Below are 139471 nucleotides of genomic sequence, written 5' to 3'. Positions count from 1 at the left end.
CGCGCGGGCCTGGCGGTCCCTGGGAATATCGTAGACCGGGGCTGGACCGACAGGTTCGGCCGTGTAGGTCACTCCCTGGGAAGCCACGCGGGCCCGCTCCTCCCGCCACCGCCGCGTGCCCCGCCCGGCACTGCTGCCCTGGCCCCGCGCCCGCGCACACCGGAGGATGCGGGGACTCAGAAGCCTCTCCCAAGGGGACCCCCGGCTGCGGCCTAGTGGGCGGCCCCACTGGAGGGATTCGCATTCAGTTCCAGCCCCCGTGGCAATGGTCTGGGGGCTCTCTGGGCCAGGGAGCCCCACTCTTGTGGCTGGAGGGCAAACATCTTGTTTTTCCAGATCACCCTCAACGCTCGAGGTCAACCCGAGGTCTGATTAACGTTAACTTGCAGGAGAACACATCGCCTCCACGCTATCATCATTCAGGTAGCTCACCGCTCATTTACGACCTCTTTCATCATAAGCTGTCAGGCAGCTCCCAGCGCCCCACCCTTGCTTGTTTGCGTCTGTGCTTTCCTGCCCTTCCCTGCTCCCTGGCAGAGGGAAGGTCCACTTGGTATCAGAGGCACCTTGGGTGCATCTGCCTGCCCACACCCTGCAGCCCCAACCGGTGTTTTTGCTGTGGACCCTGCACCTGCGCTGCCGCTTATGAGACCAGGATCACACCTGACCCGACCTGGGTCAAGCCCCTTCTCTCTCCCAGGAATTTGGAATGAGGATGGAGCGCAGCTGGTCACTCTCTCCTTGTGGCTTCCAGGAAGGAGAGGACATTTGGGGTCTGTCTGGCCCCGTGCAGCACAGCAGAGCAAAGAGAGCTAATCTGGAGAAAACAGAGTGAAGCAGGCACGTGCCTACCTCCTTCATTCAACAGATATTTATCCAGTGCCTACCATATTCCCAACACTAAGGATATAGCAGAGGGAAAAAAGAACTAAATGGCTCCCCTTAGGAGGCTTACAATGGCTGGGCGCGGTGGCTCGCACCTGTAATCCCAGCACTTTGGGAGGCCGAGGTGGGCGGATCACGAGGTTAGGGGATCGAGATCATCCTGGCTAACACGGTGAAACACAGTCTCTACTAAAAAAATGCAAAAAATTAGCTGGGCGTGGTGGCGGGCGCCTGTAGTCCCAGCTACTCAGGAGGCTGAGGTGGGGGAATGGCGTGAACCCAGGAAGTGGAGCTTGCAGCGAGCCGAGATCGTGCCACTGCACTCCAACTCCAGCCTGGGCAACAGAGCAAGACTCCACCTCAAAAAACAAACAAACAAAAAACAAACCCAGAGGCTTACAGTTCACAAAGCAGACAGAACATCTGATTTCTGATCGTTCCTGAGACCCACCCCTGCCCTTGGGTTCCATTAAACATCCCTGTATTCTCCCAACAGGCCCGCCTCTGTAGCCTGGGGGTCAGATGAGTTTTAAGAGCACAGTGGTACAGTTAGGACTAACCTGGAGATGGGTCAGATGAGTTTTAAGAGCACAGTGGTACAGTTAGGACTAACCTGGAGATGGGTCAGATGAGTTTTAAGAGCACAGTGGTACAGTTAGGACTAACCTGGAGATGGGTCAGATGAGTTTTAAGAGCACAGTGGTACAGTTAGGACGAACCTAGAGATGAGTCAGATGAGTTTTAAGCGCACAGTGGTACACTTAGGACTAACCTAGAGAGAGGTTAGGACTCACCCAGGAAAGCAGATGAGAGGGAATTTAAAGTGAGATCAGAGCTCATGGGAGCCCCCCTAAGGAGTTGCAGGTGACTTGGGAGCTGAGTTTTAAGGCACATTTGAGGGTTCAGAGGCATGAAGATGATGGCTGCGGTGGCCCATCTGGAGCTGCAGCTCCAAAGACATTGGCTGCAGTGGGGGAGGTGTGGCTGAGGCTGTGGGCTCCACTGAGCAGTGGGAGCCCTGCCTCCTTCCAAGATGGCGACAGGAGAGCCTTGCCCTCCTGGCTGCAGCTGCCGCGGACCAGGCATCCCTGCCTGGGGCCTGGGAAGCCCCATCACCACCACTGCAGGCTTGGAAGCTGGCAAAGTTGAGGCCAAGCCTGGGCCTGTCACGACCCAGGGCCGGGTGTGTGCTCTGGGCACAATGACACTCCAGCCCCCTGCTGCTTCAGACTTTGCCTAGAAACACAGAGAGGGAGGTTGGAGGGGAGCTGAGGGCAGCTGGGCAGTGGCCTGTAGGCACCCCTCAGCAGGAAGAGCCTGGGTGCCATGGAGGACATGATCAATGGCAGCAAGAGGCAGACAGGCTCCTGGGTGGAAAGGGGCAGGTCCCTGGTGAAGCCCCACCTTCAAGCCAGGAACAGCCTGAAGCATGGTGGGCCAGGCTCAGTTCCGGTAGAGTCTATGGCCTGGAGTGAGAACTTAGGGTGCTTTTTCCAGACCCACCCATGGCCGCCCATGGATCAATCAGCGTCTACTTCCTCCCTTCCGAAGCCCAAGCCCATAAAAACCTGGGAATCAGCCACACTCACCAAGACATTGGGATGACCAGCTGTGGGAAGGAGCTACCCAGTTCAGGTCTCCTGAGTTGGGACGACCTGCCTGCAGAAAGGAGCTACCCACTTCGGGTCTCCTGAGAGCTGTCCTGTCACTCAATGAAACTTCTCTCCACCTTGCTCACCCTCCCGTTGTCCGTGTACCTCATTCTTCCTGGATGCAGGACAAGAACTCAGGACCTGCCGAATGGCAGGACTGAAAGAGCTGTAACACAAACAGGGCTGAAACATGTCCCCCCCTGCAATCCCCCACTCATCACATTGCAGGCAATGAGGAGAGAAGAGCTGTGGCCTCTCAGGGAGCCCTGACCAAGGGGCTCCCCAAGCCAAGGCTATGACACCTTCTCTGGGGCTCTGTGGTTCCTGGAGTCTCCAAGCTTCCTGGAGCCACCACATTCCCCTCATCCAGACGCGGGTGCCCACAGCAGAAGCTGCGTGTGGTACACCTGGTCCCACGGCAGCCTCACACAGAGCCGGCACAGGCCCCTGGAGCTGCTCACCCCGCCACAGCCAGCATGCTTGGCTATGCGCAGTGGTCAGACCCCACACTTGCTCGCTCACACATCCCTCGCTGCTCTGCACCTGGCTTGCCCTTGGCAGGTGTGGGATCCAGGCTGGTAGTGCAAGCAGAGTGCAGCCTGCCAGGCTGAGTGGGCAGAACAAGTCCAGTGGGCGCAAGCAACACTCAGGCAGAAGATGCCGCCAGCCATAGAGGTTTTCGACTGGTGAAGTAACACCCCAAAGATCCCGTGACAAAAAGAAAACATGACATATGACTGGACTATGGAATATGCTTCCATTTAAAAAATAGAAACATAATTATATTATTATAATACTTTTAATATTAAAATATATTCCTGGCCAGGCATGCGGGCTCACGTCTCTAATCCCAGCACTTTGGGAGGCCAAGGCAGGTGGATCACCTGAGGAGTTTGAGACCAGCCTGGCCAGCATGGCGAAACCCCGTCTCTACCAAAAATACAAAAATCAGCCCGACGTGGTGGGCACCTGTAATCCCAGCTACTCGGGAGGCTGAGGCAGGAGAATCGCTGGAACTCGGGAGGCAGAGGTTGCAGTGAGCCAAGATCGCACCACTGCACTCCAGCCGGGGCGACAGAGCGAGACTCCGACTCAGAAAGAAAAATTTTTCTTATACAAAAATCCAAACAAGACAACAGATGCACCTCACCTAGGAAGGAAACATCACATCCCTACTCCAATAAACCCTTAACTGTCACTCACTAGAGATGATCACAGTCAAAAGTTTCGTGTGTCTGTTGCTGTGGATGGGAGGATGGATGTTCAATACAATCCCATGAACACTGATGGGAGTGGATTGTGTATACGCCTCTGTAATTTACTTTTTGAGAGGTAAGAACATGCTATGGCTTGGATCTGTGTCCACACCCAAATCTCATATTCAATTGTAATCCCCAGTGTTGGTGGTGGGGCTGGTGGGAGGTGACTGGATCATGGTCGGGGCAGCATTTCTCATGAAGGGTTTAGTACCATCCCCTTGGTACTGTCCTCCCGATACTGAGTGAGTTCTTTCTAGATCTGGTCATTTAAAAGTGTCATTTTAAATGCACTTTTTTTCTTTTTCAAGATGGAGACTCACTGTGTCGCTCAGGCTGGAGTGCAGTGGCTTGATCTCGGCTCACTGCAACCTCCGCCCCCTGGGTTCAATCAATTCTCCTGCCTCAGCCTCCCGAGTAGCTGGGACTACAGGTGTCCGCCACCACACCCAGCTAATTTTTGTATTTTTAGTAGAGACGGGGTTTCACCATGTTGGGCAGGCTGCTCTTGAACTCCTTACCTCAGGTGATCCGCCTGCCTTGGCTTCCCAAAGTGCTGGGATTATAGGCATGAGCCACCCGCCTGGCCTCAGATATTTCTTTATAGCAGCGCAACAAAGGCCTAATACAGAACACTTAACATACGATATATACCCTTAACAAATTAAGTGTACAATCCAGTATTGCTACCCAGAAGCACAATATTGCACAGCAAATCTCTAAAACTATTCGTTTGCACAACTGAAGTTTATACTCCTTGAACAGCACCCCTCCAGTTCCTCCTCCCCACCCCACTCCCAGGCCCTGGCAACCACCATTCTTCTCTCTGCTTCTGTGAGTTTGACTATTTTTAGAAACCTCCTATATGTGGAATCATGCTGTATTTGTCCTTCTTTGTCTGGCTTATTTCATTAAGCATAATGTCCTCTAGGTTCATCCATATTGTAGCATATGGCAGGATTGCCTTCCTTTTTTCAGGCTAACAATTCATTGTATGCACAGACTGCAATTTCTTCATCTGCTCGTTGATAGATGGACATTTAGGTTGTTTCCATATTGTGGCTCTTGTAAATAATGCTGCAAGAGACACGGGCCTGCAGAAGTCTCTTTGAGATCCTGATTTCAACTCTTTCAGATAACTTGCCTTGTTATTCAACCATGTAGTGTAACGTAGTCAAGTTTTAATTTCAATAAGTGTAGAAGTGGCCGGGCATGGTGGCTCACGCCTGTAATTCCAGCACTTTGGGAGGCCAAGTTGGGTGGATCACCTGAGGTCAGGAGTTCAAGACCAGCTTGGCCAACATGGTGAAACCCCATCTCTACTAAAAATACAAAAAATTAGCCAGGCATGGTGGCAGATGCCTGTAGTCCCAGCTACTTGGGAGGCAGAGGCAGGAGAATCGCTTGATCCTGGGAGGCGGAGATTGCAGTGAGCTGAGATGGCGCCGCTGCACTCCAGCCTGGTGGACAGAGCGAGACTCCATCTCAAAAAAAAAAAAAAAAAAAAACTAAAAAAAATGCATATGTGTAGAAGTGCCCCATTTTCAGTTTTGTTTTTTTTTTCTTTGAGACAGGGTCTTGCTCTGTCACCCAGGCTGCAGTGCAGTGGTGTGATCTCGGCTTACTGCTTCCTCCCTCGACCTCCCCAGCTCAATCCATCCTCCCACCTCAGCCTCCCAAGTAGCTGGGACTACAGGCATGCGCCATCATGCCTGGCTACTTTTTGTATTTTTTGAAGAAACAAGGTTTTGCCATGTTGCCCAGGCTGGTAACTCCTGGGCTCAAGTGAACCTCTCGCCTCAGCCTCCCAAAGTGCTGGGATTATAGGCATGAGCCACCATGCCCGGCCCATTTTCAGTTTTAATCCATAGGCTTGCTTCCATTTAGCCTTGTTTCTTCAGACAGTGATCCCGTGGTGAAAGCTCTGGTCTGATTGCCATGTTAATCATTGTGCTTGACAGAAGTTAAAAGGGGAGGAACTGTGCTACTCCCTGTTGACAAAAGAGTCAAACTCTGTAAAATATTTTAAGAGTTTTTTGTTTGTTTGTTTTAAGACAGAGTCTCGCTCTGTCACCAGGCTGGAGTGCAGTGGTGCGATCTTGGTTCACTGCAATCTCTGCCTCCCAGGTTCAAGTGATTCTCATGCCTCAGCCTCCCGCATAGCTGGGACTACAGGCGTGTGCCCCCACGCCCAGCTAATTTTTGTATTTTTATTTTCACTATGTTGGCCAGTATGGTCTCAATCTCCTGACCTCATGATCCGCCCAACTCGGCCTCCCAAAGTACTGGGATTACAGGTGTGAGCCACTGCACCCAGCCAAGAGATTCGTTCTGAGCCAAATATGAGTGACCATGGCCCATGACACAACCCTCAGGAGGTCCTGAGAACATGTGTTCCAGGTGGTTAGGATACAGCTTGGTTTTATATATTTTAGGGAGACATGAGACATCAATCAAATACATTTAAGAAATACGCTGGTTTGGTTCAGAAAGGCATGACAACTCAAAGGGTGGGGGGGCCTCCAGGCTATAGATAAATTTAAACATTTTCTGGTTGACCATTGGTTGAGTTTATCTGAAGACCTGGGATTAATAGAAAGGAAATGTTGAGGTTAAGATAAAAGATTGCGGAGACCAAGTTTTATTGTGCAGAGGAAGCTCTCAGACAGCAGACTTCAGAGACAGCAGGTTGTAAAATGTTTCTTATCGGACTTAAAAGGGTGCCTGGCTCTTAGCTGATTATCTCCTGGATCTGGAAAGGAAGGAAGGAAAACAAAGGGGAAGGGGATTCTCTATAGAATGTGGATTTTTCCCACAAGAGACTTTGCAGGGCGATTCCAAGGCATTTCAAGGAAGGAATTTCATGGCAAGGAAATATATTTTGGAGTAAAACATGTTGACTTTTTACCTTGTTATGCCAGAGTCAGATTGAAAAGTAAGTCACGATATACGGAGTTAAACAAAACCCATCTGATGAGAATTTATGGTTTGTAGGGCATGACTTCCCAGACCCCTTAGAAAGGAATTTGGGCAAGATTAAAAAAATCAGAGCTTAGTCCTCACCGCTCCTTGGCCTGATCTGGAAAAGAAGGCATCTGAGGGGTCTGCAGACAGCAAATAGGCGGGAGTCCACGTGCTGTGCATCAGTCCTGGGCCAGCCCCTATGATGAGGTCTTGGCACACACGGGCTCATTTCATCCACACCAGAGCCTGGCAAAGTACAAAACTTATGATCTCCATTGTCCAGGTGAGAAAACTGTGGCTCAGAGAGGGCAGTGGCTTCCTCAGCTCACACAGGCAGCCGGCGGCCGACCTAGGGCGCGTGACCCCACTGTGCTGTCCTGCCTCTCACTGACTCCCCCACCTTTCATGAACAAGGTAGCCGCACCGTCCAGCCCTAGAGAGAGAGCGCTGACTGATGAAAGTGGGGAGACAGATTCTCTCCCACTGCAGGAGAAATATGAGTTGGTTCAGTCATCTTGTAGGGCACCGTGACAGCATCTACTAAAATGTGAAATGCACATAACCTACTCCACCCATTCAACATGGGACAATGCCGCTTCTCAACTCCTACCCTTGAACTCATACGTGCACAAGGAGACACGTTCAAGGATGTTTACTGCAACACTTCATAACAGAATGATAGAGGAAGAAGAGACAGAACCTAAGTGTTCTTTCTTTTTTTTTCTTTTTTCTTGGTACATGGTCCAGTCCCAGGCTGGAGTTTAGTGACACAATCATAGCTCCCTGCAGCCTTGACCTCCCAGGCTCAAGTGATCCTCCCACCTCAGCCTCCCAAGTAGCTGGAACCACAGGCATGCAGAGCACCATGCCCAGGTAATTTTATTTTTGGTAGAGACGGGGTTCTGTCTACATTGCCCAGACTGGTCTTGAACTCCTGGACTCAAGTGATCCTCCTGCCTCAGCCTCCCAAAGTGCTGGGATTACAGGCATGAGTCACCGCACCCAGCCCCTAAATGTTCTTTACTGATGAGGCAGACACTGATGGATGCCTTCCTTTGAGGATTCCCTTCCTCCATGCCATCGAACCCGCAGTTTGTTCAGGCTACTAAGGTAACCACCTAAAACTACTGATTTTCCTTGCAACTAGGGTGACCATGGAACAAAGTTCTGGCCAATGAGAACTTTCAGGAAAGCCATTGTTCTCCCCACCAAAAAAGAGGGAGGGAAGGGAAGCAAGCGGCACGTGGGGACAACCCTCCCAAACCTGGGCTGTGAGCGCTTCAATTCTCAGTTCCAAGCCGGGGCCTGGGCCCACAGCCATCGCCAGGGGTGCCTCGTGCTGATCATCTTAGACTGATTAGGAAACGCTCAGTCTGCCCTGGAGCCTTAGCTGTGTGCCGGACGAGTGAATATCTCAACCAAAAGAGGACTTGGTTGGGAAAACAAATAAACAAACACTGAGGTTGTAGTAAGGCAACCAACAAGATCCCCCCGACTCATTCCTCCCACAGAGGGAGAAACAGAGGCCCCACGCAGGAAGGAATCGAGGTCTCCTGCCTCCAGGGCCAAGGCTTCTTCCTCCCCTGGACTTGTCCCTTCTGTGATACCTATTCTACAGGTGGGGAGACTGAGGATTCTGTGGCCAGAGCCTTGAGCATTTAAAAAGGGTCCCTTGGCTGGACGAGGTGGCTCACGCCTGTGATCCCACCACTTTAGGAGGCTGAGGTGGGCAGATCACTTGAGGTCAGGAGTTGGAGACTAGCCTGGCCAACATAGTGAGACCCCCGTCTCTACTAAAAATACAACAAATTCGCCGGGCATGGTGGTGGACGCCCGTAATTCCAGCTACTCAGGAGGCTGAGGCAGGAGAATCGCTTGCACCTGGGAGGCAGAGGTTGCAGTGAGCCGAGATTGCGCCACCGCACTCCAGCCTGGGGGACAGAGTGAGACTGCATCTCCAAAAAGAAAAATAAATAAATAAAAATAAAATAATAATAATAATAATAATAATAATAAAGGGTCCCTTGTCCATTTCTAACCGGAGGAGACCAAGGTCATTATTAAAGCTGTCTCCATTAAGTAAAGTAGAAAAAAAAGTTGAGTTAATGAATTTTTCAGTTCTTAAGTTCATGCATTCTACAAATATTAAACAAACACCACTCTGCCTGAAGCACCCGTTCTTCTAGGTCTATAGCAGGTGATAAGACAGACAAAGCCCTGCGCTGTGTGCTGGACCAATTTTACACTTGTCTCCATGCACAGAGGTTCCAAGGGTCAGCTCCAGATACCAAGAAGGGCAGAAGGGCCAGGGCCCAGGCTCTAGGACCTAACAAAAAAGTTTGCCCTTTAGCAAAACGATTTCCTGATTATTATTATTATTATTATTATTTTGAGACAGAATCTTGCTCTGTCGCCCAGGCTGGATTGCAGTGGCGCCATCTCAGCTCACTACAACCTCTGCCTCCCGGATTCAAGCAATTCTCTTGCCTCAGCCTCCTGAGTACCTGGGATTATAGGCACACGCCAGGCTAATTTTTGTGTTTTTAGTAGAGATGGGGTTTTGCCATGTTGGCCAGGCTGGTCTTGAACTCCTGACTTCAGATGATCCACCCGCCTCGGCCTCCCAAAGTGCTGGGATTACAGGTGTGAGCCACCGCGCCCAGCCTATTTTTTATTTTTATTTTTTATCAACAGCTCAGGAGCATCGAACAAGCTACAGACCTACCAGCCTGGTCATTCCTTCCCTGGCATGAGAGGGCTGAGGTCAAGTTTCACGGCCATCACTTCTGTATTTTAGTGATGTCCAAACAGTAAACTCCAGTTTTTCCTATCAAGCTCATATTTCTTTTTTTTTTTTTTTTGAGACAGAGTCGCTCTGTCGCACAGGCTGGAGTGCAGTGGCGTGATGTCCGCTCACTGCAAGCTCCGCCTCCCGGGTTCACACCATTCTCCTGCCTCAGCCTCCCGAGTAGCTGGGACTACAGGCGCCCGCCACCACGCCTGGCTAATTTTTTATATATATATATTTTTTAGCAGAGACGGGGTTTCACTGTGTTAGCCAAGATGGTCTCGATCTCCTGACCTCGTGATCCACCCGCCTCAGCCTCCCAAAGTGCTGGGATTACAGGCCAAGCTCATACTTCCTTTGCGAATCTTTTCCAACTGATCTTGGTCCCTGCAGCCAGAATGAGGACGCTGACATCTAATTTACATATGACCACTGGGGCACCAGTTGGTTATTTTCAGAAACAGCAAGATACTCTACTGATCTCCAGATGGAGAGGAAGAACAAAAAATGTGGACCTCTTTATGGGCCCAGGTAAGAGATGTCTATTCACTGAGCCCGCTGCCTTAGAGTCATGGGGAAGTTGTACCTGAAGCTAGGCAAGCATCAGGATCTCATCTGTAGTGATAACTTTATGCACTCTACAAAACATAACAGACTGGCAGGTGGAAATTCCATCATTTTATATAATAGAGGGGAATGAATAACAACAAACTTCCTAGCCACTTTAAAAAATATATATATATAGTATATGTATTCATTGATAATATATATAAAACAATTTTATTGAGAAATAATTCACACATAAAATTCATCCACTAAAAGTATACAATTTAGGCCAAGCATGGTGGCTCATGCCTGTAATCCCAGCACTTTGGGAGGCCGAGGCGGGTGGATCACCTGAGGTCAGGAGTTTGAGACCAGCCTGGACAACATTGTGAAACCCCATCTCTACTAAAAATACAAAAAATAGCCAGGCGTGGTGGCGGGCACCTGTAATCCCAGATACTTGGGAGGTTGAAGCAGGAGAATTGCTTGAAACCAGGAGGCGAAGGTTGCAGTGAGCCGAGGTTGCGCCACTGCCCTCCAGCCTGGGCGACAGAGCGAGACTTCGTCTCAAAATAAATAGATAAATATAAATAAATAAATACAAATAAAAGTGTACAATTTAATGGTTTTTAGTATATCTACAGAATTGTACCATTCCCATTAATTTTAGAACAATTCATCACCCCACAAAGAAACCCCGTACCCATTAGCAGTCACTCCCCATTTCCTTCTCCCCACCCAGTCTCCTGGGTCTCCTGGGTCTCCTGTGTCTCTCCACCAAGTCTCCTCTACGTTCTGTCTCTATGGATTTGCCTATTCTGAACATTTCACATACAATCATACATGGAATCACACAACATGTGGCCTTTCGTGTCTGGTTTCTTTCTGATGCTTTCAAAGTTCATCGCGTTGTAGCATGGATCAGTCCTTAATTCCTATTTATTGCAGAGTAATACTCCATCGTAAGAATATGCCCCATTTTGTTTATTCATTCATCAGCTGAATGCGTTTCAGTTGTATCCACTTTTGGACTGTTATGAATAATGCTGCGTGAACATTTGTATATAAGTTTTTGTGTGGACAGATTTTTTTTTTTTTTTTGAGACAGAGTCTCGCTCTTTTGCCCAGGTTGGAGTGCAGTGGCGTGATCTCAGCTCACTGCAAGCTCCACCTCCTGGGTTCACACCATTCTCCTGCCTCAGCCTCCCTAGTAGCTGGGACTACAGGCGCCCACCACCACGCCTGGCTAATTTCTGTATTTTTAGTAGAGATGGGGTTTTACTGTGTTAACGAGGATGGTCTCGATCTCCTGACCTCATGATCCTCCCACCTCGGCCTCCCAAAGTGCTGGGATTACAGGCGTGAGCCAACGCACCTGGTCAATATGGACAGATGTTTTCATTTCTGGAGTATATGCCCAGGAATGGAATTGCTACGTTGTTTGATAATTCTGTTTAACCTTCTGAGGAACCACCAGGCTGTTTCTAAAACAGCTGCAAGACTTTACATTTCCCGCAGCAGTACATGAAGCATCCAATTTCTCTACATTGTTGCCAACACTTGTTCATATCTGTCTCTATAACCACCCTATGGGTGTGAAGTGGTATCTTATTGGTTCTCACTTTCCTGATGACTAAGAATGTCGAGCAACTCTTCATATGCTTATTGGCCATTTGTTTGCCTTCTTCAGATCCTTTGCCCATTTTAAAACGGGATGGTTTGTCTTTTTATTATGGAGTGATGAGTTCTTTTTTTTTTTTTTTTTTGAGACAGAGTCTCGCTCTGTCACCAGGCTGGAGTGCAGTGGCGCGATCTCGGCTCACTGCAACCTCCGCCTCCCGGGTTGAAGCAATTCCCCTGCCTCAGCCTCCCGAGTAGGTGGTACTACAGGTGCACACCACCAGGCCCAGCTAATTTTTTTTTGTATTTTAGTAGAGACAGGGTTTCACCATGTTGGCCAGGATGGTCTTGATGTTCTGACCTCGTGATCCACCTGCCTTGGCTTCCCAAAGTGCTGGGATTTACAGGCATGAGCCACCACGCCCAGATGAGTTCTTTATATATTCTGAAGACAAGTCCTGTATCAGATATATGATTTGCAAATATTTTCTCCCATTCTGTGGGTTGTCTTTTCACTTTCTTGATGATGCTGTTTGTAGCACAAAAGTTTTTAATTTGGATTGAGTCCAACATATCTATTTTTTCTGTCACGTGTACATTTGGTGTCTACAAAGGCTTTGCCTAACCCAGAGTCACAAAGATTTGCTCCTATGTTTTCTTCAGAGTTGTATAGTTCTAGCCTTACATGTAGGTCTGTGGTCCATTGTGAGTTAACCTTTCTGTATGGTGTGAGGATGGAGTCCAGCTTCATTCTTTTGCATATGGCTATTCTAGCCACTCAAAGCATGTCATTTTGTCTCTGAGCAGCTCTCTGGGAGAGGCTGTCCCTAGGGTGATGGCTCAGCAGGTAAGAATTATCTGGGATGCTTGTTTAAAAAATAAGACTCAGGCTCACGCCTGTAATCCCAACACTTTGGGAGGCTGAGGCGGGCAGATCACAAGATCAGGAGTTCAAGACCAGTCTGGCCAACATGGTGAAACCCCGTCTCTACTAAAAATACAAAAAATTAGCCAGGCATGGTGGTGTGCGCCTGTAGTCCCAGCTACTCAGGAGGCTGAGGCAGGAGAATCACGTGAACTTGGGAGGCGGAGTTTGCAGTGAGCTGAGATTATGCCACTGCACTCCAGCCCGGGCAACAGTGCAAGACTCTGTCTCAAAAATAAATAAATAAAAAATAAAAAAGACTCAGCCGGGCACGGTGGCTCACACCTGTAATCCCAGCACTTTGGGAGGCTGAGGCTGAGGTCAGGAGTTCGAGACCAGCCTGGCAATATAATGAAACTCCATCTCTGCAAAAACACAAAAAAAAATTAGCCAGGCATAATGGCAGGTGCCTGTAATCCCAGCTACTCGGGAGGCTGAGACAGGAGAATCACTGAAACCTGGGAGGTAGAGGTTGCAGTGAGCTGAGATCGTGCCATTGCACTCCAGCCTGGGCAACTCCGTCTCTAAATAAATAAAAAAATAAATATTAAATAAATAAAAAATAAGACTCCTGGGCTCTATCCCCAGAGATTCTGATTTAACGAGATCAGGGTGGGGCCTGGAAATCTGTTTTTGTAGCAAACATTCCACCGTTGATCAAGTGCCTGTGGACCTGAACTTTGAGGATCTTTGCTTTTTGTGGAGGATGCTTATAGTTAGAACATGAAAATTCAAACATGGCTGAGCACATTGGCTCACACCTGTAATTCCAGCACTTTGGGAGGCCAAGGCAGATGGATCACTTGAGGTCAGGAGTTTGAGACCAGCCTGGCCAACATAGCAAAATCCTGTCTCTATAAAAAATACAAAAATTAGCGAAATGTTGTGGCATGTGCCTGTAGTTCCAGCTACTCAGGAGGCTGAGGCAGAGAATTGCTTGAACCTGGGAGGCGGAGGTTGCAGTGAGCCGAGATTGCGCCACTGCACTCCAGCCTGGCCAACGGAGCGAGACTGTCAGAAGGGAAGGGGAAGGGAGAGGGGAAGGGGGAGGGGGAGGGGGGAAGGGGAAGGGAGAGGGGAAGGGGGAGGGGGAGGGGGGAAGGGGGAAGGAAGGAAGAAAGAAAGAAAATTCAAAAGTAACTGGTGACTTCCAGTTCTGACAACCTGCATCTTAGAGATCCTGATTATGCCTCTTAAAACAAACCCCTAAAAATTCTGAATGAAATATGGTGTCAGGGCTGGGGTCTGGTAACTATAACTGAGCTAGCAGGAAATATTCAGGGCCGAAAAGGACATGAAAGTAGGAATCCAGACAGACGGGTGAAGGCTGAAGCCAGAGTTGCCCTACAAGTGTGTGTTGAGCCTGATGGCCCAGATCTTCAGTTAAAATAGTCCGCACATGGGACACTGGAGGCAAAGCGCAGAGTCCCCCACCCACCCAGGGAAGAAAGACAGACTGGGAGGAAAGATTTGCAATGCATTTACCCAAACAGTATTAGTGTCCAGAATATGTGCACAACTCCTAAATATTACCAAGTCACAAGCATTCAAATAAACAAATGGAAACATACATGAACAGGTATTTAACAGAAGAAAACATGAATGGTCAATTAACTACACAAAAAACGCTTAACCTCATTGGCGATCCAAGTTTTGCAAATTAAAAGTCACAATGAAATATGCCTGCACACCCACCACCAGAATTTAAAAGGACTGGCAATACCAAGTGTTGGAGGGAATGTACAGCAGTGGGAACTCTCGTACAGTGCTGGTGGGAGTGGAAATTGGCTTAACCACTTTGGAAAACTGTTAAGAAATTATCTGCGAAGGCTATAAACATGCCTACCTTGTGACCCAGCAATTCTTCTCCTAGTATATACAAAACGAGTGCATAAGTATAGAAAGGGACATGAATAAGAATGTTAATAGCAGTTTAATTCATGTTAGCCCCAGACTGGAAATGGCACAAGTGTCTATCAATTATGGTTTATTCATGCTATAAAGTATTACATGACAATAAAAAACTCCTGATAAATGCCTCAATAGGGATGAATCTCACAACCAGACACAAAAGAACACACACTTTATGATTTGATTTATATGGAGTTCAAGAACAGATCAAACTAAGCACTGTTAATAGCAATCATCTCTAAGAGGGACATGCCTGAGAAGGGGCACAAGGACTCTAGGGTGATGTAAAGGTTCTGTATCGATCTGAGTAGCGGTTACACTCAAATCCTAAGCTGTGCACTTAAGTTTGTGGCCTTTATTGTACATGGTATATGTTAATGAAACCACTGAATAGATTTGAAACAGGCTTAAGTAGCAATACACACACACACATACATACACACACACAACTGAAGAGAAAAATATTTAAAAGACATGAATGGGATTTTTGGTGTGTTTTAGAGGTGGTTTCGCTCTGTCACCCAGGCTGGAGTGCAGTGGTGTGATCATAGCTCACTGCAGCCTCAAACTCCTGGGCTCACGTGCTTCTCCTGCCTTAGCCTCCCAAGCAGCTGGGAATACAGGTATGCACCACTGCGCCCAACTTTTTTTTTTTTTTAAGAGATGGGGTCTTAAACACCTGGGATCAAGTGATCCTCCCACCTTAGCCTCCCAAAGGGCTGGGATTACAGGCGAGGGCCACTGCACCTGGCCCATGAATGAGCATTTTACAGAAGAAAACACGATTAGCCAATTAAATACATGACAAAAGCTCTACGTCATTAGTAACCAGGGAAATGCAGGTTCTAATAAGATACTGTTACTGCTCTGAGACTAGCAACAATTTGACAAATCTGGCCGCTTCTACTATTGACAGAATGGGGAGCAAGGGGAACTCATGAAGACTGTGATGAGGTGGACCAGGCACCACCACTCTAGGAAACAATCGGCGTCATCTGGTGAAGTGCAGCTGCGTGCCCTGGGAACGAGCCAGCCACGAGACGCCGCAGGTGCGCTACGGTGTGCGTCAGCGGCACCAGAAAAGCTCCTTAAGCCTGCAGGTTTTGAGGCCACCAGATTCTTGCCTTCCACGTGCAGACAGGCCGAGGCACCACTTTGAGAAACAGTTTCCAAGGATGAAGCTGCAAGCAAGGAGGGGGCATGTAGCCGAGGGACTCGCCGGGGGTCCCAGCTGGAGTCCCTGGATTGACTCGCCGCTACCTCTTGTACTTTCCCGGGGTATTCCAGGGGCTCTTGGAGCGCCGTACTGAAATCGATGTCCTCGGTGAGGATCCTAAGCCGGGGACCCAGGGTGGTAGATGTTACGTTTTCTCAAGAAAGAACGTCAGAGATGTTCCTAATATTGTCGAAAGCCTCCCTCTTATCCCCAGTTTCCTTCGCACGTTTTAGGAGAAAAGAGGGAAGGGAGGAAAAGGGAACAAAACCTGAAGACGGACACACAACCACCTCTGTCATTAGCTGTGGAGGGCTGGGCTGTGGTCCTGGTGGAACATGGCCCTTCAGCACCTGGGGACAGGAGCTCGGAGTTCTGGGCTTTCCTCTTCCTTTAAAAGCTGCGTTGGAGGAGTCTGGTCTATGGGGAAACTAAGCATCCAGGTTTGCCTGGGACTGAGGGAGTTCCCAGACATGGGCATTCCACTTTTCAAAGCGGGCCGGTTCTGGGAGAGCCAGGATGAGTTGGTCACCCTGCCAGTGTGAGCGGATCCTGGAACCACAGGCCAGCTGCTTTCAGGGTGGAGACATGTAGCCAAGCCTGGGGCAGGGCACCATCGCGGTCCTCTAAGTACATGGATGCTAGAGGAAGAAGAAGAGAGGAAGGAAGGAAAAGGCACCAGATCCACAAGCCCCTGCCTTCTGCAGGCTCCCTCCAGCGCCCGCTTTTTCTTTCTTTCTTTCTTTTTTTTTTTTTTTTGGTGACGGAGTCTCGCTCTGTCCCCAGGCTGGAGTGCAGTGGCGCGATCTCGGCTCACTGCAACCTCCGCCTCCCAGGTTCAATAAATTTTCTAGCCTCAGCCTCCCGAATAGCTGAGATCACAGCACCCACCACCACACCCAAGTAATTTTTGTATTTTTAGTAGAGACGGGGTTTCATTCACCATGTTGGCCAGGCTGGTCTTGAACTCCTGACCTCGTGATCCACCCACCTCGGCCTCCCAAAGTGCTGGGATTACAGGCGAGAACCACCGCGCCTGGCCTGAGCGCCCTCTTTTGACAAAGCTGAACATCGTGCCCACAACCAAGGAGAAGGATAGAGTCCAGCCAATGACAGCAGGTGGGGACTGAAGGGCGAATCTGGAGCTAAGTTAATCAATCAGTAAGTGGCTCATGTGTATTATTGATTTGTTCCTTTTTGTAGCTGAGCAACACACCATTGTGTAGCTATTCTACATTTTGTTTCTATAGTCACCTATTGATGGATACTTGAGTTGTTTTTAGGTTTTGAGTATTGTGACTAAAACTGCTATGAATATTTGCACAATTTATTTTTGAGTATTCGTTTTGGATCCAGAAATCTTGCTAATGTCTCTTAATTCTAATAACTTATCAGTCGATTCTTTTATACTTTTTTAATACCCAATCATATTTTTTGTTTGTTTGTAACAGGGTCTCACTCTGTTACCCAGGCTGGAGTGCAATGGTGCCACTGTAGCTTGCTGCAGCCTGAACTCCTGGACTCAAGTGATCCTCCACCCCAGCCTCTCGAGTAGCGGAGACTACAGGTATGGACCACTATGCCTGGCTATTTTTTTTATTTTTATTTTTGAGGAGATAGGATCTCCCTATGTTGCCCAGGCTACATATCCAATCATATTAACTGAGAATACGATATCTTTTTTCCAATATTTTTTTTCTTTTTCCTAAGAGACAGGGTCTCGCTCAGTCACCCAGGCTGGAGGGAGGTGGTGTGATCATGGTTCACTGCAGCCTCAAACTCCTGGCCTCAAGTGATCCTCCTGCCTCAGTTTCTCAAAGCACTGGGATTACAGGTGTGAGCCACGATGCCTGGCCCTTTTTCCCCAATCTTTATACCTTACTCTCTCTCGCCTTATTGGAATGACCAGGACCTATAGTGCGATGTCGAGTAGAATAGATGTGTCTAGCTCCACTGGGTCTTCTGGGTAACATGGCCCAAGTGACAGGCCAGCTTGTATCCCAGCCTGGACCTGGAGTCCTCTCTTGCTACAGACCTCACTCAAAGCTACCAGCCTTTTGAGTTATTCAGTAAGTGAGCCAGAGCTGGGTCCCTGGTAGAGGCTGCCAGAAGCTCTTTGCCTCTTTCTCAGTGGTAGGAAGTAAAAGGTACAAGAACTTGTTTTTTGCCTTAAGGGCAATGCCATGGCATGCCTTGGACCACTGGATCCATAAAAACTTCATTGTGATTCCAGGACCCAGAATCATTGTAGTATTTTTCATCGACTTTCTGGCACACATATGCCCCACATTCAAGCAGTTGCCACTTTCCTGTTTCCCAAGTCCAGTTAGGTTGCTGCCATCGACACAACAGAGCAGCGTGATGTTTTGTGGAGCAGAAAGACAAATGTCTTTGGATTATATTGTAATGAAGAGCAGATGAGTTCAGGTGGGGAAGAAATCGAGATCCAAAGGAACATACCCATTTATAAATATATAATCAATGAACATAATTACTGATCAACCAAAAAATACCCTGAATGCCAGCAAGTGGCTAGTGAGTTGTAGTGGATTTTTAGCTCTATTCAAATGGAATCAAGTGGAGCTACAGTTGTTATACATCCTAGTTTCAGTAGCAGATATTGAATTTGCATCAGTAGTTGTGTTGAGCTTGCTCTGACATCCTGTGTTTGTTTGTTTGTTTGTTTATTTATTTATGAGACAGAGTCTCACTCTATTACCAGGGCTGGAGTGCAGTGGCACGATCTCACTGTAACCTCCACCTCCTGGGTTCAAGCAATTCTCCTGCCTCAGCTGCCTGAGTATCTGGGATTACAGGCATGCACCACCACCACACCTGGCTGATTTTTGTATTTTTAGTAGAGATGAGGTTTCACCATGTTGGCCAGGCTGGTCTCGAACTCCTGACCTCAAGTGATCTGCCCACCTTGACCTCCCAAAGTGCTGGGATTACAGGCGCGAGCCACCGCGCCCAGCCTGCTTGTCATAATTCTTTATCACGCGGGCTCTGACATTTTGGTCTTCATGCTGTGTTACCAGTGCCTCCTATAGTCGCCCCTGCAGTGTGTCTGGTACATCCTATAACATCCCCCAGCAGGGTCAGGTTAGCCTCAGTTTCTTCATACAAGTTAACAGAACCCTGGGGCAAGACAGCAAATGTGAATTTCAGTCTTTCCTAGGAGATTGCAAACTGTTTTTGATCCTCTTCTCTGATGGGGATTGAAAATAATGCCTTTGCCTCATCAGTGCAGCACACATCAGTTGCCAAGGCTGTGGGTATACTCTGGTGAAGACCTTATGTCTGGCACAGCAGCTGCAGGTGGGGCCCTGGCTTGATTGCATTTATGGTAGCCCCCTCTCCTCTGTCAGATCCGTCGGGTTGGACAGGGACCAGCCTGGCACATTAAGCAGGGATGTGACAGAGGCCACCACCTCCCTGATCTTTAAATCTTTGCAGGTGACATTGATCTTTAGGATTCCACCTGAGTTACAGCATTGCTCTGTTTTATTTATTCATTTTATTTTTTGAGACAGAGTTTCACTCTCATCACCCAGGCTGGAGTGCAGTGGTACAATCTCGGCTCACTGCAACCTCCGCCTCCCAGGTTCAAGCAATTCTCCTGCCTCAGCCTCCCAAGTAGCTGGGACTACAGGTGTGCACCACAACACCCCACTAATTTTCATATTTTTAGTAGAGTTGGAGTTTTGCCATGTTGGCCAGGCTGGTCTCAATACTCCTCACCTCAGGTGATCCGCCCACCTCTGCTTCCCAAATTACTGGGATGACAGGCATGAGTCACCGCGCCAGGCCTGCTCTGTTTTACTATCTTGGCTGTGGCAGAAGTTTTAGGAGCTTCCACTTGGCCCTTTCTCCACAGGTGAGAGAACCAGTGCCAAGTACATGCATCCCAAATATGAACTCAGGGATTGGAGAAATGGCCACAGAATGGGTTTTCAAGCCCCTGGTCCCTCACTTTTGGTTAAAGTCAAGTAACAAACTCATTCCCTACCCATCTAACTCCCCTAAGAACACCATGGTCTATTAGCCATTACCACAGAGCACTGCAGGACAAGGCTTCCTGTTTACTGTTCCAGCCTGACTGTTTATGGTGGTCATTGTATTTGCTTTTCTTTCTTTCTTTCTTTCTTTTTTTTTTTTGAGACAGGGTCTGGCTTGCCCAGGCTGGAGTGTAGTAGCATGATCTCGGCTCACTGCAACCTCCACCTCCTTGGTTCAAGAGATCCTTCCACCTCAGCCTTGTGAGTAGCTGGGACTACAGGTGTATGCCACCATGCCCAGTTAATTTTTGCATCTTTTTGTCAAGACAGTGTTTCACTACATTGCCCAGGCTGGTCTCAAACTCCTGAGCCCAAGTGACCTACCTGCCTCAGCCTCCCAAAGTGCTGGGATTACAGATGTGAGCCACCAGGCTCGGCCATATTTTCTTTTCTTTAGCAGTTGAGTGCCATGACTTAGTCTCTGCTATTCCAGAATCCTATCATCATGGACACTAGGAAGTCCAATTCTTTATCAGCAAGTCCTAGTGTCAGTCCTGGCCTACAGGACAGCCACTACCGAGTCTCTCAGTGACTCCAGTGCCCCTCCCCTTCTTTAGCCAAAAGTGCATCCTCTCAGTGGCCACTCTCATGTGCCTACTTCTTTCATTCTAAGGAGCCTACAGATCTCTCTCTCTCTCTCTCTCTCTCAGATGCTCCAGGTTGAGGCAGTTAATGGCAATTACATATCTGAGGCCCACTTTAGTGTCCATCTTCAGTGAGCCATCCATCATTATACAGAACAATCTTAGACCCTGAATTACAGAGAGTGTGTCCATATCAATGAGCTCTTCCTTTACCCAGCCTCGTGTTCTCATCTCTCTTGTCTCAAGCTCCCTGGCTTCTGCCACATGCAGTTCCTTAGTGAGTAAGCAATGCCCTCCTATAGCCAGGACTGTGATTCCCCATGTGGGCCAGTTGGAAACTTAACCCAAATGATTGACGTAGAGGAAGTGACGGGAAGTGAAGGTGAACTTGGAAGAGGGAAAATAACATCTTGTGAGGCTTTAGGTGAGGTCTTTGCATGATCTCCAAGGAATGGGAGGGGCTCTCCTTCCTAGAGGGGCAGGGAACAAAATCTGCGGCTGACGGGATTCAAAGGAATGGAGGATTTGGTGTTTTCAAGTGCATCTGCCCAAATGTCTCCACCCCACATCTCAGTATCCTTATCAAGAGCCTACTTTGAATATAGGAAGTGATATGGTTTGGCTATGTCCCCACCCAAATCTCACCTTGAATTGTATTGTAATAATCCCCATGTGTCACGGGTGGGGCCAGGTGGAGATAATTGAATCATGGGGGCAGTTTCCCCCATGCTGTTCTCATGATAGTGAATAAGTCTCATGAGATCTGATGGCTTTGTAAAGGGGAGTTCCCCTGCACAAGCTCTCTTGCCTGCCGCCATATAAGACGTGACTTTGCTCCTCATTCGCCTTCTGCCATGATTATGAGGCCTCCCCAGCCATGTGGAACTATGAGTCAACTGAACCTCTTTCCTTTATAAGTGATCCAGTTTCGGGTATGTCTTTATTAGCAGCATGAGAACAGACTAATACAGAAGGCCTTGTTGGCTGTGCATTCAGACTCCTCTGTAGTTCCCAGGAGTTCGTTCCAGCACTGTGGGACCTATCACCGACTGACTGGCAAGTGAACCAATTCCAAAATCTCATCTTGAGGGACTACATTCTAGGGCTACTTATGGTATCAATTGTCTTTGTTTTCATTCTATGAAATAGGGAATTTGGTGTGGGGAGTTTATTTGGGAAGTGATGGTAGGAAGCAGTGAGGAAAGTGAGAACAGAGAAGGGAAAAACCTTTCAATGGTGGGTCAGTAGTGGATTACTGGTAGGAGAAACTGCAGCTCTGTCGCACAAGGGAGGCGCTGAGAAATTGTGCAGAGCCCTGATAAGACCGGGACATTTATCACCCCCATCCGCATTGTGCATTAGTCGAGGGTTCCCTCTGAAACTGTTGACTCCCACACTTCTGGGGTGGGCTGAGCAAGCCACCATGGTGCTGGAGAAGCCCCTCAGGCAGAGAAGACACAAATCTCAAGGGAGGAAGCCAAACCGTTAGCCCTTAGTATTCTGGAAAATGTCTACTGTAGCTGCTGGTAAACTGAGGAGGGCAAAGAGGATATGGGATCAATAAAAAATCTTAAAAATGCCCAGCGATAAAAGACACATGACATATAGGAAAAAGTAATTTAAAACAATGGAGGCCAGAAAGCAATATCGCTAGGTATTTTTAAGGATCCGGGGGGGGGTGGGGGGCGGGGGTAAAAAAAAAAAAAATATATATATATATGTACATATATTTATAATCTCCACTATACCCTATGAAAGCATTCTTTAAAAAGATTAAATAAATACATGTGTATAAGCCAGTCTTGTAAAAAAAGATATATATGTATCATTATATATATACAATGATCCTATATATATATCCTATATATATCCTATATATATATCCATCCTCTCTATATATATCCTATATATATATCCTATATATATATCCATCCTCTCTCTATATATATCCTATATATAATCCATCCTCTCTATATATCCTATATATATATCCTCTCTCTATATATATCCTCTATATATATCCTCTATATATATATCCTCTATATGTATCCTCTATATATATCCTCTATATGTATCCTAGATATATATATCCTCTATATGTATCCTAGATATATATATCCTCTATATGTATCCTAGATATATATCCTATCTATATATATATCCTAGATATATATCGTATCTATATATATATCCTAGATATATATCCTATCTATATATATATCCTAGATATATATCCTATCTATATATATATCCTAGATATATACCCTATAGATATATATCCTAGATATATATCCTATAGATATATATCCTAGATATATATCCTATAGATATATATCCTATAGATATATATCCTATAGATATATATCCTAGATATATATCCTATAGATATATATCCTAGATATATATCTATAGATAGATATCCTATAGATAGATATCCTAGATATATATCCTATAGATAGATATCCTAGATATATATCCTATAGATAGATATCCTAGATATATATCCTATAGATAGATATCCTAGATATATATCCTAGATGTAGATATCCTAGATATATATCCTAGATGTAGATATCCTAGATATATATCCTAGATGTAGATATCCTATATGTATATATCCTACATGTATATATCCTCTATATATATCCTACATATGTATATATCCTCTATATATATCCTACATATGTATATATCCTCTATATATATCCTACATATGTATATATCCTCTATATATATCCTATATGTATATATCCTCTATATATATCCTGTGTATATATCCTATACGTATATATCCTGTGTATATATCCTATATATATATCCTATGTGTATATATCCTATATATATATCCTATGTGTATATATCCTATATATATATCCTATGTGTATATATCCTATATATATATCCCATATATATAATCCTATATATATCGTATATATATATCCCACAGATATATATCCTAGATATATATCCCACAGATATATATCCTAGATATATATCCCACAGATATATATCCTAGATATATATATCCCACAGATATATATCCTAGATATATATATCCCACAGATATATATCCTAGATGTATATATCCCACAGATATATATCCTAGATGTATATATCCCACAGATATATATCCTAGATGTATATATCCCACAGATATATCCTAGATGTATATATCCCACAGATATATCCTAGATGTATATATCCCACAGATATATCCTATGTATGTATATATCCCACAGATATATCCTATGTATGTATATATCCCACAGATATATCCTATGTATGTATATATCCCACAGATATATCCTATGTATGTATATATCCCACAGATATATCCTATGTATGTATATATCCCACAGATATATCCTATGTATGTATATATCCTACAGATATATCCTATGTATGTATATATCCTACAGATATATCCTATGTATGTATATATCCTACAGATATATCCTATGTATGTATATATCCTACAGATATATCCTATGTATGTATATATCCTACAGATATATCCTATGTATGTATATATCCTATAGATATATCCTTCTGTATATATCCTATAGATATATCCTTCTACATATATCCTTGTATATATATCCTATATATATATATCCTATATATATATATCCTATATATATCTCCTATATATATATCCTATATATATATATCTCCTATATATATATCCTATATATATATATCTCCTATATATATATATCCTATATATATATATCTCCTATATATATATCCTATATATATATATCTCCTATATATATATATCCTATATATATATATCTCCTATATATATATATCCTATATATATATATCTCCTATATATATATATCCTATATATATATATCTCCTATATATATATATCCTATATATATATATCTCCTATATATATATATCCTATATATATATATCTCCTATATATATATATATCCTATATATATATATCTCCTATATATATATCTCCTATATATATATATCTCCTATATATATATATCTCCTATATATATATATCTCCTATATATATATCTCCTATATATATATATCTCCTATATATATATCTCCTATATATATATATCTCCTATATATATATATATGATAAACAAATGCTGAGCAAATTTGTCCTCAGCAGAGCTGCACGTTGATAAACCTGAAAGGAACTGTATGGTGTAGGGAAATAACAGATGCAAACTTGGATCCACAGTTCTAATGAAGAACACCCATGTTAAGAAGTGTTCTAGTGTTCTATTTTTTTTTTTTTAATATGGAGTCTTGCTGTGTTGCCCAGGCTGGAATGCAGTGGCACAACCTCAGCTCACTGCAACCTCTGCCTCCTGGGTCAAAGCGATTCTCCTCCCTCAGCTTCCCAAGTAGCTGAGATTATAGGTACCCCCACCACACCCAGCTAATTTTTTGTATTTTAAGTAGAGACAGTGTTTCACCATGTTGGCCAGGCTGGTCTCGAACTCCTGACCTCAGGAAATCTGCCCACCTCGGCCTCCCAAACTGCTGGGATTATAAGTGGGATTACAGGATTACCATACCTGGCTGGAACTACAGGCGTGTGCCAGCATGCCTGACTAATTTTTTTTTTTTTTTTTTTGGTAAGAGACAGGGTTTCACTATGTTGCCTAGGGTCGTCTTGAACTCCTGAGCTCAAGCAATCTGCCCACCTCAGCCTTCCAAAGTGCCAGGATTACAGGTGTGAGCCATCATGCCTGGACTGTTTCACAGTCCAGGATACTCGTAACTGATTTCTGACTTTTCGAGGAATCGAGTAGGGAAGAAAGGTAAATGCTTCCATCTTCATTCACAAAAGTATACTTTACCAAATTGTTGTAAACTATAGATAGCTTATGGAAGGAAATGTGGCTGGGTGTGGTGGCTCATACCTGTAATCCCAGCATTTTGGGAGGCCGAGGCAAGGGGATCACTTGAGCCCAGGAGTTTGAGACCAGCCTGGGCAATAGAGTGAGACCTCATCTCTAAAAAAAAAAGTTTTTAAATTAGCCGAGCATGGTGCCATGCACCTGCAGTCTCAGTTACTTGGGAGGCTGAGGTGGGAGGATGGCTTGAGCCCAGGAGGTTGAGGCCACGGTGAGCCAAGATCATACCACTGCACTCCAGGCTGGGTGACAGAGAGAGCCCCTGTCTCAAAAAGAGAAAAGAAAATACCCTTACATCTGGAAAACAAAACATTTATGTAAAGAACCAAACTTTTTTTTTTTTTTTTTTTTTTTTTGAGGCGGAGTCTCGCTCTGTCGCCCAGGCTGGAGTGCTGGAGTGCAGTGATGTAATCTCGGCTCACTGCAAGCTCCGCCTCCTGGGTTCACGCCATTCTCCTGCCTCAGCCTCCCGAGTAGCTGGGACTACAGGCACCCGCCATCACACCCGGCTAATTTTTTGTATTTTTAGTAGAGACGGGGTTTCACCATGTTAGCCAGGATGGTCTCGATCTCCTGACCTCGTTATCTACTCGCCTTGGCCTCCCAAATTGCTGGGATTACAGGCGTGAGCCACCGCACCTGGTCAGAACCAACCATGTTTTAAATAAAAGTCATAAAATGTTATCTTTATGAGTTATTTAATTTCATGTAATTAATTTTTCATTTTGCTTGATATTGATTAGCAGTTTTATGAACCCACCAGTTTATTAGAGTTCTAAAATTTTAATTCAGCCCATTAATCTTAAATTATCAAAAATCTGTGTTTGGGAGTACTTGTTAGAAAAGCAATTTTGGACTTTAGCTGATTGCACATGTTTTTAGAGAAGAATTTAAAACAATAACTGTGGCTGAAAATCTGATGAAAGTTCCCAACTGACAAAGAAACTTAGTTATTTTTACTACATGTAGCATTTTTCTTTTTTTTGAGACAGAGTTTCACTCTTGTTGCCCAGGCTGGAGTGCAACGGTGCAATCTTGGCTCCTGGATTCAAGCGATTCTCTGCCTCCTGGGTTCAAGCGATTCTCCTGGCCCAGCCTCCCGAGCAACTGGGATTACAGGCATGTGCCACCACGCCAGGCTAATTTTGTATTTGTAGTAGAGATGGGGTTTCTCCATGTTGATCAGGCTGGTCTTGAACTCCTGACCTCGTGGTCCACCTGCCTCAGCCTCCCAAACTGCTGGGATTACTGGTGTGAGCCACCGCATCTGGCCTACGTGTAGCATTTTAAGATAACAACCAGAATCCTGACTATGATAGTATCACATCAGAACCATCAGACTTCTATAAATTTCATGTAGTCTTTAGAATACTCCCATTAATAACACATCCATACAAACATCACTTTAGAAAAAATTTAACCAAAATTATGACTGATAAAATCAGATTTTGTGATTTTATATAATTTTTGGAACATTTACATCAATAATACACCCACAAATGTAACTGAAAGAAGATCTGGTTTCACTATCATTTGACAATGAACACATCAGCTTAATCATTTAGCATCTCTACAAGATAAGAAATACATCTTTTGAGGCTCTCCAGGGGCCCAACTGGAAAATCCCAAAGTTAACTTTAGGTCAGTAAGACTTAATTTAGAATTTTGATCCTGGGGAAACCTGTCAAAGATGTCAAAAATTTGAAATACTTGATCAAAACAGAATCACAGGTCACTGTAAAATAATAGTCATTTACTTAACCAGAGTGATAATTAAAAGAGTTTCAAAGCAACATAGAAAGTTAAATGGATGAAGGCCAGGTGCAGTGGCTCATGCCTGTAATCCCAGCACTTCGGGAGGCCAAGGTGGGCAGATCACTTGAGGTCAGGAGTTTGAGACCAGCCTGGTCAACATAGTGAAACCCCATCTCTACTTAAAATACAAAAATTAGCCAGGTCTGGTGGTGGGTGCCTGTAGTCCAAGCTACTTGGGAGACTGAGACAGGAGAATCACTTGAACCCAGGAGGCAGAGGTTGCAGTGAGCTGAGATTGTGCCACTGCACTCCAACCTGGGGAACAGATCAAGGCTCTGTCTTAAAGAAAAAAAAGAGAGAGAGAAAGAGAGAGAAAGAAAGTTAAATGGATGTTAAAACATTAGCCCTTTTAAAGCTTGGTTATGGATGGGTGCAGTGGCTCACCCCTGTAATCCCAGCACTTTGAGAGGCAGAGGAGGGAAGATCACTTGAGCTCAGGAGTTAGACAGTAGCCTGGACTACATAGGAAGACCCTGTCTCTACAAAAAAGTTTTTAAAAAAGTTATCCGGGTGTTATAGTACACACTTCTGATCCCAGCTATTCAGGAGGCTGAGGTGGGAGTCTTGCTTGAGCCTGGGAAGTCAATGCTGCAGTGAGCCATGATCATACCATTGCACTCCAGCCTGGGCAACAGAGTGAGATCCTGTCTCAAACAAAAAATTTAAAGCTCAGTTTTTCTAAGTAATCAAAAACCTATACAATCTTTGGCTTTCTTAGGCCAGTTACCAAAAAGGTGAAAAAGAAAAAAACCTCCTGTATGTGATTGTTTCTCCATATGGAGAGCCCATTTACATAACCTAGAAGTCAAACCTGATGAAAGAGTACTTGAATTTAATCAGACCCAGGAAGGGTGTGTCCCAGGTTATGAGTGTACATTCTATTACAGAGGAATGTAAACAAGAAAACTAGAACCTTGAGCAGAGGGACACATGGCTCTTAGCAATAGTACAGGAAGCTTCCTTGTTATATTAAATAATTCAGATATGTCAAAGCCAGAAGTACAGAATCAAGTTATACTGAAAATATTGCTTTTCTCATCCTTCAAGATAAACATTTCAACATCAGGCCATAACAGCAGAGTTATAGCCAGATAAAAAGTTGCAGGAGTTGATGAAAAGGTTTAGGGAGAGAGTTAACACACCAGCCAAGCAAAAGGATAGAACTTTCCAAGGAGAGAAAGAACCTGGGAAAATGGCATATGACCTGCAAATCACGTGCAGTGAGGTACAGCAAAAGTTGAACTTCTGAGATATAAATCTGAGAAGTTTCAAAAAGAAAAATTTTACCTTGAGAAATGAAATTACCATTCTGAATTGAAAAGACAGCATTTCCAACATGAAACTAGGGAAATGAAATAGATCTCAGAAATAGAAACTGTCTGGAGTTTAGAAGATGGATGTTAAATATATTTAAGAAATAAAAACAAAATCTCTTACAATTTTACTAAGAACAAATCAATAGTTCAAGACTTGGCTGGGCATGGTGGTTCACACCTGTAATCCCAGCACTTTAGGAGGCTGAAGCAGGAGGACTGCTTGAGCCCAGGAGTTCAAGACCGGTTGGGCAACATGGTGAGACTCTGTCTCTACAAAAAATTAAAAATTAGCCAGGCACAGTGGCATGCACTTGTGGTCCCAGCTACTCAGGAGGCTGAGAAAGGAGAATCACTTGAGCCCAGGAGGTTGAGACTGCAGTGAGCTGTGTTCATGCCACTAGACTCCAGTCTAGGTGACAGAGCAAGACTGTCTCAAAAAAAAGATGACTTTGTTGTTCTAACATCTGGAACCAAATTTTTAGTTTGGTATTAGATTAGTGTGCTTTTAATATCAAAGCTCAATCTTTGTAGACTTATAAATAATTTCTTTCTAATTATAGCCAACTTGATCATACACAAAATTTCTTTCCTTTTCACAAACCTTATCACCCTTTACTCAGACCATTGATGACATGCTTGGACTTTCTGCTTTGTCCTATACATCCTCTTTCTTAAATAACTAGTCATTTAATTTTAGGACAAAATGTATCATATAAGATTCTTTCTCATATAAAGTTATTATTTTTCTTTTTAATTTTTTAAAACCAAAAATAATCTTTATATTCATATTATAACTTTCTTCACATATCTCTCTCCTACTTATTTCTCTTGTTCATATTTTGAAACCTTTAAATAACCTCCAAATTATACAAAATTATTCTTTTTCCAAGAAACATATTTTTATGCCTTTTTAATTTTTTTACTAAAAAATCTTATTTTTGACACTTTTATAAGCAGAATTGTATGTATTAATTAGAATTTTAACTCTTAGTAACCTTAAATTTTAGTGAAAACCTAGGAAGCAAAAAATCTTGAATTATCTATCACGTATTAGTATTTTATAGATGAGAACCATTTTATAATTTTTAGAAATATGTTATATCATTGTATAATATTTAAATGAATTAATAGATCCAAACACACTTTGTCCATTTATAACATTCAAGAAGCCGAGAACAAACTTATGTTTAGTAATTTGTTTCCATTTTTATCTAATTTGGAAATGACCCACACATTTAATGAGTATCTATTATTTAAGTTAATGTAATTTAAAATTTCAAATTACATGAAAAGTTCATTTATAAGCATTTATCCCATTTACATTTACCTAATTTGTTTTTAACAGTTTACCTAGATTGCTTATAAAAACTGAGATATTAGACAAAGCTAGTCATTATTTCAAGTTATTTTCCTGTTAACCTTCTTTTTTTTTTTTTTTTTGAGATGGAGTCTCGCTCTGTTTTCCAGGCTGGAGTGCGGTGGCATGGTCTTGGCTCACTGCAAGTTTATTTATAAAAAACTAACATAAAGATCATTCTGTTTTAGGCTGGGTTTACAGTTTTATAAACTTTGTAGACATTTATATGATACTTTGAAGACATTTATATTTTCCTTTTACCAATAATTTTAAAACCAACTTATTTATTAAAGATTTATGGGCTGGGCGTGGTGGTTCATGCCTGTAATCCCAGCACTTTGGGAGGCCAAGATGGGCGGATCACCTGAGGTCAGGAGTTCAAGACCAGCCTGGCCAACACAGTGAAACCCCATCTCTAGTAAAAATACAAAATTTAGCTGGGAGTGGTGGTGCGTGCCTGTAACCCAGCTATTCAGGAGGCTGAGGCAGGAGAATCACTTGAACCTGCGAGGCAGAGGTTGCAGTGAGCTGAGATTGTGCCACTGCACTCCAGCCTGGGTGACAGAACGAGACTCTGTCTCAAAAAAAATACATAAATAAAAAGATTTACTGAAGTCATGTGAACTAAAAAGCATTTGGGTAAATTACTATTTTATATTAGCATTCATTTATCTAAATATAATTCCTTAAGGAATTTCTGGTTGACTATACTAGATTTTTATATGTAGACACAACATAAAATGTAATACATGCACATGTATGTAAACACACCTAAACACATATACACATCATGTACACATATGCAATAATCTTAGAGCTTTCATTTTAGAATTTTAGTCATGAGCTAGAAATACAAATTTATTCCTTTATAAAAGACAGTTAGATCTAAATCATATTTCTGACAAAATTGGGATCTGTTCACATGACTAAACTTTATTTTTCCCAATAGATAATCTAATAAAAGCTGTGGACCAAAATTTGGGGTAAAGCAGTTTTCATGGCAGTTTGATTTTTTAAAAACCTCTTTCACCTTCCTCACCCCCACTTTTCAGTTTCAAATGAGGTTAGGGATAAATTTTCAATGTTTACATTTTAGCTAGGACTGATTAAATTGAATAAGGAAAACATCTTCAAGTAGCCTTGAACTAGTAACAAATCTATCTATTTTTTTGGCCAGTCTGGTTTGCTTTATTAGTAAACACAGATGGTGAAGAATTTTAGCAGTTTTCCCCCACCCCACAGCTTTTTCTTTTTGGCTTCAGCATGGCAGAAAAAGCAAAATATTTATGTTGGACAGAGATACTGCATATAAATGCTCGGAGCTCAAGATTTTGACTCGTTTGATCCAGGAGCCTAACTTTTATAAACATTTACCTAGTTCTTTTTATTTTCAGATTATCAATTTTTCAATTAAGTGTTCCATCACTGCACATAATTGCTAGTCAGTCAAATCTAAATGCATATTTCTAAAAGGTGTCTAGGTTATAGTTTGTACACCAGTAAAAATTACTGGTGTAATTTGTAAAGCTATTCATTTAAAAGCCCTTTAAGACTACTACTTCCAGCCAGGCACGGTGGCTCACACCTGTAATCCCAGCACTTTGGGAGGCTGAGGTGGGCAGATCACCTGAGGTCAGGAGTTCAAAACCAGCCTGGCCAACATGGTGAAGCCCCGTCTCTACTAAAAATACAAAAAATTAGCTGGGTGTGGTGGTGGGCACCTGTAATCCCAGGAACTTGGGAGGCTGAGGCAGGAGAATCACTTGAACCCGGGAGGCAGAGGTTGCAGTGAGCCAAGATCGCACCATTAAACTCTAGCCTGGGCAACGAAAGTGAAGCTCCATCTCAGGAAAAAAAAAAAAAAAAAAAAAAAAAAAGACTACTACTTCCTTTTTATTTAAAAAAAAAATCTTGGTTGGAATGCCGTAAACTGAGTTTTATCTCAATACCAGTAGCACAGTCAGCAGATTCAACAGAGGCAGGGAAAAAAAGAATTTAGAAGACTCTACATGTTACCTCGATAGTTCCAGGTTTTTTGAATCATGAGCATTTGAGCTCTGAATTTTCCTTGATATAATTTCGCCTATCAGTTTAAACATGTGCACAAGAATGGGCCATAATATGTAGCTGGCTGGAGTCCCAGAAAAGCTGGCATGCCTGAATGTTTGAGAATGCCATTCTATTTCTTATCAATCTCTCAAGAGCAAAGAAAATCCTGTAAATCCTGTCAGGAAATGTCAAGCGTTTACACCAGTGTTTTAGATGGTGGTGACTTCCCTAGTGTTTTTTTTTGTTTTTTGTTTTTTTTTTTAGATGAAGTCTTGCTCTGTTGCCAGGCTGGAATGCAGTGGCATGATCTCGGCTCACTGCAACCTCCGCTTCCTGGGTTCAAGCAATTCTCCTGCCTCAGCCTCCTGAGTAACTGGGACTACAGGCACGCACCACCACACCCAGCTAATTTTTATATTTTTAGTAGAGACAGGGTTTTACCATGTTGGCCAGGACGGTCTCGATCTCTTGACCTTGTGATCTGCGTGCCTCGGCCTCCCAAAGTGCTGGGATTACAGGCATGAGTCACCACGCCCAGCCTTCCCTAGTGGTTTTTAATTAGCTATCTCATACCCACCATTTAGAAATTTATTTTGGCTCTCAGAAGATTTTCAGAAACAAGCAAGGGAAAAGAGTCAAACCAAACCAAAAGAGACCAAGACAAGAGTGTTCACAAAAATTTTAACCAAGGCATTCAGATCAAACAAAGCATTAAAATAGGTACACAGACCACACTAAAAATATATTCACCAGAAAAGACCTACCTCACAGACAGAATGTAAATTCTGCAGAATATGGAGTTGGGTACCCGAAGCTCAGTGTTCAGAGAGACACTTGTCTTTATACCAAAAAGGGCTTACCAGAAGACAAAAAGTCTTTTATCATCTGAGGAGGGAATGTATGGTCTTTTATTAAGGTGACTTTATCTAAACAAGATCCCAAATAATATTTTAAAAGCCTCTACCAAAAAGTTGGAGGCTTAGCCTGAGAAAAGACTCACCAGAGCAGAAAAGGTGAGCTGCAGAAGCAGAGAGAGCAAAAGGCTCACATGAGTATTGCGCGCTGGTTCCCATAATCGCTGATCTGATAGTGATCTGATAGTGACCCAAAAAAAAGTGAGACCAAAAAAAAAAAAAAGTGAGACATATATGGTGTCTCACTTCTGACACCATATATGTCAGCATAAATAAGAGATAGGCTCTCTGAAAGAAAAATATTTGGGAATAGAGCATTGCAGTGGGGATACATGCACCATAGTAAACTATGTGTTTTCAGGGAGGTGAAGATGTAGATTTTTAAGGAAAAAATGAGGATTACATAATTGTTTTGAAATAATTATCCTTGGCTACAAAGGTCAATAATAAGTGTAATGCAAGTCTGAGTTTGGACAGGCAGTTGCTGGGCAGATATCTTTGAATAAGTATTTTTTTGTATAACGTTGCAATGGAGTTTGTGCAAGGTTGTGGTTTCTGCTGAGTATTTTATGATACTTTTTGTTATCAGGCATACAAGCATGAGAATCCTGTCTTTATGACCCTTCCCCAGCTCTATTTGTCAGGGTACTGTTGGGTTTTTTGTATGTTTTAATATTAGTGACCCCATTTTGATTCTACCAACTTTTACAACACCCTGTTTGCTTTATATAGTCATTGTTTTTGCCCATCTATTTTCCCTTTTTCGTGCTCTTATTTGCTGCTTCTCTGGATTTCCTTCTACCTAATAATAGCCTTTAGAATTTCTTTTAGTGCTGGTTTGTTTGTAATAAATTATTTTTCATTTTTGTGTTAAAATATCTTTACTTTCATTATGACACGATATTTTTGCTGAGTTCAGAATTCTAGGTTGGTATTTTCTTTCAGCATGTTGAAGGCACCTTTCCATTGTCTTCTCACATTCATTATTTCCACTGAGAAGTAAGCTGTCAAGTCTTATTGATGCTCCTTTTAAGGTGACTTGTCTTTTGTCCTTGGTTACTTAAAGCTTTTCTTGTTTTTGATTTTTAGCAGTTTTACTGTGATAGATTAGATGTGCTTTTCATTTTCTTTGTCCTGTTTGGTGTTTATAGGCCTTCATGAATTTTTTAGTTAAGTTTTAGAAAATTCCAAGCCATTATTTCTTCAAATATGTCTTTTGCCCCATCTTCTTTCTCCTTTCCTTCTGGGATTCCTATTACATTTATTTTCCTTACATCCTCCCATCATATCTCTAATGCTTTTTCCTGCATTTGGGGGTTTTTTCTCTCCCCACATCATTCTGGATATTTTCTTCTGGCTTTTTCTGTAAAAGCCCAGACAGTGAATATTGTAGGCTTTGTGGGCCATGTGTGGCCTGTGTTGCTGCTGCTGCTCCTTTTGTAGCCCTGTACAACTGTAAAAATTCTCAAACTTATCTTTTATTTCTCTGAGAATATTAAACATGATTAAAGTTCATGTATGATAACAACATAATTTGGATCACCTATTTTTTTCTGTTTTAAGAAACACATGTTGTCTTATAGTCTTGTGTGCCTAGTTATTACTTTTTGGGGCTATTATTGATTGAATGCCAAACATTGTGATTTGAGGCCTAGGGATAGTCTCTTCCTTCAAAAGGAGATCATGAGAAGCTCTGACCAACCTAGATCACTTTAACCCAACTTCAAGGATTGAAATGATGGGAAGCTGGGCTTCAGTTTCTGTGGAAACCAGCCTGTTTTCAGTTCACCTTTTCTCTGAAGGTGTGCTCTTTTGGATTCCCAATCCTAAAAGTGGAGGTTTCTTACCAGGATACCCCCTTTCTTGGTGGGCAATGCTGTCCAATTTCTGTTATTGTCGTGCACCAATGTCAAAAGCTCTGCTAATCTTTTTAGCCTCTCATCTCTTTCTTCTGGAACTGGCAGACTCATCTAGGAGAAGAAACCAACCTTAAATGCTGGGTTTGCCTGAGACTCCTCCTTTTCCCAGATATTTGCCTTGTAATTCCTGCCTGGTTCAGTCTCCAACACTTTCATATGTATATTTAAACATTTTAAACTAGCTTTTCTGATTGTTCTCAGCAGGAATATGTGTCTAAATTGTACATTTATCACTGCTGAAATCCCTGCAATCAGTATTTCATTTAAATTACCTCAAAATAGGAGTGGCGCAAATACTTTGGCTTTTTTTGAAGTTTCTTATTCAATGAACTTCAAATGATGGGCTGGATTCAGCTCAAGTACACCAATGGATGGGAGGACTAGCTTCATTTCATCTGAAGGGGAATTTTAGAGGAAGCCAGACTTGCAAGAGAGAAAGGATTCACTACAGTGGTCTACTCCATGTGTTCTCCTTAGGAAATGATAAAATTAAAAATCTTGTCTTAATAAAGTTAAAAGTAACTGGTGTAGTGATGCTGAGAATCTCAGGTAAGACTGATGATTTGTAGAAACCACTAATCCATGTGAACTGTTGGTGGGCACCATAGAAGCAAGGCAGGGAGCAGTGTTTGAGTTCATTTGTGGACCAACAGTATTCAAAACACAGATCCCAGATCAGCGGTGTGAACACCAATCAAGAATGCATTAAAAACAGCAGTTCTCAGGCTTTATCCCAAATCTACTGAATCAGAAATTCTAGGGGTGGGGTTCACCCCACCCAGTGTTTTTTTTTGTTTTTTTTTTTTTTTGAGACAGAGTCTTGCTCTGTTGCCCAGGCTGGAGTGCAGTGGAGCGATCTCAGCTCACTGCAAGCTCCACCTCCCAGGTTCACGTCATTCTCCTGCCTCAGCCTCCCGAGTAGCTGGGACTACAGGCGTCTGCCATCACGCCCGGCTAATTTTTTGTATTTTTAGTAGAGACAGGGTTTCACCGTGGTCTCCATCTCCTGACCTCGTGATCCGCCCGCCTCAGCCTCCCAAAGTGCTGGGATTACAGGCGTGAGCCACTGCATCTGGCCCACCCCACCCAGTGTTTTAACAAATCCTCCAAGTCGTTCTGATGCACATGGACGAACCCATTGATACAGACACTGCCTCTACCATAAGCACAGATGACTATCTGCAAAAAAATGCTGGTATAGTCTCATCTTTTCACAAATACATAATGCTTATAGAGATCATATTTTTCGGGGTCACTTTCCTCACCAAATACTATTTAATTGACCTTGTTAAGAACATGTGGCCTAACATATTACTGAACCTCTGTTACTTCCCCTTACATTCCTCCTCCTTTTTCTGGAATAGACAACCTAAGACTTACTGACTTGGTTCTGAGGTAGTTGCTAGTGGCCAGTTCCCTAACTCTTCCCTCACAGAGCTCTTTCCTCCTTGTCTGCCCATGCCCGGGCATTACTTAACTTTGTTGGGGGTACTCAGGGTTTCAGAGGTTTCCAAGCTTTGCTATAAACCGTGGCAACTCCATAAAACAGACACGCATATACAAATAATTATGTTATTTATTTTGAATAAAAAAGTGGCCAAAATAACAATACTAATGGCTCTGTATACAAACCACAATGTATTCAAGGTTATCTCACATTTACAAAACTGCCATTATGTACAGCACTACATATTCACAGCAACTCTATTAGACTCTAAGTACTAGAATCATGTAAGCAATTGAGGGGAATCCCAAATGAGAAAGAGCTAAAACCAATGGTAGTTCATCAATTGCAGAAATGGCCAACCAGTGACTTGGTAAAGAAACAGAGGTTCTGCTACCCTTTTAACAAGTAATAACTAAAATATGATTACCCCACAGGACCTTATACTGACAAACCATCCTTCCCAAATTTCCATTTCATTTTCTCCATCATCTTCCCCACTTCAAAATTTTCCTAGGAACCTCAGCTCTAATATTAGATAAAAACGCAGGACACTGATATGTAATCTTCAGGAAAAGGTTAAGTAGTGCTAAAGATATGGAATGATCTGGTTCAACCCAAAAAAGCCAGTTCAAACCCAAGAAAGAACTGCCCTCTTCTGGCAGGAGTAGCTTTGTAGTGTTCAGGGGAAGTGAACCACATTTCATCCTGATGAGGCAGGAAGTTACTCACTCATTCTACATGTCATGAGCACCTACCCTGTGCAAGGCACTTTACATTAGGTGCTGCAGGAAAAACAAAGATAAAACAATTCCTGCCCTTGAGGAGCTTACAATCTAATAATGAAAACTATGTACATATATACAATGGAGAGAAGTCACCAACTTTTCTGGATTGGGGGGTATTCCAAGCAAAATGCATTGTTATCAAACTTTTTTTTTTTAAACACCAAAAGTCTACAAAACATTCCACCTAATCGGATGGTAAGAATTGAAAAAGCATCTCCTTTCCAAAACCTTATGTTTTTAGATGACTGTTCTGTTTATTTCAAAAAAAAAGTCATAGGTAAACACATATATAATTCAAAGCCAAGCACAAGATTTAGTACAGGCATTGGGTAAACATAAAACATGTAACACTGTACACAACACAGACTTATTTTTCTATATAGTCTTTTCTGTATAAACAAGTTTGATATTCACTTTCATACATCAAAGTACAAATCTGAGTCAAAGCCTTGAAAACAACATAATTCTTAGGACGTTTTGCATTTAATTTTCCATTAGTGGAGAGAACCCTAAACCTTACCAGTCTGCTAGCCAAATGTAAACTGTTAAAGTATGAAATGCCTCAAAGCCATAATTATCTCTTACATTATCCAATTTGACCATTTTACAGGATTTTTTTTTTAATGAAAGTAACAGGATTTCATGACAGTGAGGCAACTTTTTACTTTAAAAACAAGCATAAGATTTAGAGTTCTAAACTTTAATTCTAACCAACCCATTTACAGTATTTCACTTAGCCTATACCTTATTTTGCATAAGAGTATAATCTTACACTTTCGTCAACTCTTCTCAAACCCAGAAAGAATGAATACCTTCTTAGATCATGTTGGCAAAGCATATAATATTGATTTAAACAACTCTCTGGTTAGGACCCCAGATTTTATAGTAGGTCTTGGCCCTAGAGTATAGTTATGACTCAGAAAATACAAGATAAGCTGAACCACCTAATTAAAGGGGTTGGAGGAGAAATATTCATATACCAAAAGAATTAACCTCTTTCTAGGACAGCTTTACAAATAACTACTCCTCTGTCAAATTTATTTCCACAGCAAGTTTTCAAAAACAGCACCATGTTAAACCATCTATGCAGATGGCAGGCTACATCCTATCAATGAGACATGGACTGGCTAACAAGTCCTGACAATGATTTATATCTGTGCCATGGAAATGAGTTTACAATCTTCTGAAAAACCCCACTTCTTCATCAGGATAGTGATTCTGTACTACTTTAGATAACTAGAAGCAACTCGGTATTTTTGGAGTTTGGCTGAATTCCATTAAAGGACAGTTGCACTTCACATGCTCTACACTAGGTTGAACAGCAGATACCATGCTAGCAGACATGAAGCAGATCTTTACTCCAAAAACCTCTTTTAGCTTCAAGAAAGAGCAGTTCTAAGTATAACTATGAGAGACCTGAGACATAGTCTAAAGCTGTTTGAGGCTGCCAGTTGATACTTGCACTAATGGCAAAAATAAAAACAGTTCATTACAGTTAGATCCTTTAGAGGGATTTTTGATGACCCAACCTTGAAGGCAAAGGTTCCATTCTTGAGACACTCCCCAGTCTCACTGAATTGCTAAACTCCAACGCACAGAGGAACAGTGAAAGAGCATAAAGATACATCATAATGAATTATGGAAACCATGCAGAGACTCAAAACAGTCCATGGTGGGCTAATTGTAAAGACATTCCTGTATTTGTCTGCCTATTTGCCGTCTGTACTTACTTTGAATATAACCCATTCAGCTTAGCTTAACCATAATTTTTGCTTATGAAGAAGAATATTGGCTGGGGGTGGGAGTGAGGGGAAACAGGTGGTGGGAAGGAGCTAAAATTTCACATCCCTTAGCCCAAAGTCAAACCAAGAGCTACTGAGCACCCTGACAAGGAAATTATAGTTAAGTTTTGAAGAAAACCAGATACAATTAATACTATTACCTTTAGAAAGAAATATTACCAATAGTTTCTTCTAGGAAGTGAGACCCACTACACAATTTAGCTTTTAGAAATTTTACCATTAATCTATTTTTCTTTCCAACATGTAATCTGTTAGCTCTGTGTTCTCAAGTAGAGAGAACTAAAGGAATGGAAACCAAGAGGGCATCTGGGGGGAAGGAAAGGCAAGAGAGAGTGGTCAGGAGCAGAAACGATGGGAAGATCCTGTGCCAATCAACCAGTGGCCCCAATTCCTGTTTCCATTCCAGGAATTGCAGCAATTCACAAACTCTGAGGCAGTTTAACTGCTGCAGAGAAAAGATGCTCATAAAACCAGTACTGTCATTCTCTTAAGCACCAATAAGCATCAACTTCTTTTGCATCTTATTTGATACCATTATAATTACAAAATAATTGAAATATTTAATTATTGCCTTTTAATATTCTTTTTAACCTAATTAACATGTTAAACTTGCTGATAGGTCCAGCCTGCATACTTCAACATTAACATTCTCAAAAACTTCTTAGAGGGAAAAGCAGAAAAATGTCATATTCAACTATGAGCTTTGCCAGTGGCTCTAGTAACTTCTGACATTGAAAAATAATTGGTAGTTTTGGCAGATATAATAGTAGGTAGAGATTGCTTGAAGTCTGCCTGGTGGACACATAAGGATTTCAGAATGAATATCAAGCATAACAAGCTATCAATTTCTTATCTAGAATAATAAGAACAAATTAACCCCAGGTAGAGAAAATGTGATACATATGTGGATATCAGACTCCCCAAATGCAACCGTGTTGTAGCTTAAAGGGTCTGATTGTATAGAATCTTTGCTCCTGTGCTTTAAATGCAGTGCAACAATAGCACTTCCACTCTCTCTCCAGTTCCTGAAACAGTTGTTATGGTCACAGCTGAAAGCAACTTGAAATCTACCAAATAAGATCAGGCAAATTTTAGGACGGTATAGAGGATGTAAGTTTGAACTGCAAGAGGCACTTAAAAAACTTCTGGTGCCATTCTCACTTTTCCAAGGTTGCACTGAGCAACACACTCCCAGGAGGTATGCTGACCCTCAGAGAAATTCAAAAGCACTATTTGTGAGGCTGCCATTAACTCAAAATCTCCTGTTTCCCCAGCTCTGTAGCTTTACCTCCATGGGTGTGAGACAGGGACAAGGGCAGGGAAAGGCCTTCCAACTGGGTATGTGGAAACTTGGGGGAGGCAGGTGGTGGCTAGATTTTAGGGTCTTAACAATGCCATTGGGTCCAGTCCCTGCAGTGAGTCCACGTTCTAGAAAAACTGTTGCCATGTTTACTCCTACAGAGACATACAAAAAAATTTGGGAGATCCTCTCTAGTTACTCCCAGTACATTTTCTCAAAAATGCACAACTGCTTTAAATAAAAACCTAAGTTTTAAATGGCAGCAGTCCAAAATTCCCCAGTAAGAACAAATCTCCACTGATTCTAATTGGGGGGGGAAGTGAAACTATGCCATAATGATTAAAACTGCAATAATTTTTTGACATGATCTCAATTTTTACTCTTATTTATTGTAAAGTGAAAAAAACAGCCGCAGACACAAATGACTTCCACCATACAATGTTCTGAATTCTGTTACTCATGATTTCAATGCTGCTTGGTTTCTTTCTTGAAAATCAATAATGGATAAACACTCTTCTTGAAATTACCACCAAATGAGAAAAATAAGCAGAATAGCAAATACATGATTAAACATAGGAGACAAAACAGCAATTTGAATAGGAAACAGAAAACATTTCTGAGCAGACTGTTTAGAAGTGCCTCCAAGGGCTGGTCTCCACTACCTATCAATGCGGGGTGGGGGTGGGGAGGTTGCCGTTATGGTATCATCTAAGTACCAACTTTTTTTTTTTTTTTTTGAGGCAGTCTCCAGTCTCACCCAGGCTGAAGTGCAGTGGTGCCATCTCGGCTGACTGCAGCTTCTGCCTCCTGGGTTCAAGTGATGCTCCTGCCTCAGCCTCCTGAGTAACTGGGATTACAGGCATGTGCCACCATGCCAGGCTAACTTTTGTATTTTTAGTAGAGACAGGGTCTCGCCATATTGCCCAGGCTGGTCTCAAACTCCTGGCCTCAAGTGACCCGTCTGCCTCGGCCTCCCAAAGTGCTGGGATTACAGGTGTGCACCACCACGCCTGGCTAATTTTTGTATTTTTAGTAGAGACACGGTTTCACCACGTTGGTTAGGCTGAACTCCTGACCTTGTGATCTGCCTGCCTTGGCCTCCCAAAGTGCTGGGATTACAGGCATGAGCCACCACGCCCAGCCCCATCTGAGACATCTTAACAGACCACTGGGTGGGTAGGGGTTGGGGGCAGAACCTGGATTCCAAATATCAAGAGACTGTGCAGAGGAAAGAAATTCCCAGGCTCTGTTCAACTGAATTGCACAAGCTTACAGCACCAGAGCTCAAGGGTCTCACTTCTGAGCTGTCCCTCTCTAGAAGTCTCCAGACAGACCCCTGGATACTAAATGAAACATCTGGAAATGTCAACATTAAAAATACTAAAAGTCTTATTACTAAAAGAGGAAAATATCTTTTTTTCCTCTGTACAAATAGCTCATCTAGGCTACCACAGTTAAGTCTGAAGCAGGGCTGTGGCGTGGGTGAACTACAGTATTTGACATCTTTATACGGATTAAGGAGTTGGGTCAGGAAACCTGATGACACAGGAGAGAATGAAAAATAAGTCACGATTATTCATTACAATAGTCACCAGATCATTTGACACATTAAATTTTAGTCTTAGCTTCAACTTAAGAATATAGAGTTTTAGGAAAATGTTTTCCATATGCATAAAAAACAAGAATGGAGGGATGCAGACCAGCAGCTATTTTCTGAGAACAAAACATCAGCCCATGTGTTGCTTTACACTTTTAATCTCTGTTGATACATCAGATGCCACGGACCAAGCAATTTAAGTTCTGGAGCCCAAAGGCAGTTCCAGACCAAAGCAAGGATTAAAACCTAACTCAACCCAGCAAGGTCCTTATCCAAGCTCTCTAGAAGAGACCATTCTGTTTCTAGAAATGACGGGACATTGTGTTCAAATTGCTTCTGTCAAGATACTTAAAAATAAGTGTTCCTCATTGGTTACAAAGCTGGGGCTAATGCTCATCTCAAAATGACTCCAACTCTCTGAGTCCAGCCATTTCAAAGGACAGCCTTTAGTCCCTGGAGATGGAGAGTGCCCTTCAGAAATGAGCTCCAGGGGCCCTCTTTACAATCACCAAGGACTTCTCTCCACTCGTGAGGGTCCGGCTTCCTCCAGTGCATCCTTCTTTTCAGGCTGGAGGAAGTTTTCTATGGCAGAGTTCATCATGCCCTTCCATCTTCCTGTCACTGATTATTTAGAAGACAGGAGAATCACAGAAAGGGCAGGGGCTTTGCAGTAACCTCTTAATCCAGTCGGGATCTGCAAAAGGAAGACAAGTGGTATCAACTGTTAGCTTCGGAAAAGACAGTCAGAAGGGATGACTACCAGACTGTAGCGTTGAGAGACGGGCATTCTGGTCCCAACTCTGCAATGAACCAGCTACATATCCCTAGACAAAGCACTTCACTTCTTTGGGCTTCGGTTTCTATCATTCCAAATGAGGCTGGACTAAACTTGTGGTTCACAAAGTTAAGTGTAAGGAAACAGGAAAATAAGGGTAATGAAGAATGTTTCATAAAGCTAAATTTATTCAATTTAAAGAAAGGAGTATATTCCGAGAATGTGTTCTTCATACATTGTTAATGTTAAAATATTCTCTCATAAAATTACAGTAATAGGAATTTTTTAAAAATGCTATGCCCTCGAGAAATAAAAATGTGGCAACACTGGTCAAATCCTCGTCTTTCATCTATGAAAAACTCTATTCCAGTGCTTTTCTTAGATCCAGTAGCTTCTCATTCTTCCCAAAAGCTTTAAATGGCTAGACTCAAAGTCAATGGGTAAGATTTTTAAAGTTTCAATCTCTTCCAGATTTCCTGCCTAAGCAGCGTATCAATTATCAATTGCAGTAAAAATTTAAAAGTTCCCAAAAATGTGTTTCAAAATAATCCATCAGGAGGGAGGTGGGTGAGGGAACTACACATGAAACAGAAAAGGCCATGAGTCAATAATTTCTGAAGTGATGGGCACACAGTGGTTTATTATACTCTTCTCTTGCCTTTTGTGTATGATTGTAGTTTCCCTAATAAAAAGCTACAACAGAACACAAGGTATCAATATACCAACTTATGAGAATTAGAGAGCTTCTGCCAGTTTAGAGCAAAACTCAAGAATTTATGTAGTTTTATATAGAATGCTGTTTGTTTCAGCTGAGAATAGAATATTCCCCCCAAAATACACACAAAATTGTATATTCTGTATCTAGTTAGCTCACTTGGTTAGGGTGCATTATTAACGTCAGGACAAAATCTGACATTTGCATCATTATTAAATCACTAATTCCTGCCCACTCTACAATCTTATTTCCAGGTAGTTATCTCAGAAACGGATGACATTAGAACTATCAGGAAACAGCACATAGACCAACCAAGAAAAAACCCATCACGGCTACTGGAAGAATGACTCCAAGTGAATATCCTATTACTGGTTCAATAATGTCTTCGTATACAGTATCATCCACAGAGTTTACATTCAAATATAATCTATCTATGTCATCTACTGAAACAAGCTCTGACATTTTTTGGAATGAATAATTTGTTTGCAGTGACAGAACAGCAACTGCAGACACACTTAACTCACATACTAAATGCAGTAAGCACTTCAATATGACATATTCCAATGGCCATGTTTTAGTTAGCTGTGGCTTCACGGTAACACCGTAAAGAGCAGTAGGAGCCTGCTCCCCACCCCCAACCCCAGACAACACAATACAAGAAGTGTAGAGTATGACTTGAACTGTTATTCTGGGGCGCTGGCCCTCTGCCAGCATGCTCCACCCACCCACCCTCCCAAGTAAGGGAAAGCATTCACCTTCTGGAGCTGGATGCCGGGCAATGCTGTCATGGAGCAAACACCTTCTATATATCAAACTCTGGCAGGACTGGTAGGTTAAGAAGCACCTGAAAGAAGACAGACTGTATTGGCAAGGGAGAGGGTTTGCTCTACTAACACTCAGAAACTGATGTTTCTCCATCACAGAGAGTTATCATAAAACCACACATTAACCAAGTGAAAGCATGATACTCATACATTCACGCAACAATGTTATCCCCCTGTGCACCAAAGCTGGCCAAACCTATACTCCATGCTTAGCAAAGAGACACAAAGGTTCTAATCCAGGTAGATTGCAGTTTTCCTGTTTGAGCATCAGAAAAGAATTTAGTCTGTCCATAACTGACTGCACTCTGAATTCTTGATATGTTTTTTAAAAATTGATCATGTATTATATTGAGAATTATTTGTTAGGTTTTTTGTTGTTGCTGTTGTTTTGAGACAGGGTCTCGCTACCTTGCCCAGCCTAACCTTGAACTCCTGAGCTCAAGTGATCCTCCTGCCTAAGCCTCCCAAGTAGCTGGGATTACAGGCATGTGCCACTGGGCCCAGCTTTCTAATAGTTAAGATTAGAAAGTGTCTTTAAGACTCTGACAGTACACTAGGGAAAACCCTGAAGAATATCGAAGGCAAAATTAATGGTGCAAAAAAATGACAGGACACTAACAAATGTTCACAGGTTCAATTTCATCCAAGGATTATTCATTGACCATCTACCAGCGCCAGGCAAATTAGGACAGGTGGGATGCAATGAGATGGGAAAGAGTACATCCGGGTTGCAGGGAAGGTTTCCCAAAAGATAAGTTTTCAGGTGAGCAACTAAGGAGCAGAAAATACAAAGGAGGAGGTTAGGGGAAGGGACTCCAAGCAGGTGCACCTTGAGTAAAGAATTGGATATCTAGGAAGCAAGATTACAACTGAGTGACAGCAAGCACTGGTTCTCACCTAGAGAAATCATACTGGGGTATTTCAGCCCTAACTTTAGTCAGTAAAAATGAAAACAGTTTTCCTGAAAGAACCCATCTAGGAGACATTAATGTGTAATGCTTACACATGTGGCTTCTGGAGACAGAATGTCAGGTTCTGAGCTATGCCACAAACCACCACTGTGACTTGGGCAAATTATTTAACTTCCCCAGGCCCCAATCTCCTCATCTGTAAAAACAAAAGTAATCATGATGCTCCCCATACATGGTTGTTGCAAAAATACATTCCACCTATCCTTATTTGCCTGGCCCTGGTAAAGGCTCAATGAATAATCTTTGGATGGAACTGAACCTGTGAACATTTGTTAGTGTCCTGTCTCTTTTTGCACCATTAATTTTGCCTTCAATATTCGTCAGGGTTTTCCCCAATGTACTGTCAGAGTCTTAAAGACAGTAGTTATACCCAACCTTAACTAACAGAAAGCCAGGTGCAATGGCACATACCTGTAATCCTAGTAACTTATTTTCACAACCACCATACTACAGTAACTTAATACATGTGTACAGCTTAGACTGTGCCTGGCATATTAATAGCACTCAATATATGTTTTTATTTTTATTACTAACCTAAAATATACTATAAGCTTATTTCCTATTCTTTCCTCTTAAAAAGTCTGAACACTCAAATTAGAAAAAGTGTAGAAGCCAGGCGTGGTGGTACATGCCCATAGTCCTGGCTGCTCAGGAGGCTGAGGCAGGAGGATCACTGGAGCCCAGGAGTTCTTGTCTGCCATGGGCAACATAGTGAGACCTCATCTCCCCATATCAAAAAAAAAAAAAAAAAAAAGTGTAGGAATGCAATACAAATTGGAAAAAAACCAAATTATCAATAAGGAGGTAAATTATGAAACATTCATACACTAGAAACCTCTATAGCCATTAAGAATGTTATCTTTGTACTGATGTAGAAAGATGTCCATACATTTTGATAATAGAACTGGTGCGTTAAGATGGTACGTGTAGCACAATCTTGTTAAAAATTTGGCTGGATGCAGTGGCTCACACCTGTAGTTCCAGCACTTTGGGAGGCCAAGGTGGATGGATCACCTGAGCCCAGGAGTTCAAGACCAGCCTGGTCAACATGGTGAAACCCCGTCTCTACCAAAAATACAAAAAAAATTAGCTGGGTGTGGTGGCGCATGCCTGTAGTTCCAGCTATAGGGGAGGCTGAGGTGGGACAATCGCTTGAACCCAGGAGGCAAAAGTCGCAGTGAGCCAAGATTGTGCCACTGCACTCCAGTCTGGGTGATACAGCAAGACCCTGTCTCAAAAAAAAAAAAAAAAAAAAAATTAAAAAATTTAGTGCCCACCACGTATTAGGCATTGTTCTAGAAATAGCTGTAAACAAAACACAAAAGTTCCTTTCCTCATACAGCTTTCCATTCTAGAGGAAGGACAAGGAAAAAAATATATTAAATAGTGATAATTATTAAGGAGGAAAATAATAACGCAAGGAAGGAGGATGCAAAGTAATGGGAGGGGAAGGTATGTCGGTGGGGTGTTACAATTTTAGGTATGGTGGCCAGGAAGGCCTAACTGATAATGGGACACTGGAGGAAGCCATGTGGACATGTGCTGGAACAGCATCCTAGGTAGAGGAATCAGCCAGTGTAGACGTTCTGAGGTGGAGGGCACCTCACGTACCTGAGGAATGAAGCCAGTCTGCCTGGAGTGAAGCGAACAAGATGGAGAAATACAGCAGATGAGGTCAGCAGGAGGACAAAGGGAAGAAGGGGCCCCAGGCTGTGTGGCATCTTGTGGATCACTGAGAGGGTTTTAGTTTTACTCATCAGAAACAAGTAGCCAGTGACAAAGTTTTGACACAATCAATATCACGACTATAATGAGAACAGACTGGAGGGGCAAGGATGGAAGTGGGAAGACCAGATGGAAGGTAGCTACAGGTATAATAAGCTGGGCAAGAGATGATGGTGTTTTGGACCAGGGCTGCAGAGGTAGTAACAAAAGGTTGGATTCCAATTTGAAATGCCTATTAAACATCCGAATAGAGGTACTGAGCAGGCAGTTAGATAAACAAGCCTAGACTTAGGGGGAGAGATACAGGCAAAAACTCTATGTTTAAATCATCAGTGTGCAGATGATAAGCAACCGCCCAGGAAAAGTGCTGAGAGAAGAAAAACAGGCAGAAAGACAGACAGCTGAGGTGCCCATCAGCAAAGACAACTGAGAATGAAGAGTCAGAGACAGGACGAAAACCAGGGAGTGCTGTGTCCCGGAAGGCAGGTGATGAAAGTGCTTCAAGGAGGGAGTAATTGTGCCAAATGCAGCCCACAGGTCCAGTAACATGAGGACACACCAAGGTCTTAGAGTGAGGCTAGGAAGAGGAGCCATAATTTGTTCAATTATGAAAATGAACAAATAAAACAAGAAAACTCCTATATATTAAGCAGTAAAAAACTGTCTTTAAAGGCCAACTTGCTTGAGTGATACTGATGAAAAAAGTCCACATCAGGCTTTATAATAGCAGCTTTTCTCCAACAAATTGGCAAGGGCAACAGATAACTGGCATAAAGTTGCTATTCTGTCACATACAGTAGTTTGTGCTACACAAAACTGAAAAATGAGCAGAAGTAGGAACTTTTAAAATGGCTTACCGGAGCCAAATGTGGCCATTGGAACAGACTGCCTGTTTGCGATCTGTGAATGGCAAGATCTCTTTACACAAACTACAGTGCTCAGGGAAAGTCTGTTTGTTCATCTTCTTTGAGATATGTCCAATCAGCACCTAGTAAGACAAAGTAGTCAGCAAAGTTTAGTGTAAGTGCAGGATTTCCTGAAGAAAAAGCCTACAAACACAAAGGGAAAATTAAAAAATAAAGAAAAAAAGAAAAGAGCAATATTTTACAGAAGACAAGAGATTTGCATTTCCATACAGGCTGATTATACTGTCTGAAAAATAAAAGAACTAGAGTTTCAACCTGTGTCAACTAGCTAAATAAAATAAATTTATTCAGGTACTCTGTGACAACAGGGTAAACTGTAACCACTAAGGAGAAAACTGTTCTGAAAACCAAAATCTTATTACTTGCCTTGTTTTAGTTGCTTCTGAAACAAGAATTTCAGAGTTCTGTTAGAAGACAAAGTATTTAGCTATTATTTATAATGTTTTGACTTTAAGAAGAAAAAGCATAATCTCTATAGGCAAAATATTATGTGGAATACTGCTCTCTTTGTAGAACTGTACAAATGTCTATTCTGATGGCCCAAAGACCCATGGCCAGCATGGTCCAGTGGCCTGCAATCTGAGACAAGCTGACCCCACTGCAGAGGCACGGCAAGACCCACGATAGGAGCAAGAAGCTGGGAGTGAGAGAGGTAATGGCACAGGCTCTAGGCCTTTCTTTGCTTCAGTTTTGCTTTTCTCTGCTTTATTAAGATTACACTCTTGGCTGGGCACAGTGGCTCATGCCTGTAATCCCTGCACTTTGGGAGGCCAAGGCAGGTGGATCACTTGAGGTCAGGAGTTCGAGAACAAGTGGCCAACATGGTGAAACCCTGTCTCTACTAAAAATACAAAAATTAGCCAGGCATGGTGGCGCACACCTGTAATCCCAGCTACTCAGGAGGCTGAGGCAGAAGGACCTGCCTGAGCCCGTGAGTGGAGGTTGCAGTGAGCCGAGATTGCGCCACTGCACATCAGCCTGGGTGACAGAGTGAGACTCCATCTCAAGAAAAAAAAAAAAAAAAAGATTATACTGTTTAAAAATAAAAGTCTGGAAAAAAAAACTTGAATCCAATTCACTTTTTTTAAAACTTCACTGGATATGTAATTTGGAGGCTGGGATACACAACCCTCAAGAGTTGTCTTCTCTTACTAGTGATAGTGCCCTTCCAGTTTTGAATCCATTTCTGCTGAACCTCTTAGGGATGAATCCACAAGATTTTGGATTAGTTCACTAAAATTAGTTCACTTACATTTCAAAGGGTGTCTTACTACCTCAGAAGTTGGTAAGCCAGCTATCTTACCTCTTCTGTATATCCTCTACAAATTTAAATCCCATTAATTTTTGGACTTTTTTCTTTTTAGTCTTAAGAATTCTAACATATGGTCCCTTACAGCAAGGATGACCAAACTCACTCTGCTATTCTAGACAGGCCAAACATCCTGATAATGATACAGTGACAAAAACTACTCAGAATTCCTCCCATACATACCTCTATTTTTTCTTTTTCCTTTTTAAGACAGGGTCTCGCTGTTGCCCCGGCTAGAGTGCAGTGGTGAGAACATGGCTCCCCCATCAGCCTCCCAAGTAGCTAGGACTACAGGCCTGTGCCACCACACCAGAATAATTTTTTTTTTTTTTTTTACTTTATGTAGAAACAGGGTCTCACTACGTTGCTCAGGCTGGCCTTGAACTCCTGTGCTCAAGCGATCCTCACACCCTGGCCTCCCAAAGTGCTGGGGTCACAGGCGTGACCACTGTGCCCGGCCCAGATATACCTCAATTTTACATTAAGGAAGGATTGCTATTTGTTCTCAGTAGCCTTGATCTTGGCAAGCTCAACTCCCAACTGTGTTATTCTGACTCACACATTCTCAGTGGGAGTGATAGTCCTTCCAAAGCAGCAAATATTAGTTCTTGGGGGACAAAAAGTTCTTACTCTTTTTACATATAAAGCATAGATATACACACAGTACATAAACAGACACACAAAATACATCTGTGGTATTAAAACTTCATGGGCAGGGGCAATTCGGAAAAAGTGTCTAAAAATGTTCCAGGGGGAGTGATAATTAAAAAAAGGTTAAAAAATGCTAGTTTAACTGTACCAGCATACTAGGCTGATAATCTCCAAAATAATTTATAACTGCTAATAAACCATCCTAGGTTTAAAAAGTCTTCATTTTATGCATATAGTTGGATTTTTAAGACAGGAATGCATGGTCCTCAATAAACTCAGTTGCTACAGACAGGGACGGGTGCGCAATCTTCTGGTTTTTAAACTGGCTCTGTTGGAATCACATCACCATGCTAAATGTAGCTTCCCAGGCTCATGGAGTATCTGGACAATTATTCTAAATCATTACAAACCCAACCTCTAGTACTTTCTAACATGTTTTTGCTAATTTTTCACTGACTCTTATAATAAACCTAACTAGGTCCCATGGCACTGTGATAACCAGAATACTTTTCCAGACAATTTGGAACACAATGAAACAATGTTTAAAAATTAACTTTTTTTTTTTTTGAGATTGGTTTTCGCTCTTGTCGATTGTGCAATGGCACAATCTCAGCTCACTGCAACTTTTGCCTCCCAGGTTCAAGTGATTCTCCTGCCTCAGCCTCCCAAATAGCCGGGATTACAGGTGCCCGCCACCACACCTGGCTAATTTTTATTTTTAGTAGAGATGGGGTTTCGCCATGTTGGCCAGGCTGGTCTCCTGGCCTCCTGACCTTGTGATCCGCTCTCCTCGGCCTCACAAAGTACTAGGATTACAGGCGTGAGCCACCACGCCCAGCCTCAAAAGTTAACTTTTAAAGAAAAGTCAGTTACATGAACAGTGCATGTTAATACTCTTAAGACCACTGCAAACATTCTATGAGCAATAATTTCAAAGGCGAATGTGTGTACACAAATATACACATTCTTTCCAACAAGAAAGTGCAACAAGTGATTGTGAATGGCTTAACATTAAGAACAAAGATACTGCCTTCAATTAATATTTTAAATAAGACTTTAGTCAGTAAGTATCAATCTTTGAAGTAAAAAGGAGTACAGATATTTGTGGTTTTGAATATTTCAGAACACAGTATACTTCTTGGAACACAAGTTCTTCAGGATTTTAGCAGCTGTTAGCTGCAAGAAAGATTCTCTGATCAAGAAGTCTGAGTAATACTGAGCTACACAAAGGTATCGGTTTCTTTTCTGTAGGAAGTCTCAGAACACTTTGAGTGGTAATATGCACTGGGAACCCTAGTGCTCTATTAAGCAACTTAGATTCTATAGAATACATTCTAGATAACACTATAAGTTTGTTCTGTTACCAAAATAAAGACCGTGCCCAGTTTTTGTAAAAATGAGACAGGAGTAATAATTCGTTTACTTTATATGTCTTTCTTGACTAAATCTGAAGATGTCCGTAAGTCCTATCAAATGGAAAACATGTCACTACGCCCCTCCCACAAAACTTTTGTAAAAGAGGAAGGGCAGGGAGCATGGGCATCATATTTCTACGGCCATGACTGCCCATCACATACTACTCAGCTAAATGCAGCCTCTTTGAGCTAATCCAGTCTGGAAAGCTCATCCTGCAAACTTTGCATATCTATTAAGGCCAGTGTGAAGAAGAATCAAAATATTCTTTATATGCTATGAATGCATCCTCTGCATTAATCCACATTTCCTATTTATTACCCCGTACCTCATGCAAATCCATTACCTAAAAAATGTCAAAGCAAAAGTTGAGCTTCAGGAACTCAATTTAGGTCATTTCTTTCTCATGAAGAAGCAGGCTTTACAATTTCAGAGTTTTTGTTAATAAACACCTACCCGTGCAGTTCTGTCATCATACTCTTCATCAGACATTAAAAAGTTACAGAGTCCGCGGGTGGGGATGCTAGTGTTTTCTGTGATCCAGGTGTGCAGATACACTTCTCCTAAGACTCGCTTCATGTGTTCCCTGGTCAAGTGCATCTCCACAGCTTCGATTTTCCCTTGGATTTCCAGGAGTTTCTCTTCCATTGGCTCACGGCCTCCAGCATCTCCAGTTGTGGGGAGCGAGTCATCAGTGGGCTCCTCTACATCCCCTTCCTTGCTCCTCTCCTGCAGGCCTTGCTTCGCCACCTGTTTGGAAGAAGTGCCTTCTTCCTGCTGTTCATCGTCAGCATTGCCCATCCCAGGCGAATCCACTAGTAAGATTTTTGAGTCCTCATGGGTGGGTTTCCACAAGGCTTCTGAAGGGGTTTTCTGCATTGACTGATATAAAATCCTCAGGAGGAAAAGCTTAAAACGCCAAAAATAGGTGACTCCACTGCTTTCAATCTTTTTTTCCAAAGCTTCTTGTAAAAATTGAGGGATATGTTTATCTTTTAAAATCTTCCAGCGTACTAGGTCTATTAAATCGACCTGCTTAAAAAGGTTTTGAACTGAAGATTCCAGGAGCTGAGCAGCTGCCTCTTCAAAGGTTTTGAGAGTAACAAACTGGACCTGGTAGTTCTTGTTAACAGGGTGGAGGCCGTTGATCATGCCCTCAGTGGTAATGATGGCCAGGTACGCACCGCAGGGGCTCACTGCTATCCCGTGAGTCCTCACTGAGCCAAACACATCTGAGAGTTTAATCAACTGGTGTTCAAACTTCAATGCAACATCTGTGAAAATGGGAATCAGCTGCCTCACCTTTCCATCACTGGAGCAAGTATAGACTGTTCCATTCTGTTTGTCTGCAGTCATGGAGACAATCGGCAGTGAGTGAAGGCCTGTGACATGGGAATTGTGAACATTCAGCCCTGCTTTGGAGATCAGAAGAAGACACCAAAATACATAAGAGCCTCTTGCAGCCACGACTAAGCTGCAACTACACTTCTGGTAAGGATGATAAAGTGGCACACATTTGATGCTGTGCACAGGTAACTGGTCCATTTCTTTCCACAAGATAACAGGCTGCCTTAAAGTGAAATAGCCTTTGACTGCTTTGAGATTGACAGGAAGAATTTTTATGGGTCCAAAAGCACTCCCCACAATAAGGCCACTCATTTTTCGATTATTGTGCTCATATTCCCACCAAAACAATACACTGGGAGAGGTGATTCCTGACTCAATCGTGTTGCATGAAGAGATGGATTCTTTTCCTACAAACGGCAGCTGAAACTGCCACACGGCGATATTACCGTTTTCAAAGAGGACAGCCAGGAGCACACTGCCAACGTCCCGGCATTCGTTGTTATGCTTGACCTGCTGGGTGGTACAGATGCCCGACCACTCCATTCTGACTGGGGTCTGCATGCTGTGTCTCCTCTGAAACTCAGCAAAATCCCCGAGATTTCCTTCCGGGGCCTCATTTTTAGAGAGCCTGTAACTGGTCTCATAAAGACGTTCTCCATAGATCTCAGTCAGGTCGACCAGCTGGACCCACTGCAGTCTGTTGAGATTTGCCTGGATGGTCAGGCGATTGTCCATGGTCAGTGCTGCCAAGAGGCACCTGCCATTAGCATCGCAACCCATGGGAGACCAGCTGGTGTACTTGAATCCTCTCATTGGTGGTAAAGCCTTCCCCTCAGGGTTGAACACCCTATCCAACATGAAAGTCTGACTGACCGTGGGGTCCTTGGAGGCGGCGAATTTCTCCTTGCACTCAGCAACTTCTGTTTTTGAGCCAACCTGAAAATAAGAGATATAAAAACTATCAGATGAGCACTTACTCAAGGAGATGGCAATTTTTTTAAAAAAGTCAGAATAAATGTCATTATTCATAGCCTGGTTCCCATATTCTTCTTGGAATTAATATATGCAAGAGAGATGTACTTGATTCTTAAGATTCAACAGAGCATTTACCTGAACTAGTCACAAAACAAAAAAGGTGTTAACAAATTTATGAAAATATGTATCTATATATATCTTTGATACAAATTGATATTTAGATTTTTACAACATCTTTGCAATACAGATGCCAGCTTTAGGTCCTTTATCTAAAATTTCATTCACAAATAATGGCAAGAGCCAACTCCAACTGCTTTGTTTACTGTTTCTATAGAATAATGTTCACTCTAATCAGACTATTCTAGTTGCCACTCCTGAACATTCCCACCTCAGCTTTCCCCGGCTCCCTTGCCTAGTTCTTCTCCCTATGTAAATCCCATCTATCCTACCAGATCTAATTCTCCCTATAAGGCCTTTTGAGGTCATTCAAGCTTTCATTCATCTCTCCCTCCTCCAAGTTCGTAACATGTATGGGACAGTAAGACAGAGTCTCATTCTGTCGCCCGTGCTGGAGTGCAGTGGCACAATCTCGGCTCACCACAAACCCCACCTCCAGGGTTCAAGTGATTCTCCTGCCTTAGCCTCCCAGTGGCTGGGATTACAAGCGTGCACCACCACACCCAGCTAATTTTTGTATTTTTAGTAGAGACGGGGTTTCACCATGTTGGTCAGGCTGGTCTTGAACTCCTGACCTCAAGTGATCCACCTGCCTCGGCCTCCCAAAGTGCTGGGATTACAGGTGTGAGCCACCGTGCCCAGCTGTGAGCTCTTTAATAAGATTTTAAAGGGACATCAAAGATGGAGGAAGAGATAAATGACCAAAAGAAAGTGGTTCAGAACCATAAAAAAATAGGAAAGCTAAAGCCAAAAAGAGCAGATACTAGCCAAAAGATGTTTTGTTATGCTGAAAGCAGGAAGAAGGAAGGACTTTATCCACTGTCTTTAGAGAAATGGATAAAAGAAAAAGAATCCTTCAATTATTTTTTAGTGTCAATTTCCTTTTTCAAAGAGGCTGCTCTTTAAACTGGAAAGGGTAGAACATGATTAAAAGGAAATTCCAGCCTAAGACACACATGGATATAATAAAAGTCACTTGAATAAGTTTAAATTTTCAAGCCTAGAGGAATTACCCTCCAGGACACAGCACTTGGAAGACATTAACTCAGAACCACTTACTACCTCCTAGATGAAGTCTGGACAACTGGGGATGTATCAGAAAATCAGAGTGCAACAAGAGTTAAAAAATATCCCCCATGGCTGAGCATGGTGGCTCACACCTGCACTCCCAGCACTTTGGGAGGCCGAGGTAGGTGGATCACTGGAGACCAGGAGTTTGAGACCAGCCCGGGCAACATAGTGAGGCCCCATCTCTACTAAAAATAGCAAAAAATGAGCGAGGCATGGTGGTGGGCACCTGTAACCCCAGCTACTTGGGAGGCTGAGGCAGGAGAACTGCTTGAACCTGGGAGGCAGAGGTTGAAGTGAGCCGAGATTACGCCACTGCACTCCAGCCTGGGTGATGGAGCCAGGCTCTGGAAAAAAAAAAAAATCCCCCAAATGGTAAGTAAATAACAAAAACTACAGACCATTAAGCCTAACAGAAAATTCCTCAATGTATTAACAAATGAATAGTTTGTGCAGACAGGAGTGATGATTAGAAACAAGCAAAGGATGGCTGGGCGTAGTGGCTCACGCCTGTAACCCCAGCACTTTTGGAGGCTAAGGCGGGCGGATCATGAGGTCAGGAGGTGGAGACCATCCTGGCTAACACAGTGAAACTCTGTCTCTACTAAAAATACAAAAAAATTAGCCAGGTGTGGTGGTGGGTGCCTGTAGTCCCAGCTACTCAGGAGGCTGAGGCAGGAGAATGGCATGAACCCGGGAGGTGGAGCTTGCAGTGAGCCAGGATCGTGCCACTGCACTCCAGCTTGGGCAACAGAGCAAGACTCCGTCTCAAAAAAAAAAAAAAAAAGAAACAAGCAAAGGGTAACCGGAATAGTCTATTCTTATTCTCTTTTCTGCTAAAGATTGCTAGATGACATAATAGATAAGCAAATAAAATGAAATGTAAATAGAAAATTGTCTACGAAATAGAGAACTAACTTTTCCTACAGCATGTTTCACAGTACACTACTCCCTTTAATTGTCCCTTGAAAAATAGTTCTATGGCCAAACAAGCTTTGGAAATACTATATATTACATGTCATTCTCCCTTGAAAAGTGACACAAGGACACTAAATGCCTCAGCCAGGGAACTACTATAAAGACCTACTGAGCCACAGGAAGCCAAACTTTTTTTCCTTTTTAAACAACAGAGCCTTTTTTTTGGAGGTGGGGGAGGTAGTTATTACCCTTTATTATCCAAAAGTATGTGGAATACTTTGGGAATGGTGTTTTAGGCAGTGTATCTTGATTTTAGGAAGGCATTTTAAAGTAGTCTCTTGGATATGCTATGAAACTTGCTGGAGAATCACAGACTGAAAATGCCAATTAAATGAGGTGTAGGTGGCTGGCTTGGAAATAAAACAATGCTAACCAAAGCCCGGTGCTTTCTACAGGCAGATAAAATTTGTGAGATGACATAATGAAGCACAACATAATAACTGAAAATCTGTGCTATGACACCAGACTACGTGGGTTCAAATGTTGGCTCTGCTACATACCAGCTCTGTGTGCGCAAACTGCTTAAACCTTCTGACCTTAATTTCCTCATTTATAAATGAGACTAATACATGTCCCATAAAGTTAGGAAAGTTAAACAAGTCAATGTATCAAAGCATATATTAAGTGCTCGATAAAGTTACCTACGATAATTGTTAATTTACTCTGAGGATTAAGTTAAAAAAAAAACTTTTGAGAGTCCTCTCTGTTACCCTGGCTGCAGTGCAGCTGGCGTGACTACAGCTCACTGCAGCCTCAACCTCCCGGGGTCAAGTGATCCTTTCACCTCAGCCTCCTGAGTAGCTAGGACCACAAGTGCACACCACCATGCCTGGCTAATTTTTAAAATTTTTTGTAGAGATGCCGTCTCCCTATGTTACCCAGGCTGGTCTTTAACTCCTGGGCTTAAGCGATCCTCCTGCCTTGGACTTCCAAAGTGTTGGGATTACAGGTGTGAGCCGCAGCACTCAGCCTTAAGTAAATGTTAATAAGATTTTTAATGCTAATAAAAGTATGCAAAAATGCAAGGTAGACATAAAGTTGTGTACCAAATGAAAGGTAGATACAAAATTGTTCATCAAATCCTTTAATACTGTGAACTAAGCAATACTCCTTAAAATAGGTTAAATTTGCTACAAATAAAAGCTACTGTAGAAGTAAACTCACAGGACTGGTAACCCAAAGCAGCAGCACGGGATGAAATAAAGGAAGCTCAAGCAACCCTTGGTCCTACTCATTGTGGGAAGAATTCTTGACAGGATGGAGAGCAGTACAGATCTTGACTGGTAGGAAAAAGTCTTAGGGTTTTGTGTAGCAATTTCTGACATATCAGTTTGAACTAGACTACTGAACCTCCCACCTCCCTCCAACTCTCCCTATCACGAAACTGTTAACAAATCAAGTGTTGAGATGCCCAAGGAGTATACTTAAAAAGTCCAGCTCCCAGGGGCCTGCCCGCAGCCAATCATTTAATTGTACACCATCCAGTTTCCAGTTGACCACTATTAGGTTGGTGCAAAAATAATTGCGGTTTTCACCATTACTTTTAATGGCAAATACTTTTAATACTAACTGTTAGGCACTTTGTCAGCACCTGACAAAAATTCACTTGAAGCTTTTAGACAGTAAGCTTCTTGAGGACAGGTAATAGAGTCCAAAGACAGGCAACAGTTATTTAACTTAATGTAGCAGATGAAGTTAATACTTTCTAAGGCTCCTAACAATTGATGCACAATTCAATTCGGTACACAAATATCAGAATCTGGAACTATACACAAATGACTCACTAGATGAGTCACTAAATCAGTAGTACAATGGGAAAAACAATTCTGACATTCTTAAATCACTATTTCATTGCTTTTCAGATTTATACTGTTCAACTTTATATCATACAATCTTATAAAACAGATGATAATTAATGTCTGAACTATTACATAACTGCAGATTTTCCTGCAAATTCATAATCTAAATAACAGAATTATAGAGGAAAAGCTTCAAAGGTGTTTAGTACGTAGCTTTCTAACAATGCTACACTAAAACTGTGATCTGTGCTGCAGACTGTCCACGGTTTAGGTTAGAGTGAAGGCAGGCTGCACGGCACCGAGCAGATTTAAATCCAGACTGCCAATGGGTGGAGTCATCAAAGAGCTGACACAGACTTCTTTACATTCCTACCGTCACACCAGTTTTAACCCACAGAGGGCTCTTGTAGAACTGCAGGGACAACTCAGCATTCATTCACTTCAATCAGTCTAAAAAGACTGCTAAATGACTGATGGTTTATGTGATGTGCATATTAAAAAAAAAACAGTACAGAAGGGGAAGATGTTACTAATTAATTTCATGGAAGCCATTTGTCAACTGTAAGAGGGCTATATAAGGATTTCCTGTTACTAGTTAGCAGTTGTGGTAAATGTCAAGTGAGGCAAAATGACGGTCAAAATTTTATCAGAATACTCATGTCCACAACCACGACATTAATCCAGACTCCTACTCCTTCATACCTGTATAACTGCATTATATTTTTTCTTTTTTTTTTTTGAGACGGAGTCTCGTTCTGTAGCCCATGCTGGAGTACAGTGGCGCAATCTCGGCTCACAGCAAGCTCCGCCTCCCGGGTTCACGCCATTCTCCTGCCTCAGCGTCCCAGTAGCTGGGACTACAGGCGCCTCCCAGGTTCACGCCATTCTCCTGCCTTAGCCTCCCGAGTAGCTGGGACTACAGGCGCCCGCCACCACGCCTGGCTAATTTTTTGTATTTTTAGTAGAAACAGGGTTTCACTGTGTTAGCCAGGATGGTCTCGATCTCCTGACCTCATGATCCGCTCGCCTCGGCCTCCCAAAGTGCTGGGATTACAGGCGTGAGCCACCGCGCCCGGCCCAACTCATTATATTTTCACCTTGAGCATTTACAGCGTGCCAAGAACTGGGCCAAGTGATTATGTATGTTTAATTTAATCTTCCAAAAAGCCTGAACAACGCTTCATTATCCCCCTTTTATAGATAGGCCTATCTTGTGCCAAAGCCCAATCTCTTCACTTTTATTTTACACTGATCCCAACAATCATCTTCTTGCCTCTATCCAGTAATGTTCCTGAACCACAGCAGGTCACTCTGTGCTAATGAAACTGTAACAGCATCTTAAAGGCTTCCTAGATTGAAGCCAACTTCCTCATACCGACCTTCCAAGTCCACAAACTGGTCTCATCTTACTTTCTCGGACTCTCTAGAAGACCTACTTGAGCTCATGTACTGATCCGTCATTACACAAACAATAGTTAATTATGTTCATGACTTAAACGTGTATGCACATGGGATGAATGCCTCATTCTTGCCACCTGGAATGCCCTTTCCTTCCTTCCTCTTACAAACCAAACACTACCTTCTTTAGGACTGCTGCAGATTCACCACCAGATGACCTGCCCCGTAAGTCTCTCCCCTTCCTATTCCCTCCTTTCTTTACATTCTCTCTGCTAAGGTATAGTTGATGTGCGTATGAACATCCTTGGAAACAGTTAAATTCCTTTACAGCAGAAAATACACCTTTTAAATCACCTTTCTTCTGCCTCCCTCCTTTTGTATTTCTCAATTTCATAGGGTTGCATCTATCTGATTTGTTTACACTTGAACAAATTGTTCGTATCTTCTTCAAGTAGATCTTAGAGGAAGTTTAGTCATACAAGCTGACTAACAATCTAACAACAAAAAGCTGTCTGAAACCTGAATTAAGTATGCTACAAAGTGATGAGGGTTATCTGCACCCTACCTATAGCTAATGACTCATATTTTAAATGGCTTTCCAGAATAAGAGTTTACGAACACATAAACATGTTCTCTATGTGTGGATACACATCTTTACAGTGCTTATCACTACCTGACAGGACCTTACATTTGTGCTTGACTTGCCAAAGAATGTAAGCTTCATAAGGGCAGGGGTTCTGTTTTGTACACTGCTTTATTTCCAGAACATGGGGCAGCACCAAGCAGAGTGGTATTCAAGTATCTATCGAATGTATGAATACACACTTCGACAGATTACATGTAAGCGTACACCTCTATCAAGGATATACGGAAAGTTTTTACACCTCTAAGCAAGTAAAAGGAACGCTATGGCTTACTACTTGACCTTGCGCTTGAAGTTTAAGATAGGCAGTTGTTTCGAATCTTTATTTTCATTCAACATCCCAAAGATGTTTAGCTATTAAAGAAAAACTAAAGTACAAACCCCAAGATCCAGTATTTACCCGTTTGCCCAAGAAGAGGCGAGGACCATTCATAATAAAGTCACTGAAACAATTAAGACAATGGATGGGACCAGTTTTTCTTTTCTGAAGCTAAAGAGGCGCGAGAGGAGGACACACACAGTAGACAAAGCCAGCCAAGAACCTCGGAAAGTCGGCCCCAAACAATAGGAGCAACGACAGAGGAAGGCCCCGGGATGGATCTACAGGGGGTGGAGTCTCAGAAAGCACCACCGAGTAACCCGCTCCATGTGCGGGCCCGACGCAGGGGCGAAGGAGAGGTTGGCGGGACTCAACTCCGGGAAGCCCCCTGGGTGTGTACCTGTGTTTTTGGCGACGGGTGACCTGGGGAAACAGGGTGCAGACAGCTATAGAGCTTTTCTTTTTTTTTTTCTTTTAAGCTGTGGCAACCCTGGCTGCTTAATAAATCCTCAGCGCTCGGTGCGAAGAGGGAAATCCCCGGACAGAGTGTGGGACCGGATTCCCCTGGTACGGATGATGCAGCCGCGAGAGCGGGACACGGGAAGACCCCAGGGATGGCGGGGGATGACTTACTTTGAGGAGACAGCTGTTGAGCGGGGCGGGCACCGAGGTGCGGTGGATAACCAGGTCCTGGCCCGGGTTGTGCACGTCGCAGATAAGCTCCAGCACAGCGATGCTGCGGGCCGTGGACACAGACACGCGGTGGTCCTCGGACCAAGCCAGCGGTTCCAGGCCGCTCACCGCATACTGCAGCTTCACGGCCGGCTCCCGCCGAGTCACCATGAGGCGGAATGCAGCGCTGGGCCCCGGGGCCGCGTCCGCTGCTGGCTCCTTCCCGCCCGCCTCGCCGCCCCCCTCTCCCTCCTCCTCCCCGGACGGCGCAGGCCCGTCGTCCGCGGGCCCCACCCGGGCCTGGTCGGCCGTGTTCATCTTCTCTCAGGTGCAGAGGTCGGACGCCCTGGCGCTCCACGCAGTCGCGCGGCCACCTCCCGGACCTCCGCCGCCACCCCCAGCGCCCTCCGCGGCGGTTTTCTCCCCTCAGGCCCCGAGCGCCGCCGAGCCAAGAAGGACCCCGCCGTTGCCAGGCAACGCGGCCCTGCCAGGTGGCCAAGGAACTGCCTGTCCAGAAAAAGGACTGCGAGCGGGGAGCCCCGAGGACCCCCTTTCCCCTGCCCAGGGATTGAGCTCCAGAGCCTGTTACAGAGCTACCCAGACAGGCTTTAGTTCCTACAGTGCTGAGGAAACGCACGGGGCGGTAAAGGGGAGGCTCGTCGGTGAGATGGCGCCGGATCTCGCTTCTCAGAGGCATTCAGAGAGCTTCCCCAGCGTGAACTCTCGGCCGAATGTAATTTTGCCAGGCCGCTAGGGACGCAGAGAGGGGCTGCCACCCGGCGGGGGCACACGCAGTAGTTTCGTCCCTACCCGCCCGGTACCGCCGTCCCCGGCTCCCCTCGGGGCGGGTCCGTACAGCTGGAGCCGTTCCGGACCCGGAAGGGGCGGTGGCGCAGGGTCCTCGCGCGTCCCACGTGGGGTCCCGGGCCCAGCAGTGTGAGCACCCGGCTCGCTGCTGCACCACGCGTCACCCACGCAGGCCATGGCAGCCGCCGACGGTTCGCTCTTGGACAACCCCAGGACGTTCTCCAGACGTCCCCCAGCCCAGGCGAGTCAGGTGAGTTCTGACCCGGCTTCAGCTCCGTCCCCACCCGCGGCCCGGCTCTCGGCGCGCCGCGAGCTGCAGCCGTGCCTCAGAGTCGGGTTTCGAGTCATTTACGGAGTTAAGCGGGAGAAAGTCAGACACCGGGCAGCTTCGGGACAAGTTGCGCCGAAACACGTGTCTCTAACCGGAACACCACCCGCGGGGGTGCGCCTGGAAGCGGGGAGTGGAGCGGTGTGGAGGGGCGGGGAGCTGGCTCCTGCGCCTAGAAAAGTAAAGGAAGGAATTACAGGCTGTTTCCCGTGGAAGGTAGGACCTGACGTTCCGGCGCAAGTCCCAGGCCAAAGCTTAACTTCTCTAAGCCAGTTTCCCCGACTGAGTGCGGACTAAAATCTGATTTTTTTATCTTGCCCACATTCCTGGCTGGGAAGAGTCATGCCCTACAAACCGTAAATTCTCATCAGATGGCTTTCATTTAACCCTGTATGTCGTGACTTACCTTCCAAACTGGCTCTGGCCTAACATTATGTGACAAAGAAGAAAGTTAAAATATTACCCCTAAACATGTTTCTTTGCCATATTTTGAAGTGGCTTTGCAAAGCTGTTCTTTGGCGGGGGTGGACATTTGCATCTGCAGAGAATCTCTATTAACATAGCTAGATCTTTTTCTTCCAGGCCCTCCCAATCCTAAAGAGATTAAGAGTCTACCACCTTTCAAAGATCTGAATAGGGAACACTTGTCGTCTGTTGTCTGTAAGGGCAGCCACTAAAGACTTGAAAAGAACCTTGGTCTCCACAATCTTTTATCTTAACCTGAGCATTTTCTTTGTATCCATCCCAGGTGTTTAGACAAACTCAACCGATTGTCAACCAGAAAATGTTTAAATTTACCTATAGCCTGGAAGCCCCTGCTTTGAGTTGTCCCACCTTTCTGGACAAAACCAGTGTATGTCTGAAATGTATTTGATTGATGTCTCATGCCTCTCTAGAATGTATAAAACCAAACCGCGGCGGGCACGGTGGCTCACGCCTGTAATCCCAGCACTTTGGGAGGCTGAGGCAGGCGGATCACGAGGTCAGGAGATCGAGACCATCCTGGCTAACAAGATGAAACCCCGTCTCTACTAAAAATACAAAAAATTAGCTGGGCGTGATGGTGGGCGCCTGTAGTCCCAGCTGCTTGGGAGGCTGAGGCAGGAGAATGGCGTGAACCCGGGAGGCGGAGCTTGCAGTGAGCCCAGATCGCGTCATTGCACTCCAAACTGGGCAACAGAACGAGACTCCGCCTCAAAAAAAAAAAAAAAAAAAAACAACAAGCTGCACCCCAACCACCTTGGGCACATGTTCTCAGGACCTCTCGAGGGCTGGATCATGGGCCATGGTCACTCATACTTGGCTCAGAATAAGTCTCTTCAGATATTTTAGAGTTTAACTCTTTTCGTCGCCATGAGGAAGGTTCGTTTGTTTCAGGAATGAGGACTGGCAACTAGGAGTTTTTTTGAAGAGCTTTCAAAAATGGGACAGATTTTCATCCCATGCAATGGAGGAGGATAGGAAAATCGGTTTCGTTGATATAATCCCATTGCTAGAGAGGGGAAAGATGCCCTAAAATTAACTTAAGCAAGAACTGAAAACTGGTTTCTAGGATGGTTGATTTGTCTCCTAGAAAAGAGGACTACAGGACAGAAAGACTGATTAAAATCATAAAGTGATCATCAAACTTTAGGATTTAGATGTTTGGCAGTAAGGAGTCCAGCTAGCCAAGTGTAGCTGCATCTGGGTGGAGGGGGGAGAAGGATAGAAGAGCCACTGGGAGCATGGGATTTGGAATAGGATAGACCTGGGATTCGGATGCTACCCTTGCTGCACACTAGCTCTGTGACCTTGGAGCAAGTCACTTAATCTTTCTGATTCTCACTTTTCCTATCTATAAAATGAGAACAATAATTTCTACTTCATAGAAGACTATTGTAAGGATTCATGAGATAATATACATGAAGACTATATGTTGTCTGGCTCATAGAGGCACTTAATAAATGCCAACCATATAAAGCAGTTTTGGCTCCATTTTGGATAATAGATTGCTACATCAGGAGGTCAGTGGGCTGCTTGTGTCCTCTGCAGAGCCTGGTAACTAACACATAAGAAGCATTGAGTAAATACATGTAGGGTACCTAGTTTTATGATTATCAAAAGGGGATTAATTAATGCAGTGATGACAGGTGTCTGCAGTGGCCTTGTCTAGATCTACGTTTTGTTTTGTTTTGTTTGAGACGGAGTCTTGCTCTGTCTCCCAGGCTGGAGTGCAGTGGCGCGATCTCTGCTCACTGCAAGCTCCTCCTCCCGAGTTCACGCCATTCTCCTGCCTCAGCCTCTTGAGTAGCTGGGACTACTACAGGTGCCCGCCACCACGCCCGGCTAATTTTTTTGAATTTTTAATAGAGATGGGGTTTCACCGTGTGTTAGCCAGGATGGTCTCTATCTCCCAACCTCATGATCTGCCCGCCTCGGCCTCCCAAAGTGCTGGGATTACAGGCGTGAGCTAGCCGGGCCTAGATCTACATTTTCATTGATGTCGTGAATGAGAATGATGGATATGCTGATGAGACTTGCCAGTAGCCTGAACTTGGGATGGGTAGCTAATATACTGGATTTAGAAAGACTAACAGCTTAAATTATGCTATATCTAACACTATGCAGAAATTTTCTCTCTAAAAATACTTTCTGGACTGGGCGAGGTGGCTCACACCTGTAATCTCATCACTTTGGGAGGCCGAGGCAGGCAGATCACTTGAGGTCAGGAGTTGGAGACCAGCCTGGCCAACACGGTGAAACCCCATCTCTACTAAAAATACAAAAAAAAGGCATGGCGCAGTGGCTCACGCCTGTAATCCCAGCACTTTGGGAGGCCGAGGCCGGCGGATCACGAGGTCGGGAGATGGAGACCATCCTGGCTAACACGGTGAAACCCCGTCTCCTAAAAATACAAAAAAATTAGCCGGGCGTGGTGGCGGGTGATTGTAGTCCCAGCCACTCGGGAGGCTGAGGCAGGAGAATGATGTGAACCCAGGAGGCGGAGCTTGCAGTGAGCCGAGATTGCGCCACTGCACTCCAGCCTGGGCGACAGAGCGAGACTCTGTCTCAAAAAAAAACCAAAACCAAAACCAAAAAAAAATTAGCCGGGTGTGGTGGTGGATGCCTGTGATCCCAGCCACTCGGGAGGCTGAGGCACGAGAATCACTTGAACCCGGGAACCAGTGGAGGTTGCAGTGAGCAGAGATCACTGCACTCCAGCTGGGGTGACAGTGTGAGGCTCTGTCTCAAAACAAAAGCAAAACAAAACAAAAAAAATTCTGATTATTAATACAAATTTATTATAGAAAATTAGGAAAAAAAATTTTTAAAAACCCACTCATAATTGCCATACTCAGAGACAATGCTTGTTGCCATTTTGGTGTATGTCCTTTTAGAGAACAACTCAAAATAGGAATCACTACATATGATATATTTTTTTTAACTTATCAAAAATTAAGAATTATTATAAAGCTCTTATTTCTTCAGGCAGTCTGGAATAAGGTGCAAAACTGTACAGATTGACCAACAAAGGAGAAAAGAGAGCCCAGAAGCAGACCAATACAAAAATGGAAATTTTATTCATGACAGAGATGACACTGCAAATTGTTTAGGAAAAGATGACATTTTTAATAAGTGGCACTGGAACAGTTGGTTGTGTGGTTGTGTAAATTTAAAAATGAAATTGGAACCTCATCTCACACTGTATATAAAAAACAAAATCCATGTGGATTAAGACTATACAAGGCAAAACTATAATGTTGAGCAGAAAGAGTAAGTTTCCAGCATACGTGTGTTTTCTAAAGCAAAGAGGATGCACTTAATAAAAGGGATTATAGTATTGTTGTGAGGCCTCTAGAATGTAGAATCATGATGCCTGGGGAAAGCCTGGTTCCTTCAGTGATTCTGGGACAAATTACGTCACATCTCTGCCTCCCTGTTCGCATCTTAAAATGAGATGATAACGGTACCTGTGTTGATAAATGAGAGAATACATGTGAGTACTTAGTATACTCCTTGGCATATAGTAACTACTCAGTATGTTTATTAATATCAAGGGCATGGCATATTAGACTCTCAGGTCTGGATGGGCCCTAGAGGTCATCTGCCAAAATCCCCTCGTTTTACATGTGCGGCAACAGAGACTCAAACGAAAGTGACTTGCTTCATGTTGCACAACTAATTTTTAGTAGATTCAGATATGTCCTTGCTGCCTCTCTGCTCAGAGGCCACCTCACGAAGCACTCTTGATTTTCTTGTCTCCCTCTCCTTTGCCAGAAGGAGGCCCTGTTAGTCTAGCTTTTGTTGGTGCTCTCATAGCCTTTTTTACATACCTCTTCTGTAGCACCAATGTAGAGGTTGGATTTATGCCTTTATACTTTTGTCTCCTCTGCTAGTGTGTAACTTCCTCAAGGGCTTGGCAAATCTACTTTGTATCTTCAGAACCAAGCTTCTTGACAACTGCTGAATGTATGTGTTTTGGATGCTGGGGGAGTAAAGCTAACAAGTAGTAGAATCGCATCCAGCTGGTGGAAAGGAATAATTCCATTGTGTGTTATTCATTCATCTTACAAGTATCTGTTGAGTGCTTACTCTGCCAGACAGGGGATACAGTGCTATGTAGGACAGACTGGCCCCTTTCTTGTGGAGCTTACAATCTAATGGGAAAGACAGACATAAAACAATGAGTTCCGTGCTATGCTTATTATTTTGCCGAATGCTATGGAGGAGAATAAGGGTGCCAAGAGAGCCAAGAACAGAGCACCTTGGCTTGACTGGGTGAAGAGAGGTCAGGAAAGGCTCTTCTGAGGAAGGAGTTGGTCAGCCTCCATCTGAAGGATGAGTACGGGGTGGCCAGCCAGAGGGCAGAGTGGGGTCCTGGATGTGGGAGTAGCATGTGCAAAGGAGGAGGAAGGAGCACAGCACATTCTAGGAATTGAAGGAAGACCCAAGTGGCAGAGAGTAAAGCTGAAGCTGGTGAGGTGGCCAGAGGTCAGATTCTAGAGGGCTTTGTTGATCATATTACAGATTTTTTTTTTTTGAGCGAGGGTCTTACTCTGTCACCCAGGCTGGAGAGCAGTGGCATCATGGCGTCATCATGGCTCAATCCAGCCTTGACCTCCCGGGCTCAGGTGATCCCCCCAACTTAGCCTCCCAGGTCGCTGGGACTACAGACATGCACCACCATGCCCGGCTAATTTTTGTATTTTTTTGTAGAGACAGGGTTTCGCCATGTTGCCCAGGTTGGTCTCAAACTCCTGGCCTCAAGCAATCAGCTCACCTCAGCCTCACAAAGTGCTGGGATTACAAGCATGAGCCATGGCACCTGGCAATATTACAGATTTTTTAGTTTAGCCTAAGAGCAATGGAAAACCTAATGTGTTTAACTCTGAGTACTTGCTTTTAGAGAGATGTTGACATAGGAATAAAGGGTGACCAAGATGATAAAGGATCTAAAGTTGTGTCCTGTTTGAAATATTGAGTCCAAAGAAGAAAGAAAAGAGAGTTATGTGATATATGAAGGAATGTTATGTGTTAAGAGGAAGTAAGCTTGTTCTGTGTTGCTGTAGAAAGTATACCTCAGACTATTAGGTAGATGTTCAAGGATGCAGATCTTGCATAAACGTCAGAGACAGAGTCCTGATTCCTAGAATGGGTCATGAACAGAATGGGCTGCCTCATGGGATGCAGGAGGTGTGCAGGGATAGGCTGCCAGTCCACCTGCCCGGGACTGTCAGGAATTCCATGCATGGCAGGAGTGGCCTTTAAGAGTTTTTGTGCTCCAGGAGTCCAGGGTCTGTAAATCAGGTGAAGTCTGCACATTTCATACTGTCTTGCAAATGATTCAACAAACCTGAAACTTGATTTCATCTCTTTCTTTAATCTGAAAATTCATAAACTTGAGACTTTGTAAAAAATAAATTTGTAAGATGGAATATGTCCGTTTTTACTTTATTAATATTAGATATTTGAAGTTGTATTTAATTACTTAGGTAAAGGAATCCTTATGGAACAAAGAACTGTTGTTATTGGTAGGTTAGTCTGAAGCTGACAGTCATGGCTAAAGAAAGCCGACATGTAAAACCAAGTCATTATTTCAAGCAAAGAGGAAAATAACGTATTCTGAGAGAACCCAAAACTCCAGAATAACAAGCACTGGCTACTCAAGGGATGCTTTTATATTCATTTGTAAATCAGAAAAGAAGGCCAAAGAAAATAGAGGAATTGGATGTTCCTTCTCCTAGGGGAAGTTTGGACATCATGCATTTAACCACATTCCTATAATGGAAATAAGAAGCAACAGGCAAGAGATCCCTAGTGCTGTGTAGCCTGTAATCGGCAATCAGGCAGGGACTCGGGGACTCAGAGACTCGAAAGGCAAGGGAGGTAGGAAGTAATTGTGGTAGAGGTGATGGATGGAGCGGCATTCTCATTTGGAATGGGAACAGGGTGTAGGAATTTTCTCCAGGCCATCTGAATCTGGAGGAGCAGCTTGAGAGGAGAGAATGACAGAGATCCAGGCACTAGGGTAGAATGGTAATGAAGGTTTCCGCTTCCTGGGCACGGGCTGAGATGCGCATTTCCCCTCGCCCCTCTCTCCTGTGTGGTCTCCAGTGTGCTTTGTTGGTGGAGAGAAAAGATTCATTTTCCCCCACCCCTCTTTTCTCCTTGGGTGAATGGGTTCCTAGGAATATGGATTGACACACCCTTCACAAGGTGGATTCTTGCTTCCCTTAAAACAGACTCCATTAGTTAACATTCAACTGGAAAAATGCTGCTTCTTCATCCTTACCTTATCTTGATTGATTTAACAGTTAAGAATGGCTGGTGAGGTCTGGTAGATGAGTGAGCTGAGACTTTTTTCTTTTTTCTTTTCTTTACCTTTTGGAAGAAGCTGAGTCAAAGAGTCTGATTGCAAACCCTAAACTGTTGCTTGACATATGGGGCATAATGATCTCTGCAGGGAGAGATGCAATTCTGTGGGCAGTCAGGCTTCACTCGGAGCTCTGTCTTCATGGACTAATGCATCTCTTGTTGATCTTTCCTTCTGGGAACAACGCAGCAAGCAAAGGCTACGAAAAGAAAATACCAAGCGTCCAGTGAGGCTCCCCCAGCGAAATGGAGGAACGAAACTTCATTTCTCCCAGCCAAGAAAACTAGTGTTAAAGAAACTCAAAGGACTTTTAAGGGGAACACACAAAAAATGTTTTCTCCAAAGAAGCATTCGGTTAGCACAAGTGATAGAAACCAGGAGGAGAGACAATGCATTAAGACTTCATCACTGTTTAAAAACAACCCTGACGTTCCAGAACTCCACAGGTATGTCCAGGGGCAGATGCCCTTCAGGAAGAAAAAAGAATGTGTTCTGCCTTTTCTTTGTTAATATTGGCACTGATGCCTGGGTTTTTGTTCATCATTTGCAGACCTATGGTAAAGCAGGTGCAAGAAAAAGTGTTTACTTCAGCTGTTTTTCATGAGCTGGGCCTCCACCCACATTTAGTAAGTACCTTTCAGTGTTTTCTGGGTCGGTTTTTTTTGGTGTGTTTGTCCGTTCAGAAGGTCTGTGAAATGGCAGTGCTAGGAAGAGAAATCGGAGAGTGTTTGTTTCTGCTCTAAGTTACCTGAATGAACTCAGATTGAGATGATACTCTTCTAGGACAGTTCAAGGGTGCTTAGTTACTGTTCACTGTTTTCTGGCCCCCACCTTCCCTCATCCTCCGTTTTTTTTGTGGTTTTTTGGTGTGTGTTTTTTTAAGTACTGAAGACTTTCCTCGACTAACGTGATTTAGGGTCAGGACATCACTTGCTAAACTTCAAACAGCTCCCTATTTATTGGATAGTTGTAGTGGTGAAGCCATTTGTGGTGGCAGATGTCACAGTGACCGTAGGAGAGGGAACTGTGCTGGCATCTTGCTGTTAAAGGACGTCCACAGTTTTAGAGAGGTAAGGGAAGAAGAGTATTTTAGTGTGTGTTCTACAAACAAATGGACACTTTAAAGGAAAAAAAGTAAGTTCTCCAGACTCATGAGTAAGAAGAAAAAAAATAAATTAACTTTTAGGCAGGCTTGGTTTCCTCTGCACTTACGGTTATAGCTTACCTACCCCTTCTGTAGGGTGGGTTACCTAAACTTGTTTTCTCACCTGCAGGGCAGAACAGGGTTTCTCAGCCTTGGTGCTATGGACATTTTGGACTAGGTCAGGCTAGTTTAGGGGACTGTCCTGTGCGCTGTAGGATGTTCAGCAGCATCCCAGGCCTCTACCCACTAGATGCCAGCAGTGCCCCCCTCCCCTGGTTATAGCAAGCAAAAATTTTTCCAGACTTTGCCCTGTGTCCCCAGGGAGTTAGAGCAGGCGGCAGAATCGCCCCAAATAGAGAGCACCACCTGGGTGGAGGAACTGAATTTGATCGTAGTAGTCAATGTCCTCTCAATAGTTTCTCCTTTTTTGTGTAATTTCATTAAATATTTTGTATCAAAATATTAATTAAAGCTTTTTCATCTTTTCTTTTAGATTTCCACAATAAATACGGTCTTAAAAATGTCTAGTATGACCAGGTAAGAACTTCAGGCTCCTCTTGATTTCTTAGGCATTACGTGGGTATAACCGGATGAAACCTGTGTGTGCAAGGCAGAGCAAATTTGTGTCTTGGCGTTGGAAAACAGTGCCAGGTTATTGACCATAAAGGGTTGTCATCTCACTTAGCTACTCATTCTCTCCACCTGTTAAATGGAAAGACTGGCTTTCCATCCAGTTCTGCCCTTGGCTCTAAACCGCAAGAGACGTCTCATCCAGAAGGTGGGCTGCATGAGCGCCGCTGTTTTCTGTGCTTCCCTGAAAAGAATTTGGCCAAAATATAGAATGTGACCATGTCATTTCTTAATAGTAAGAATTAGGGTCAACCAAAAAGACAAGAGTAAATGCTCAGTTGGATAGAGTGGGATACTGAAAAAATGTTTTCAATGTTTGTTACAGGGAATGACTCCTGGAAAATAAAGAAGTAAAATAGGTGCGAGGAGATGAGCTTCCTTGTTTTGAGTATTTGTGCTTCTGTTTATTTTCATAATGATTTTTTACTTTTACTAGTAAAAATTAATGGGAATATTAAAGACCAAATTAAGGGACCTCCCCACAAGTTTTTTGTTTGTTTGATCAACCAAATTTAAGTGATTTTTGTGTCTCTTTTGTTTCTTGTTTTAAAATGCATGTGTAGACACACATTTCAGCATGTCCATAACCTTTTCCTGGAGAATGGACAGCTGCTGCTTGCTCTCTTAATAGTTGGCGAGCTTCCTCCTGCTATGCTGCATGGAAACCTTTCCATTATGTTTCATTGTATTTCATATTCCTGTTAGTGAAGGCAAGAGTGTGTGATATACTTTGTGGTAACTCTGATTTGTTGTCATGCCTGTTTCTTTTTCTTTTTTTTTTTTTGAGACGGAGTTTTGCTCTTATTTCCCAGGCTGGAGTGCAGTGGTGCGATCTTGGCTCACTACCATCGCTGCCTCCCAGGTTCAAGCGATTCTCTTGCCTCAGCCTCCTGAGTAGCTGGGATTACAAGTGCGTGCCACCACTCCCAGCTAATTTTTTGTATTTTTAGTAGAGATGGGGTTTCATCATGTTGGCCAGGCCGGTCAAACTCCTGACCTCAGGTGATCCACCCACCTCAGCCTCCCAAAGTGCAGGGATTACAGGTGTGAGCCACCGCAGTCAGCTGCCTGTCTCATTTTTAAAAGAATTAGTTTAATAGAATGGCCAGTCTGTGGTTTGCCTCACCATTTTCAGGCTAAGTTCCAAAAATATAACTAGGGTTTGATCTTTATAATCATCAAGAGTTTCTTCACACCTTTATTTGAATGCTTTGATAGCTTCTAAGGAGGCAGTTGCTAGATGAATCCAAGTGTGGGCAGTTGCCTTTTATGTATCCTGCATCTCTGCCAGTAACTGGATAATATAGATAAAGTGTGTTCTTTTTTTCGGGTGGCCCAGTGTTCAGAAGCAAAGTATTCCTGTGTTGCTGGAAGGCAGAGATGCTCTTGTGAGATCCCAGACGGGCTCAGGTTAGTCTCATTTCGTCTCTGCCCTTTTTCCTCTGCTCAGGCCCATGGTCGTGCAGTAGGTTTTGCCGTGAGGTGTCTGGGTTGGTGGTGGTGGCAATTTTGTTTCATTTGGGGGAGGGAGGTCATACTTTTGATTGGAGCCCTGAATGTGTTCACATAATGAAAGGAAGGGGACAGTTGATGGTGCCACGATGAGAAATGATTAGGAAGTAGTCAGGTTCGGCTATAATTTCCTCAGAGCCTATTTCAGGGCTTTACCAAGTTCCACACTCTGTGGCCCCAGTTGCGCATTCTCACTCTAGTGGAGAATGAATGTCTTCTTCTGGTGTTAAACACAGAGTGATTTCTGGCCTGAGCCAGATCAGACACTGATCAGATGCCACTTGTGCTCAAGGACAGAACACTGTTTCTGCCATGTTCCAGGCCAGTCTGGACTTGCTGTTTTGACCCTCATGTGCCCTCAGTGGGCAGTCAGCTATCCTTTACTCCTACCAGCTCGGCCACCATTCAGAAGGCTGGATACCCAAAGTTTTTGCCATCTGTTGGTTTCTCCGCAATTAGAGATTAGCTCTAGAGTACAGACTGGCTCCCAATCACATCAGCACTGCAGAGATGTAATTGACCACTGAAGCTCATCTGAAAGGGTAGGGAGGACTTCAAAGGAGGAATTTTCTGGCTCCTACAGACAGCCATCAAGTTGAGCTTCTGTGTAATTTGGGAGTCATATCGTTATCTCTTGTTAGATGAATAAAGGAACTGAAGCTTCTACTTTTTTAGAAGTACTCATTTTACAAAGCAAAATTGGGATTTGTGGCAGACAGGGGAAGTCCCTTTTCACTTCTCTTGGATGTATAATGGGCAGTTTCCCTTTCCCCAGAATTTAGTACTACTGGAAGATAGCAGAGCCTGTTTTCTTTACATCCTTTGCTTTTCTTACATCTGTAGGGTGTGTGATTTTAGTTGCTTCTGCTTTTTTTTTGAAAGGTAAAACTCTTGCCTATTGCATCCCTGTGGTCCAGTCCCTTCAAGCAATGGAGTCAAAAATACAGGTGTGTATCAAATGTGTTTTTCTGTCATCGCTCATAGTGCATAAGCAACCATCAAACTGAAGCATAACAGAAATATTAGGACTAAAAGAATCTGTTTTCACTGAGTATTTTTCACCTCCTTTTAATTTATTTATTACATAAATGTGTTGTATCTAGAGACTGTGCCTAGAGTAGAATAAATACACTTCACAATTGTCATAGTAAGTGTAAGATGCTCCCCGTGTGTCAGGCATGATACTTTGCGTGTGTTCCCTTCTTGAATCTTTAACTGCTCTCTCCCCCACCATGTTACAGGTATTACTGTTATCCACATTTTACAAAGAAGAACGGAGGCTTAGGAAAGTTAAATAACCAACGCCATGCAACAAGTAATGGTGGAACTAGATTTGTACCTCAGTTCTGTTTGGCTGCAGAGACCAAGCTCCTTACTCTTGTGTGAAAACTTACAGTGAAGGTTAATTCCTGGCTCCTGTGCTATGTAGGGGCCATGCATCTGTGTCTTCCACAGTACCTAACATGGGACCTTTTACAGAATGGTCACTCAATAAAGGTGATCTGGTTTTGCAGCTATCCATTCATGCTCAAGTCTGTGTTGTATATAAAGCATTAAATTTTAACCTTCTAAGTTCCAATGTGGTGTTTACTTTTGACCAAGAAGGCTGAACTTCATATTTAAAACAGTGGTTTCTCATGAACAGTAAATATGAAAATAAGCACCCATTTAGCTGAAATGTTAATATGAGGACAAATTGGGCTGCCTCATTTTTAAGATTATCTAGAATTTATCTTTAGTTGTGAAACATGTTAAGTTAGTGCCTGAGTTGAGTTCCCTAGGAGGCCAGTTAACTGCTGTGATCCGTGGGCAGAGGCTTCATCTCAAACGACAGCCCAGGATCCTACAAATACAGCCCTCGTTATTCTCAGCTGAGAGGAAGTGGTGAGACCAGAAATAGAAAGTGAGGTGAGTGCAGAAAACAGACAAAAGCTAATCGATTACTGTTTTTCTCAGTTTGGATATGCAGAATTAGCAGTATATCTAGCCTACCTGATATTTGAGTGACAATAATAGTGTTGCATTACAGTCTATAAACTAAAACAAAATATCCATGAGTTCAAACTGATACAAATAAATTATTCAATAAATAAATGAGGGAGAAGGTAGAATTCTTCTTTATGTGGAACTCTAATAAATAAATATAGAAATGATAGAAATAGAAAGTCACCATTTGGCAAATGCCACAGTAATATTGTTTCAGGCATGAGTTATCATAGATGCTAAAATGAGTGGATGAAAGTGTTGATAATACATATGGAGAAGCTGAGAGAAGGGTGTGTGGAAATTCCTTGTATTTTTTTATGCAAAATTTTGTAAGTCTGAAATTATAAGCCTGAATTCATTCAAAATGAATAGGTTCAGAATTTTTTAAAATCAGTTAAACCCTACAAAATCATCCAGAGATGGAACCAAGTATAGCCATTAAAAAAAGATACTTTTTCAGTTACTATTCGTGAAATTGAGCAAATATTCTTGCTTTGTTACTTGAAAAAGGGCAGGTTACAAAATGATGTGTATAATGTGACCCCAGTTTCATAAGTAATAGTTGTGTATATATGCATAAAAAGGCTAGAATAATTCTTAGCAAACTGTTAACATTGGTTTTCTCTGAGTGAGGAATTTTACTTCCTAAAGGTAACTGATTTTTTTTCCCCTATTAAGTGCTTTACAGTGAGAGAATTTGTGTAAAGTGCTTAGCATTGTCCCTGGCACATAGAGAAAAATAAATGTGAATTACTACAATCATGTAGTAAAGTCTCATCCACTTACGTACTCCAGGAGAACATCTTGCCAGTGGGGAGGTTTTTCTTTATACCAGTTGAAGAGTTTGGACTATTTGAGCTTGGATGGCTTATACAGTTCTAGCCTAACTCTCATTTCATAGATCCATGACTGGAGGATGAGAGAGATTTGATGACATACACATCAGGGGAATGGTGTGGTGGGCAGCTGTGCTCAATCCTGGGTCTGAGGGTAACTTGAGGCAAATTGTTCATCCTCTGTGCCTCAGTGCCTTTGCTGTGGCACAGGGATAGTAGCAGTCAGTGCCTGTCTCCAAGTTCTGGGATCAGGGTTGAGCTAATGCATGTGCAGTGTTGAGACCCGACGGGCAGTGCATGGTGACATCATGCTTTAGCCATCGTCAGCAACGTGGTCATGTGGCTAGTTGGAGGGGCAGTGATTTGATTGGTTATATGTCATATTTTACTTGCTGCAATATTTTAAAAAATCATGAACAGGTCAGTCATTGTATTAAAGACTGGAATATTCTGTAGAAACACAGTTTTCCAAGCCTCAATTTAATTCACTTATTTCAAGTAATACTCAATATAGTCCCTTGGAGTTCATTGTAAAATGATTTGACCTGTAAAAAACTTATCTGGAGGGCACAGCAAATTTAAGGCACCCAACAGATCCTTAAATTACTTTGGTGATGGCATGAGAATGGACTGCTTTTCTGTGTTCACACTCTTCAGTTATTTTGGCTCTGATTTTTTTTTTTTAATATCATATCCATCCTCCCTCACTTACTTGTGCCCTGTAAGGAATTGATTTTTCTTTCTTCTTCTCTGTGTAGTAACACCTTTTGAAATGTCAGAATCTCCTAACGTCACACGGTGGCACGTTGCTACTGTTGTACTAGCATATTTACTATTCCTAGCTTGCGTTCAGTGTAGTATCACAAAGTCGATGTTGAGTACAGACAACTGTGGTTTGAATTCCAAATCCTTTTCTTCTTTTGGGTAAACGTTTCTTATGTAAAACACGAAAACCATACTTGTAATTGAATTTGCTGTTAACTCTCTGCTTAGCTTTGGCACTAATGTTGTTTTGTTCATTCATTCAGTGTCTTTGAGCACTTTGGATGTGCAAGGCACCATTGGCTTAGGGGCCTTTTTCGGATTACTTTGGTTTCTTCTATTTTTTTTATTAATACTTTTTAGATATAATGTACCATGTATGTCTTAAAAATTTCGAAGAGTACTAAAAATGTATATAGTGAAAAGTAAAGTCATCTATTCCCACTTTCCCCTAGTGCACAGTTTGCTTCTCAAGATGCCATGGTGGTTATTACCAGCCTCTTGTATATCCTCCTGGGGAAATTCTCTGCATATCAAGCAAATATGAGGATGTGTAATTCTTCTTACCAATTTTGTGAAGCTTTTTGTTTTTCTGTTTTGCTTGGTTTGATACACGAGTGGTTGCTTTGTTATGCAGGATGTTCTGTGCCTTGCTTTGGTTCCTTTGATGTGTTTTGGGCTCCTTAATTAGCACCATATTGGGCTACCTTGTTCTTTTTGATGACTGCCTAGCATTTCGTTGTATGTATGTATGTACCATGAATTACTGACTCATTCTCTTATTGGTTGGTGGAATTTATATTATGTTCAGTATTTTGCTACAAACAAGGCCACTTAAATACAGTCTATAAAATATTCTACAACCTCTTTACACACACATATGGTCTATAGGAGAAATTTCTGTAAGTGGAATTTGCATTTTTATTTTAGTAGATAATGCCAACATTAAACTTGAAAGGAAATATGCCAGTGTGCACTCCAGCAGCGGTGTAGAAGGTCCAGTTTTCCCATGCCCTCCAATGCTCTCAGCTGCTTTATGTTTCTTCTTCTTTTTTTTTTTTTTTTTTTTTTTGAGACAAAGTCTCGCTCTGTTGCCCAGGCTAGAGTGGAGTGGCGCAATCTCGGCTCACTGAAACCCCCACCTCCCGGGTTCAAGCAGTTCTCTTGCCTCAGGCTCCCAAACTGCTGGGATTACAGGTGCCCACCACCACGCCCGCCTAATTTTTGTAGTTTTAGTAGAGATGGGGTTTCACCATGTTGGCCAGGCTAGACTTGAACTTCTGACTTCAAGTGATCCGCCCGCCTTGGCCTCCCATAGTGCTGGGATTACAGGCATGAGCCACCACATCCGGCCCTTTATTCATTTTTCTATTTGAATTTTGTTTTGTTTTGTTTTGTTTGGGATGAAGTCTCGCTCTGTTGCCCAGGCTGGAGTGCAATGGCACGATCTCGGCTCGCTGCAACCTCCGCCTCCTGGGTTCGAGATTCTCCTGTCTCAGCCGCCTGAGTAGCTGGGATTACAGGCATGCACCACCACACCTGGCTAATTTTTTTTGTATTTCTGTAGACATGGGGTTTCACCATGTTGGCCAGGCTGGTCTCTAACTCTTGACCTCAAGTAATCCACCCACCTCAGCCTCCCAAGGTGCTGAGATTACAGGCGTGAGCGACCATGCCCGGCCAAGTTGGTCTTTTTTTAAAGATTGAATTACAGGGCTTTTAAAAATATATAAATTAAGGAAATTAGCTCTTTCTCTCAGGTGTGGCATATTTTCCCCCCAGGTTATCATTTGACTCTTGGTTTTGTTTAGGTATTATTTTTCTGTTCTGAAATTTAAAATTCTTAGGTAATAAAACGTATCTGTGTTTTATTTTAAGGTTTCTGAGTTTTACGTCATCTATTAAAAGGACAATTCCAGCTTTGTTTTCCTAACTTTATTTTTTTCTCACAGGACTTTTGAATTAAACCATCTTTTTCTTGCTGATATAAAATGGCCCTTATATTATTTTCTAAATTTCGTTATCTATTTGATTCTATTCTCAACTTTATTTGCTATTATGATCTCTATTTGTGTGCCAGTATCATTATTTGTAATTGCTGTAGCTTTAAATTATTTTAACATCTGATATGTTTTTCATAAATGTCTTGGTTATTTTTGTACATTTATTTTTCCATATGAACTTTCAAATCAGTTTGTTTGGTTATATATGTTATTTTATATATACACATATTTGTGGCATTTTTGTTAGAATCACGTTACATTTATGGAGTGATTTAGAGAGAATTAGCTTATATGTACTATTACATCTTCTTATCTGGAAATAGGGTGTATCTTTCCGTTTATTCAAAATTTACTTTATGCCCCTCAGAGGTGTTTTTAAATTTTCTTCATATAGATTTTGTATATTTTTTGCTAAGCTTATATTCCTTTTATCTTTTTTGTGGCTATTAACTTTTTATATTGGAAGGCTATTGAATTTTTTTTTTTTTTTTTTTTTTGAGACTGAGTTTTGCACTTGTTGCCCAGGCTGGAGTGCAATGGTGCGATCTCAGTCCACTGCAACCTCCACCTCCCGGGTTCAAGTGATTCTCCTGCCTCAGCCTCCCGAAGAGCTGGGATTACAGGCGCCCGCCACCATACCCAGCTAATTTTTGTATTTTTAGTAGAGATGGGGTTTTACCCTGTTGGCCAGTCTGATCTCAAACTCCTGACCTCAAGTGATCCGCCTGCCCTGGCCTCCCAAAGTGCTGGGATTATAGGCGTGAGCCACCGCACCCGTCTGGGTATTGATTTTTATATGTTAATTTTGCATTCAGCTGCTTGACAAAATTATCTTGTTTGTAGTAGATTTTACATTAGTTCTCTTATGGTTTTTTTTTGTAAGAGAAAATAACATCTGCTAACAATAATTTTGTTTCCTATTTTCTAATTTTATACATCATGTTTTTTGTCTGATTGTATGGGCCAGGACTTCTAGAACAGTATTCTAGAATAATGGGGTTAGTGGGTGCGTTAGTCCATTTTTACGCTGCTGATAAAAACATACCCGAGACTGGGAAGAAAAGGAGGTTTAATTTGACTTACAGTTCCACATGGCTGGGGGAGGTCTCATAATCATGGCAGAGGACGAAAGGCATTTCTTACATGGCAGCAGCAAGAGAGAATGAGGAAGACGCAAAAGCAGAAACCCCTGATAAACCCATCAGATCTCCTGAGACTTATTTATTATCACGAGAATAACCGGCCCCCATGATTCAATTACCACCTCCCTCCTGCCCCCTGCCCTTTCCTACAACATGTGGGAATTCTGGGAGATCCAATGCAAGTAGAAATTTGGGTGGGGGCACAGCCAAACCACATCAGTGGGCAACCTTATTTTGCCCCTTTCTTCATTAAGAGTGCTTCTGATGTTCTACAACCGGCCACCCCTGTGTCCTGTCCGTTTGGAGTCTGCCTTTGTTTATCCTGCTCATGGCATTTTTTTTTCTGTGTGTCAACAGCGCAGTGATGGCCCCTATGCCCTGGTGCTCGTGCCAACGAGAGAGGTAAGCAGGCTCCCTTTTGGGGCAAGTTTGAAGCACATGCTTCACTAATGTCCCGTTGAATTTGAAAGTGGTTTTGCCATGTTTCTCCCTCCTGCACAAGCCACTGCACACCAGCTCCAGTTGCCTGGAAACTGTCCTTCTGGTTCTTGTCAAGGAGAAATATTCAAGTAGTCTCTGAGAATCATAAGTATGGAAAAGTATTTTCCTGTTGTCTAGAAACTAATGATACTATTAAATGTCTGTTTAATTGGGTTTTGAATTAAGTTGCTAAAAAAAAAAACTACAGAAATGCAATTTTTTAGCAACTTAATTCAAAACCAAAAGCAGTTGGCTCTGAAAATGAACCTTTATTTTTTTTAAGAAGCTACTGCTACCAAAAATGTTACTCGTTCCTAAAAGTTAAACTTTTCAATATTTTTTTCTTTCTTGGTAGAAATCTCTTCTATCTGATCTATTTTATTTGCCTACAGAGGCAACTTCAGATTAGGGTATCTGGTTTCTATATCAAATGCTAATCACTTCCTTACAGAGAATTGATCACAGAGATGATTTGAAGTCAGCTTTTTATATAGCCTGCAGTCCCCTATCTCGGCTCAGTCCAATGAAGGAGCAGGCACAGAAGCTATTAAAATTTTTACAGCTGCAAAGTTGCTACTTCTCTAGGATGCTTCATGAATACTAAATATGTGGAAACTGTATATACGTCCTTTAAGAACGGGATTCTGTATGAGGCATTTTTGAAGGTTGTTAATGGTTGTAGCCTACTTTAATTTTCACTTGCTTTATTCTCCAGTGGAGCTGTTGGTTTGCTTTTGTTTTATTGATATAAGCTTGAGGAGCAACCATCTCCCAGGCTTCAGATACCCTGGCACAGTTGTAGGATACAGTCATCGCACCTTGAGAGTGAAGTTCCCAGAGGCTACCCTGTTGCATCGCTATTCTGGTTTACTCTGCATACATAGTATATTCTTTCTCTTTCTAAGGAGAGTCAAATTCAGGTTACTTTGTTTCATTCCCTTACATTTTTATGCACCACAGACTTGAACTTCTCTGTGTGGCACTCTGGGAATTTGAGCCAGCAGAGGGAGCACAAAACACTATTTTTGTGTATGTCCAAGAAATAGACGTGGTGTCTTTACCCTCTTTGCCCAAACTGACAAGTTGCAGAACCAGTCTAAGAACAAGGTATATTAGATTCTGTGTATAGGATTTTTTTCTTCTTAAATCTTAACTTGAGGTCCAAGTTTGTATCCTAATCACATTAAATTGTCTTAAAAAAAAAAAAAGGGGATCCTGTTCATCATCTATAACTTTTAAAATTTTTACAGCTGGCTCTACAAAGCTTTGACACTGTCCAGAAACTGCTTAAGGTAAGGCAAACCATGAGTTCCATTTTATCTTGCTTGCTGACTTTGAGGAAGGATTTAATATACTACAGTCTATTCTTTATTTTCAAAGAGATAAGAATTATTTCCTTTTGCCTGGATATCTCTGCTCTCTCTAGATAGTTTATAGGTTTTTACTGATCTAAACCTACCAATTTCTAGCTTAGCTGAATTATCAGTGACTCCTGGTGCATAAAGTCCTACAATTTGTTCATCATAGTCACTAGCAAGCCACACACAGAAATTCACAGGTACAGCCTGACGGTGATCCAGTAGAAAGCAACTTAGCTGCAAGTAGGGTTTGTTTAAGAAAAGAGAGTGAAGGCTTCAGAATCAAAGCCAGCCGGCTCACCAAATTGGATCATGAATTGATCCATCCTTTCTTTTATTAGGGGTGGAGAGTAGGGAAAGGTGTTGCTTGGGTTTGTCTTAACCCCAAAAATGGCAATAGACTTACTGACATGTGTTTTCAATTCAGGCTCTGTGGGAAAAGAAAGGCAAGCTACTTGAATGATTTAAGAAGCTCACATTTCTCTCTCACTGTGGTAGAAGCTAGTTATATACCTGTAATTCAAGTTACTGCTGATAGTGAACGTGGGTGTAGCAATGCCTAGGAATTGTGTCTGCACAATAACACCTTATACAATGAGAAGCACCAGTTCTCTCCCATGCCTTGTTTAAGGAAAGGGAATTTGGAATCAATGTCTGATGTTAGTAAAGGGGGCTTTGCACTGACTGTGGTCTGCTCTCTTTCTGTAGCCTTTCACCTGGATTGTGCCTGGAGTGTTAATGGGAGGAGAGAAGAGAAAATCAGAAAAGGCCAGGTAGGAAGAGGTTTGTTGGTTGTTGTTTCCTTCTTGAATCTGTCCTGCCTTCCTATTCAGTAAGGCTGGTTCCTCCTAAACCTGCTGAGAGCTTTATCTCAGGCTCTGCTTCCTAGTCCCGGTGCACAGGGACAGATTGAGTCAGTGGGGAGCGGTCACCTCTAGACGGTGCTGTTTTTTAAAATATTAAACCTACAAACAGGTTTCCTTCTGATGTTGCTAGTAACAGTGCTGTCACCTTCTTAACTCCCACCTACCCCACACCCTATAGCATCCCTGCTTTAGTATACATCCACCTGCGTGCCACTCACTTCTGTGGACATTGAGAGTTTGGGGTTTTGTTGTTTGCTTTTACAAAAACAAGATCGTTCACTTACGTAGTGCTTTGTAACTTGCTTTTTACGACCGAATATGTTTATTCCTTTCTTTATTAGGATTTGTAATGGGTGTCAGTTGAAAATCGTTGCAACAAGTAAATCTCAAATTGTCTTCATTCTTTTGAAAACATTTTTATTGTATTATAGCTTAATAATCAGTACTCAATAATGATGCATGTAGTCTATAACTGAGGAGTAAATATGAAACCTGAAAGCTCAAAGCATTGGTTAGGATTCGACTCAGCTGTGAATAACAACAATAATAACAAATAACAGTGGCACAAACAATATACAAGTTTTATTTTTCTTTCACATTTAAGAAATCTGACAGAGCCAGTCCAGGGCTCCAGTGTCGGGGACCAAGCTCTTTCTGTCTTTTTGTGCCACTGTGGAAGGATTCCGTTTTTAAGATTACCTCGTAGTCTTAGATAGTTGCAGGCACTCCAACCATTGCGTCTAATTTCTTGCCAGCAGGTTCAGAGATGCTCACACCTGCTCCCTCTGAAGGTGCTTGTGTGATTGGCATGTTCCCTTTACCCTTTTATCCCATTGCCAAAGCAAGCATGACTATACTTAACTGCAAGGGAAGCTTGAAAATATATCCAGCTAGGCTGGGTGCAGTGGCTCATGCCTGTAATCCTAGCACTTTGGGAGGCCAAGGCAGGAGGATGACTTAAGACCAGGAGTTTGAGACCAGCCTAGGCAACATAGCGAGACCCCCGTCTCTACAAAGAAAAAAAAATGTGCTAAAAATTGGAAGCTTTTATTACGGTGGACTGACAGGAAAATGGTTGTTTGGGGAATGAGAAATTAGATTTATTGTATATAACACATGGGACAAAGCTGAGCCCCATTGAATGGAAGTTACATAAAGGGCTTAGCATAAGAAAAAAGTGTCCTAGCAATTGGAGCACATTGGCGTGGGATCACTTGCTCAGATACTAGATTCCCTGGCACAGAAACCTTCGAGAACAGGCTAGACTATAATCTCTTTGGAAGGTTCTAGAGAGGCTTAATGAGTCAGATAAAGAGCATTGGATTATGTAGTTATGATCCCTTTCAAAGTTAAAGTTTTATGATTTTAATGTAATTTCAGATCTTAACAATTGCATTTCACAGTACAGGGAAAGACTCAAGCACAGCTTTCTACCCAGTTTTTATGTTTTGTCATGATTTCAGGCTATGGCACGTTTGCACTGTACATGAAATGAGTCTGTCTCTTTTGCCTTTTTCCTGTGTTTTCTATTGGCGTAGCCCTGTTTGATTTACTTTCTTTTATGATATGTAATTTTAAACAGACTTCGCAAAGGAATAAATATCCTTATCTCAACTCCTGGACGCCTGGTGGATCATATAAAATCCACAAAGAACATTCATTTTAGTCGCCTGCGGTGGTTGGTGTTTGATGAAGCAGACAGGTGAGCCTCGTCCCAGGATGATGACAGGTAGAAGAGAAGGGCTGTTTCTGCTCTCCTTGTTGCAACTTCTGTAGCCCCTTAGACCACATTTGCTTTTCATATAGTTGAAAATTTCTTCTTTTTTACAATCACAGAATCTTGGATTTGGGTTTTGAAAAGGACATCACAGTGATACTTAATGCTGTAAATGCTGAATGCCAAAAACGACAGAATGTCTTGCTATCAGCGACACTCACAGAAGGTGAGTTGAAAAGAAGTGATGGGCCCTTCTTTGTTCTTAATGAAGAGGAAGGACCTAGATTTAACCTGGGTTGTTTGCTGCAGTGATTCTCAACCTCAGGGAGGTGGGAGGCAGGGAGAGAGCTGTCCTTAGAAGACTGCCTTTTCAAACTCTATATTCTGCACTCTCAGCTTCCCTCTGCAAGTTATCCAAGACAGATATGTTTCCCAGGGCATGGGGAAAGGGAGAAAGGGCAGGGATGAGGACGAGAAAAGACTGGCTGCTGTTGGCTTGGTGGTTTCATGAGGTTTTTGTGCACTTGCAATCCATGGAGAGCAGGGCCCTTGCCCTGAAGATGATGACCTCTTATCTGAGTGCATTTTTAATGTAATCACTCTTCCTCCTATAGAGCTATTGAACTTAAAAAATATATCAATGAAGCTCTTCTCTGTCTTCCATCCATGTGAGATGGAAATTCTTAGCTCTCTTTTTTATCACTGGGAACACGAAGGCTTGGAAAAGTTGTATCACTCCACCAGAACCACCCCACACAGTGAGTCATTGACCAGCAGTGCAGCTTTCACGTTTTTGTGTCTGGTTTCCTTGATTTATTGGGCCACATTGTGATGTGCATGTACCAGATGCCATGCATGTGGTCCCTCACAGTTCCCCATGTTCTAATTTTTGAGGGATAATTCACGAAAAAGGGATTCTGTGGTCGAGAAAGTTTGAGAAATGCCCCACATCCCTCCCTTGGATATTCTCAGGGCACATTAACACAATAAAGGCCCTGAGAGGGCTGCTAATAGCAAAAAAGCTTTTGTGAAACCTTTGAAATCCAAGATTTGCCATAACTTACTTGACCAGAGAACCCTTTTGGGAGGTGAGGGTGGTCACAGTATCTGTTGCTATCTTTTGGACGCTGTTCCATAGGTGAGTGTTTATAGAACGTTGGTACAGATTGGTTGTTAGGCTGTGGAAGGAAATGTTGGTAGATCTCCCCACAACACACACGTTGGCACTAGGGCAGATCAGTGCTGGGACTTGGTGATACCCATGGGGTAACATATGTAGTCCTAACATACATGGGTGGGTGCTGTACAGGGGGTACGCTTTTGTGACCAGTTTCACAGTGTGTTTGTTGTCTGCTTTGCCCTTCTCACTTTTATCCAAGGTGTAACGCGGCTAGCTGATATCAGTTTGCATGATCCAGTCAGTATTTCTGTCCTGGACAAGAGCCATGACCAGTTGAGCCCAAAGGACAAAGCGGTCCAGGAGGTGTGTACTCCACCAGCTGGCGACGAGCTGGACAGCTTTGCAATACCGGAGAGTCTCGAGCAGCACGTGACTGTGGTTCCCAGCAAACTGAGGCTTGTCTGCCTAGCAGCCTTCATCCTTCAGAAATGCAAGGTGGGACTGTGGGCTAGAGCCGACTTGATTCAGGGAAGAAAGGCCTGCTTTCTTGTGTTAAACCATTGGGAGCAATGAGTTGAGACACCACAAATCAGAAGTTTTCCAACTTATGTCTGCATTCCGGATGCAGACTTTGATATACATCCTTTCAGTCAGGTTTTAGGATTATGGTAAAGAATCAGAGGTCAATGATAGCTATGATGTTCAGCTTGAAATGTCCTCGATACCTTTCCTGGGACTGATACTAGGAGCATCACAGGTGGCGGGAACAGCTGAATATGAGGCAGACATAGGGGCTTGTGCTCATGTTTCTCCAAGAGTCCTGGCATTTGTGTATTTATTTACGAGATTTCTGTGATGACTCTCTGAGATGTGAGAAAATAGTAAGTGGAAGGGCTTAAGGGTGAAGATTTTCTGCATATGTAGGGTCTCAGCCAGGTAGTGTTGCATGTGGCAAGCCCTGGGCGAATAAAGGGAACGGAGCTCCCACACAGCTGTGCTTCAAAGTGTGTTTATTTTTGTCAGATAAGGGAAACCTGTTTGAAATAATAGCTGTGTCGTTTTCCTCTCCTGCATTCTTTGTAGAGTGGAGTATCACTGTTTTTGTTTTTGTTTTTTTAAATAACTCAAAGATAGTCACCTTTATTTCCAAGTGGGGGTCAGCATGACTGTATAGTTTAGAGAAATATTCATTTTGGCGTCACCTAATCTTAAAATATGTCGGTTTTTCCTCCCTTTGTATCGATGTAGTTTGAGAAAGACCAGAAGATGGTTGTCTTTTTCTCAAGTTGCGAGCTGGTGGAGTTCCACTACAGCCTCTTCCTACAGACCCTGCTGAGCAGCTCAGGGGCGCCGGCATCAGGGCAGTTGCCATCTGCCTCCACACAATTAAAATTCCTACGGCTGCATGGCGGCATGGAACAGGAGGTGAGCACTGATCTCCCTGTGCAGCGACAGCACTGCGGCCCCACGTGGAGATGGGGGCGAACCTGAGCCCGGCAAACCTGGTCTTTAGGCTCAGCAATGGCTACGACCCTTGCACACTCCACTGGGCAAGTCAAGAATGAGACGAAAATGGGTGACCCACTGGAACTAGAGGGGATCACACTGCTGGATTGATGGGGGCAAGGGGAGTCTATTGTTCCCATTTGCTTTTGCTCCAGGAGCTGGTCTCTTCCACCCGAGAGAGCTCACAGGCCCCGACTTGGCCTGAATCTACCTCAACCAGCTGTTAAGGCAACAGAGTACCACTAAGTAGCTGGCACCAGGGAAGGGTTTTGCCTTTTTAGTACCCAGTGTGTAATTAGGGCTTGATGTCTTCAAATTAAGAGCATTAATGGAGCTAAATTGTGGATCCCATATGGTACTGCTGAGCACGGCTGCTGTCATTGTCAACAAGACACAGCGCTGCACTCAGAACACTTTCGGTTGGGAGAGGGTACTGTGAACCAAAGGGGCTTCGGGTTCCCAGTTCTTTCTCGGCACGGAGTAAGATTTCTATTGAGGAAGAAGAGTACAACATTTCCCCTATTTTTGGGACTTAGCTGTGTGAGTTGCATTCCTCCACTCTTAACTAGGCCATTTGTTATGGAGTCAGGGTGGAGTATGGGAGTGAGATATGCTCACTGGAGTTGGGAAAGAAAGGACGAGCAAGACTCGGAAATAGGAGCCATTTTGCCCTAGAGGAGAGGTTACCAGGCAGCTTCGAAAATTAGAAAGTGTGAAGGGAAACTAGAAATCAGAATGAGATTTGACTTGAGCCTGCTTAAAAGATCATAACATTTTTAGAGCTAAAAGGGACACTAGAGGTTTGACACGATCCTAAACAAGTCCAGCCTCTCTTTGCTTTTGCTCTTTTGTTTTAATAATTAAGTAAATAGAGGCCCAGAAAAGCGAAGTTGTTCAAGGTCACTCAAGGACATGGGTTATTTGCCACAAGATTATATAGAAATCCCTGAATATTTCAGCCCTTGCGCATTAGGTAAACTCTTGGTCTTTACCCTTGGATCCCTGATTCAGTCAAAGTTGTTGGTTTTATTTATTTAATACCGTTAATGGTTTGGGGTTTTGTTTTTGTTTTAAGCTTTGTTTACTAATCCCGTGAATCCGTTTTTACCAGAGGCGTTCTGCGGCGTTGATCCAGGCGTGATTCGGGGGAGCTGGGTATGGACTCAGAATGGTCTAGGAATTCGCTGTAATAGATCACACATAAGAGTCTATAGCTTCATTATACAGAGGCTGTTCATCTCACATTGTAACAGGGGAGTAGTCTAGTGTGCTGTTTATAGCTGTGCCCTCTGGGGCACCCTGCTTGTGGTCTTGTCCTGGCTGTCACTTGCTGGCTGTGTAATCTCAGGTAAATATTTAACCTCTCTGTGACTTAGTTTCCATGTCTCTAAAATGGGGATAATAATTGTACTTCCTTTAAGGTTGACTGAGTTAATGCAGACAAAGCGCTCTGTACAGGACCTAGCACACAGGAAGTGCTCAGTAGATGTTAAGCGTCTTTATTACTATTATTTTTATCTGTCTTTCAGGAATAGTTCTTTTTTTATAATTTTAAAGTTTTTTTTTATAGTTAAAATTGTGTTTTTATAGTTTAAAAAGGAGAATGTCTGTGTAGTATTTAGCCTTTGCAGTGGAAGACAGGAGGTTATAGTATCCCTGTGTTTTATTTTGTAAGTATTAGGGGTAAGTTTCTTGTTCCAGACTAAGCTGAAACAGTCCCACTTAAATTTTCCCGACTTATTGCCCTGGCCACTATCCTACAAGGCCTTAGCGTCGTCTCCTTAGGTGGTTGACGTGGTTCTAAAAAAGTTGACGAGCATTGGATAGACGTTACTATTTGCATGGTAGTTGTGATGAAAGTCTAAGAGTTTGGTAGGTTTTTTTTTTCTTACCCCAAATCTGAATGCATCATAACTAGTCTTTAAGGTGTTTCATAAGCTTTTATGAACTTTTTGATTTTTTTCTGATTTTGATTCTACGATGCAGCCATTAAAAATGATCGTTTATAAAGACCGTGCAGCAGACTGGACAAATGGATCTGTCCTTTTGAGGGTCTGAGCACTGACTCTGGAACACAGCTCCCTGGGTTCGGATATCATTCTGGCCCTTTACCAGGTGTGCGTGTCCTTTGGGCGAGTTCCTTAACCTGTCTGTGCCTCAGTTTTTTTCTTCTGGAAAATGGGGGTGATGATGGTACTTACACATAGGGTTGTTGTGAGGATTAGCAAAGTTCAGATGTGTGAGGTCTGGTACATGGTGAGCACTCGATGAATGTTTGTCGTTTGTATGTCTTTATCCAGTGTACTCAGTGAGGTGTGCCCCGGGCTTCCAGCCATGGACAAAATCTACGCACATGAAAGACCAGAAAGACATGCCACAGCACCAAGTGACTGTGCCAAAGCGGCAGAGACTTTACTTTCTTCCAGATTTTGAGTAGTTTGGTTCTATTTCTTTGTATTTGCTGCTGACGAGTGAATGTGACCAACTCAAGTGCATAGAGCGTCATGACTGAAGAGCACTCAGAATGCACCGTTTCAGGCTCATACTGAAAGCGTTCTAGGATGCTCACCTTTTGGTCCAGCAAGTCTGTTTCTAGGAATTTAACCTAAGGGAGTAATTAAGAATCTACACAGTGACTTATTTACAGAGATGTTTATCAATATTGATTGCAATATTAAAAAATCAGCAGGGCGAGGTGGCTCACGCCTGTAATCCTAGCACTTTGGGAGGCTGAGGCTGGTGAGTTGCTTGAGCTCAGGAGTTCGAGACCAGCCTGAGCAACATGGCAAAACCTCGTCTCTTCAGAAAATACAAAAATTAGCCAGGCATTGTGTGTATGCCTGTAGTCCCAGCTACTCAGGAGGCCAAGGTGGGAGGATCACTTGAGCCCGGGAGGTGGAGGTTATAGTGAGCTGAGATTGTGCAGTGAGCCTGGGTGACAAAATGAGACCCTGTCTCAAAAAAAAAAAAAAAAAAAAAAAAATCAGAGACAACCTTAATTGCCAGTAATACAACGTTGGTCACATAAATAATGGTGCATCCATTTAGCTGAATACTATTTCACCACAACAGATGACCTGGTCTTTGGATACTTATTGGCATGAAGAGATGTTCATATTCTGTTGCTATATAAGAGCATATTAATAGTATAAATAGTAGGATGCCATTTTTTTTCTTGGAAAGCTGCATATTTGGTTATGTTATGCATAAAAGGGGGACTTGGGAAACATCAAGATGTCCCCGGTAGTAGTGGTGGTTTGCCTTGAGTGGTATTATATTTTCTTCCTTTAATGTAAATATATTTTCTCTCCAATTAAAATACATAGTTTTATAAATATTTAATCTTTTAAAAAACTGCCTGTAGAGAAGGTTGGTTATTCTTTATTCCTTCAGAGCACTTGTAGGAGAATGTTTAGAATAAATTGCACCCAGGCTTGGAGCCCTGCATGCAGTAACTTGTGCCTTCTTGTTCTTGTTTTTGGCCATTCCTGGAGAGTGTGCCTGCCCTGGTAGTGTCTCACAAAAATGCACCCTCAAAGCGCCTGCTACTTGACTGTAGCCTCAAGTCCGGTCCTGTTAGGTACAGGGTCATCTTAGAAGATGTAAAGAATCCACTTCTTCCTCTTTGCTGACAAACCTCTCTGTGCCTGAAAATAGCTCTAGCAGTAGGAGATGGAGAGAGCTAGGGAGATGTAAGCCTACCTTGCTGGAGTTTGTCTCTGAGTTGTAAGGCTCTATTTTTCCTTGTTTTTGTAGGAAAGAACAGCAGTGTTTCAGGAATTTTCACATTCCAGAAGAGGCGTCCTTCTTTGCACGGTACGTATCCTCCTGTGTTCCATGCGAAGGCTAATACATTTCTGTAATGGCTGTGTAATCTTTTATCTCTTGACAGTTTGTCCTGTGGTCAGTCCTACAGGGCCCAGTAACACTAGGGGCCCCTTGGTGGGGCTGGCCTCTTTGCACTTCTTTCTTGTTACCTGACAGGGCCACAGATAGCCAGCCACCACCGTGCAGAAGACTTGGCAATTTGCTCACTAATAGTGGCAGCTGTTGGTCTGAAAATGTGTGAATCTTGGAGATTTCTATCCACGAAAAACTTGTAAATTACAGCTATCGGGAGTAATTAGAGCTGAGAAAGTCTTTCCACAACAAAATGACTCTGCTTGCCTCTGCTCACCTTTTCTTAAAGGAAAATCTGTGCATTTGGGCTGATTTTATTTGCTGCTGTCTCCGACTATCATTTGTCCTGTGATTTCAGGGCCAGCTCCCTCAGCCTCAGGCTCTGCAGTCCCGGATAGCTGCCTCCTCCAGCACAACACTGACCTTTTAAACTCATGCCTCTTGTGCTCTTTTGAGATTAAAAACTCAAACCTTCAGTGTTCTCTACCCCCAGCCTGGGGATTCACTTTGCCGTAGTTGTTGCTATCTCCAAAGATTAAAATGCCTTCTCTGTTCGATCTTGGATGATGTAACTTAATCCCCAGCTGGTTATTGGAGAAGTCCCTATATACACAGTAATGAAATTGTACCATAAATTTAGTCAATCCAGTGAACAAGTGCTGGGTAGAAACAAAGATACTAAGCTGTTTGAATGCCCATCTAGGCCACATTTGATGCAATTACTTTTTAAGGAACTTGTATTCCATATTCAGTATTAAAGGCAATGGAGACTTTTCTGTCTAAGTGTAGAGTTTCTGTTATGAGTGCAGCATAGTTTCTTGTGTGTTTATATATGTGTGCTTATCTGCAAGAGGGGGCTTATTGGTAACCTGCTTATCACAGTGTCGGTTCTCGTGTGTAAGGCAAACAGTGGCCCTGCAGACACTCATTCAGACCTGAGAGCTGTAACCATGGAATACTTGCCTCCTGAGGAGATCTGTGTCTGACCAAGTCCTTCCCTTTATGAGGCCCATCCACGAGTCAGATGCTCGAGCTTGTTCTAAAACCATCTTTATGCATGGTCTCTAGTGAAGATTAATTCCAAATAATCTACTTAATAAAGAAATTTGTTGGGCCAGGCGCAGTGGTTCATGCCTACAAGCCCACCACTTTCGGAGGCCGAGGTGGGAGGATCGCTTGAGCCCAGGAGTTCACAACCAGCCTGAGCAACAATATAGCAACACCCCGTCTCTACAAAAAATATTAAGGAATAAAAATTAGCCAGACATGGTGGCACGTGCCCGTAGTTCCAACTACTCAGGAGGCTGAGGTGGGAGGATCACTTGAGCCCAGAAGGTCGAGGCTACAGTGAGCTGTGATTGCACCACTGCATTCCAGCCTGAGCAACAGAGCGAGACCTTGTCTCAAAAGAAAAAAAGCGGGGGAAAGAAATTTGTCAAAAATTCTTATTATATCTAACAATACTTTGTGGAACCTGACCCCTATTTGTCTCTTTTCACCCTACTCCCCCTTGCTCCCTACCCTTCAGCAAAACAGCCCCCTCTTTCAGTCCTGGAATGTATCGTCTGGCTTTTTCTGGCTTTGGGGCCTTGATTCATGCTAGTCCCTCTGCCTGAAACGCTACCATGATTTTGACTAAACCATCTTTAGGTCTCCCCTTAAATTTTATGTCTTAAGAGAAATGAAACTCAGGAGCTCCCCCATTCTTCCCCATGGGGCCGTCCCAATGCGCCCTACGTTTCTTCACCGTAATGATCATCCCGCCTGGTCTACGTGCCTTCCCAGCCGGTCGTAAGCATCATGAAGACAAGGACTGTGATTTGTTTGCATTTCTATCCCAGTGTCTAGCACAGAGCTGGCATGCAGTAGGCGCTTGGTTTTGTAGATCAAATTGGGGGCACTAGACAGGGCCCAAGAAACTTGATGTTAAGAGCTATCAGTGTGTGTGTTTTTCTAAAGACAGAGATTAATAACTTGCTCATTGGGAATAAGTTTTTCATTCATCTGGTGTTATCTGAGAAGTGAATGTTCTGGACTGTCAATATTGAAATAGAAAGCAGTAGGAACCGTTGGGGTGGAGTTTGGGTTATGATAGGGACAGAATATTTTATCTTCGACCCATAACATGCTGGATTTATCCCTCGGAAATTGTTGAGTCTCCTAGTATGCAAACACTTTACAGACATGAGTGAGCTGTAAGCCTTAAAGAAAACTCCAGGTATCTGAAGTTCTGTCGTTTGTATTTTAATAGCTCTGCATGGAAGAAAAGATTATTCTTTCTGAAATAGTTAATATAATTCTCAGTGAGGTCAAAAGCGTACAATCACTTTCCTCATTGTGTCTGGCTGATGACACCTGCAGGCACGTGGTATCAGCTAGACAAAGAATGCCATTGTCTTGGCAAAGCACAGTACCTCCCAGCCCTCTGCACCCTGCCAGTCCCAGGTGCCACATGGAAGGAGAACTCTCCCTCGCCCACAGCCTGATTTCTCTAAAGCCCTCAGTCTTTGTTCATTTTCTAGTCCAGGTCACTCCAGCATGCCGATCTTCTGGGGACTCTCTTTGCTGTGTAGTGAAGATGACTGGAGAAGAGCTGGGTGGGGTTCATTTCTCTCAGTTGCTGGGCCAGAACAGGAGCGCCGGTTCCCAGTCGTGGGAAGTTCTTCGCTTCCTCTCGGTGTTCCTGTCCCTTCTTCCATGCTTGTTTGCTCTAGCTGACGCTTCTGGCATATGAGAGCTGCGGGGCGAGTGGAACACACACGCTGTAATAGATCATGCCTGGGTTGGGGGAGATGCTGCCACTCTGCGTCCTTTTAAGCAGCCTGTTGCTTGCCAGGCTATCTGAACACTCTCCAGGAGCCTCCTTGGTGTTAATGAGGAACGAGGGCCACTTCAGGACGAGACAGATGGAGAATTGGCTTCTTTTGATAAAGAGGAATCGTGTTGTTAATCGTTACGTGGGGATTTTCCCCCCTTTTATACTGTGCCTTTTGCCATTTTAATTTATCATCCCGAGATCCTTTTAACAAGGCCAGAATGAATGTCTTTATGAAAATTTGGAAATAGCAATGTGCCCACACAAAAGTTCACAATTATGCTGTTTCCTTTATGGTTAAAAAGTCCCCCACCCCATTTTCCTTCCTGCTAGGAACAGTTAAGGGTGCATGTGTGTGTTTTATTTCATTTTCATTATAAATATCTCAAAAGCAGGGACCTTTTTAATTTCATGCAGCTCTCAAGTCCTGATAATGTGGCTTTGTGTAATGTGGCTGTTCAGTAAAGGTGCGACAATGGTAAGATGGAGTCTAGGCAAAGCATAGCTGGGGGCGAAAGAAATCAGTTTGTGAAAGACGAGGAGTCCTCACACATTCACAATGTAATTTCGTGTCTTCTGGAAAACTAGATCTAAGAAAAAGCCAAGTTAAGTAGGAAGTAGGGATGAGCAGGAAGGAGTCATTGGAAGTTCAAAGCCCACTTTCCCAAGTGGAATTAAGCAACTAAAGGGATCAGATATCAGACACTGGATTATCTGCAAAATGTTATTTCCTCCTACTTACAGTGAAGAACTCACCCTAAGCCAGAGGAAAGGAACCTTGCTTTTAATACCATCATTATGTTGATGAGTTGATAAAGAGAAGTACCACTGAATGGCGGGGAAATGGAATTTCCAAGCCACCTGATTTTAAGGCTGACACTAGGTTTTCTGTTGGTCTCCGGGTGGCTCTCCTTGACTGTCCCTGGATGGAGTGCAGTCACCTTTTTCCCAGAAAGGAAAGATAGCTGCAGCCCGCCCTGGGCGCCGACTGTCCCTTGGCGTCCTCCTTGGCTGTCCGGCGCATGCATTTCTTTTTCAGAAGATGAACCTAAATCACCTGTGCTGCTTTCCTCCACCTTCTCCGTATTTTTTTCCGCTTGAAGCATACTGTTCTGTCTGTGCAGTTCTTAATTTCCTCTCCTCCTGGGAAATTTCCACCGTGCCAAGAGGCTAGGAGACAAAGGAGATAAGGCTGTGAAGAGTCACAGAATTTCAGTTCTGTGCCCCAAATAAATGTAGACTTTCGTGCTTTTCTCTGGGGTATGCTTTTTAGGTAAAGTATATCTTTTTCATTTTATTTTGTTTTGTTAATGGAAAGATCATTTGGAGATTGTTTGCTGTTTACTCAGTTACGCTAACTCATGTTGCCAGTTTTTTGGCGGCTCCAGCCAAGATCTCTCGCCTCTGACAGCTTCTGCACTCTCTCCTTCCTCCTCTGATTACGCAGCCCAATCTGTCACCCGGACAACGGGGGCCTGGACCCTGCTGATGGCTTTCCACACACGGCAATAATGACTTTTGGCAGGCCGGGAAGGCGTCAGAGGCGAGTGTGCTGCGTCCCTTCTCAGAGAGACGGCAGGCCCCCTCTCCCTGTTAGTAAAAGCACTTTGTGAGGTTCTTGGGTAAATAAATGAGTCATTTTAATCCAACTGACAGGCTGGCACCTGAGCAAGCTGCCTTCCATCTGTACTCCTAGGTCTCATGGAGGCAGCCAATTGTCAGGCCCAGGGCCTTCAAGGCCTCACCGTTGAGTGTCTTTCAGAACTGACTTTAGCAATTCTTTTGCTCTAATTAGCTTAAAGAAATAAAATGAAGCTACATCTAAGTTCAAGAGCAGACAGAACAGAATCCTCTGCCAAGTCTTGGTGGGTCATGATCTGTTGATCTGATGTAGCTGGCTGACTGTGCTCCAGGGAGATGGAGCCTCTGCTCCTTCCCTGGGACCTCTCCCAGGGTGGGGTGGGGGCAGAGAATGAGATATGATGGAGGAGGAGAGTACAGAGACATTGAAATCACTTCTCTGCCTAATTGCCATGATACCAGTTCTTACTTCACCAGGATAAGTGAGAATTACAGAATCTCAGAATACTGAGATTTATAGGTCTCAAGATATTTGTCATATACGTGGTCTCTTTTGATCTTAGCAACAACCTCATGATGTACATAGCATGGTTCTCCCAGCCATTTTATAGGCGAGGCAGCTGAGGCTCAGCTTGCCAAACTGACCCACGCGGATTGGACAGCCCCTAAGTGGGACTGGAGCAAGCAGTCCAGTTCTCTCTTCCTAGACTAGGACTTGCCTTTCTTTCTCCTTATTCACTATGGTAGCCTAAAGAAATGGCTGAGTTAAATCTGGGGGAGAGAAAACAAGGAGTATTGGGCAGTGGTTGGCCGTCAGTGAGGTTCCCCCAACACACGCATTAGTGGGAGACCGGAAGATTGTTTCTTAGCCTGTTGCCCAGAGCTAGGTCACCCAAGTAGGAAATAGAGCTTGAAGACACAATGACAGGCTGCTGGCGCCCTTCATCACTCACTGTTGCAGTGTGTTTGGACTCACAGTGAGTTTCATGAACGTCACACGTTATTTTAGAGTCTTTAGAGTCTTAGTGTTTGCTGGTTGAATTTACTAAGCCAGTGAGCATTAAATTTTTACAAGGCATGTCTGTGAAGCTCAAGCAGCCCGTGCCTACGTGTATCTCCCACTGCAGTGCACTTAAAGAAATCAGTTCTTCACAAGAGCTTTGCAGATGTAAGAACTCATCAGTGTTTCTAAAAACATAAACTGTAGTTGGTGTAGAAAGCGGCTCCCGCTCCCCTTTAGATAGAGAACATCCTAAATTGTGTTCTCAAAGGCATCAGCTCTGCAACATCAGCTTTCAGCTTCCAGAGCCTGTGGGAGCTGTCTGAAAACACTTTGTGGGTGGTTGACACACTTTTAGTGCATTTAACTTCTGCTTACACACTTATAAATGCAGCCTAGCCAGCATTCAAAGGAAACCTGCAAATCTCAGGTACGAGTGAAGGCAGACAAATCCTGAGGTACCCTCAGTGGTCTTTCTGTGAGCCACCGTGCCTGGCCTGTACATAGCTTTTTTGAAAAACAATAATGCTATGCGAAGTTTCTATAAGAAACACACTCCCGGTGGGGGAGTGATGGTGGGGCGGTGTCTCCCTCAAGTCCTGCCTCTGACGCTGGGGGAAGCAGGAGTGTGTTTCTTTTCTTTTTCTTCTTCTCTTTTTTTTTGAGACAGAGTTTTGCTCTTGTTGCCCAGGCTGGAGTGCAATGGCGCAATCTTGGCTTACTGCACCCTCCGCCTCCCGGGTTCAAGCAGTTCTCCTGCCTCCGCCTCCGAAGTAGCTGGGACTACAGGCATGCACCACCATGCCTGGCTAATTTTGTGTTTTTAGTAGAGATGGGGTTCACCATGTTGGTCAAGCTGGTCTCAAACTCCTGACCTCAGGTGATTCATCCACCTTGGCCCCCCAAAGTGCTGGGATTATAGGTGTGAGCCACTGTGCCCACCGGGAGTGTGTTTCTTATAGAAACTTCGCATAGTATTATTGTTTTTCAAAAAAGCTATGTACAGGCCAGGCACAGTGGCTCACACCTGTAATCCTGGCACTTTGGGAGGCCAAGGCAGGCAGATCATGAGGTCCAGGAGATCGAGACCGCTGCACTCCAGCCTGGGCGACAGAGCGAGACTCCATCTCAAAAAAAAAAAAAAAAAAAGCTATGTACATATGAATCCTTTGTGATACTTAATAGTGGGTTGGGGGTGGGCTGTTTTTACAAAAGTATCCCAGAGCTGTGAAATGGAAGGAAGGAATGATAGACTTAAAGAGTCATTAAGGTAACAGTACAGACAAGGACCATCAGTAAATGCTAAAAGCCTTGGGTGAAAGGTTTTAGGAAACAGGACCATGCTATTCGCATAGTCTCAAAGTGTAACTCCCCAGTTACTTACTCATTACAAAGGAGAAAGTCACCTTCGCAACAGAGGGACCCATACAGGACAGACTGCCCCAGTGTGTTTCCCGACATGGAACCATGGGAAGCACACACCACCCTGAGGTTGTTTGTGCCAGAAAGCCTAACCACAACCTTACCATGAGGAAGCAGTTAGACAAATCCAGTTGTCCGATGTCCTCAGGAACATTTTGATGTTCTTAAAAAATGACAGACATCGAAAAAGTAAGTCAATCAAAGGCAGGGGTATGGTTCCAAACTAAGGAAGTCTACAGAGACATAACGGAGTGCGTGACCTACCATCTGATCCTAGTTTAGGAAAGAAAAACAACTGTAAAAGGCATGTTAAGGCGTGGTGGCTCATGCCTGTAATCCCAACACTTTGGGAGGCTGGGATGGGAGGATCACTTGAGCCCAGGAGTTTAAGACCAGCCTGGGCAGAAAGAATCTAGATTAGCCGGGTGTGGTGGAGCTTACCTCTAGTAGTCCAGCTACTGAGGAGGTTGAGGCCAGAGCATCACTTGAACCCAGGAGGTTGAGGCTGCAATGAGCAGTGATTGTGCCACTACATTCCAGCCTGGGCAACAGAATGAGACCCCATCTTTAAAAAAAAAAAAAAAAAAAAGACATCTTAGGTACAGTTGGAGAATTTGAATATGGACTGTTTATTAGAAAATGCTATTCAGCATTAACTTTCTGAGGTGTGATAATGGTGTTGTGGTTATGTAGATCAGTGTCCTTTTACTTAGGAGGTATGTGTTAAAGTATTTAGGGTTAAATTGTCATGATGTTTGCAGCCTACTTTCAGATGGTTCAGAAAAATGTGCTTGCATATGTGTATGTATGCGTGGGCATTGCGTAGATAGAACACAGATGGGCCAAAGACTGGTGGTGGTGGAATCTAGGTGAAGGAGTTACATCTGTATCTCCTTCATCTAGATTGTACTAGTCTTTTAACTTTTCTGTAGGTTTAAATTTTTCTAAATAAAAATTGTATGGGAAATGATAAGAATTCATTGTTAAAGCCAAACACAAAGAGAAAAGTAAAAATCCCCCTAGATCCCTCTGTCCAGAGATAACCACAGTTGGTGGTTTTGTGAGCCTCCATCAAGGCATTGGTTCTCTATCTGCCTATTTAATGTGTTTTGGGTGTCGTTACCCCTCCTTTATTTTTCTTTAACTTTTTTGTTGAAGAAACCAGATCATTTGTCTTTTAGAATACCCTACGTTCAGGATTTGGCTAATTGTGTCCTCATGGTGTTCAACATGTTCCTCTTTCCCATACTTCCTGTAAACTAGTAGTTGGATCTAGAGACTTTATTAGATTTAGGTTCTAGGTTTCAGGTTTTATTTTGTTTGGCGAGAATATGTCATAAGTGATACTCTGTATTTCCTATAGTGACAGCTGTTTATCTTTTTAAGTTATGCCAAGACACTTCGGTCTGAGTCAAAAGTATCAAGGTTCATTAAAGGAAGCGTAGCTTCCATCTTTATCCTGTCCTTCCTTTCCTCTTCCTCCCCTGGCGATAACTGTTTTTTTAAGCTTTGGGGGTTCTTCCCATCATTATTTCCTACTGAAATATGAGCAAATATGTTTGTATTTTCCCAACTTCTTACACAAGCATACTAGACACACTCAAAATATATCCTAGAGTTTCCATATCCGTATATAGAAATCTTTGTTCTTTTTATAGCTGTATAGTACTCTGTTATATGAGATATTGCTATATTTTATTGAACCTGTCTTCTGCTGGTTGACAGTTTTTTTCTAGATCTACAATTATATATAGTGCTGAAATGAATGGCCTCATGCCTATATCATTTTGTATTTTTGTCAGTGTATCTTTTTTTGGGTGGACTTTTAGAAGTGATACTGCTCTGGGTCAAGAGCAAATGCACGTGTAATTTTGCTAGATACTACCAAATTCCCTGCCATAGGGATTCCCACCAGCAGCATATGAGGGACATGGGATCATTTTTGATGGTGAAATGCGGTATAATATAATATGGCCTTGAAAAAGCAAAGCAGACCTGGATTCGAGGATTATTTCCACTTCCCAGCTGTGTGTCCCCAACCAAAATACTTTATCTCTCTTAACTTTGGTTTTGTCATCTGTCAGATGGGGGTAATAGTTGTTTTGAGGATTAGTCAAGATAACGCAGGTAAAGGTCTCAGCGCAGTGTGTGGTGGGTAGTAAGTGTTCAGTAAATGTTGACTGGGACACTCTTGTTATGACTGTTATTCTTGAAGAATGAATGCTGAGTACAGATGTATGCTAAAGTCAGGGAAATTCCCACTTTCTAGTCTGCTAGAATGGTGAGAGACTAGAGAGAGTAGAGAATTTTTGCTCTTTGGGTGGTGACTAGTCAAAAAGATACATAAAATTAAAAAATAAATCTCCATTGCTTTTATAGTTTTTCAGCTATCTAGCTAAATCTTTGAAGTGATTAATGGGCTTGGCCTGTATTCTAATCCAGCTACCAGAAGAGATGGGGGTAGGGGATTACTAGATCCTTGCTGCTCTCTGAGGCCAGAAAGCAAAATCCTCAGTAAATACCTCGCACTTCACTCCCACAGCGAATGCCTTGAGGGGAGATGTTCCAGAACACACCTCAAGGCCAGCTTGTTGTTAGGCGTTGCTCATAATTGTGGGCGGGGAGTGATAATCCATGAATGTGTTCATCAAGTGGTTTTTCAGATAAAATGTAAATCAATAAAACATGCTAGAAGAATTCAGAGTTCTTTACATTACACAACTGATAATTACTGTTTAAGTTCCTAGGCTAACCTGTCGATTCTTTTAGCAAAGGGTGTTGTGACTCCCTCATCAATGGGTTCTGTAGAATTTGCCCCTAAATCAGAATTTTTAACCACAAAAGGACTGCAGTAGGTCCCTGAGCCCCCTAAAGTTGTATGCAGGAGTGTGTGTGTGTGTGTGTGTGTGTGTGTGTGTGTGTGTGTGTGTGTGTGTGTGTGTGTGTACTGGGCATATATGTGTGTGTGTGTGTGTGTGTGTGTGTGTGTACTGGGCATATAAGTTGTATGCAGGAGTGTGTGTGTGTGTGTGTGTACTGGGCATATATGTGTATGCCCGAATGTGCGTGTACTGTGGGCGGGTGAACTCTCAGAGTTTGCATTAAATTATCAAACATATCCAGGACCCCAGAAAGGTTAAGAAACTCAGTGTTAAACCATATTCTTTTCTTTTTTAAAGGATGTTGCAGCTCGGGGCTTAGATCTCCCTCAAGTCACGTGGATTGTTCAGGTAATTTTTTAGTTGTTAAGGTGTAAGCTTTAGGCAGGAATATATGATCATGAGTCAATGCATTGGCTTTAAGTAGAATAATTATTATTATCCTCTTGGGTGTTGCCCTGGTAACCAGGCAGCAAACCAGCCTTATCTGTTCAATTCCCCTGACATCTTTCCTTAACCCAGCCCACCTCACCACTGCAGCAAAACAGCCAGAATGTGCGTTCACGAGAGGGAGGTGGCAGGCTCTCCTGCTTCTAGACTAATTCATGTCACAAACCAAAATTTCAACAACCTGAAAATAACGGGAATTGCCTCGGTCCCTGGGAGGCCTCATTGTGTCCAGAAGGAGGTGGCTCGGCTGTGAGAGCCGTGTCCATGTCCATTGACCTGCAGGGAGCAACTAAGCTCCTGACAGCACCTTACACATACCTCTAGCCTTAGACGCTTTGCCAGAGGGGACAGGTGTTAGCACTAGAGTCTGGTGGTTTTAGCTTTGTTTTTTCTTTTCATTAGTCTACAGAATGGTATTTTTAAGCCTTTCTGTGTGGGGGCTGGGGGACACGTGCCCTGTTGACGTGAGTCATGGTTTATTCACATTTTAGTGGGATTGCGTGCCTGTCACTGGCCAGGATGTCTGATCTGCTCACTGCAGATGATCACTTTAGAACTGGAGGCATTGTGTCTTCTTTCCTGCTGGCCACAGAGTGAACTGAAGATAAGGCAATGACAATTTTAATGTACGGGAGGCCAGACATACAGAATTGATCATTTAGAGCTTATATTGTGAATATTGATTCATTTAATATGCCTAGCCTCCCGTACATTATATTGACCTTGGCCCTCATCTCTGATATGTGTAGCATCAAAGGGAAAAAAAAAAGGAAGAATAAGTGGATGGTCAGTTAGCTTTAATGATGACAAAGTTATTGCCAAAGAAAACATAAAATGCTGTGCATTATCCATCGTAATGAGTGATAGAGTCTGCTCTTTTCTCTGAGTTGGCAGTGCTTTCCATGCAAGCAGAAGCATGTCCCTACCTGCAGGGAACCTGCCCCTCACCTGTCCGCATTCTGTAGAATGGCCGTCATTCTAAAGGACTGAGTGGGGCTGCTGCAGGCTAGTGGGGACCAGCTCCTGGGGCCTGCTCCTGGTGGCCTGGCATCAGAGGTAGACTCTGGCCACAGCGCAGGGAGCCCCTTCATCCTTACCCCCTCCAGTGTCTTCTGGACACCTCACCCTGTGGCCTTGTCTACCAAGGAAGTAGGCCAAGGTCACGTGGTCATCCTGGAGAAATTTACCCCCACCTGCCTACATTTTCACCTCATCCAGTCACCGCAGTGAAAAGATGCAAATAAGAAAATGAAGAGACCTGTGGAGAAGTAAAATTAAAAAGGAGATACTGGAATGAGAAGACGTCTCGTTTATCGGAAGCTTGGCCACTGTTCACATTTGTGTGTCGGAGCCTTGTTATTTCCAATGAAGCCAGGAGTTTCAGGGTTGAGTGACTTCTCCTTGTGATTGTGTTAGGGTAACCATAGCACCAGGATTTAATTCTTGGGATACCTGGAGGCAGGTGAGGAATATTGCACTTTCAATTAATGGCAGTCCCTTGATCAATGAATGCCTTCATTTTTGTTACCCTTTTTAGTACAACGCTCCATCTTCACCTGCAGAATACATCCACCGGATTGGAAGAACCGCCCGGATTGGCTGCCATGGGAGCAGCCTGCTCATTTTGGCTCCTTCGGAGGCAGAATATGTCAACTCGTTGGCTTCTCACAAAATCAAGTGAGTCAGAAACCTGAATGGGGTTTCGGCTGATCTCACCTAATTAACTTTCTGTCGCTTTTTACAGTGGATGGGCCTTGTAAGCTGACGAAGAGCCATTAACCCTTGTGATCCCTAAATGAGTCCCAGAATAGCCAGTGGCAAAAACTAAAACTCTTAATATCCTCAGCACATGACAGTTTTCATTGCATTGCCAGACTAAGTCATAGGACTATCTGTTGTACTTGATTTTCTTTTAGAGAGCTGTGTTTCGTTTCTCCTGTTGTAAGATAAGTGTGCACCATCTTCACGGCTTCTGAAAGGCCTTTTATTCACAACTTTTATTTCTTGCAATTATTGGTTTGTATCTTCAAAGTTGATTTGTCTTTTAAAGAAATAATGCTTTTTACTCATCACACGATTTCCCTCCCCGAGGAAGATGAACCCAGGGGAAATGATTTTGAGGCAGTTGAAATCCACACTACACTCACAGCCAGGACATTCAGCTGCCATCTTGTGTGTCACAGTTCAGCACCTCTTACCTCTGCGTAAAGCCCTGGATTCCAGACCTGGCGTGCCATGAGCACACAGCCCAGCTCGCTGTAAATGGGATAGTCTTCTTTCTTTTTCCTTGCCCAGCCCTGTGTTTTATGTAAAACATCAAATAAAACTGCAACACTGTTTTCTCCCCTAAAGTACAGTGCTAGAAAAAAGCACTACATTCTTCATTGGAATGAAAACATCCTAGCAGGCAGCCTGGGGACCTGTTGTGGGGTGCAGCCCACTCAGTTGCAGGAGCCATGTGTGACTGTCCCCACCATACCTGCCCCATCTCCCACCTGCAGAACTCTGCCTCTCATGCTAGTAAGACTTTTCAAAACTATTTCAAGGTTGTTAGTGTGAACACTTACGGACTGAGGCTCATTCAGAAATCGTGCTGTGTGTCCTGCAGTATTCGGGGAGGCAGGAAACTACTCCTGGTTGTAATGTCACGGGGGCCAAAATATAGTTTGGGTTTTCCTTTCTTCAGTGTGTTCTTTATCTTAACACAATCTGTCAGTTGAAAGAGTGGTTTTTATTTGTTAAGGAAGATGTGCATGTTGTATCTTATTAGTGAAAGAAATCTCATATAGATCAGTCAGTCACTTTTCACCCAGCGCTGCTTCACCTGCTGAGTTCTGAGCTCCCTCAGCTGGAGGCTGGCTGGCCTCTCTTTGCGGCCCTTTCAGCATCGAGGCTGACACCCACCAGGCGGGTGTACCAGGAACCCTGGGGAAGGTGAAATGCAAGCCCACTGGCACAGCCGGTTTCCTTTTCCTCCCTCACCGTGTTCTCACAGGCTGGGAGCCCGTCACAGTGCTGCTGGTGGCTGCTTTTCTCTGTCAGGAATTTGTGTACATGCAGGAAGCATCTTCAGAATTTTGTGTTGTGACCCCACAATAGAAAATGTAGTCACCATACCGTAACAGCCTGTCAGTCGCTCCACACTTCTTTTCCTCTTCCTTCCATTCTAGAGCTACAAATTCCGTTCTCCCATTCCTTCTTGGCCGCAGCTCTCTGGATGTTCCCCCATGCTCGTTCATTTTAACATGACCTCTTCCTAAGAAAAATGAGTGACAGCAGTTGCAGAGTCCAGTGATAATTGTCTAATGCCAGAGTTAACAGCAGAGGTGCCTCTCTCTCTCTGCTCTCTTCGTTTTTCTCTAATAACACATTCAAGTAGATTGCTATGAAGGGCTCAAATATAAAGCTAAAATTGAGAAGGGAAAACAGTGATTAGCAAAGGCACAAAGTATTAGGGAGTCAGGTATATTTTAAAGACATAACAAATACCGTAATCTGCTGTGATGATCTTGTCTGGAAAAAATAGCATGCCTGCATTTACGTGACTCCCTTTTAATCCCGCATTAGAAAGGAGACAACTCAGTGATAACGCCACCTCTTCCGAAAGGAGGAAGTGTAGGTCTTTTGGGGAGGAACTCTACAGGGTGGTGGAAGAGCATTTGCGCGAGGAGGGAGGGTCCTTGCGTGAGCCCCACTTCACTGGCGTCTGCTCTGAAAACTCACTTGTGAGGGGCCTGGGCCTGGACTGCTGCTGCCTCGTGGGTGCACTGTAATCAACTTACACAGACATCAGAATCTGGGTTATTACGTTGCAGTCATGCAGTGTTCTTCCCAATTTCTGTTTGAGGAAAGGCTCTACATTGGCTATATCTATACATGAACTATTTCTTTGACTTAATGCAAAACAACAACAACAACCACAACAACAAAACCCCTATTAACTAGTTGCAAAGTGTGCAGTGGGAAGAAGCAGACTTGAAAGTTTTTAGAATCCAAAAGATCGACTCCTAAATATTTTTTGAGGAGGAGGAAGCATGTGCATGTTTCGTGCCTGGGAACATGAGAGCCAGGCAGAGGGGCGTTGCGGGGGCCTGAGGCACCACAGGGCACATTGGAGAAGGCAGGCCGAGGATCTCGGCAGCAAGGGCCAGCACGACAAATGGCTGCCCGCCTTCCTAGACCGAGCACTGCGGTGCTCGCCCTGGCAGTTGAACGGAGCAGACAGGGCAAGAGACAGGTTCCTGGGCCATTGCCACCTCTGTCTAGATGCTCAGAACTTTGCTTCTGCATTCTTTTGACTTCTTTGTATTTGTCAACTTCTTAACTGTTTTCTGCCTCCCCTTTAAATGTGTTTCTAATGAAAATCATCATTGGTTTATTAAAATGTAAATGCTTCATCAAAACGTGTATTTCTTAGATCAGGCATAAGACAGTTCCCTGAATTTATTTATTTATCCATCTCATTTCATACTAAGGTGAGGTGATTCAGATCTGTTGATGGACCCATAAATAATCATAGTAGATTTGCTTTGTTCCTCAGAAGCAGCAATTTCTTAGGAAGAGGAAGAAGGCCCTTTTAAACAGTAAATCACTCCAGTTCCCTCTCAGCTCCTGTTTGCTTAGGGTGTATGGTTCCCCGACATTGCCATGTGGACACACAGCATATGAGCCACGCTCTGGCTGGAATATCAGCACATGCATTTGAGAACACTGCCTTTCTGTTCTGTGGCATATTTAGCTTTTTATATTCCTGACTGCAAACAGCATTACTCTTTTCTTTCTGCTTCAAGATTTGACTCCAAATTCTTGCATTTCTTTTATTTTTGTGTTTTTCCTCTTTTTTTCTCAAGAAAAAAGTGATGAATAGAAGCAAATCAGATAGACCAAGAAAAAGATGGGACTGGGCTCTGTTTTCACCTTCCCTCGGGGTGCCAGGCACAAATGAGAGGCGAGTTCAATACCCGTGCATTCCTCTCTCCTATGAAAAATAGATTTCCCATGAAGTCGGGGCACTCTCCCGCCGACTCCTGCCCTTTCAGAGCATGCTCTGCCTCCTCTGGTTGACTCTTTGCTGCTGTAAAAAGGCTTCACTCATCCATAGGGCTGTGAGTTGGCAGCAGAGAGAGGATGCTGAGGGGTGAGGGCTGGGGGTGTGCAGGGAGATGACACATTTCAGGTAAATCGCTGTCAGAGACGTGACATTTTCATTCATAGCCTTGTCAGAGTAACCTTTGGGTGAAAGGGGGAGAATTGTCTTCTCCCACCTAAGAGGTTGCCATTCATGTTTTAATTTGCTGTTACATTTTCAAAAAAAAAAGAGCATACAACAAAATCATTTGTCTTTTTATGATCTGTTTCCCCCCGCAGAACTCCTTCTTCTCTTTCTGTTTCTCTTTCTCCCTGGGAAGTATCTTTTCAGCAGCTCACGTTTCTTCCTTCATCTCTGACACACAAGTCTCTCTCTGCTCCCTACATCCGAATGCTGTGGCCTTGCAGTCGATTGGATGAAGCGGAGGCTTTCCAGACTCCACTGCTGGGCAGGTCTGACTGTTGTGTTCTGGCTCCTTGTGGCTTCTGTTCCTGAGTGAAGCCCAAGCTCTTGTCTCAGTGCTTGGCACACAGCTCCGGCTTCGTGAGAGATCCTTTGGTCTTCCCCCATCAGTAATTAAGAGACGGGGGAGTGAAGCTCCTCCAGGGTAGAAGAAGAAAGGCCAGTGCTGCTGTGGACGGGGCTTTGTGCCCTCGTTACCCTCACAGGGGTGTTTACCCCACAGTGGAGGATGTTTGGCCACTCTTTTCTTCCTTTTTTTTTTTTCTGTTCAGTATAAACTAGAGAGACCAAAATGCTTTCTATTTCATCGTCGTCTGCTCAAATCAAGGGAGTGGATCAGTGAGTGGGCACACTTGTTTGGTATTCAAGATTTATTAAGAAATAATGACACAGTCTCTATTAAGGAAATTCTAAATGTAGCCTATTTTAAATTCATCAGAGAGGAAAGAAATTGTCAGGAATATCATTCTGTCCCTTTAATATCATAGAGGTCCCCCTCTGAGTTCCTAAGGGTTTAGGAAAATATTTCCTTTCCTAGAAGGTGTCACTTCTACTTCATGTCTAATTATCTCAAGAATAGGCCAGTTTTGTGCATCAAGGTCTTGGGTGTTTTTGAAAGAGCAAAAAGTTACCTTGCTGTGCCCTTCCTTTTACAGCGTTTCTGAGATTAAGATGGAAGATATTTTGTGTGTTCTGACAAGAGATGATTGTTTTAAAGGGAAACGATTGGGAGCCCAGGTGAGTTTTGTTATTTATTGTGCTCACTGCCAACAGACGTGACTCACTTGATTTGGGGTAGTAGAGACTTTGTGTATGGGTTACTTCCTCTGTCAAGCAAAACATTTATTTTAAGAGCCATGAACATTAGATGAGGCCAAATCTTGGGTTTTTTTGTTTTTTTTTCTCGTCTTTGCTTCTGGATGTGTTTGTCACTCTCATCTAGTGAGTGGGCTACGCTCCATTCTGGAAGCCTGCCAGACAGCAGCAGGCTCCCCAGAAAGGAGGTCCAGGCCAGAATGAGTCTGGAGGCAGCGCCACACACTCAGCCCCGGTGGTCCCTGTCCAGATTCTCAGCAAGGATGGCTGCCTAGACCTGCCTATCCCAGACAGCATGGAAGAAATAAGTATCTCTGTGTCTCCTTTCAGACACACTTAGTTCATCCATTTTTTAATGTGTGTGCTATCCACAGAGGAAGAGTAAAGTTGAGATCATTAAGAAGAAAAATTTTTTTATTATCCATGCAGTTCCATATGGAGATTCTGAGCAGGTGCAGGCAGCCCTGGACACCCTTTCCTGCTCCTTCTCTTAAGGCTGCACCTGACTAGACCATTATTCCCTCACCCCACCCTACCCCCTTACTCAGTATTCCTGTGTGTGGGTGCAGTGTTGCTATATGTAATTTTGTCTATGAGATATTAATCACTTGAATATTTTACATTTGTTTTTGCATGCCTGAGGATGGACCAGAAAATCAGGGCCAGAAAGATCAAGCTTAAGAGTTTCTTTCATGCTTCAGCATGTGCCTGTATTTGGATCATTATTCTCCCTGAGCAGGGAGGGAGCCCGTTTCACTGACCCTAACTTAAGTTCTCTTGTTTTAGAGAGCATCTAAGGAAATGTATGTAATACCAGGAGAGGAAATAGCCATAGCCTCTATTAGCAAAGTGTGTATTCCCAACCTAGGACTGTGCTACACTCTTTACGTTCACAGTCCCATTTAATCTTATAGCAATCTGAGAAGTTAGTGATGGCCCCAATTTATAGATGAGGAAACTGAGACTTAGAGAGGTAAAGGAACTTTCACAGGGGCACACTAATATGCTTTAGTCATTCTGGGATTTGAAGTCTTAACTTCAAAGCACGTATATTTAACTGTATACCAATATGCCTTTATTAGTATTAACTAAACCAAGATAATTGAGTCTTTTTTTAAATAAGGAAATTTTAGTCATTTTTAGAGATGAAATTTGATCAACCACAGCAAAGATCCCTGTGAACAATAAAAGCTGTTAAAGACTCCATTGGTCATCAGGTTACTTTAAACAAGTCAGTACTTCATATAAGACTCATAAGCCTTATATGGAGCCACTGGACCACCCGTTATTAAGTTTGTTGTTAGGGGTGTTGACCTGTGACCAGACAGATCTTCATTGGTCTTGGCACACTTCCATTCTTTTGGAACTATCATAAATTCTAGTTAAGGGGCTTCTTTGGTTTCTGGTTTCTTTCTTTCTTTTTTTTTTTTTTGAAACGGAGTCTTGCTCTGTCGCGCATGCTGGTGTGCAATGGCGCGATCTTGGCTCATTGCAACCCCCGCCTCCCGGGTTCAAGTGAGTCTCCTGCCTCAGCCTCTTGAGCAGCTGGGATTACAGGCACATGCCACCACGCCCAGCTAATTTTTTTGTATTTTTAGTAGAGACGGGGTTTCATCATGTTGGTCAGGCTGGTCTTGAACTCCTGACCTCCTGATTCACCCGCCTTGGCCTCCCAAAGTGCTGGGATTACAGGTGTGAGCCACCATAGCCGGCCTTTTGGTTTCTTTTTTAATGTTCCCCCAGATACTTCATTATGGCTCCAGGGCAGCTCTGTGGGATCAGCAGGGAGCAGATGGGGAGCTGTTGGAGGAGGCAGTGTAGCAGAGTGGCTAAGAGCATGGCCTTAGGGTCATGTTCCTCATCTGTCACCAGTGTGTGACCTTGGGCAGGGACTGGACCTCTCTAAGCTTTAGTTTCTTTTCGGAGAGGCAGTGTAGCACAGTGGCTAAGAGCACGCCTCAGGGTCACGTTCCTCATCTGTCACCAGCGTGTGACTGGACCTTTCTTTTTTTTTTTTTTGAGACGGAGTCTCGCTCTGTCGCCAGGCTGGAGTACAGTGGCACGATCTTGGCTCACTAAAACCTCTGCCTCCCAGGTTCAAGGAATTCTCCTGCCTCAGCCTCCCAAGTAGCTGGGAATACAGGCACACGCCACGATGCCCACCTAATTTTCGTATTTTTAGTAGAGATGGGGTTTCACTATGTTGGCCAGGATGGTCTCAATCTCTTGACTTTGTGATCCGTCCGCCTCGGCCTCCCAAAGTGCTGGGATTACAGGCGTGAGCCACTGCACCCGGCCAGGACTGGACCTTTCTAAGCCTCAGTTTCTTCACATGTAAAGTTGAGATAAAGTAGTGTTCTTTTAAGGACGTCAGAGGATTGTGTGGGAAATAGTCCTGGAGTCCCAAGTATAAAGCATAGGACCAAAGGGCTTTTTTTTTGAGATGGAGTCTTGCTGCGTCTCCCAGGCTGGAATGCACTGCTTGATCTCAGCTTATTGCAACCTCCGCCTCCTGGGTTCAAGCGGTTCTCCTGCCTCAGCCTCCCAAGTAGCTGGATTACAGACACACACCACCACGCCAGGCTAACTTTTGTATTTTTAGTAGAGACGGGGTTTCACCATGTTGGCCAGGCTGGCCTCAAACTCCTGACCTCAGGTGATCTGCCCATCTTGGCCTCCCAAAGTGCTGGGATTACAAGCATGAGCCACCACACCTGGCCCAAAGGGCATTTTTTATTATTACTGTAACTATCAGAATTATTTGTAGTCATACAAGTTAGTAGCAGATGTGGAATTAAAGCCCAGACTCAGGGACATGAATCCCAGTGCCCTTTTTTGCTGTATCATAATAAGTGGAACATTAGCATCTGCCATCTCTCCAGAAATAAGAGCAAGTAGTACAATTACAAAATGAGATAGTAAGTTTGATCAAACGTCGTCTCAGGTATACTCTTTCTGGGCCTGGCATTGGTGTCAGTCTTTATCCCTGAGTGCAGATCATTTCTCTCCAGGAAGTTGATCATTGTGTGTCTGCACAACGCAGGGAAGCTGTAGAAGGGCAGGAAGCCTCTCCTGAAGGACACATCCCCAAAGAAGGAGCGGAGCAGCTGCATCTCCCTCCACTCTTTCAGCAACAAGCTACAGTCATTTTTTTTGGTAACATCTGCCCTTCTGTGGCCTTGCAGCATAAATTCTTCTCCTTAGGCCTTTTCCCTGGCTCGAGGCCAGCCTCAAGGACTTCCTGAGACTTGAGGAGCGGTTCTAACTTCATGAGTAAGGGCCAGGTCCCAGACAGACATGAGTTTGAGTTTGAATCCTTGTTTCCCAGCTGTTAGCTCTGCAATCTCAGGCAGATTATCTTCTCCCCAGTCTCAGTTTTCCCATCTGTAAAACATACAATTGCTGTGAGTTTTAAATAAAACGAGGTATCAAGTGCCCTGTAGAGTTCCAGACCTCATAGATTCTTAGGTCTAGAAACTCTGTCTCATGATCTCAGCCCCAGCTCCTGCCTTGATAGATAGTAGTGAATGCTTGGATATTTTTAAGGTTTGGTGATTTTTTTTTTTTTTTTTAAGAAAAACTGAGCAAGTTTGGGCTTTCATAATATAACTGGTTAACTTAGAAAGCTAAATTAGCCATCCTACGTTGTAGGTGTCATGTTGGTAAAGACCTGGCTTGCTGAGCCAAGTTTAACTTGAATTCAGAGGAAAAAGAAAAACTAAACTAAATTGACTGTGTTACTGATTATCACATAGATAGACACAACCCGAGAAAGTATTTTATGTGTGATTCATGTCAGTAGTAGGAAGAATAAAGTAGATGCTGGATACAACTTTCAATTCTGTTGTGCGTAGAAATAGCGTGTGTCTTAATTGCTGTCCTCCATTTGAGCAGTTCTCTAGCATGTGAACTAATGCCAGGCATGTAAATGTGGGTTCAGTAGCCAGGCCTTTCGTTCAGATAGCCAGACACCTCATTACAGTGCGCCTCTCCTTCACCCAGCGTGATTGAAGCCCATGGTAAATGTCCCTTTGGCACATACATTTTTGGGCTTCTGTGAACAGAAAGAAAGCGAGTGAAGCATCTGTAAAATGTATATTTCATATTTAGGTATATAAAATATATATAGCTATGTCTGGGTGTGTGAATGTTCACCTACCTACAAAGAGAATAAATTTGATCTTTCAACTTTACTGGGAAGCACTCAGAAGGTTCTAGGGACCATGGGGGTAAAACTCAGCTTGGCAATAAAGTGATTAAAACAAAACCCTTCCATTTAGCTTAAAAATACCTTGGAAGTTGGCAATATCAAGGTGCAGGCTGTCACAAAAACCTCCCACCTTTGCTACTACTTTTTATAATAAAAATAGTCCAGCCTATTTATCTTAGACTCATCTGTTGCTTCTTGATAGGGGTGAAATCTTCATCATCAAAGTATACACACACCCAACCATGTTTTTCCTACAAGCATTTTTGTCCTGTGAAATATACCTGTAAACTAATCCCAACAAAGGAGCCGTTGCTGGCATTGCGAGATCTTAAAATAAGTTCAGAGCCCCCTGCTCATCCTTTCTGATGGCCTGTGTTTTCCAAGATCAGTAGGATATTAGAGACAAAGGTGCATTGCGTGCGGATGGATGGTCGGAAATGTGTTTTTCTAAAATACCCATGGTTCACTAGTTGAAGTTAGCTTCATTAACCAGTACTGACTCTGTGTCTTGGAGGGTGGGAGAGCCAGCCCTGCCAGGTATCCGTGTGCCCTCAGGGGTTTGACCCGCTCTCATTATAGGAGCATTTTACCTGTCGGGGGCTGAGATGGTGCTGCATAACTCTGACCCCCTCAGTCTTCAGTTTAAATTTAGACTGTCCTCCCCAGAAGACAACTGAAAAATACCTCATTCATTCTCAGGAGGGGCAATTTTAAAATAAGGTATTTCTGGAAGCAGGGGTTAGGGAGGAGTAAGATTTTTTTTTTTCCTAAGTATTGTATATTGTTTTTTTCTGCCATTAACTTTTTCTTATATTTTACTAAAACTGACCTTATCATTTCAAACCTGTGAACCTAGTTCTATCGTGTTTTTTTCCCTACATATTTCGCTTGTATACACACTCACATTATATATATGTAATTTTTTTTTTTTTTTTTTTTTTTGGTTGGGAAGAAAAGATGCCTCATTTTGAAACCTAAAGGGGGGAATAAGAAAAGCCCTTTGTAATATATTGCCATATTATCACTAAATCCCCTGACAGTTGTGACACAGAAGCAAGTCACCTGTCACTTAAGCTTGAGGTCTCTTTAATTTTCTCCTGGAATTCGCACCAGGCTGTCTTTAATTTGAGGCCTTTATTGGAATTCTGAAACCTCTCTGCCTCCCTGGCTCTCAGATCTATTCTGAGAGCTGTTACAGAATGTATACAATAACCAACAGAGGGATTCGGAGAGGGCTGGAGCTCTGTTTATTTAACACTCTAGAGGGATTTTTGTGCTTATTCGGTCCTGGCTGCCCGGCTTTCAATATCGCTTTGACAACCATTCTGCCCTTCTCATTAATTTTAAACAGTTAAAACACAAGAAAAAGAGGAAAAAGTTTTCATTATTAAAGTGCTTTACTTTTTAATAACAGAGGATTCTGTCCGCCAGGGGAAAGGGCATCCTCGCTAATTTCACATTCATATTAAAAAAAAAACACAGGGAAGGTGACAGTTGCGCTGCTGAGGTGGCTTAACGAAAGGAGGGCAGCAAAAAAAAGTTTGCATTTCACATCAGTTAAGAGGGTAAAAAAAAAAAAAAATCCTTGTTAATGACAATAGCAAATGTCCACTTTGGTAACACGGTTCCTGAGTGACTCTTCTCCTGACATTTTAGCGGATAGAACCCTTAGGGGGACCTTGTATTGTACTGTGAAGTCAGCGAGACTGTCATCAACCAAACAGGTAGCAGGAATGATTTGACTAAACTAAAAACATTTTCACGTTGTTAAGTCTCTTAATATAGAGATGAACGTTGATCCAGAGAATGAGGCTTTTTCTTTCCTCCCCTTTGTTCTTCCTCTGTCAGCCTTAAAGGTGAAGGAGAGGCTCAGGGAGTCTTGGTGAGGCCAGATGCAATCGCTCATACACCGTCCTCTACAAGGTTAAGCAGCAAGACCTGATCTCACTCTGGATTTTCCCCGGGGGCTCACACTGGGGTGGTGGGTGGAAGTAGAGGCACCAGCACCACTCAAGTGATCAGTGTCACTTGGCAGGTTGGCCTCATTGGGTGGAAGAATCTGTGTTCTCTTGATTTCACATTCAGTAGAAAGCACTCATGTTTGTTTTAAGATATTGGAGACAAAAGCCACTAGTTTTTAGCGGGGATGTTTAAAAAGGAAATTTTTTTTCTCTGGTACTGTTAAAGGATGAAAAGAAAATAATTGTCTTTTTTATTAACATTTTCCGTCTGTAGGCTCTTTGCATGCACACAGATGCTACTTCTTACACAGGGACGATTTGCTGCAAAGATCCAGGCATCTTTGAGTATGGTGTCCTGGAACAGCCCACTCACTCCTTAATAGGTTCCTGGCCACGGTGGCCATGGGCTGGAGGAATAAATCTGAAACACTAGAAGTCTGAACCGCTCTAGGCACTGAGAAAGCCTGCTCTGAAATTCAAGGATAGGGGTAACTTTTTAAGGCAGAATTTTAGGCAGGTCACTGTGGAGTGCTCATGAAGAAAAATTGTTGGTGTTCCACTGATGCGTATAAGGGAAAGGTGAAGATTCCTAGAAGATCCAAGACCCATTTGAAAACAGCTCATGTTCAGTGATGTTTTAAATGTCTGAATTGGACTTGGAAAATTCCAAAGTGTCTCCAATGGTCTTTGATTTTGAACATGCATGGTAAGAGGTCAGGAAGAGAAGTAAGTAAATAAGTAAACAGACCTGATCTCTCTCATAAAGCCATCCTCATCTTTACTTGACTTTAACATCTCTATAACTCCCTTTTTTTCCCTAGTAATATTGAAAGGATTACCCTTGTTGGCCCCTAGGTGGTTACTGTGTGATTTTACTGTTATTAAATCTATTATAAACTGCTTCATTATTCCTGACTTTGACTCTATCTCTCCTTTAATCCTTCCGTCGCCCTCTCAGAAATCCCATGCTGTTGGCCCCCAGGAAATCCGAGAGCGAGCCACAGTCTTGCAGATGGTATTTGAAGATTACGTGCACTCCAGTGAGAGGAGGGTCTCCTGGGCAAAGAAAGGTCAGTTGATTTCCTAGGTGCTTGCGCAGTGGATAGCCCAGCAGAGTGCTCTCCCCCACCTTCACCCACATACCCCCAAACTGGTTGAGAGGCCAACATGGTGGTCCCTGCTCACCAGCCAAAGCCTTCAATCTCCATAATTCTGCAGGGTTTGGAAGCAGGCACGGAAGGCTTTAAAGTGATATTAAATGTTAATTTCATCTTTCCCCATGTTTTGCACAAATGAGGCTTTATCTTGGCTTATATCAGGACTAGAGTTTTGACCCAACAACTTGGATCTTAAGGATCTGTTTTCCTCTTTCTTTGAAAACCAGATAGAAGACATGTGACACGTTAGTAGAAATAGTTGTAGAGATGGAAATTAGTGATGAAGGCCAGAGCTGGAAATATTAGACCTAAGCAGTTCCTATTTGAAGGCACAAAGAAAAATAAGAAAGAACAGTACTGAGGAAGAGCCATAGACCATGAACCCAATTCCTAGGAAATTTATAAAAGAGTTAGGTATTGATTTAATATTCAGACCCTTTGTAGGATACGTTGGCTCCTGGGATCACCATAGATTAGATGTGGACTTCACAGTTCCCGTTGAGTAATAAGCAGTGTATGGCTGAAGGGGGTTTGTAATCACTGGTACTTTTTATCGTGGGATGTCTTGGCCAGAGACTGACCATGTCTAATGAGACTTACTCCATGCTGGAGGATGCACAGGGTTTTTTTGTTAGTTGCCTGCTATTTTGAGAAGAGTGCCAGGCTGGCTTACCAATATCAGAACACTGTAGCATCCTTTCTTTTTATAAATAGAAATGCTTTAAAAACCACTCATTTGACAACTATTTATCAAATCGGGCACTATTCTGAGTGCTTGGAATGCATGAGAGATCAAACAAAAATCCTTGCTTTGTGAAGCCAACATGCTAGTGGGGTGCAGGGGCAGCAGACAGTGAGCATAATAAACATAATAGATCAGTCTGTTTAAAGGTGACAAGAGCTATGGAATAAGTAGAAGGAGATGGGGGAGGTGAAGGGGTGACAGCAGAGTGCATTTTTAATGGGGTCAGAGTGAGCCTCATTGTGTAGGTGATACTTGAGCAAAAACCTGAAGTGGGATGAGCCCTGTGGCTCTCTAAAGGAAGGGCATTCTGGGCAGTGGGAGCTGGTGCAGAAGAGCTCGAGGAAGGCAGTGTGGATGGAAAGGGGGTACTGGCCAAGGCAGAATCACATAGGACTTTGGGTCTTGGTCGGAATGAAGGGGGAGCAGAAATGTGGTGGGATCTGATTTAGGTTTGAAAGAGATCACCTGGCTGCTGTGTGAGAATAGACTCTAGCGGGGGCAAGTGTGAAAGCTGGGAGCCTGGCTGAGGAGCAATTGTGGTCACCAGGAAATATAGATGAAAAAATGGGTTAGTCCGCAAATATTTTCAAGGACCTGTTATATACCTTTAGCACATTATAATTGCAATTCTTGGTTGTCGTTAAAAATCAGAACCACACAAGGTAAAAGATGAAGTCCCAGTAATTGCCACTGTATATATACTGTATATCCTTCTAGACTTTTCTCTAATAATATCCTGTCTTGGCATTTCCCTAAAGGGAATTCAACAATTCCTAAGGGTTTTCCTACCTTGCTACCTCTAGAGGAGTATTGCTCTATGTCTCTCAAGAGGAATAGGGTCTTTGTCACAGTGTAACTTTACCGTTTGGACCTTTGATGAAAGTTAGGCAAATTCAGCTGGCTGTGCAGTACATAACAAGGTGTTGTGCTGCTGAATTCCAGGGCTGGTATCAAAGTTGCAGTGGAAAGAAAGAAATCAAACCCACACTGTCACCTTCGATTTTGGTGTCAGTGATGCCTCAGATATTTTGGCAAGACTACAACTATTTCAAGGTGTCTCGGTCATCTGAGTAGAAGTTACAGTAATTCTTAAAGGATGTGGTTTTGGGTTTTCCCTCACCGTTATTACCATTGAACTTGTTAATACCATGAAACAAGCAGAGTCACTTGTCTTTTGTTTAAGGAATATTGGAACAGGGTCACTTCCCAATGTTTATGTACCATGAAGGAAATAAACGTATCATGTCTCTTATTTGCTAATCGATTTCCACACCAGATTGATAATGGGCTGGGACAACACCGCCTCTTACAGAGCTCAGTCACCCCATCTCAGACATAAGTCTCGCCACCATTCCTTCTCTCCTGTTTCTTAGGACTAAGTTTTGGAGGCTTGAGAGAGTATACATGTATTTGCCACCCTAAACGTATTGAATTTACAGCATAGGAACAGCCACTGCACCCCATAGGTGGAGACGCTCTTTTGCATTTAAATCTGCATATGCAAATTCCCCACTATTGACTTGCTTCCCTTTTATGCCATTTCAGAACCCACCTCATGAATAATTAACAAAGCAGCTGGCTTTTGCCTTGATGGCAGAAAACTAGTTAGAAACTGGGCCAAGTATGTATTTGTTTTCCTTTTGCATTTTCGGACCCAGTCATTGTTAATAACCAGCATTTAATTGTCAGTTTCCAGAAGCAGTTACCCCTTTTTTCCTCTGTTTTCTTGCATCATTTAGCTAGGGATTCAAGTTGTAAAACGAGTGGTAACATAAGTTTGAATTCCAGACTCCTGAACAAAAATCTTGGAAGCTAGAGTCCTCTGCCTGCAAATGACCATTGCTCCTGTGGCTTAATCCTCTCCATCTTCAGGTCTCCCTGCAGACCAGGAACTCCATGTAGGATTTATGCCTGTTTGGAAGGGATGCTTCTCAAAGTCTAGAAAACCCACACCAGTGATGACAAGTCATTCGTCTCCCCTCAGTGGGGTCAGAGCTAGGCTGGGCACTTTACCAAATGCTTTGTCTTAAAGAGAACAGCAGGGAACCTCCTTTTCCTCCATCCTTTCCGTAGTTGTTGCTGTAGGTGTTGGATGGTCTTGAAGATGCATGTGCCTTTATTCTGTACTGGAGGGTGCTCTTGTGGGAGTGGAGGTGGGGTTGGGAGGAGCAGAGATGATCTTCACCTTCCAGGCTGGAGGTTTGTTTATTTCTGTCTCCTTCATCTTACAAATCATCATAAGATACCACTAGTTTCTGATCCAAATGTCCAGGAATGAAAAAGGACGATGTGTCCATGTGAGATACTTGAAAATAGATTTGCCCTAATTCAGGCACCTTAAGTAGTTGGCGAGAAATAGGAATCAGTGACTGCAAAGTGCTGAACTCTGGTGGCCTGTAGCTTCATCCGTCACCCCAAATAAATGTCTGCTTTCATTACTTCTCCACCTTCTGCTTGTGTGGGTCCCACAGCCCCTGTTCCTTCTGCACATTCTCAATGCTGCCAACATGAGCACTTCCTACTCCTTGAAAGGTTCTGCAGACAGCTGCTGCAGCATCTTTGAAATTTCTGCTTCTCTGAATTATCCAAACATGGGAGTCCATGCAAGTATGTGAGGACAACCAACTGTCGCTGTCCCCGGTGAGACAGGAGCCTTGAGGACAAGGAGGTTTAGTAAAAATATGCAGTGTGAAATGCTGCCTGGCCAGTTGTCTGGGGAGAAAACACTTCCTGCCACATCTTGGCAAACTCATTATCCCTGTAAAGCTGTTAGCTGGGCACCTACATCTCCTGGGACAGATGCTCTCAGTGCTCAGCTCATAGGATTGGTGGAGAGGAGGAGAGGAAGAGAGGTGACCAGGGTGGAAGCCCAGGGACTCATCTGCTTACACAGAAGAGACGTAGTAAATGAAGAGACCTAGAGCGGGATTTGGGTAACTGAGGTTTTAAAAGTGCAGGCTCTTGGTTTGGTTTCAGCTTGACTTGGTTTCGGTCTTGTCTTTTTTGAGACCAGAGTGAGTGTTGGGGGTTGGGGAAAGAAAGAGAGGTTGAGGAGAAGAGGCTTGAATTTCCTGGGTCACGTAGCAGTAGAGCCTTTCCCTCTGAGGGCTTGGCTGTGGGACTCTGTGTCTAGTGGGGCTCTGTGTACTCCAAACAGTACAGACCATTTGAAGCGTTAAAGATTTTCCTTGAAAAAGTCCCTAGTTATTAAAAAGGGGAGTAAGCACAGATTTAAGAGTGGGGTACAGAGGAGTTGCCTTGGTTATTATTGCTCATCGATTGGGAAAAGGAGTTCACTTTACTCAGTAAATAGAGCTTTGATGGATTCCCCAGGATCCTTCCAGGAGCTGATCTGCTAAAATGACACTTTTTATTACTGTTCATAAACGCCAATCTCCAGGTGCTGCTGGGATATTATGTTTAAGCTGTGGGCAAACTTGCCAGTCCAGTGGCTCAACAAGGAGAGTGAGGAAGCGAAGGCTGGCGTTCAGTGCTTTCCTCCATCAGACACCGTCAGCTGGGCTCTGGCTCAGCTGGTGGAAGAGCAGGATTGGAGGTGAAGAGAGCAGTGACAGGGATGGCGGGGAGTGTTTGCAGGACGTCCCCCTCCTTCCTTGTTGGAGTGAGAAGCGGGTGGACACTTGGTTTTCATTGTTACTTCCAGATATTCAAGGGGGAACCCAATCTACGAGAATCTTTCCTCAAGGGAATGCCTAGTTAAGTAGACCAAAGTTCCACCCTCCTGGGAATGAGTCTGGCCTTTTTCTCGGGGAGGAGGGACCTACAACAAGGACCCCCTTTTCTGAATTTAATTTAATTTAATTTTCTTTGAGACGGAGTTTTGCTCTTGTTGCCCAGGCTGGAGTGCAGTGGCACGATCTCCACTAACTCCATCCTCAGCCTCCCAGGACCAAGTGATTCTCCTGCCTCAGCCTCCTGAGTAGCTGGGATTACAGGCACCTGCCACCACATCCGGCTAATTTTTGCATTTTTAGTAGAGACAGGGTTTCACCATGTTGGCCAGTCTGGTCTCAGACTCCTGACCTCAGGTGATCCCCCTGACTCGACCTCCCAAAGTGCTGGGATTACAGGCTTGAGCCACCGCGCCTGACCGCTCTTCTTAATTTTAAAATGGGACTGAAACTTTTCTGACGGAATATTTGATGAATGTCCCTAAATTGTTGTCAGTCCTCAAGGGACTATTTTAGAGACTTAGTAGTTTTCTTTCTCCTTTAAAAATCTGTTTCATTCCCTTTTTTACACATTCTTTGAGTAAGAAGTGCTGTATTGGTTAATCCTGGATACCTTTAGAATGAACTTGGTTTTAAAATCCCGTGAGGAAGGCTGGGGGAGGTTGCTCACACTTGTAATCCCAAGCACTTTGAGAGGCTGAGGTGGGAGGACCACTTGAGGTCAGGAGTTGAAGACCAGCCTGGGCAACGTAGTGAAACCCTGTCTCTACAAAAATAAAAATTTAAAAATTAGCCTGTATTCTGAGGCACAAGGATTACTTGAACCCAGGAGCTTGAGGCTACAGTGAGGTATGATCACGTCACTGCACTCTAGTCTGGACAACATAGTGAGACCCCATCTCTTTAAAAAATTTTAAATTTAAAAAGTCCAGTGAGTACACAAAAAACTGGTATCAGGGATTGCCTATGGATAAGGGAGCTGGAGGTGGGGCTTGTGGTGAAGGAGGCATTGGTGGTAATGTCATTCATTCATAGTAAACATGACAGTCATAAGACAGCCTTTTGAACTTTGTAAATTTTGTAACAGGCTAGCATGCATTAACTATTCAAAGTAAGTAAAATTTAATTAGGAAAAATGTGTTAATATAAATGTCTAATGATTTTCTCATTTTTATAAGAAAACGATGTCCTGTGTTGATCATTTCTTAGTTTCTTCACCTATTCTCTCTTTTCACTCATTTACACAACAGACATCTACCAAGTGCCTGCTGGTAGCAGGTGCTGTGCTGGGCCCCACCCTGTGGGATTGTTAGGAGCTCTGTGGTCAAATCTGATATTTTATTGGGCATATTCAAGTAATAATTGTGGCCCCCTGTAGTTTTTTTCTTTTTGTTGTTTAGGAATTGAAGAAATACACAGAAGTCTAGATTTTATATATGTTTGTATATGTTGTAATTGTCCTGCTCATGTTTCGTTGCCTGGCAAGATAAAGTACAGAAGGTAACCATTAGGCCGGGCACTTTGGAGCTTGGAGACCCCGGTCCTGACAGCTTCCCTCCCCGCTCCCTTTTCTTTCAGCTCTGCAGTCTTTCATCCGAGCCTACGCCACCTACCCCAGGGAGCTGAAGCACATCTTCCACGTCCGATCCCTCCACCTTGGGCATGTGGCGAAGAGCTTCGGACTAAGAGATGCCCCCAGGAATCTTAGTGCCTTGACTAGAAAGAAGAGGAAAGCACACGTGAAAAGGTAAGATGAGCTGAATTCATCCCGTGACGGGGCTAGAGAGCTCCGTCACATGATGTGATGTACTAGCTGCCATGCTCACCGCAACTCTCTTCTCACTCATGCCTGCCCTTCTCCCAATAAACAAGCACTTGGAATGAGAAGAAAGCTACCTCATCTTGCAGAAATTCAGGGGTGTCTCCTTTTGGGCCCAAATGTGGTGGGATTCATAGGACTCGCTGTAGTCAGAGCTTCAGTTGTGCTGCGGTCCGCCCTGGAAAGCATCCGAGATGTGTACGACACATTCTGGTGTGTTCTGTGTGACGAGCCCTGGGAGCATACCTTGTTCTAGTGAGATGGAAGGGCTGAGTGCCCAGCCTCAGATTCCAGGAGCTGCTGAAGCCCAGATCTCTAACAGGCTGGCTTTGGGGTCAGTGCTGGGCTCCTTGCTGCTGAATTGCACCTCCAGTGGTGAGCACTCATCAAGGCAAGAGCGGTGAGCCCTTTCCTCCCAAAAAGAGCGTGTTCAGGACTTGTCTAGAGGTCCTGGGGAGAGGTAGGAGAGGGAGGGGTATTGCCCTGTTCGAGGCTGGGCTCTAAGTCTGTTTTCCCAGTGCTGAGATGATTTCCCTCAGCATGGTACATTTGTAAAAGGCCGCCTTCCTCTCCTCAAAGACATATTCTTTTTGTACCAGCCTCAGCCCCTCACAGGAGCCAGAGCGCTTGAGGCCCTGTGAGCTACTCGTGTCAGAACTTTGGGGGGATGGTCTCATTGTTTATGTGGGAACGGTCTGTTGAACAAATGTTTGGGGCACAGAGACTTTTTTCTCACCTGTCCTGATTTCCGGGTTCAATCCCAGAATGTTCTGGACGGTTAGTTTGTATTGTTTATCCTTCCTTTTCCACGTTAATTTACAAACGCCGCAGGCTCCCCCACTGACTCTGGGAATCTGCAGGCAGAACCACTCTGAGCTGCCTGTTCCTGCACAGTGTCCAGCTTGCCGGTTCACCAGGAAGGACCACTCTGTGCTTCCTGTTCCCACACAATGTCTGGCTTCTCCGTTCACCAGGAAGTGTCAGTTATTCCATCAGTCTTGTCAGGGCCCCGTTTCTCTAGCCTGTCACGGCACAGACAGAGGGACCACCCAGTGGAGGGAAGTGACCATTGGTCTTGCAGTCAGGGAACTTGGATTGAAGTCAGCTCCATTCTGATGTGAGTTTGGGGCCATACCTTTTCTTAACGTCTCAGAGCCTCGATCTCAACTACACTAGGGAGAAGAAAATCCATATTTTTAGTTACTTCACAAGATTGTCTTGAGAATCAAAATCAGGTGATTCCTGTAATCCCAGCACTTTGGGAGGCCCAGGCAGGCAGATTGCTTGAGTCCAGGAGTTAGAGACTAGCCTGGGCAACATAGCGAGACCCTGTCTCTACAGAAAAAAAAAAAGATTAGGTGACTTGTGAATATGCGTTTTGAACCATACAGGGCCCTGCAGATGAAGGTTCTTACAAGCTAAAAAGCAGATTCGGGGACATCCAACTTGACCTCTCCGGGGGACTTGGCACCTCCAAGTCTCATTGGAATGGATAGAGTGTTGCCTAATTCTGTTCCCAGTTTTGGAATTTTTAAGATGCTTGATTCTTTTCTGATACTAATAACTCTCACATAGGATAATGCTCCAGTAATTCTTTGAGGAAGAACAAACAGAAACTGTTTCTATGTGCTGCTGTACCGCAGTGCCTAGATGAGTGTGGATGTGTCCTTTTCTGGTTCCTTGTAGGCCATTTTGAGGTTCAGGGGTGCAGAGCAGGGCTGCAGCCCAAAGATGTTTCTGCTCATCCTCTGCTAGAGCCAGGTTGTCCTCCCAGAGGGCCATGATGCCTCAGCTCTACTCCCAGGCCCTCTTGGCTGTGCCAGGATTCTAGGCTGCAGGACCTGGGAACTGGGTTCCTGTCTTAGGATCTGCTGTCCCCAGTACTCATGCATGTTAACTTTGATTTGAGTGTGGGATGAAACCATGAGGCTTCCCAGCTAATGACTGAGAGTAGCCTCATCATCAGAAGCCTGATCATTTTGTCACCATCTCGGCAATGGTGACACTTTGAGAGCAGAGGAAGAGATCTGCCAAATGATTACTGTTAAGAAACACACATCTGGCCAGGCGCGGTGACTCACTCTTGTAATCCCAGCACTTTGGGAGGCCGAGGCGGGTGGATCACAAGGTCAGGAGTTCAAGACCAGCTTGGCCAAGATGGTGAAACCCCATCTCTACCAAAACTACAAAAATCAGCCAGGCGTGGTGACAGGCGCCTGTAATTCCAGCTACTTGGGAGGCTGAGGCAGGAGAATCGCTTGAACCTGGGCGGCAGAGGTTGCAGTGAGCCGAGATCGCGCCACTGCACTCCAGCCTGGGCGACAGAGTGAGACGCTGTCTCAAAGAAGAAAAAAAAAAGAAACACACATCTTTGTTTATTCCTCTCCCTGAAAATAAATACAATCCCAAGATTTCATAGTTAGCAGATGATCTCCCTTTATGACTGGAGATTTCATTAGCAAGTGTTAATCCAGATAGCAGCTCCTCAGACCGGCCCAGATCCTGGAAAGCAAAGAGGGAGGCCTGTGGGCGGGGGAATTGGAGGAAGCATTGTCCTTACCTTGAGAAGCCGCTAGGGAGAGAGCAGCCCGCCGCCTCCTGCCCCAGCTGACCCTCGCTAGCAGATGGGCACCAAGACCACGATACCCCTGTGAGCAGGGGATTTAACAGGGCTTTATTTAGGGAAGAATGGGCTGATTAGCTGATAAAGAGCATGTAAGATGGTATGGGGCAGCCTTTGATGTCTGGCTGGCGCAGCAGGGAGCCAGGCGGTGAGTGACAGCAGTGTGTCACAGGATTACTCCGCCCGTGACAATGCCGCTCTCTGTTCTTGCCATGTCCCCACTCTGTTACAGCTACTTTTTCCGTTATGCCCTTCTTTTGAAGGCATTTCTCTTCACACTCCTTAGATCCTCCCCCCACCCCTGCCTTTTGAAGGCAGACGGGCACTCGAGGATACAGTAGGTACCTTTTTTTATTTGGGGAAATCTTGTCACTCCTGGAGGAGGAATGACTTTGCAGCTAATCTGCACATGGACCGTATAATTGTGGTCAGGGTAAGCGGCAGAGAAAACTTGACAGATTTTCCACACCTCAGTCAGGGTTTGAGCAAATGCCAGTTGCTGCTTTTTGAGGACTGGAAAGAAAGGTCCATTAAACCCCACAAAGTGCTTGAGTTATGCTGTGGTCGCGATTACTGTTCTGAGCTGAACGTCTCCTCTGAAGTCCGTCTGTCAAGAAGGAGAATGGGCTCCTTATGTTTTGTGTATGGGTGAATAAAATAACGGCACTAAATTCTCTAAACTACTCTGCATTCCATTTTACGGTGTTTACTGCCTAGAACAATTATATATTATGTGCAAACCTGTGATATCTGCAAAACAAATCCATCAGACTAACAGAAGCCTGTCTCACCTGTCATATGCCAAGCGGGAGCTCAGGCGGGTATTAGAATGGGGACCGGGAGCAGGTTAGTGAGGAGGCTGTTCAGCTGGTCCATGCGATGGGAGAGGGACCCTTCGTCTCTTATATTGCCTTTAGTCCTTCACTCGACCACTTTTCAGAAGAGGAAAATAAATAGTTCATAGCCCCAAATGAGATCTTAATAACTAGGTTTCTGTCGACTTTTCCAGTGCTCAGTTCTGAAAGGGAACAGTAAATATCTTCCCCTACACATAGAAATACAGTCATAGTCACAAAAACTCTTCTGACACCTACAAGCAAACCTGTCAAAACAGCCCCCACCCCAAACACCAACATAGACATGTACACAGATAGTTGGTGCTATTGGTAAAATATTGAATGGCCCCTTAGCAACATCCGTCACGAAAACAGCATTTTCCCTTCCGTGAAATGCAGTTCTTATTTTGAAGCTATAGTAGATTCAGCAGTTTCTGAGAAGCAAAGGTAACATATCCTTCCAAAGTCCCCATCTTTCCAGGAGATGCTGAGACCCAGCACTGTCTGCTGGAAGAGGCAGAATTGTGTTGTTTGCCAGGTGTCTGTCTGTCTAGGTCGTCACACGAGTGGAACGTGTCAGAACAGTGAGCAGGCATGCTCAATAGGGCCACGATTCTCTCTCATTTCACTGCCACTCTGTGGAAAATGGCTCAATAATATAGAAACGATGTGCCTTAAGTTCTTAGTGTTAGGCTGGGCACAGTGGCTCACACCTATAATCCCAGTGCTTTGGGAGGCCAAGCCCAGGAGGTCAAGGCTGCAGCAAACTATGATCACTGTACCACTGTTCTCCAGCATGGGTGACAGAGTGAGACACCATCTCTAAAAAATAAAAATAAAATTTAAAAATGTTTAAAGATCTTGGTGATACTGTGACAGTACGAAAGAGTAAGTCTGCGTTTTTAAACCACCCTATTTTATGTGAATTATATGCTGTGCTCACATAGTAGTTTTTGCCCAGACGATTCAGTTTATAGTACCTAAGACTGGTTTTACCCCTGACTTCTGCCACCTGCCTTTCTGATGTTGTTCTTAGAGCTTAGAAACATCTGGGACATCTTCATTATCAGTAATGCAATAATTTTGTCCCCCTGTTGCTCCTAGCTTCCTCTTTAAAATTTCTAAACAGCAATCTGAATTGTTGGAAAGAAAAGTTTTATTTGTATAAATTTTCTCAAGTCAGCCTAGCCCAAATGTTAGCTGGTAGCTCCTGATTTTATCAAATAAGGCATAGAGTCTAAGCTGGGGCTCTCGTACCCCTTAGTACCTAGTAGATCTGGGCGTGCTAAGTCAGTGCTCAGCAGGCGCTGATCAGTAGGAAGAGGGGAAGTGGGACCAGAACGAGCGCACCCTGTGGCTTGTGTGCCAGGCCTTGCAGAGAGGATTTCCTTAACCTCCCACACTTCTGAAGTTCTAGAAGTCATTTACTTTCTAAAATAAACATCCTCGTGGAAATCATACACACCAGTCACCCCTTCTTCATAGATAGGACAGGTTCACAGATTTTTCCTGTCTGAATTATCACAAATGCTTCCAATTGGAAATTTTGCAAAGCTCTGGGGCAGTTTTCATCTTTGAAGGCCTGTGCTGTGTTGTTCTCTGATTCTCACCCTTGCTCATTCAGCAATTGTTTAATACCTGGGAAGAGCTAACTGTGCGGAATAGAGCTCTAGCTTGAGGAGTCTGTACCCCCGTTAGCCCTCTCCCTTGCCCCTCTCTGATTTCTTACATGCCGACTCTGGGAGAATCACAGTGATTACATCTGGGATTGAATCACACAGACACCAGGAGTGAATCCTGGCTGGGCCACTTACAGTCTGTGTGCCTCTGGACAAGTCACTCAGCGTCTCTGTGCCTAGGTTCTCTGGCCTCAAAGGGAGGTACTCAAGTCGCCCTTTTATTGTGGGGGTTAAGCCAGAGGATGTGTGGAAACATCGTGGTGTCCGGCACGGGAATAAGCGGGAGCACCTGGTGATCATCACAACGACCATATTATTGCGTTGCTTCTTCCCCCAGCCTCCATCGTCGCAAGTGCTCGCGGAACCGAGAGTACGAAAAGTGAACTGCAACCTTTTAGCACCCTTGAACTTTTCTTATCAGGAACAACCTTGAAAACATGGAACTGAGTCCCTCAAAGACGAGCATTAAGAAGCTGCAGCTGCAACTCCCTGTAAAGCAATATTCTCATCATTAGAGCAGCTTGCCTGCCAATTTTTATGTGGCATTTACAACCTCCCTAATATCACTTAATTAGCTGAAGGCAAACCTGGAATCTTGCCCACTGTGAAAACTTTCTCGATTTCATTGAGCCAGTTAGCATTCTGTAAAAAGACAGATTGGCCAAACCTGAGATGAGAGGCTGGACGAAACCACACTTGGAGACATGAGGATTTCTCCGTGTAAATCCACTGCACCTGAGTCAGTGCTCATCTACTCCATCTCAGCCGCGTCCAACGCTGTCGATCCCTCCGGCCTCCTTAAACCTGTCTCTTCCCTCCGCTTCCCAAACGCTGTATTTATGAATAGCAGCCCTCAGCCCCGGCACTCCATCTGAACCTCTGAAACAGTCTCCCACCGAGTCTTCCTGTGGCCATGGCGCCACAGTCAGCTAGCACCTCCACAGCCCTCACCCCATCTTGCCCTGGCTTAGCGCCTTTCAGTGGCATCCCGTTAGGCTGTGATTAGAGCAAGCCACAACAAACCTCCCTCCTCACAAAGGCCCCAGCCTTTGCTGACTGTTCAGCCTCATCCCACACCCCTGTTTCTTATCCTTTCCTCAGGGCCTTTGCCTGAACATATCCTGGGCCTGGACCTCTCCCCTCCCTGCTGTGCCCTCCCCAGCCAGGCAGACACCCTCACTTCCCCACATAAAGGCATCCTCAGGAAGGACAGCATTCCCCCTGCCGATGCCTCTCGTGGTCCAGCCGCTGGTTCTGTTCCCCAGTGAAGGAGGCCTGGGATCAGCCCACAGAACACAGAGATGAGCGAGCTTAGGAGTGGGGCCTCCACCCACCTAGACAAGGCCAGAGCAGGCATCCAGGCAGAGAGAGGTCGCTAGGCCTTGCTGGAAGACCAGAGCAAAACAGTTAGGACCACCAGAAGTAGCCACGAGGACAGATGTGGCAGTATATGGGGAAACAGAATGTGCTCTGGAAGTCTGCTGGGGAATCGTATGAAAATGCTCTGCCCAGGCTCCAACCCAGGAGACCGTGGTTCAGTAAAATCTAAAATTATGAAGAGTGAATCTAAAATTATGAAGAGTGAGATAGAAGTGAACTTGACCATGAACTTGACCCAGGGACAGTCCCTGGGAACTTGAAAGAATGTGGTCCTCAGAGCAGATGATGAGATGCTCTCCTTCACATGGCAGGGCAGTGAGATGCTGCTGAATATATCCATAGTTTAAAGATAAGTTAGGATTAGTCAGTAGTTGTTTATGTAGAGCCTGGGCCAGCTGCACAGATGATAGCCAAGAACATGGTCTCGTGGCCTCTGTCAAGGGGGGCAGGCTGGCACCTCTGGGGTCCAGGCTGGATCATGTCTTTAGGGCATTTGTCTTAAGAATAAACTCTCGTCCAGCCTGGAGCAAGGGATCAGAGCACTACTGTGGAAGGTGACTGCGTTTCTTCTGAGTGGGGAACACCGGCCTGTAGTCACTCAGGGACCATTTGTCAAATGAATCCATCTGTTAGTTATAGAGTTCATGCACATCGTGTTCACAGGCAACTCCAAATGGGTTGCACAGTGTGGGCACACGCTCCAGTGGGGGTTCTGTCCTTCCCCTCTCAGCACACCCCATGCAAAACCAGTTTCCACTGCTTTACCTTCTTTCTACGGTCAGGTGCTGTGGGCCTTGCTTTTCGGGCTCTGGTTTAATTACAGCTGTGCACACGCAGCTTTTTACATTTGGCCTTTTGCTTCCACCATGGTTTTTTCTGTGTGACACCATGCAATTACCAGCTTTCTGCTTCCTCGTGGAACAAACGCACCCTCCTCCCCACCCTGCTAATGAGGCGATTAGAGGATTTCACAGTGACCCTGCGCTTCCTCCACACCTGGGTCACCTGCAGACAGCGGGAACCACAGGGCGTGCTTTCAGTCATGCAGTCAGGGCTGACAACAAAGAACAGGAACCCAGCCAGCCTCTCCCGGGACGATGCTGGAGACGGGCACATTCACTGCTGGAGCTGCCCAAGCACTGGAATTAGTAGATGTGGCTGGCCTAGCACAAACCGCTAGATGCCAGATGCGGCTGTGTGCAACAGGAGAGTACCAGCTCTTCATTAGTTCGTCCTTGCTCAGAGCTCTTCTAGTTCATATCATTTGAGAGATCAAGAAAGAACATGACAGTCCCCCAGGTCTCCCCTTCTGCACACAGGGTAGTTTTAGTCATCCCAAACCCCTCCTGTATTACAGCCGACTACCTACTCTCCTCTTCTAATCTAACTCTACTTTCATTAAGTTGCTTTCTGCAATAGGAAGGTGTGTATCCCGGGCCCCTCCACACTCTTCTTCATGATGTCAGAGCCTTTCCATCTTGTTATAACATATACGAAATGACTTCAAGTCTTTTTCAGATATCTCCATGTTGGTCCCAATGTTATAGCTACGGTCCAAAATGCAGAGTAATTTGTTAACTACTTAATGGTCAAAATGAGGGATACAGTTGAGAACCAGCATCCCAGAGCGACAGCATGTGACACTTTGTGCATGTCAGTTTTAAGTGCTCGTGGCGGTGGCAGCAGCGTCTCTTTTGAGGGCTTATGTGTGTTCTCTGCTAAGCTGAGTCCTCCATGCACATTATCTCACTGAGGCCTCACCCAGTCCCTGTGACCAAGGCAGGATCCGCAGTGGCCAGTGTAGAACTTGGAGCCTGGTCATGTGATTCTGAGTCTGAGAGATCCTGAAGCCCAAACTCTCAGCCAAGGGCCGTGTCTGCTTTCTTGCCTGCCCCGTCTGGAAGCTGCTGGTTTCTAGAATCTGTATTGGGTGAAATAGCAAGTATATGAACGCAAGGAGATAACTACTTGTGTAACCAAAGAAATGGCCTTAAAGTAGGAGATGTTTTGGTTGTGTGTATGGAAGAATTTGGTTTGAAACTGTCAGAGTATCTTCGTAATGGGCAGCATGTGAATGCTTTAGTACATTAGCTTTTGTAAGTGAATAAACTGGGACTTAGAGAGATGAGTACCTTGGCCAAACTTCCAAGAGTGGGTCGTAGATGTTTTCTATTCTTTGGGTAAATCATTGGAACAATTTTGAGAAGGGACGATTATAAGCAAGATTTGGATCTAACTTTTTTTCCAGTTTCCTCTAGGTCTGGAAGCAGAATGGTACAGTGCTAGGAGTATGGGTTTTGAAGCCGACATTCGTGAGTTTGATCCCAACCGTAGCACTCAGCAACAGCTTAGCTGTAAAATGGAGGTGCTGTAGGGTTGTTGTGTAGGGTGTGGGGAAGGGTAAGGAATGTGCAGCCTTAGCTCAGTGCTGATCTCAGAGTGGGTGTTTGATAAACAGCTCTCTGCCCTGTCTCACTTCCTCTCTTTGATCTGTAAATAAAAGATGAAAACTACATAGAGTCCTCCCTGAGTCTGCCCAGCCTGGCCCAACCTGGTCCTGTGGGTCCCATTGCACCTCCCATAGTTGGTGTGGCCTCTGCGTCAGCACCCCTGGCGTCCCAGTGCCTTGCAGCCCCCAGGGCTGTCCATTCATGGACCTTGCTTGCCATTAGAGCTTCTGAGAATGAGCCAGAATTCACTACTTTCATTTTCTCCACCCTTTGGTCTTATTTCCACTGTTTGGCCTCTGTGAGATTCAAATGCTGTGTGTACATGATTTGCAAACATGGAAGTGATGTTATTGATCAGACCAGGCCTTAGTTCACATGACAATGTGCCACATATCTGAGGATGACTCCTGTCTCCTCCACTTTTCTCTTTTTCGTGCTGTTAATAATAACACTAGTCAGTATTTACTGAGTACTTTCCTAACAGGCTGTGTGATGAATACTTTAGAATGTTAGCTCATTAATCGTTGTAAGTGAATAACCTGGGACTTAGAGAAATAAGTACCTTGGCCGAACTTCCAGAATCAGTTCTACAGCCTGTATGGGGTTGTGCCGGGATCCCCGCTCAGAGGGGCTTGTTTCTGGTGTGCCTGTCTCAGGCTGTACCAAGGCCCAGCTGCTCCTTGGTCCACACTGTTGCAGCCTGTCATCTGGATGGCTCGGCTCCACCCATCCTATCTGCCCAGGTTCTTTTCAAAGTCTGGTTCATGAAAGTATCCAGGCTTACAATGGAAACTGCCCAGCAAGAAGTATGGGGCAATCACGTCTGTTAGTGCAGGGGATGATAATGGCAGGGATGGCGGCTCCACTGATGGGATGCTCAGCAGCGGCCAGGCACTGGCCCCCATGATGGATGGCCACTGTGGTCCTCACTTCAATCATGATGTTATCCCTGTTTTACAGAGGAGGAAACTGCCCATGATGGCACCACTGTACACTGGGCAGAGCTGGGATTCGAACCCAGACCTCTGGTTTCAGGTTGAAACTTACCAACTGAATCCCTGTCCATTTGCATATGTGACAATTATGCCACACTACCTTCTAACAGCAAGACCTGACATCTGTCCCAGTTCAAGCTCACCTTGCCAGCGTAGGCCCATCCCTTTGGTCTCCTAGACTGTTGTTATTTTGTCAGCCAGTGTATTAGCTGTTTCTGCAGATGTGGTAGACATGCCTCATGATTTCATCCAGTTCACCCACAATGTCAAACAGGACAGGCCCAGGGGGCTGCGCTCTGGGGTGTGGGGCTGGGATTCCGCCCCAAGCTGGTCCTTCTCAGTCAGTATTTTCAGTGTGTAATCATAACAGTTCCAAGCACAACTCACTGCTGCCATGTTCACCCTGTATTCTCCATCTTAACGGTAATTCATAAGGCTTTCACAGAGAATTAAAATGTATTGAGCTCTCTAACGCACTGTAGGCCGTTTTACCTTCATACTGGCCGTGTGCCTGTGCATAGGTCCTTTCTGATGTACCGGGAAACGAAGCTTGGAGAAAGCTGCTGTGACTCTACAAGGTCATCAGCTAGGCGAGTGGCAGAACTGGGATTCCAACCAAGGTCATCAAATTCTGGTCCTCTGCCCGTCCCCAGCACTGCCACCTGCCATCTGAAGTTCCTGTTTATGTTCTGACAGAACTTCCTAAGAGTTTTGGTCACCTGGGCTAAATAGTCTCAAAGTTCCCATCCATTTCTGGGGCTCTGGTTAAGCCCTTCATTTTCAAACATCGGCCATATCTAAATATGATCTCTCTCGTTCCCATCGTGTGCATGGCCTTCCAGGCAGCAAGTGTGCCGGGCCATCCGCGGCTTTTCTCAGTTGCCTGTGGTCTGTGCTGCCTGCCACTGTTCCTGTCCTTGGCCCAGGACTCAGAATTCTGAGCTTCACTAGATCTTGATCTTTGGCACGAAGCTGAAGTCCACTTTTCACCAGCCTCTGTGTCCACAGAACCCCTCCTGGGAATGCTGCTGTGATTCCCATGATTCCCACTGCCACAGCAGGACTCAGCTGGAGCCGAGTGTCTTCTGGGGCTCTGGTAGTTTTACAAAAGCTAGACTTGGTTGGATCCTAAGAAATCACAAAGAAGGCATCCCTAAAACAGCTGGTCTGCCAGCATACTTCTCTATCAGAACAGAACCCAGAGGTTGAAAGAGTCTAGATACAGTTCCTTTTCCTCACTGACCATAAAAGGTAGGGTAGCGTCCTCCCTGGGTCGGCCCATGCCAAGGTCAAGTTGTCATGACATCCCAACCCAGCTTATTCTTTCCCTCAGCTCCTCTGTGTACAAGCATACGGAGGGTCCGCTTGTCACATTCCCCTGGAGTTGCCTGTTACCCTCTCACTGTGACCTGAGAGCCACCAAAACCCTACCCAGACATTGCTGCCTTTTCATCATCCATAGAGTCAGGCACAAGTGTAGAGACTCAGTCAGCCCCAGGCCACCCAAAGTCATCGCTGTCTCCATTCACTGAGAGCCCAGGCTTTTCTTCCCATCTGGGGGACTTGCGTCGTCAGCAGAGACCTTCAGGGCCTAGCCGTGGCCCTGGAACGTGTGCTTATAAGCAGCCTCGTTCAGATTAGAGGAGTGCACTTGACCAGTCCTCAGTCTGAAGAACCCCTGTCTGTCTGTCTATCTATGTTTTAATTGTACTACACCCTTGCAAAATCAAACCAACTCAAAGCCAAAAGGCAGAGAGGTTTCTGATGAGTAGAAATTAAAATGCTCTGGCATTTCACTATAGGACAAAATTCTACCATTGGCTTTTGTTTCCCCTTGGAGTGAATATACTGTTATTTTCTGATTATAAAAATAATGCATGCTCATTGTAGAACTACAGGACATAGGGAAAAGCTCAAAAATTAACCATAAGCCTACATTCAGGTTAACCCTGATACATTTCCTATATCCTTCAGACTTTGCACGTACATACAGGCATACAGATTTATGTATATTAAAAACATTTTATGCCAGGAACTTGCCCCTTGTTTTGAAAACTAGCATGGTGGCAGACTGCTATGGTTAAACTCTGTGAAGTCAGATTTCCTGAGTTCAAATTCCAGCTCTTGCATTACTGATTTTTGGCCCTGGACAAATGACCTAATCTCTCTGTGCCTCAGTTTCCTTACCAGGAAGTGGGGATACTAGTAGTACCTGTTTCAGGCGGTGGTTGGAAAAGTGAGTAAGTTAAATGCCTATGTCATGTAGTCGGTTTGGATGGCTTTGATTTGACCTGTTTTACATTTAAATCCATTAACAACCCATGTAATTGGTATTCGCTTAAATGTTTTCATCTATTTGTAGAGCCCATTAAGGGCGCCATTGTGGTCATCACTGCTCTTCAAACAGAGCCTGCAGGAAGTGCTCTAGAGGAGCATTTCAAGACCTTGGGGAAAAGATTTATTGTTCAGTGACTGTTGTGGATAACTGGATAACTCTTAGGAAGAAACAGTTCATTTTTCTATTAATCAAAATAAAACTTAGATGGAATTAAAGCAGTAGCAAGCTAGATGAAAATATACTTTAATATTTTTGAAATCCTAGGATGAAGACTTTCCCAAACATGACCCTAAAGCCATAAAACACGAAAGAAACTATTGATAGCCTTAACAGTACATAAATACAGTTTAAACTTCTATCTTATAAAAGAATGCCATTAACAAAAGCCTGAATTAGAATGGCTTTTTACCTAGGAAGATCATTGTGAGAATTTAATGATAAAGTTGGGAGAAGGCCCTGCGATGTCTCTTCTCCAGTGGTCATTGTAACAGGGTATATTGATTTACTAATTAGGCTGGGATTTCACCTTATTGGCGGCGCAAGTGGCATCTGCCTGTCCTGCTGAGTAATCCAGCCTGGTAACTGAGCGGGGGTTTATTCAGCCTTCACTACAGGGGAGTTCCCTGTGGTTAGATAAACTGATCTGTTGCTTGGTAACTACAGGATTACTATGGTGGATGCTCAGGAAGGCCATTGGAGAGGGGTGTGGGTATTTGGAGGGCAAGGAGAGCGAGAAAGTTGGCAGGTTCCTGGGAGCACTGCAGCTTGGCAGAAGGAGAAATTGAGCACCCATCGCATGCTTGGGTTTAGAGCAGTTCATCTTCCCATCTGTACTTCGCCTTTTCAGCATTGGGCCTTGGAACAAAGGAAAAGGAGACAGGGAGCTGGCCAAGGGACGAATGGGTTTTGTTGAGGTGTCTGTCATGACAGCAGGTGAAACCCCTGCAGGGTTGGCCTGAGCTTCTCCCACCTAAGGAAGATGTCTGGGCTGGAAAATGCCACCCTCTGCCTGCTTGCTGACCACTGGAACCTCTGAGTGAGTGGACTGCTGGCTTTGCATCCCAGGTCAAAAGGACATTGACTAACATGATGAAATAGCCAGGAAAGGTGGTGATGATAACTGAAGGCACGTAGGACCCATCTCCAAAACATGCTTTCGAACGGCGTCCTCTTCCACCACGTGGGCTCTCCTATTCCTACTCAGTGGCGCCATGTACGCACTAGTGGTTGCCTTCCTCCACCCCAGACCCACGGTGTTTGTGAAGGGACAGGTCTGGAGGAGCTGTAGAAGTGGCCCTGGTGGTGTTTGGGTGTCTGCCTGTGGTGTAGGCTGCGTTTGTGGGTGTGGGCTTCTGCTCTGCTGGGTGGATGGCAGCCTGGGAGCATGGGCGCACTGCCTGAGCGCTGGTGCCTGGGCGCACTGCCTGAGCGCTGGTGCCTGGAAGATGCTCCCGCAGCCCGCACCGCTTCTGTAGACAATTAGTGTATCAGTCACTCCAGTAAGATGCTGGTTCTTTATTTTGCCTTAGCGGTAGCAGGAGCCATCGTTGAAGTGCTGGAGCTTATGCTGGGGAGCATATTTTGACTGAAATTTTGCATATTTTGAAACTTAGGTTGTTACATTTAAAATTATACACATTGTGAACCTGGCTTCAAACAAGAGGGAAGAAAAAGCATTCCTTCCTGTCAGACCCTTTTCACTCTGTCACATAACCTGACTAAAAATAAACTACAGGCACAGGAACTGGCAGCCTTCAGTTTGGAACAAGTTGAGTGTGCCCAACTGCAGGCCCTGTCTCCTGCCACTTCCCAACCACAGGTCAGCCCCCAGCAGCTTGGACCTCCTCCAGGGACGCTGGTGCACATGGTCCGCACGGGGCGGGTGACCCATGATGAGACTCGCCGCTCTTTGGGTAGTGGTGGATGCTCTCAGAAGAGCCCCGGCTCAGCTGTCAGGGGCCGTAGCACCAGTCCTGGCTCCTGTGTGGCTCTAGGGGAGGTGCGTGGCATCCCCAGACCTCAGTTTCCTAATGTTTAACTGTGACTGCGATCCACATGCCAACCACCAGCTACCCCCTTATATGTCTTGATTTTTTCTAATCCTCACATCTATGAGTGCCATTCTCAGTGACGAAACTGAGGCACAGAGCCTGAGTCGCTCATTCCATGTCCTCAGCTGATGAGTGATAGTCAAGTTCCAACCCTGGCTTCTCCCTCCTCCGCCCCGCGGCTCTGCTGTCTCCCCTCACCACTCCCTCCTCAGTTGCCTGGCTCCTGCCCCACTGTCCTGCTGAAGTAGTCCTTAGGAGACCACAGAGGACCCCTCCCATCACATCTCACCATTTTCCACCCTTGGTCCAGCTGAGTCCTCCTGCCCCCCCGACCCGGCAAATCGTTCTCTGCCCTGAGTTTGCCTCTTGGCTTCTCCACTTACCAGCCATGTGGTCCTGGGGCAGGTTACCCTCCTTGAGTCTTTGTGTCGTTGTCTGTAAATGAGGATAATAACTGTACCCACCTTGTTGAGCGAGGATTGTAAGAGATTGTGTATGTGAATCATTTCCCACAGACCCCAGGAAGTCTTCCCTGTATACTTCTAATCTTCTCACTACATCCTGCCCTGATGTGCTCACCCCATAAACTCCTGGCCCTTAAATGTTATCTCTTCATTGTCCCCTTGTTTCAGATCTTCTTTTCCTGCAAAGGTTGGCTTGAATGTGTCTTCCTGTATGTTGCAATAGAAAACACCATTGTATGACTGTCACCCCGTCCTCTGGAGTGTGATTAGAAACAGGTATTATTGCTTTAGCTCAGTTATAATGGGTTTCTACAAGCTTTCACAGTCAGGTTAATAACACACTATTAGTCTTATTTCTAATTCTTGGGTTTTAAAGGCATTTTACATTTATTTTGACCACAATTTCAGTTCCGTTTATTCTCTGATTACAGCAAAGAAAATGCTCTAAATGTAGTAGCAGAACGTGACATATGTCTTTGTGAGAACTCCATGACACTGTAGTATCCTAAGACATTGCCGTTTTGGTATTGAAGGAGTTGCCAGCAAGGAAGTGTGGATTTATTGGTAATTGTTTTATTGTTGTTGCTTTGGTTAAAATCCTGTCTTAAGAAACATTGTTTTACTCTTCAGTTTTCATAATCATTCTTCTTATGTATGACTGAACATCTACAAATTTCCTCCTCTGATCTTCCGATCAAATGGTAAAATTGCCATCTTTTCAGAACAGTTATCAGGATTCGACATCGGAAATTGATTTTCAACCTTTGGCATTTTCTGAGTGGCTTAGGGTAGGGAGAGACCTCCCTCTAACACCCGGGTTTGTGTGGGCTGCAGAAAGCTGCTGGTCTAATCCTAGATGCAGACATTGACCAGGCTGCGCCCTGGGTTTGGGTTTTGTAGGGTCAGAAATATGTTTAAGAGTTTTTTCCGTTCATAAAGAGCTATCTGGCTGTCATCCCAGCCTTCACTCTGGGACCCTGGAGGGCTGCGTAGAACTTGCTGGACTCTGCTCCCGCAGGGTTGAGTCCTGAAGCCCTCAGGAGCCCATGAGGAGGCCAGTTGCTTTAAGCTGCTTAGGGGTTACCGGGAAGCTGCCGCGAGCTTTCACTGCTTCATGTTGTTGAGTGTGACGGTGGGTTTTTCCCTGTCCTTTGGCAAACCGCTGTATCATACACCTCATTTGCCATCAGAGCATGAGGGTGTATAGTTCTTTTTTTCCCCATGAAAACAACACAGAACAAAGCCTCACTTTTAAAAATGCCATGATATTTTGCCACCGTTATGAAAATCTGTCAGCGCCGTATCTAATCTTCTGGTGTATAGAATATCAAAACAAGTACTATTGAAGGGATTGTACTTCTGTTAATACAAAAATGTCAGCTTCACAGTCTCAGAACCAGCTGCTATCAGCCTCTTTCCAAATGGGAAAGAAAAATAATAAAGTTTCTTTTCCCTCTCTGCTGTTACTGTTCTTCAGGCCTGACCTTCATAAGAAGACCCAGAGTAAACACAGCCTCGCTGAAATCCTACGTTCGGAATACTCAAGTGGCATGGAGGCCGACGTCGCCCAGGTCAAAAAGCAAAACGCACCTGGAGAGCCTGGTGGCCGGCCCCTGCGGCACAGTCTGCAGCCGACACCCTGCTTTGGCCGTGGGAAAACATTAAAATGGAGAAAAACCCAAAAAGGTTTACAGCGGGACAGCAAGACTTCCCAGAAAGTTTAAAATCTCTCTGGGTCTTCGAGTGGATCCTGGAAGCCCTGGGTGGCAGTGGATTGATGTCCCTTTTCTTGTCAGAGGAGACTTGTGAAAAATAACTGCTGCCTTTGCCTGAATACCACGTCCCCAAGAATCAGAGGGGCCACAGCCCTTCTCCTCCGTGGGAGGCCCTGGAGCCTGATAGAAATCAGCGGTGTGGGGCACTGCAGAGACTAGCCAGCTCCCGACGGAAGGGGTCTGTGTCATGTATTGATCCCATCAGTGCCCAGCACTCCCTTCACCCAGGTGCTGACGTGCCGGGGTTGAGTTGGCACTCCGGGACGTGATGTAAGAATGCCCTGCATGTCAGCCTGGAACAGGGTTGATTGCTGCCCTTAACTGTGTTCTGAAGTTTCACAGCTTGACTTCAGCCTACCTATCAGTTCATACATTGGCATGAATTTTGTGAATTGGGGTGTTAAAAACTGGAATTGAATTTGTACAAAAAGAGAAGAAAATATTTATCACTAATTTTCTTAATGTAGAATGTACTGTTAAAAAGGATCAGAAGTTTTTGGTCTGGGTCAAAAAATACAAATGTGTTTTCAGGCTCGTGGTCCCTCTTATTTTCTTCTGGAAACACGAGGTTGCATTTACATGCATTGCTCCCTCTTTCATGTCCACTGAAAACTCACTCTCTCAGGGCTAATTGATTTACTGTTGGCTTTTTATTATTTGCCTTTGAAGTCAAAAGGCACCAGTATCCCAAGCTTTTTTTCCGTATCGAATCCTGTCTTGTCTTCAAGAAAGGTCTGGGGGTCTTTGTATTGTGACCCAGGCCACAGCTGCCCCCCCGCCGCCCCGCCCCTGCATTGTGTTTTCTGGGAGGTTTGAAAGAGGCCCCCTGGAGCGTATTGATTTCCCAATAAATGTAAGATTTGGGCACTTGCAGAGGGGTCCAGAAGAGAAAGGGCTGGAGGCCTCCACACCTGTGGGCACCGCTCCTGTCCTCTCCACTGTGTCTTGCCTTCTCAGTTTCCTTCTCCTCTGCAAGTGACTGTGCCGCCCTCTGTGGTCTTCCCAGGACCAGTGTTGAGACACCACTTCAGTAGATCCCCCCAGATCCATGAAAGGTCTAGGTAGCCACGAGAGGGTGGTGAGAGTCGGCAAGGTGGGCCTTCCTGCAGGGACCACGCGGGGTCAGCATCCTTGCCTCCGTTCTAGACACAGGTGAATGTCAGTGGGCTCCCACACCGGCGGAGACTCCAGTGTGAGGGCGAGGAGGAGCCTAGTGAGACAGGATCCTTTGCAGGTGGAAAAATAGGACCTTCTCAGAGTTGGCTGTCACATGCAAATTAACAGGGACTGTGGGTGAAGTTTCTAACAATAATAATTAAAAAACAACAACCCTGCAGCACATGTCAGCCTGGCTTTGGGCAAATCTGCCACCTTTCTTTTATTTCGATGTGTAATGGTTCACATGATTTGGATGAGAAAAGGAGGGATCAAACTTTATAGACAAAACCCAGCTGTGTGAAAAACAGGATTAATGCCAGTGATTGGGGATGATCAAAGAGAAACCTTACTTTTTCTCCCCCTAGTACTCATTCCACTAAAGGGCGAATTGGCAGAGTTCTGCATCCCTGGGGGAAAAGAGAAGTGCTAGAATCATGCAACGTGTGAGTGACGATAATTCCAAGATCAAAACTTACACACTTAATCTGCTAACTCTTATGGTGAGGGTTTCTTGCCATAGATGCTATGTGGGTCTGTTTCTAAGTAGAATCAATATATTACCCCAGTTAATAAAGAAACATGGATTTAGCAGATTTAAGGTTAATATTGTTTAAATTTAAATAACCTTAAAATAAATCTCTTTCTCTTTTATTATGGCTCTTGACAGATTATACATTTCAGGCATCAATTAGGCAAAGCTTTAGCCTAATTCCACTGTACATATTCTAATTTTTGTGTGTATGTTTAATCATGCCTCTTTTTAAAATTTCCCAAACTTACTCATGTCTCTATGTCATAAGCCTGGTTACCATATTTAGAGTCACACAGAATTTGGACATTTAATAGAATGTTGCAGCCTAAAAGCGTTTCCCCCAAGTGGGCTTGTAGAATGTTTTTTGGAAACCAAAACATCCTCATATTTGCAACAGCCTTAGCAGTTGATGGGCCTCATTCTCACCCACTGAAGGGCAGAGAGCCCTTGCTGAGAGATGAAGTCAGTGCTGATGTGCAGACAGCCCCTTCCACTCTAGAGAAGCAATGAGCCAACCAAATCTCAGTAAAGGACTTTTTTTTTTTTTAAACAAAGCCCAGTGGGTTATTTTGATTTTTTTCTTTTCCCCCTGGAGTGAAGGGAGGAGAACTTTAGGGAAGAGGGGAGTAAATGAGACTTTTCGGAGCAGGTATCTCCCAAACTGCCAGGGGCCTCCCCGCTTAGCCCTTCAGCCCTTCAGGCCACAGTAAGTGGAAGCCATTAAAATCTGGGCATTGCTTCGTAGAGAGACAAGTTGAAGGCTTTTCCACTGGAGAAGTTGTCCTGCTTGAAAAGGCTTCTTAACTGGTCTTGTTAAGCCTCCCCCTTGACCATTAGACATTATCTCTTAATCTGCTCCACACTAGGAAGAATCCAGAGCCAGGCCTGTCGGTGTGGGGGCAGTGGGGCACCCTGAAAATCAGCTCAGGTTCTCAACTTGCCCCAGTCCTCAATTTCCCTTGCGACCGAGGGCCAGCAGGGAACTCTAAACTTTTCAACTTTGTTGCCCCCTCCCTGTTGAGTCGGTGTTTATGAGGGGGTATGGGTCAGTGGCGGAGCAGGGGAAGATGGTTTCTCAGCCCTCTCCTATTGTCAGGCCTGTTGGGGTCCCACATTCATTCTTTTTTTCTTACATGAGAGCTCACCCAACCTCAGGGTTGGGAACAGAAACCAATTTAGCCTTCTAAGTGGATGGAAGGCAGGAGCCCACCTCACTGCAAAGGTTGTGAAGTTATTATTACAGATGGGATGTGCAGGACAATTTAAAATATTCTAATTATAAACTTGTAGGGAAGCCTTGTTCTTCATTAATGTAAGATATGAAATCGCCTTTGAGGTACAAGGACAATTACATAGTTGAGAATGTGTCTGTGGTTTGCGCTGCCACTGTGTAAATGTGAGGGTGGTTGCTACGGTCTATCTCCTTCACTTTCACAAAATGAAAAGCACACCAGTGCAAGTTGTCCTTTGATAGATTTTTAATATGATTTTAAAGAGTTTTGTTTGGTCTCATTCTTATTCAATGAGATTAATTTAAAGCACTTATCCCCTGGGTTTAAGTCAATCCATGTAGGATTTGGGCAGGGTTTGTTGCATGGGGGGTTTTGTTTGCAGGAGGCTATGAGAGACTCCTTTCCCACTTCATTAACCCTGAGTTGGGGACAGTCTCTCCTCACCCCCCACCAGAGCCAGAGCTGGGGATTTACCAACCCCCATTCACATGCAAAAGAACTCGAAAGCCGAGGGGCTCCTTGACTTAATTAGCTGCTGTGCATTTTGCAAAATTAGAATAATACCCTCGCCATCCCAGGAAAGAAAGCTGCTGTGCGAGGGTGTTGGGGGGCAGGGAGGAAACAGTA

At 43.9% G+C, this 139471-nt stretch overlaps 2 protein-coding genes across 6 annotated transcripts; one reads left to right on the top strand and one right to left on the bottom strand.

Annotated features, from left to right (window-relative positions):
* Window positions 1–36227: 36227 nt before the first annotated feature.
* Window positions 36228–60601, bottom strand: GTF3C4 (general transcription factor IIIC subunit 4). The gene is made up of 5 exons (XM_054502289.2): window positions 60245–60601; window positions 51364–53190; window positions 47466–47596; window positions 43844–43932; window positions 36228–42292 (listed from the first exon to the last, which is right to left on the bottom strand). Exons 1-5 carry the CDS (start codon window positions 60599–60601, stop codon window positions 42228–42230), a joined length of 2469 nt encoding a protein of 822 aa, XP_054358264.1. The 3' UTR covers window positions 36228–42227.
* Window positions 60602–61160: 559 nt separating this feature from the next.
* Window positions 61161–136453, top strand: DDX31 (DEAD-box helicase 31). 5 transcript variants are annotated; one of them, XM_054502290.2, is made up of 20 exons: window positions 61161–61340; window positions 68461–68717; window positions 68822–68897; window positions 69909–69952; window positions 71385–71455; window positions 72440–72504; window positions 78644–78688; window positions 80017–80058; window positions 80833–80897; window positions 82573–82692; window positions 82827–82933; window positions 84087–84322; window positions 85076–85252; window positions 89090–89149; window positions 99231–99281; window positions 100918–101057; window positions 105588–105669; window positions 112877–112988; window positions 119091–119259; window positions 135625–136453. In XM_054502290.2, the coding sequence occupies exons 1-20, from the start codon at window positions 61266–61268 to the stop codon at window positions 135869–135871; spliced, it is 2241 nt and encodes a 746-aa protein (XP_054358265.1). In that variant the 5' UTR covers window positions 61161–61265; the 3' UTR covers window positions 135872–136453. The 5 variants fall into 5 exon arrangements, with proteins under 5 accessions (XP_054358265.1, XP_054358266.1, XP_054358269.1 ...); XM_054502291.2 differs by lacking the exons at window positions 105588–105669; window positions 112877–112988 and having other exon boundaries at window positions 61200–61340; window positions 135625–135761; XM_054502296.2 differs by lacking the exons at window positions 105588–105669; window positions 112877–112988 and having other exon boundaries at window positions 61214–61340; window positions 100943–101057.
* The last annotated feature ends 3018 nt before the right edge of the window (window positions 136454–139471 follow it).

Source organism: Pongo pygmaeus, chromosome 13, assembly GCF_028885625.2.
Source record: "Pongo pygmaeus isolate AG05252 chromosome 13, NHGRI_mPonPyg2-v2.0_pri, whole genome shotgun sequence".
Lineage (NCBI taxonomy): Eukaryota > Metazoa > Chordata > Mammalia > Primates > Hominidae > Pongo > Pongo pygmaeus.
The sequence above is the reverse complement of the archived record's forward strand: the minus strand, read 5'-3'. Positions and strand labels throughout refer to the sequence as shown.

What these genes read in the sequence shown, in the direction of transcription:
- DDX31 (XM_054502290.2), top strand. Translation starts at nt 61,266, where the DNA reads ATGGCAGCCGCCGACGGTTCGCTCTTGGACAACCCCAGGACGTTCTCC. An exon ending in CCCCAGCCCAGGCGAGTCAG is followed by an intron (nt 61,341 to 68,460) that starts GTGAGTTCTGAC and finishes GGAACAACGCAG; the next exon opens with CAAGCAAAGGCTACGAAAAG. An exon ending in CTGTCCAGAAACTGCTTAAG is followed by an intron (nt 80,059 to 80,832) that starts GTAAGGCAAACC and finishes CTCTTTCTGTAG; the next exon opens with CCTTTCACCTGGATTGTGCC.
- GTF3C4 (XM_054502289.2), bottom strand. Translation starts at nt 60,601, where the DNA reads ATGAACACGGCCGACCAGGCCCGGGTGGGGCCCGCGGACGACGGGCCT. An exon ending in TCAACAGCTGTCTCCTCAAA is followed by an intron (nt 53,191 to 60,244) that starts GTAAGTCATCCC and finishes TCTTATTTTCAG; the next exon opens with GTTGGCTCAAAAACAGAAGT. An exon ending in ATGATGACAGAACTGCACGG is followed by an intron (nt 47,597 to 51,363) that starts GTAGGTGTTTAT and finishes TTGTCTTACTAG; the next exon opens with GTGCTGATTGGACATATCTC.